The 121,896-nt window shown below is 47.6% G+C and overlaps 1 protein-coding gene across 1 annotated transcript; it reads left to right on the plus strand.

Moving 5' to 3' along the window:
* The first annotated feature begins 22,989 nt into the window (after window positions 1–22,989).
* On the plus strand, window positions 22,990–121,489 carry HVCN1 (hydrogen voltage gated channel 1). Its single transcript, XM_063964397.1, has 6 exons — window positions 22,990–23,157; window positions 89,653–89,920; window positions 91,121–91,225; window positions 104,391–104,622; window positions 119,172–119,284; window positions 121,130–121,489. The coding sequence occupies exons 2-6, from the start codon at window positions 89,729–89,731 to the stop codon at window positions 121,208–121,210; spliced, it is 723 nt and encodes a 240-aa protein (XP_063820467.1). The 5' UTR covers window positions 22,990–23,157; window positions 89,653–89,728; the 3' UTR covers window positions 121,211–121,489.
* Window positions 121,490–121,896: the final 407 nt, after the last annotated feature.

Raw genomic sequence — 121,896 nt, forward strand, 5'->3', positions numbered from 1 at the left:
GCCCTGGGAAATAAGATCTATGACCCAGGGATCCTAGCACGAACTTGTCCAGATGTGATTGAAGAATATTAGCTGGGCTCCAACCTGCCAGTCTTCCAGGCATCGTGCTCAACCATCATGCTGAAGGTTTTGAGGAAGCAAAGCTTGAGCCCTGTTCCTGTGAACCAGCAGTTGCTGGTTTGTATGGTTTACCTGTAGCGCCTCTGGTTGCTGTAGAAGAACTTTTGGGTTTGCCCTTAACTTGGCAGTCCGAAAGGACTGTAACTTGGGACCCGAGTAGGCCTTCCTAGCTGGGGAAGCTCCAGAAGGAAGGTATGTGGACTTTATGTTTGTTGTGTTTGGAGCTTTTATGTGATTTTCTTCCGTGTGATATGAATTTTAACATATATTAAAAAATTGTACTTCACTATACAAAACTCTATTTGCTTTTGGGTGAATACGGATTTGATCGTTGATCTATTGGAGGATCAGGTGTATGAGACATCAACCTACCTGTAGCGCCAGATAAGTCTACCCTTTCCTTTTTTTGTGCATTTGTATTGTGGTGGAGGTGACAGGGAATCCTCCAATTAGGGTACTACTGTCCGGCTGCACACTGTCCACAAGCGCACCTTCTGTGATCACATTCTGACTATTTACAGGTATGTGGACTTACCCGCAGTAGATTTGGAGATCCATTTGTCTAGTTCATCTCCAAATAAGGCCCAGTCTGTGAAAAACGTGCCTTCCACGCCTTTCCTGGAGTCTGCATCCGCAGTCCACTGGCGTAGCCATAGACCCCTGCATGCTGACACTGCCATAGCCATAGTGCATGCATTAAGCAAGCCTATTTCTTTTATGGCTTCCACCATAAAATTTGCAGAGTCCTGTATATGCTGTAGGAACAAGATAACCTCCTCCTGAGGTAAGGTGTCTAACCCTTCAATCAGGTTACCCGACCATTTGGCAATGGCTCTTGTAATCTTGCCACATGCTATAGTGGTTCTCTGGGCCACCCCAGCACCTGTATACAAGGATTTGAACGTAGTGTCAATTTTACGATCAGCCGCGTCTTTTAGGGAGGCTGCACCCGGGACAGGCAATACAATTTTTCGTGAAAGCCTGGATACTGATGCATCCACTATCAGTGGATTTTCCTATTTTTTCCTATCCTCAGGAGGAAAAGGAAAGGATGATAACAACCGTTTAGGGATTTGAAATTTCTTATCAGGACTAACCCACGGGCCTTCAAACAGGGTATTTAGTTCCTTTGACACAGGAAAAGTGACTGAGGATTTCTTTTTTATATTAAAATAAGATTTCTCGGGGGGGGGGGGGGGGGGGCGTGGCTTATCTAGCAATCAGGGTAGACGCCTGAAAAAAGAGCTCCTGCCTTTCTGCTTATAAAACAGCCTGACCAACGCTCATTTGGCTGTTCTACACACACATCCCTATTGCCGATTACATTGGCCCTACGGGTGTGTGCTGCAGGGCCGGAGGACGGTCCTCCCGTCCCTGCCGGTTGTGGCCCACCTGTCAGCCTTGAGCCGGGACCTCTATTTCAACATCCCTCCCAGCCAGATTGCATCTGTGACCGGACAGCGGTATTCACTCCTCCTGGCGTCACCTAGGGTCTGGACCTGCACCCTGATTTCCCCCGCTCGCCCGTTAGAGCCCTTGGTCGATCAGCCGGCGACACAGGGGCCCTGGAGTTCAGCCCGTGATGGCTGATCGGGACCGGTGCTTAAAGACGGTGGCCATCTTGCGTGGGGTGCCAGATGCAGCCTCAGTCTTTAGCCGAAGGAACCCTGGGATGCTGCGGACACAGTGCAGGTGCTCTCAATCCTCCTGCCCGCAGCTGATATAGTGGCAACAGGCACCCTGGTATCTGCACAGAGGAGGTGCACGATCCCTCCTAACTGCAACCGCTAACTGCTCCCTGTCAGTGCCTCTCCTGGTCTGTATAGTGAGCTTCAGCTCTTTTTCTCACTTTCCTCCTACGTGGACACACTGGGTCTGGCTGGGACTATCTGAGCTGGAGACAATCCTTCCTGGGAGAAATTAATTTCTCCCTGCAGCAGTTTTCTAGTGAGATATTCCCAGCTATTGATAAAATTAGCTGTTTACTGCCCAACCATCCTTACTGTTTACTCCTCTTCTGTGTCTCAGTACACTGTCTCTCATTCCTCCTGGCTAGGACTAGAGTGGACTGTTTCTATTACTGTGGAGCTCTTGTTACTCTACAAGCTTGCATATACGGAGTATTTTTTCTGTATACTATTGTTCTACATAACCAACTCTGTCTACACTGGTGTGGGCTGCGATCTTTGCGTTTTTCCTCTGCCATGCTGCTTTTATTTTGCTAATGCTGCTGCGGGCGCCATATTTTTTGACCCAGAGCCTACATTTTTACTAGTGGGTAACACCGCCATTTTCCTTTATTGCCTATGAATATTGATCACTGATCTCAACCTATGGTAATATGAGCCATTCTACAATGAAAATCAAGCAAAAAGGGCCTCAAGAAATTTCTCATCACTTCCTTTGCCAAAGTAAACCAAGTTCATCTACCTCCCCCGGTGCTCCCTCCCCATTATCCACGATGGATCAGGCGTCGGCAACTGCCACCAAAGGCGATATTCAAACATTACAGGCTCTAATTATGGACCTTAAGGAATCCTTCACCTCTGCCCTTCAAAAAGCGGTCGGTGAACTGAGGGCTGACATATCAGAACTCACATTTCGTACTTCGTTACTTGAATCCCACTTGGATAAACTCCAAGAAGACCATGTCAACATTGCTAACGACATGAACTATTACTATAACGAGCTAGACCTCCTATGGGACAAAAACGAGGATTTGGAAAATCGGGAGAGACGGAATAACTTTCGCATACGTAATATTCCTGAAACAATAGCACCAAATGATGTTGAGCCCTAACTCATCCGTCTCTTTGTTCACCTCCTCCCGTCGACCGATGCTTCTATTTTTTAAATTGAAAGGGCCTATAGAGCCCTAAGGCCTAAACCGAAAGACACTGATCCATCCAGGGATGTGGTCCTCAAACTGCTCTCTTTCAAGGTAAAAAATTTGATTACCACAGCTAGTCGATCCTCCCAAAACATCCTGTTTGTGGGATCAAGCCTTCAAATTTTTCAGGCCCCTTCCACCATAGCCAAACGGAGGGACTTACGTGCTGTGACCTCGTTATTGCGAGATAATGGATACAAATATAAATGGGGTTTCGCTTGTTGGTAAAAGTCAAGGGAAAACTGTACACTGTGCGAACACCTGAAGAAGGAAAAGATCTCCTCCGCAAGCTTAATCTTCGCCCTTCTGCTGGTGATGGCCCCTCTTGTCATGACACGAGTGCCCAGGCTTCGATGACTTGAGCAAATTACTTTGACGGTCATATATTACTATTTGCTCTTTCGTATTTTTGCTTCTAGTCAATATTGTATTCCTTGTTCTTGTATCTGTTCGTGTCATATGCTTCAATTTCTCATCTCCCTAATTTGTACTGGAATGACACTGTATTACTCATATATTGACCTTGCTTAACCCTTGCTGCTGACAAGTTACAGTGTTACACTGTTTCTTTTACCCACTGTCTTCTGAAATGCATTACTGTATTTTTGCTCTGAGTGGGAATTGGCATACCACCACCTCTCACCACCCGCCCTCTTAGGGATTATTGTATTTCAATTTTAATAATAAAAATTTTATTTTATTCATTTTTAATAAAAATTGCTAACAATTTGATATTGTCAACATTTTAATTGTATAGTTTAAATTGTCTCTTTAATCAGTGCGGACAGCGCTCTTGATTTTCTACAGGGTGTCACACCCCTGTAGCCAGTGTGTTTTCTTTTGGTCTTTGTGAGGATTGCAATTATCCTTTATTAGGAGCAGCAGTCCGCACTGTTATTTGATCTCCATCTTTCTGGTAGGAACCAGCGCCTAGGGGTATTCACACCCGTCCACACACGTTGGTGTGGGGGTGGTTGTGTATACATTTAGAACGTCATTATTGTATTTCTAGCTGTATATCTAGCTCAGTACTCTGGGAAAATTCCAGACTATTGAATCCCGCCCCTGAGCCCCATATTCCTTGGCAGCCCTTGCTACTTATTTCTAATTTTTTTTTCCTTGCCCCTACCCTGTCAGCTTTCCAAATTTACGTCATGCCTTTTAAATGTGTATTCATCAACACCAAGGGACTTAACACACCATAGAAACGTACCCATTTATTTCACTGTTTGAAATGGATCCGAGCTGATTGTGTCTTCTTGCAGGAGACTCACCTCAAATCTAATAGCCATCTTTCATTAGCGTCTAAACACTACCCAACTGTATACTACTCCAACAATGTCTATAAAAAGAATGGTGTAGCTATTTTACTCCATTCATCATTCCCGTTTGTGTTAGATGTGTTAAAGTCGAAAAATATTGTAATGCATATGCCTTGTACTAACCCCATGCACATGCCCGCTGCGCGTGCACTCGCACTGCCGTGCGTGCGCATATCCGCAATTTGCGTAACGGAACTTTTCACGGCCATGCGCCTTAGTGCGTGGTATGCGCATTTACGGTAGAGTTTGTGAGCGCATAGAGGGTTATTAGAACATTACATATTTAACCCAAATAGTGTACATTGTGGATATAGCTCCCCTAGACCATGTCAGCGAGTATTCATAGTTTAAACAGTTCATGGACTAAGAGATTCGCCTTTGCATGATAGGAAGGGTCAGATAAAGGTTGGAAGGTGATGTCTAGTATCCAGCTGTAGGGTATTTTGAGGGTAACATTCCGGTGTTGGTTAGAGCAAGATCGCATGTTCCTGCGTATAGTTATGTACAAAAGTAGAATATGAACATTAACTGTATTTACAGTATATTATGTATGCGGCAGGAATCCAGAGGATACCACCCACAAGAGCAGTTGGGGAAAGACATCGCCCACCCTTTCAAATCCACCTATGACCTCTTCTGTAATGTAAAGACACATCCCTGTGTCCAATGGACAATGAGATTACAGTGACCATTGTATTGTATATGCATGTTGTGTATAAAAAGCCCATTGTTGCCTGGCTGGTCAGAAGACTCTGAACGCTATCTGTATGACCAGCGGAGGACCGAGCCGGGTTGCGCTTGCAAATATTCTCACGTATGTACATTCTCTGTGGCCATTATTCTGTTTAGATTTACTTGTTAGCCTGTAGTGTATGATTTGTATTGTTTTACCTTTTGGAATTAATCCACAGTGGCCTTAGAACCCTGTGGTTGCAACTACAAATCAGTGTTGTGTTTTCACTTTCCTGTAAGGGTTTTAAAGTAGATTTATCTGTATAAGGTGTATTAGTATTGATAAGGTGTACGCACTGCGGGTACTTTGTACCGCCAGCGCTACTTAAGGTTTAAAGGTATTACATCATCACAGCACTTCGCTGTTCAGGGTTTAAAGTGTGAGCATATCATTACCTTGTATCATTAACAAGGTTTAAAGGTAATCCATTGTGTGTGCGCACGCTGAGCGTACTCTGTACACTCAGCGCGGTGTGTGTACGCCAAGTGCGTACCACTTGCAGGACTCTGTACGCAAATAGCGTACAAAGTGTGTAGCACGTGTATTCAGTCTAGCGGCCATAGCGGCTCCATAGCTGCTCCACGGTAAACGTGTATTTAGAGGTATAGCTTTGCGGTCTAAGATAATATCAGCATTATCAGATGATACTAAAGTTGATCCTGAAGGCCGCTTTATAATTTTAAAGGGTAAATTAGGCTATGAGGAGATGATGCTGGTGAATGTCTATGCCCCCAACTCTGGCCACTCACAGTTCTTTAACACATTTTTTTGTGTTCTTTCTGAATTCAGGAATGGTAAAACATTAGTTGGTGGAGACTTCAACACAGTACTACACTCTGCCCTGGATAAATCGGGAAACTCTAATATACGGTCCCATGTCCCTGTGTCTATGGCTCCCGGGAGGCACATGGCTGAGGCGGGTCTATTTGATGTCTGGAGATCCCTTAATCCCTCCGTGAGGGACTACACCTTCTATTCTAATCCCCACGCTACCTATTCACACATTGACATGTTTTTGGGCTGCGCCGCTCTAACTCAGACTGCAGTCCTCTCCTCCATTCTCCCAAATACGTGGTCAGATCACTCCATCTTAGTGGCGTCCTTTGGACTTTTAGAGACTATCACTGGCAGACCGACATGGAGGATGAACGAACTGCTTCTAAAACTCCCACAGTTTCAGGAATTGATAAAAGACCGTATCAACGAAATTTTTCAATTTAACTCCTCTGATGACATACCCTTTCCCACGATCTGGGAAGCACATAAATCAGTAATTAGAGGATATATGATTCAGTTCGCTTCCCGGCGTACAAAATCACAAGAGGCACTGATTGCTTAGCTCTTCAATTGCTTCCATAGACAGGGAACATAAAAGAACGCTCTCCAGAAAAACTCTTATCTCACCTTTCGCAGAAAAGGGCTGAGCTACAAGTTCTTATGGCTGAGCGTGTTGAAAGGAGCCTCAGATAGGTTAATCAAAAATTCTATGATAAGAGCAATAAAGCTCATACTCTATTAGCTTGCAGACTCAGGACCAAACGGGCCTCACAAATCATTACTTTGATTAAAACTCCATCTGGAAATACGGTTTATAACCCCAAAGACATAAACGACATATTTGCTAAATATTACCAGACGCTGTATAATTTAACTGATCCCTCCGACTCCTCCCCTCAACTCAGACTATCTCACAATATTTGGACTCGTGTGCGCTCCCTGTCCTCTCTGACTCTACAGCCCGGGCCCTAGCAGTAGATATTACTGAAGAGGAGTTCAAGACCACTCTTAAGTCGCAAAAACCTTCTAAAGCCCCTGGCCCTGAGGGTTTTACGATGGCCTACTACAAAACCTTTGCACAGTAAAACTTCTCCTCAAATGGCTCGGCTGTTCAATGCAGTCTTACACGGTGCCCCATTTCACCCAGTTCAACTGTCTCTAGAATCATTGTTATTCCTACATTGCTATCGTCCCATTTCCCTAATCAATACTGACCTTAAATTGTTTGCTAAGATTTTGGCCACTAGATTGAATGTGGTACTCCTGTCTTTAATACACCCCGACCAAGTTGGCTTTATCGCCCAACGCCATGCCTCAGATAATACTAGATGCATCATAGACTTGGCACATTATTCTAACGTTAATAAGATTCCTACTGTGGTTCTGGCACTAGATGCAGAAAAGGCGTTTGATCGCCTTTCATGGCCTTTATGTTTCACACTTTGACCTCTGTTGGTCTGAAGGGAAATTTTTTACAAGCTCTAAAAGCCTTATACTCTCATCCCTCCTTCTCTGTTATGACTAATGGCATACACTCCACACGTTTTGCTCTGGGAAATGGGACGAGGCAGGGCTGTCCTCTCTTTTCCCTTTTTTTTGCACTATGCATTGAGCCATTGGCGGCAAGAATTAGAGCTAACCCTGACATTGAAGGGATTGAAGTGGGGAAGAACCACGACAAAATATCACTCTTTGCAGACAACATTCTCCTCATTTTATCAAATCCTTCCGTGTCGCTCCCTAATCTTCAATCTGAATTGCAAACATATGGCTCCCTCTCGGGATACAAAAAAAAAAGCTCTAAGGGGGTCATTCCGAGTTGATTGCTCGCTTGCTAGTTTTAGCAGCCGTGCAAACGCTATGCCGCGGCCCACTGGGGAGTGTATTTTAGCTTAGCAAAAGTGCGAACGCATGTGCAGCCGAGTTCTGCAAAAACAGTTTGTGCAGTTTCAGAGTAGCTCTGAACCTACTCAGCGCTTGCAATCACTTCAGCCTATTCGTATCCGGATTTGACGTCCTACAACCGCCCAGCGAATGCCCAGCCACGCCTGCATTTTTTCAGACACGCCTGTGTTTTTGCAAACACTCCCTGAAAACGGTCAGTTGACACCCAGTAACGCCACCTTCCTGTCAATCTTCTTGCGGTCGCCAGTGCGAAGGAAAACTTTGCTAGAACCTGAGCACAACCACAAAGAGCTTTGTACCCGTATGTCGCACGTGCGCATTGCGGGGCATACGCATGCGCAGAAAATAAGAATTTACTTACCGATAATTCTATTTCTCGTAGTCCGTAGTGGATGCTGGGGACTCCGTCAGGACCATGGGGAATAGCGGCTCCGCAGGAGACAGGGCACAAAAGTAAAAGCTTTAGGATCAGGTGGTGTGCACTGGCTCCTCCCCCTATGACCCTCCTCCAAGCCTCAGTTAGGATACTGTGCCCGGACGAGCGTACACAATAAGGAAGGATTTTGAATCCCGGGTAAGACTCATACCAGCCACACCAATCACACTGTACAACCTGTGATCTGAACCCAGTTAACAGCATGATAACAGCGGAGCCTCTGAAAAGATGGCTCACAACAATAATAACCCGATTTTTGTAACAATAACTATGTACAAGTATTGCAGACAATCCGCACTTGGGATGGGCGCCCAGCATCCACTACGGACTACGAGAAATAGAATTATCGGTAAGTAAATTCTTATTTTCTCTGATGTCCTAAGTGGATGCTGGGGACTCCGTCAGGACCATGGGGATTATACCAAAGCTCCCAAACGGGCGGGAGAGTGCGGATGACTCTGCAGCACCGAGTGAGAGAACTCCAGGTCCTCCTCAGCCAGGGTGTGCCCCTGACCAAGTAGCAGCTCGGCAAAGTTGTAAAGCCGAGACCCCTCGGGCAGCCGCCCAAGATGAGCCCACCTTCCTTGTGGAATGGGCATTTACATATTTTGGCTGTGGCAGGCCTGCCACAGAATGTGCAAGCTGAATTGTACTACACATCCAACTAGCAATCGTCTGCTTAGAAGCAAGAGCACCCAGTTTGTTGGGTGCATACAGGATAACAGCAAGTCAGTTTTCCTGACTCCAGCCGTCCTGGAAACCTATATTTTCAGGGCCCTGACAACATCTAGCAACTTGGAGTCCTCCAAGTCCCTAGTAGCCGCAGGTACCACAATAAGCTGGTTCAGGTGAAACGCTGACACCACCTTAGGGAGAAACTGGGGACGAGTCCGCAGCTCTGCCCTGTCCGAATGGACAATCAGATATGGGCTTTTGTGAGACAAAACCGCCAATTCTGACACTCGCCTGGCCGAGGCCAGGGCCAACATCATGGTCATCTTTCCATGTGAGATATTTCAAATCCACAGATTTGAGCGTTTAAACCAATGTGATTTGAGGAATCCCAGAACTACGTTGAGATCCCACAGTGCCACTGGAGGCACAAAAGGGGGTTGTATATGCAGTACTCCCTTGACAAACTTCTGGACTTCAGGAACTGAAGCCAATTCTTTCTGGAAGAAAATCGACAGGGCCGAAATTTGAACCTTAATGGACCCCCAATTTGAGGCCCATAGACACTCCTGTTTGCAGGAAATGCAGGAATCGACCGAGTTGAAATTTCTTCGTGGGGCCTTCCTGGCCTCACACCACGCAACATATTTTCGCCACATGTGGTGATAATGTTGTGCGGTCACCTCCTTCCTGGCTTTGACCAGGGTAGGAATGACCTCTTCCGGAATGCCTTTTTCCCTTAGGATCCGGCGTTCAACCGCCATGCCGTCAAACGCAGCCGCGGTAAGCCTTGGAACAGACATGGTACTTGCTGAAGCAAGTCCCTTCTTAGCGGCAGAGGCCATGAGTCCTCTGTGAGCATCTCTTGAAGTTCCGGGTACCAAGTCCTTCTTGGCCAATCCGGAGCCACGAGTATAGTTCTTACTCCTCTACGTCTTATAATTCTCAGTACCTTAGGTATGAGAAGCAGAGGAGGGAACACATACACCGACTGGTACACCCACGGTGTTACCAGAATGTCCACAGCTATTGCCTGAGGGTCTCTTGACCTGGCGCAATACCTGTCCAGTTTTTTGTTCAGGCGGGACGCCATCATGTCCACCTTTGGTCTTTCCCAACGGTTCACAATCATGTGGAAGACTTCCCGATGAAGTCCCCACTCTCCCGGGTGGAGGTCGTGCTGAGGAAGTCTGCTTCCCAGTTGTCCACTCCCGGAATGAACACTGCTGACAGTGCTATCACATGATTTTCCGCCCAGCGAAGAATCCTTGCAGTTTCTGCCATTGCCCTCCTGCTTCTTGTGCCGCCCTGTCTGTTTACGTGGGCGACTGCCGTGATGTTGTCCCACTGGATCAATACCGGCTGACCTTGAAGCAGAGGTCTTGCTAAGCTTAGAGCATTGTAAATTGCTCTTAGCTCCAGTATATTTATGTGGAGAGAAGTCTCCAGACTTGATCACACTCCCTGGAAATTTTTTTTCCTTGTGTGACTGCTCCCCAGCCTTTCAGGCTGGCATCCGTGGTCACCAGGACCCAGTCCTGAATGCCGAATCTGTGGCCCTTTAGTAGATGAGCACTCTGCAGCCACCACAGAAGAGACACCCTTGTCCTTGGAGACAGGGTTATCCGCTGATGCATCTGAAGATGCGATCCGGACCATTTTTCCAGCAGATCCCACTGAAAAGTTCTTGCGTGAAATCTGCCGAATGGAATCGCTTCGTAAGAAGCCACCATTTTTCCCAGGACCCTTGTGCAATGATGCACTGACACTTTTCCTGGTTTTAGGAGGTTCCTGACTAGCTCGGATAACTCCCTGGCTTTCTCCTCCGGGAGAAACACCTTTTTCTGGACTGTGTCCAGAATCATCCCTAGGAACAGCAGACGTGTCGTCGGAGACAGCTGCGATTTTGGAATATTTAGAATCCACCCGTGCTGTCGTAGAACTACTTGAGATAGTGCTACTCCGACCTCCAACTGTTCTCTGGACCTTGCCCTTATCAGGAGATCGTCCAAGTAAGGGATAATTAAGATGCCTTTTCTTTGAAGAAGAATCCTCATTTCGGCCATTCCTTGGTAAAGACCCGGGGTGCCGTGGACAATCCAAACGGCAGCGTCTGAAACTGATAGTGACAGTTTTGTACCACGAACCTGAGGTACCCTTGGTGAGAAGGGCAAATTGGGACATGGAGGTAAGCATCCTTGATGTCCAGGGACACCATATAGTCCCCTTCTTCCTGGTTCGCTATCACTGCTCTGAGTGACTCCATCTTGATTTGAACCTTTGTATGTAAGTGTTCAAATATTTCAGATTTAGAATAGGTCTCACCGAGCCGTCTGGCTTCAGTACCACAATATAGTGTGGAATAATACCCCTTTCCTTGTTGTAGGAGGGGTACTTTGATTATCACCTGCTGGGAATACAGCTTGTGAATTGTTTCCAATACTGCCTCCCTGTCGGAGGGAGACGTTGGTAAAGCAGACTTCAGGAACCTGCGAGGGGGAGACGTCTTGAATTTCCAATCTGTACCCCTGGGATACTACTTGTAGGATCCAGGGGTCCACTTGCGAGTGAGCCCACTGCGCGCTGAAACTCTTGAGACGACCCCCCACCGCACCTGAGTCCGCTTGTAGGGCCCCAGCGTCATGCTGAGGACTTGGCAAAAGCGGTGGAGGGCTTCTGTTCCTGGGAATGGGCTGCCTGCTGCAGTCTTCTTCCCTTTCCTCTATCCCTGGGCAGATATGACTGGCCTTTTGCCTGCTTGCCCTTATGGGGACGAAAGGACTGAGGCTGAAAAGACGGTGTCTTTTTCTGCTGAGATGTGACTTGGGGTAAAAAAGGTGGATTTTCCAGCTGTTGCCGTGGCCACCAGGTCCGATGGACCGACCCCAAATAACTCCTCCCCTTTATACGGCAATACTTCCATGTGCCGTTTGGAATCTGCATCACCTGACCACTGTCGTGTCCATATGGCAGATATGGACATCGCACTTACTCTTGATGCCAGAGTGCAAATATCCCTCTGTGCATCTCGCATATATAGAAATGCATCTTTTAAATGCTCTATAGTCAATAAAATACTGTCCCTGTCAAGGGTATCAATATTTTCAGTCAGGGAATCCGACCAAGCCACCCCAGCGCTGCACATCCAGGCTGAGGCGATCGCTGGTCGCAGTATAACACCAGTATGTGTGTATATACTTCTTAGGATATTTTCCAGCCTCCTATCAGCTGGCTCCTTAAGGGCGGCCGTATCTGGAGACGGTAACGCCACTTGTTTTGATAAGCGTGTGAGCGCCTTATCCACCCTAAGGGGTGTTTCCCAACGCGCCCTAACTTCTGGCGGGAAAGGGTATAACGCCAATAATTTTCTATCGGGGGAAACCCACGCATCATCACACACTTCATTTAATTTATCTGATTCAGGAAAAACTACAGGTAGTTCTTTCACACCCCACATAATACCCTCTTTTGTGGTACTTGTAGTATCAGAAATATGTAACACCTCCTTCATTGCCCTTAACATGTAACGTGTGGCCCAAATGGAAAATACGTTTGTGTCTTCACCGTCGACACTGGAGTCAGTGTCCGTGTCGACCGACTGAGGTAATGGGCGTTTTAAAGCCCCTGACGGTGTTTGAGACGCCTGGACAGGTACTAATTTGGTTTGCCGGCCGTCTCATGTCGTCAACCGACCTTGCAGCGTGTTGACATTATCACGTAATTCCCTAAATAAGCCATCCATTCCGGTGTCGACTCCCTAGAGAGTGACATCACCATTACAGGCAATTGCTCCGCCTCCTCACCAACATCGTCCTCATACATGTCGACACACACGTACCGACACACAGCACACACACAGGGAATGCTCTGATAGAGGACAGGACCCCACTAGCCCTTTGGGGAGACAGAGGGAGAGTTTGCCAGCACACACCAAAACGCTATATTATACAGGGACAACCTTATATAAGTGTTTTCCCTTATAGCATCTTAATATATAATAATATCGCCAAATAAGTGCCCCCCCTCTCTGTTTTAACCCTGTTTCTGTAGTGCAGTGCAGGGGAGAGCCTGGGAGCCTTCCTAGCAGCGGAGCTGTGTAGGAAAATGGCGCTGTGTGCTGAGGAGAATAGGCCCCGCCCCCTTTTCGGCGGGCTTCTTCTCCCGTTTTTCTGACAACCTGGCAGGGGTTAAATACATCCATATAGCCCCAGGGGCTATATGTGATGTATTTTTAGCCAGCATAGGTACTTTCATTGCTGCCCAGGGCGCCCCCCCAAGCGCCCTGCACCCTCAGTGACCGTTGGTGTGAAGTGTGCTGAGAGCAATGGCGCACAGCTGCAGTGCTGTGCGCTACCTCATGAAGACTGAGAAGTCTTCAGCCGCCGATTTCTGGACCTCTTCTCTCTTCAGCATCTGCAAGGGGGTCGGCGGCGCGGCTCCGGTGACCCATCCAGGCTGTACCTGTGATCGTCCCTCTGGAGCTAGTGTCCAGTAGCCTAAGAAGCCAATCCATCCTGCACGCAGGTGAGTTCACTTCTTCTCCCCTAAGTCCCTAGTTGCAGTGAGCCTGTTGCCAGCAGGACTCACTGAAAATAAAAAACCTAACAAAACTTTTACTCTAAGCAGCTCTTTAGGAGAGCCACCTAGATTGCACCCTTCTCGGCCGGGCACAAAAACCTAACTGAGGCTTGGAGGAGGGTCATAGGGGGAGGAGCCAGTGCACACCACCTGATCCTAAAGCTTTTACTTTTGTGCCCTGTCTCCTGCGGAGCCGCTATTCCCCATGGTCCTGACGGAGTCCCCAGCATCCACTTAGGACGTCAGAGAAATGCTGTTTTTTCACCTGATCGCAGTGCTGCGGAACTCGGCAGCGAGCTATCAACTCGGAATGACCCCCTAAGTCTGAAGCTACAGTATGGCTCTCTGTGTTCCCTCGCAAGTACTATCCATGCTTACTACTTCCTTTCCTTTCATGTGGCGTCCTTCGGCTATTAAATATTTGGGCATCTCTATTACTAAGACTTACTCTCTTCTATATCAGGCTAATTCTTTACCAGTGTTTCAAACTCTAACTAGAGCTCTAACTCAGTGGCAATCTCTTTATATCTCATGGTTTGGTAGGATCAACGCGATCAAAATGAATCTTCTCCGGAGACTCCTTTACCTATTTCAGACCCCACCCATATCTATCTCAATCTCGGACATAGAATCTATGAAAATGCTTTGTAACCGATTTATATGGGCTCAAGGTAAACCCCATATCCGTAGATCCGTTTTGGCAAAAACTGTCCCGGAAGGAGGCCTTGGTCTCCCAGTGCTTCGTTCTTATTATCACACCGCTCACCTGAACCATATTATCTCCTGGCATTCTGAACCCGATTGTAGAAGGTGGGTAGACCGATATGAAAACGATATGCTACAAATTGGACGAGCAGACGAGATATTATGGCTCCTGGGATCGCTTAGACTTGCCTCAGCCTATGTGATTCTGACAGTGCGGTTTGCTCTTACTATGTGGGACAAACTTCGTTCCTCCCTCGATTTAGCTCCATCTCCTTTGTCCCCCATCTGGAACCAGCCTCACTTCCCACCGGGATGTGATAGACATATGGCCTCTTACTGGCAAAATCTGCAAATCGACAGATTTAAACATGTCTCTGGCCAATTTGCGCCCCTTCAATGGTGCGCGGTCTTCCCGCTCTTTTTTATACTGGCTGTATGTGTCTACCTACATAAAATGGAGACAGATCCTTTTATGGCTTTGTTGTCAGTCTGGGTACTACGTCCGCTGTTCAGCGTCTTTGTCCTTACACAGCGGGAGACGCAGTCCGCCCCATTTAGAAGCCGTGCCTCTCTGTACCCTCATGTCGCATTAATGGCCGCGACCCGCTAACTGGGACACCGGCTTAGTACTCACCACTCTTCTTTCTCCTGGCTGTTAGGGGTGGCGGCGTGCTGTGGGATATGTACGCTCGCCATGGTGGGGCTTGCAAATAGTTCCCTCAGGAGCTAGTGTCCTGTCAGCGGGGAACGGGACCATTAACCCTGAGAGAGGTTGGGCCATCAATCCCCCCCAAGTCCCACGAAGCAGGCAGGCTGGTGCCATCCAGTCCTGCCTGAAAATAACAAACAGGAAATAAATGCAGAAAATTCTTCAGCAGAGACATGACCGGCTCCTCCGGGCACATTATCTAAACTGAGTTCGGTAGGAGTAGGGATGGCCATCGACCTTTCAAATCATCGGTTTATGGCCGATGTAGAATACTTTTGCCATCGATGAGGGAGAACCAGATGGTTTCCACCCATCGATGGCAAGGTATAACCAAATGCATTTTTTTTTTATGTGGTGCCGAGACACGGCACATAGCTCCGCCCCCAACACTTGCTAAGCCCCACCCCTGGTTTTTCATTGGTCCGCAGATCAGCCAACACCATTCAGTGGTGGCGCCCGACACTCGCTAAGCCCCGCCCCTGGTTTTTCATTGGTCCGCGGATCAGCCAACACCATTCAGTGGTGGCCATCGAGTGGTGCAAACCATCGATGGTTCACCATAGATGGTTTGTGTACCATCAATGGGTATCGGCGATGGTATCATCGGTTGCAACCATCGACGTACACCCCACCGATGGCCATTCCTAGGTAGGGTAGGAGGGGCATAGAGGGAGGAGCCAGCATACACAATCAATTTCTTAAAGTGCCCATGACTCCTAGTGGACCTGTCTATACCCCATGGTACTAAATGGATTCCCAGTACCCCCAAGGACTTAAGAAAAAACAGGATTTTAATACCTACCGGTAAATCCTTTTCTCCTAGTCCGTAGAGGATGCTGGGGTCAACTTCAGTACCATGGGGTATAGAAGGTTCCGCAGGAGCCATGGGCACTTTAAGACTTTTTCAGAGTGTGAACTGGCTCCTCCCTCTATGCCCCTCCTCCAGACCTCAGCATAGGAGCTGTGCCCAGGGAGATGGACATTTCGAGAAAATAATTTACTTTTAAGTTAATGGTGAGATTCATACCAGCTCACACTTCAACCATGCCGCACAACATGGCATTCAACAAAACACATGCCAACGGGCATGAACATTACAGCAAACAAGCTGAAAACATTTTCAACAAATTAACAACTGCAGGTAAAGTACGCACTGGGTTGGGTGCCCAGCATCCTCTACGGACTAGGAGAAAAGGATTTACCGGTAGGCATTAAAATCCTGTTTTCTCATACGTCCTAGAGGATGCTGAGGTCCACTTCAGTACCATGGGGTTATACCAAATCTCCAGTACGGGCGGGAGAGTGCGGATGTCCCTGCAGCACTGATTGACCAAACTTTAGGTCCTCATTGGACAAGGTGTCAAACTTGTAAAACTTAGCAAACGTGTTTGTCCCTGACCAAGTAGCTGCTCGGCAAAGTTGTAATGTCGAGACCCCCCGGGCAGCCGCCCAGGATGAGCCCACCTTCCTAGTAGAATGGGCAGTCACCGAATTCGGTATCGGCAATCCTGCCGTAGAATGAGCGTGCTGAATCGTACCTCTGATCCAGCGCCCAATAGTTTGCTTAGAAGCAGGACACCCAATCTTGTTGGGAGCATACAGGACAAATAGAGCCTCTGTTTTCCGTATCCGAGCTGTTCTTGCGACATAAATTCTTAAAGCCCTGACCACATCCAGAGACTTTGAAGCAGCGAAGGTGTCAGTAGCCACTGTCACCACAATAGGTTGGTTTATATGGAAATAAGAACCACCTTTGGAAGAAATTGCTGACTAGTTCTTAACTCCGCCCTATCTTCATGGAAAATCAAGTAAGGGCTCTTGTGAGACAAGGCCCCTAACTCAGACACCCTCCTTGTGGATGCCAAGGCCAACAGAATGACCACTTTCCAAGTGAGAACCTTCAACTCTATCTCCTGGAGAGGTTCAAACCAATCCGAGTGAAGGAACTGTAACACCACGTTAAGATCCCATGGTGCCACAGGAGGCACAAATGGAGGTTGGATGTGCAGAACCCCTTTCATGAACTTCTGGAAGGGAGGCCAATTGTTTCTGAAAGAAAACGGACAAGGACCTTGATCGAACCCAATGGTAGGCCCGCATCCACACCCACCTGGAGAAAATGGGGAAAACATCCTAACTGAAACTCTTCCGTTGGAGCCTTCTTGGTTTCACACATGGTGGTAATGTCTAGACGTTACTCCTTTCCTGGCCTGAATAAGAGTGGGAATAACTTCTTTGGGAATACCCTTCCGGGCTAGGATCCGGCGCTCAACAGCCATGCCGTCAAACGTAGCCGCGGTAAGTCTTGATACACGCACGGCTCCTGCTGCAGCAGGTCCTCGCGAAGAGGAAGAGGCCGAGGATCTTCTATCAGCAACTCCTGAAGATCTGGATACCAAGTCCTCCTTGGCCAGTCTGGGACAATGAGGATCGCTCGAACCCCTGTTCTTCTTATGATCTTGAGGACTTTCGGTATGAGTAGAAGTGGAGGGAAGACATATACCGACTGAAACACCCACTGGGTCACTAGTGCATCCACTGCTATTGCTTGAGGGTCTCTCGACCTGGAACAATATCTCTGAAGTTTCTTGTTGAGACGAGATGCCATCATGTCTACTTGAGGAACCCCCCAAAGACTTGTCACCTCTGCAAAGACTTCTTGGTGGAGGCCCCATTCTCCTGGATGGAGATCGTGTCTGCTGAGGAAGTCTGCTTCCTAGTTGTCCACTCCCGGAATGAAAATTGCCGACAGAGCTCTTGCATGTCTTTCTGCCCAGAGGAGAATCTTTGTCACCTCTGCCATTGCCACTGTGCTTTTTGTTCTGCCCTGACGGTTTATGTATGCTACTGCTGTTACATTGTCTGACTGGATCTGTACATTGTCTGACTGGATCTGTACAGGCTGATCTTGAAGAAGATGCCCCGCTTGTAGAAGGCCGTTGTAAATGGCTCTCAACTCCAGAACGTTTATGTGAAGACAAGTTTCTTGACTTGACCACCTTCCTTGGAAGCTTTCCCCCTGTGTGATTGCTCCCCAGCCTCGGAGACTTGCATCCGTGGTTACTAGGACCCAGTCCTGAATCCCGAACCTGCGTCCCTCTAGTAGGTGAGAACCACCACAGGAGCGAAATTCTGGCTTTGGATGACAGGATTATCCTCTGATGCATGTGTAGATGGGATCCGAGCCACTTGTCCAACAGGTCCTACTGGAATACCCTGGCATGGAATCGGCCAAACTGTATGGCCTCGTAGGCCGCTACCATCTTTCCCAACAACCGAATGCATTGATGAATCGACACTCTTGTTGGTTTCAGAATTTGTTTGACCATTCTCTAGATTTCCAGAGCCTTTTCTACTGGAAGAAATACCCTCTGCACCTCTGTGTCCAGTATCATCCCCAGAAAGGACAATCTTGTCGGTTCCAACTGCGACTTTGGAAAATTAATGATCCAACCGTGTTGTTGAAGTATTTTCAAGGAGAGTGCAATGTTTTGCACCAACCTTTCTCTGGACCTCACTTTTATCAGGAGATCGTCCAGGTAAGGAATTATATTGACTCCTTGCTGTCGAAGGAGGACCATCATTTCCGCCATCACCTTGGTGAACACCCTCCGTGCCGTGGAGAGTCCGAACGGCAACGTCTGAAATTGGTAATGACAATTCTGTATTGCGAATCTCAGATAAGCTTGATGTGGAGGATAAATGGGAACATGTAAGTAGGCATCTTTTATGTCCACTGACATCATGAAGTCCCCCTCCTCTAGACTGGAAATCACTGCCCTCAGAGATTCCATCTTGAACTTGATCCTTTGCAGGTAGAGATTCAGAGTTTTCAGGTTTAGAATCGGTCTGACCGAGACGTCCGGCTTCGGAACTACGAATAGGCTTGAATAAAACCCTTCTCCTTGTTGTAACAAGGGAACCAGGACAATGACTTGATCCTGACACAATTTTTGTATTGCTGCTGCCACCACTTCCCTGTCTGGGATAGAAGCTGGTAAGGTCGATTTGAAAAATCGGCATGGGGAAATGTCTTGAAACTCCACTTTGTATCCGTGGGACACTATTTGTACAACCCACAGGTCCAAGCCAGATTGAATCCAGAACTGACTGAAGAGTTTCAGATGTGCCCCCACCTGAGCGGACTCCCGCAAGGGAGCCTCAGCGTCATGCTGAAGATTTGGCAGAAGCAGAGGTTGATTTCTGCTCCTGTGATCCTGGAGACACTATGGACTTTTTTCCTTTTCCCCTTCCTTTACCCGCAAAGAAAGAGAAACCTTTACCCTTTTTGTATTTATTGAGCCGAAAGGACTGCATCTGAGAGTGATGTGTCTTTTTCGCCGGCGCAGGAGCATTAGGCAAGAATGTTGACTTATCCGCAGTAGCCGCAGAAACTAAAGCATCCAGCCCATCGCCAAACAAGGCCTTACCTTTATACGGGAGAGCCTCCATATTCCTTTTGGAATCTGCGTCAGCATTCCATTGGCGAATCCACAATGCCCTCCATGCTGAGATTGCCATGGTAGCGGCTCTTGATCCCAAGAGACCAATATCTTTCATGGCTTCTATAATAATAATAATAATAATAATAATTTTATTTATATAGCGCTCTTTCTCCAATAGGACCCAAGGCGCTTAACAGATACATAGCATAATATAGTACAGAAAATAATGAAGTACATTTTCATAAAATACAGAAGCATGAAGATACTAAAAGGGACATTATGGAAATGCTTGAGTAAACAGAAAAGTCTTGAGTCTACTTTTGAAGGATTCTATAGTTGGGGCCTCTCGCACTGTGCGGGGAAGTGAGTTCCATAGAGTCGGAGCTGCATGACTAAAAGCTCGACCCCCAGATGAATTACGGTAGATTCTAGGTACTGCTAAAAGTCCTTCATCTACAGATCGCAGTAATCGAGTGGGGCAGTATGGGGTCAGAAGCTGTTTCAGGTACCTTGGGCCTTGGTCATGTAATGCTTTGAAACTCAGTAAGCCAATCTTGAAGATGATTCGCCATCGTACAGGCAGCCAGTGAAGGGAGTAGAGGATGGGTGTTATGTGGCTAGAACGGGGCTGGTTGGTTAATAGCCTGGCAGCTGTGTTTTGCACCAGCTGTAAGCGCTGCAATTCTTTTGCTGGTAGACCAAGGTAGAGGGCATTACAGTAGTCTAAACGAGATGATACAAATGCATATATGACTTTTGGCATATCATCTGAGGGAATTAAGTGCTTGATTCTGGCTATGTTCCTCAGGTGAAAGAATGAGGATTTGATTGTGGCTGATATCTGATGTTTAAGTGTCAAGCCACCATCCAGGACAACGCCAAGATTCCGCACACGATCACTGGTCTGTAATTCTGAATCCCCGAGTGTAAGTCCAGTTGGTTGGCTATGCTGCAGTCTTGTCCTTTGATGTAGCGGTCGTATCATAAGGACCTCTGTTTTATCCGGGTTCAGTCGCAGCCAACGGGCGCTCATCCACTCCAGTAGTTCAGCTAGACAGCCATTTAGGGTTGCTATTGGGTTATCAGTGCCCGGAGCAAAGGACAAGTACAGTTGTGTATCATCTGCATAGCAGTGGTAGACCAGGCCATGGCGCCTGATTATTTCGCCCAATGGGAGCATGTATACTGCAAAAAGCATGGGGGATAGTATAGAACCTTGTGGGACACCACATGGCAATGGCACTGGTGGTGATGAGTATAATCCAGATGATACTCTCTGTGACCTGCCTGTGAGAAATGATTTGAACCAGCTTAGAACTGTGCCATTCTAGCATGTACGCAGCAGCGTCTTTGATATGACCTAACGTTAGGAGTATCTCGTCTCTATCTATTGTGTCAATGTCTGATGACAAGTTTTCTGACCACCTTTCAATAGCACTACTCACCCACGCACAGGCAATGGTAGGCCTGAGTAGTGAAGCCGTCCCAGGCGCAGGGAGAATCATCTTTTTTGTTAACCACGACAGGGCACTGTCTAAAACAGGGAGTGACTCCCACCTTTTCCTGTCCTCTGCAGGGAAAGGGGAAGGTACCTGAATTCTTTTGGGAACCTGAAATTTCTTTTCAGGATTGGTCCATACTCCCTCAAAGAGACTGTTCAGCTCATGAGATGGAGGAAAAGTTACATTTTCTTTTCTTTACAAAAGTAAGCCTTCTCCTGTGGTAAAGGAGGGGCCTCCGTAACTTCTAACACCTCCTTTATAGCAACAATCATGTATTGAATGTTTTTTGCTAATTTTGGATCTATTCCCCTGGAATCACTAGCGTCGACACAGGAATCAGAGTCCGTGTCAGTATTCGTTTGTACTATTTGTGCAAATTACCTTTTATGTGACCCAGAGGGGTCTTCTTCGGATGAAAAGGCAGAACTATTAAAAATCACATCTTCGACAGATTTTCTCCAGTTTTCTGCATGAGACTCAGACTTATCCAATCTCTTACTGATATGATTCACACTATCTCGCAATTCTTTCACCCATTCAGGCTCGTGGTGCGACGGCAGCGCCACCACATTACAACTCTGTGTCCCTAAAATGGCTCCCTCAGGGGAAGAGCTCCCTGCCTCAGACATGTCACACACGTGCACAATCACACAACAGACACTCCGGGGCTTATAGGGGACAGACCCACAGTAAAATCTGTCAGAAGGACACAGAAAGGAATTGCCAGTCCACAACTCTGCGCCTAAAGAAAAAATCCCCGTGTTGTGTACTTTGTACACAGAGACTTTCCGCGCTATATATTGCCAATAATAGGTTATAGTACCACAATATACACTTTCCCCCCCTTTTTTCCCTCTGATACTTGAGTCAGAAGTGGAGAGGAGGATCAGCGTTTCTTCCCCTGCTGTCTGCTGGAAGAAAATGGCGCTGAGCAGTGTGCTGGCTGCTTGAGGAAAAAGCCCCGCCCCCTGCAATGGTGCGTTTTTTCCTCAGCTATTGAAATTAGATATTTATACTGGCGGGGGTGTATTACTGTGCCACAGCATCATATGCCACCTTTTGCCAGTGAGAGTAGGTTTCATGCTGCCCAGGGCACCCCCCCCCCCCGCGCCCTGCTGTGCACTGTGTTATGGAGAGCATGTTCGCGCAGCGTTCCCGCTCGCTGCACAGTACCTTAAGCCGTCACGATGACCGGAGATCCCTCTCTGCAGACCTCCGGTAATACTAGTCACCAGTCTTCTGACTTCTGGCTCTGCTAGAGGGGTGACGGCATGCTGTGGGAGTGAGCGCATAGCCGCAGCTAGTGTTCACTACCCTTCAGGAGCTAATGGTGTTCTGTCAGCAGAAGCAGAGCCATGAAACTCTTTAGCAAGTTGTTTCCTACTTCTTCCCCCCCACGAAGCAGGGAGACTGTTGCCAGCAGTCTCCCTGAAAATAAAAAACCTAACATAAAGTCTTTTAGTGAAACTCAGTAGAGCTCCACTAGAGTGCGACCAGTCTGCCTGGGTACATTTTCTAAACTGAGGTCTGGAGGAGGGGCATAGAGGGAGGAGCCAGTTCACACTCTGAAAAAGTCTTAACGTGCCCATGGCTCCCGAGGAACCGTCTATACCCCATGGTACTGAAGTGGACCCCAGCATCCTCTAGGAATATGAGAAATAACAGGAGCTGACTGGCTGGTGCATTATCACCTTCCACTTTATCACTTCACCAGGCTTAATAAATCTGCCCCTCAGTCCCTGCATAAGGGTACAGCGCGCACTTGGCCCCGTGTAGGGCTGCAGCCTCCTCCTCTCCTTTTGGAAGATGCAGCAGCAGCAGCAGCAGCAGCTTCATACGAGGAGGATGAAATATATCCCTCTCCGCCAGACGGGGGCGCGCTCAGACAGCAGCACAGTGGCAGAGGTCGCTGCAGGTAGACGGATTGGTCCGGCATTCCGGACGGTTCCGGTTTCCATCCGAACGCGTAGCTGCAGCGGCAGCCCTTCCTCAGATATATGCAGCGGAGGAAAGAGGGGCGGGTGCACTGTTCCTCCAGCCTCCTACCCCCTCTCCGACCCCACAGGTGGGATGTGATCAGCGGACAGGGTGGACTAATGACCGGGAAGTGGGAATCCATTGCTGCGATATAGTCACACCCACAGCAGAATAATAATACAGCTGACTCAGGATCGGGGAGGTGCCACAGGGAACTATTTTCTTTGTGTGCTGCGTTTCCTTCTCACATTACAGTAAACTTAGCTTATCCATCCACCACCGCCCTTTAAGTTTATACTAGTGTATGTAAACTTTCAGAGCCAGCCAGAGGCAGAGAGTGCAGAGGTGGAAGTGGCTGCTCCCTCCCAGCGGGCTGTGTGAGTGGTGTAAGTATTATATAGTGCAATACGGGCTGCTATCACTGTGCAAACAGCGGGATAAGCACAGCAGGTACGGTGCAGCGCATACTGTAATCATGTGCTGCGTCCCTACAGCAATCGGCAGCGCCTTTATGGCTGTGGAAGCAGCAGCTATTAGGAGGCGAGAGACAGGGACAGTCTGCCTGTAACCAGGTGTAACCCGGTGCTGCTCCTACCTGTCTCTCCCTGTTGTGGCATGTTATACTGTGCAGTACTGTGTGCGAGCCAGGAATGATTCATGGATGCAAATCTGGTCCTGTGTTCTTATTACCTGCCAGGTGCTGATGCTGACCTGGGAGTCAGGACTGTTTCTATGCATAGTGCAGTATATGCAATGTATACAATACTCTGACGTCTCTATACACTATGTACAATCATCTGATGCCTCTAGTGTATACTGTACATAGTTTTCTTTGGTTTTGTCCAAAAGTGACGATGGTCTGCTGTGTGATACATGAGGTTTCAGTATTATTATTATTATTATTATTGTTACTACTACTACTACTACTACTACTACTACTACTACTACTACTACTACTTTGTATTGTTTCTCTGAATCTTGGTCACACATGTTCAGGTTTAACTTGGGTCAGTAAGTCCAGTTGCAATATATGACCACCCACTGGCAGATCGCCACAGTCTTCCAGTTATATTACTATTCAGTTCAAAAAGGAACAAATTTAAATCTATTGGGGTATTATTAGGGAAATGCAGATTTAGGGCCATGCATTGCAATATAGAACCATTCGGCCAATATTGCTTGCTACTGACATTACAGTGCGTGACCAGCATTATTGAGCTCTTGCCAAAGGTTTAATTTTGCAGATAAATGGCAAATTCTGTTTGGCCACCCGTTGATATTCCTGTTTCACAAATTCCACTCTTCCGGTGTAAACCTATTGCTGGTACTACAGTTTACGTATCCATTAGGTTTGCTCCTGGAATAGTCCCCATTTATTGTATATTACAAATAAAAAATAAAAAGTACATCTTAGTCAGGAGAAAATGGGAATCTGCCTCCAAGATCTGCCGAGACCATATCAGTGAGTGTTATATCTGGAAATCATTGTAAAATACTTGCAAATATAGGGGTCTATTTACTAAGACTTGGCTGAAGATAAAGTCGCTGGAATAAAGTACCAGCCAATCAGCTCCTAACTGCTATGTCACAGGCTGTGTTTGAAAAATGACAGGAGCCGTTTGGCTGGTACTTTATCTCCAGCCAAGGCTTAGTAAATTGACCCCATAGTGTACTGTGCATTCCCCTATGACTCCACATATCATACAGAATGCAGGAAGCAGAAATTAACGCAAAGAAACGCTTGTCGGAAAGCATGTAACAATCCTTTTTCTTACATTACTTTTATGGAGATTGGGCATCAGAGGACATGTCTTTTGTGGAGGAATGTTACATTTTCTAGGTTGAATGTATATTACAGGGCACTATAAAATCCCTGTCTCCTCTTGTATCCTGTCAGGCCTCAGCACCACAGATAGTTGCATCCACACAAGAAGAACTGGCCCCTGCCTATCCATTGCCATCTGCTATACTGATACATCCATTCAGATATGTTCCCTGTCCGCTGAACAGATTTTTTTTTTTTTAAATTTGACAAATGTAAATTGCCACCTTTGTGATTGGCTGCATTACTCTCATTTGGACTAAAATTACTTGGATGACTTGATGTCTTTTGTCCACCTCCACAATAATGAGATCCTCTGGGGGTTGAGGGAAAAAACCCACTTCACTGGTACACATGAAGTGTGAGGCACATAACCCGACATAAAAGCTGCCGGCATGCACATAACACACTTCACCTCCCTTTCCTACACAAACAAGAATATCAGCAAGGAGAGCAGAAATGTAGCACCAGCAGTATGAGGTGAACTGACAGGTATTGACCCTGTTAACATATGCTGCTGCATTATTACGTTATTTGCCATCCTATGTATCTCTGGTCTATACCATACCACGGCCTCATATGTCTGCTACCGCTCTGTACCGTGATACCGTATCCTGCCTTATTAAATTAGGAGCTAAACCATATGACTCTGCTTAATACCATATCCTGCCCGTCTTTCACTTGCTAATATATAGCACTCTGTGCTGTGATACGCTATTCAGTCTTACTACTACGATACCAAACCCTGCCCCATCAAATCAGGAGCCAGTCCATACAACGCTGCACAGTGATTTCATATCCTGCTCTGTGTTCATGTACCAATATATACAGTAGTACTTGCTGTACTGTGATACCCTATCCTGTCCTATTATTATCGCAAGGTACTTTATAGCAATGTGCACTATGATTCCATGTCTTTCCCTATTCTATACTGTAGGGTGCTACTATATACCATTCTGTTTTCTGTGATACCATATCGTGTTATGTTTTAACATGTGCAGCTATATACCACTCTGTACTGTGACAGCATACCCTGTTATATTGTATGTGGAACCACTTTATAACCCTTTCCACTGTGATACAGTACCTGCTCTGTTATTTCAGGTGCCACGGTATACCACTCTGTACTGTGGTACCATATACTGCCTTATTAGATTATATGCCACTTTAACAACTTTACACTGATCTCATATCCTGCCCTACTGTGTGTAGCCCTCTATACTGCTCTGAACCTTCATAACATATGCTGGGATGCGTTTAATTTGTCGGGATCCCGTCAGTCAGGATACCAAAGCCAGAATCCCGCCAGCCAACAATGCCACCAGCCAGAATCCCAGAGCAACAGGACTATTCCCACTCGTGGGTGTCCACAACACCCATAGAGTGGGAATAGGTCCTGAGAGCCCGCAAGGTGACCCTTTGTGCTCTCCCCGCTGTAGGCATACTGGTGGGTGCGATGCCGCTGTCGGGATATTGCTAACCGGCATCCCATCCGCTAGTAAATCATATTATATCCCGTATGCTGCACTATCATATGGTGTACCTCTGTATACCATGCCTAAAGAGAAATACAGTAAAATACAGGGATTTGCTAATAACAAAGTGTAATACAACAGTAATCTATAATACAGGTTGAGTATCCCCTATCCAAAATGCTTGGAACCAGAAGTATTTTGGATATGGGATTTTTCCGTATTTTGGAATAATTGCATACCATAATGAGATATCATGGCGATGGGACCTAAGTCTAAGCACAGAATGCATTTATGTTTCATATACACCTTATACACACAGCCTGAAGGCAATTTTATACAATATTTTTAATAACTGTGTGTATTAAACAAAGTTTGTGTACATTGACCCATCAAAAAACAAAGGTTTCCCTATCTCACGCTCGCTCAAAAAATTCTGTATTTCGGATTATTCCGTATTTTGGAATATTTTGATATGGGATACTCAACCTGTACCTTTTTATTTTATTTCTCTGACGTCCTAGTGGATGCTGGGAACTCCGTAAGGACCATGGGGAATAGACGGGCTCCGCAGGAGACTGGGCACTCTAAAAGAAAGATTAGGTACTATCTGGTGTGCACTGGCTCCTCCCTCTATGCCCCTCCTCCAGACCTCAGTTAGAATCTGTGCCCGGCCAGAGCTGGGTGCTCCTAGTGGGCTCTCCTGAGCTTACTAGTAAAGAAAGTATTTATTAGGTTTTTTATTTTCAGTGAGCTTCTGCTGGCAACAGACTCACTGCTACGTGGGACTAAGGGGAGAGAAGCAAACCTACCTGCTTGCAGCTAGCTTGTGCTTCTTAGGCTACTGGACACCATTAGCTCCAGAGGGTTCGAACACAGGCACCTGTCCTCGATCGTCCGTTCCCGGAGCCGCGCCGCCGTCCCCCTCGCAGAGCCAGAAGAACAGAAGCTTTAAGACGACGAAATCGGCGGCAGAAGACTCCTGTCTTAATTTAAGGTAGCGCACAGCACCGCAGCTGTGCGCCATTGCTCCCAGCACACTTACACACTCCGGTCACTGTAGGGTGCAGGGCGCTGGGGGGGTGCGCCCTAGGCAGCAATTGAAGTACCTTTTGGCAATAAAAATACATATATACAGTCTGGCACTGTATATATGTAAAAACCCCGCCATTTTTTTACACAGAAAGCGGGACAGAAGCCCGCCACTGAGGGGGCGGGGCCTTCTTCCTCAGCACACCAGCGCCATTTTCTCTTCACAGCTCCGCTGGAAGCAGCTCCCCAGGCTCTCCCCTGCAGTATCCAGGTACAAGAAGGGTAAAAAAGAGAGGGGGGGCACATAAATTTAGGCGCAAATAAAACATATAAGGCAGCTATTGGGTAATCGCTTTTCTCTGACGTCCTAGTGGATGCTGGGAACTCCGTAAGGATCATGGGGAATAGCGGCTCCGCAGGAGACTGGGCACAACTAAGAAAGATTTAGGACTACCTGGTGTGCACTGGCTCCTCCCTCTATGCCCCTCCTCCAGACCTCAGTTAGAATTTTGTGCCCGGCCGAGCTGGATGCACACTAGGGGCTCTTCTGAGCTTCTAGAAAAGAAAGTATAATTAGGTTTTTTATTTTCAGTGAGATCTGCTGGCAACAGACTCACTGCTACGAGGGACTGAGGGGAGAAGAAGCGAACCTACCTGCTTGCAGCTAGCTTGGGCTTCTTAGGCTACTGAACACCATTAGCTCCAGAGGGATCGAACACAGGCCCAGCCTCGGTCGTCCGGTCCCGGAGCCGCGCCGCCGTCCCCCTTGCAGAGCCAGAAGCAAGAAGACGTTCCTGGAAATTGGCGGCAGAAGACTTCGGTCTTCATTAAGGTAGTGCACAGCACTGCAGCTGTGCGCCATTGCTCCCCATGCACACCACACACTCCGGTCACTGATGGGTGCAGGGCGCTGGGGGGGGGGGCGCTCTGGGCTGCAATAAGAGTACCTTACTTGGCAAATTACCACATAATATAGTCATTAAGACTATATATGTGTAAAATCCCCTGCCATAGCTTCCATAAAAAAGCGGGAGAAGTCAGCCGAAAAAGGGGCGGAGCTATCTCCCTCAGCACACTGGCACCATTTTCCCTCACAGCTCCGCTGGAAGGACGCTCCCCAGGCTCTCCCCTGTAGTTTCCAGACTCCATAGGGTAAAAAAGAGAGGGGGGGCACTAAATTTAGGCGCAATCTGTGTAATATTGGCAGCTATAGGGGAAAAATCACTGCGTGTAGTGTGAATCCCTGCATTATATAGCGCTCTGGTGTGTGCTGGCATACTCTCTCTCTGTCTCCCCAAAGGACTTTGTGGGGTCCTGTCCTCAGTCAGAGCATTCCCTGTATGTGTGCGGTGTGTCGGTACGGCTGTGTCGACATGTTTGATGAGGAGGCTTATGTGGAGGCGGAGCAGGTGCCGATAAATGTGATGTCACCCCCTGCGGGGTCGACACCTGAATGGATGGACATGTGGAAGGAATTACGTGACCGTGTCAACTCCTTACATAAAAGGTTTGACGACATAACAGATGTGGGACAGCCGACTTCTCAGCTCGTGTCTGCCCAGGCGTCTCAAAAGCCATCAGGGGCTCTAAAACGCCCGCTACCTCAGATGGCAGACACAGATGTCGACACGGATACTAACTCCAGTGTCGACGATGATGAGACTAGTGTACATTCCAATAGAGCCACCCGTTACATGATTACGGCAATGAAAAATGTGTTGCACATTTCTGATATTACCCCAGGTACCACAAAAAAGGGTATTATGTTTGGGGAGAAAAAACTACCAGTGGTTTTTCCCCCTTCGGATGAATTAAATGAAGTATGTGAAGAAGCGTGGGCTTCCCCCGATAAGAAACTGGTAATTTCTAAAAAGTTACTAATGGCGTACCCTTTCCCGCCAGAGGATAGGTCACGTTGGGAGACATCCTCTAGGGTGGATAAAGCGCTCACACGCCTGTCAAAGAAGGTGGCACTACCGTCTCCGGACACGGCCGCCCTAAAGGAACCTGCTGATAGGAAGCAGGAGGCTATCCTGAAGTCTGTATATACACACTCAGGAATTATACTGAGACCGGCTATTGCTTCAGCATGGATGTGCAGTGCTGCAGCTGCGTGGTCAGATTCCCTGTCGGAAAACATTGATACCCTAGACAGGGACACTATATTGCTAACCGTAGAGCATATTAAAGACGCTGTCTTATACATGAGAGATGCACAGAGGGATATTTGCCGGCTGGCATCTAAAATAAACGCAATGTCCATTTCTGCCAGGAGAGGATTGTGGACTCGGCAATGGACAGGAGATGCAGATTCTAAAAGGCACATGGAAGTTTTGCCTTACAAGGGTGAGGAGTTGTTTGGGGATGGTCTCTCGGACCTCGTTTCCACAGCAACAGCTGGGAAGTCAACATTTTTACCCCATGTTCCCTCACAGCCAAAGAAAGCACCGTATTATCAGGTACAGTCCTTTCGGCCCCAGAAAGGCAAGCGGGTTAGAGGCGCGTCCTTTCTGCCCAGAGGCAGAGGTAGAGGGAAAAAGCTGCAACATACAGCCAGTTCCCAGGAACAAAAGTCCTCCCCCGCTTCCTCTAAGTCCACCACATGACGCTGGGGCTCCACAGGCGGAGCCAGGTACGGTGGGGGCCCGTCTCAAGAACTTCAGCAACCAGTGGGCTCGTTCACGGGTGGATCCCTGGATTCTACAGGTAGTATCTCAGGGGTACAAGCTGGAATTCGAGACGTCTCCCCCTCGCCGTTTCCTCAAATCTGCCTTGCCGACAGCTCCCCCGGACAGGGAGGCAGTGCTGGAGGCGATTTACAAGCTGTATTCTCAGCAGGTGATAATCAAGGTACCCCTCCTTCAACAAGGACGGGGTTACTATTCCACAATGTTTGTGGTACCGAAACCGGACGGTTCGGTGAGACCCATTTTAAATTTAAAATCTTTGAACACTTATATAAGAAGGTTCAAGTTCAAGATGGAATCGCTCAGAGCGGTGATTGCAAGCCTGGACGAGGGGGATTACATGGTGTCACTGGACATCAAGGATGCTTACCTGCATGTCCCCATTTACCCTCCTCACCAGGAGTACCTCAGATTTGTGGTACAGGACTGTCATTACCAATTCCAGACGTTGCCGTTTTGGTCTGTCCACGGCACCGATGGTATTTACCAAGGTAATGGCCGAAATGATGATACTCCTTCGGAAAAAGGGAGTTTTAATTGTCCCGTACTTGGACGATCTCCTTATAAAGGCGAGGTCCAGGGAACAGTTGTTGATCGGAGTAGCACTAGCTCGGGAAGTGCTACAACAGCACGACTGGATCCTGAATATTCCAAAGTCGCAGCTGGTTCCTACAACCCGTCTACTGTTCCTGGGGATGGTTCTGGACACAGAACAGAAAAAAGTGTTTCTCCCGGAGGAGAAGGCCAAGGAGTTATCGTCTCTAGTCGGAGACCTCCTAAAACCAAAACAGGTGTCGGTGCACCACTGCACACGAGTCCTGGGAAAGATGGTGGCTTCTTACGAAGCAATTCCATTCGGAAGGTTCCATGCAAGGATCTTTCAGTGGGATCTGTTGGACAAGTGGTCCGGGTCGCATCTTCAGATGCATCGGCTGATAACCCTGTCTCCAAGGGCCAGGGTGTCGCTACTGTGGTGGCTGCAGAGTGCTCATCTTCTAGAGGGCCGCAGATTCGGCATACAGGACTGTATCCTGGTGACCACGGATGCCAGCCTTCGAGGTTGGGGGGTAGTCACACAGGGAAGAAACTTCCAAGGACTATGGACAAGTCAGGAGACTTCCCTACACATAAATATTCTGGAACTAAGGGCCATTTACAATGCCCTAAGTCAGGCAAGACTCCTGCTTCAACACCAGCCGGTGCTGATCCAGTCAGACAACATCACGGCGGTCGCCCATGTAAACCGTCAGGGCGGCACAAGAAGCAGGATGGCGATGGCAGAAGCCACAAGGATTCTCTGATGGGCGGAAAATCATGTGTTAGCACTGTCAGCAGTGTTCATTCCGGGAGTGGACAACTGGGAAGCAGACTTCCGCAGCAGGCACGACCTCCACCCGGGAGAGTGGGGACTTCATCCAGAAGTTTTCCAAATGATGGTACACCGTTGGGTAAGGCCACAGGTGGACATGATGGCGTCCCGCCTCAACAAAAGCTAAAAAGATATTGCACCAGGTCAAGGGACCCTCAGGCGATAGCTGTGGACGCTCTAGTGACACCGTGGGTGTACCAGTCGATTTATGTGTTCCCTCCTCTGCCTCTCATACCCAAGGTACTGAGAATAATAAGAAGGAGAGGAGTAAGAACTATACTTGTGGTTCCGGATTGGCCAAGAAGAGCTTGGTACCCAGAACCTCAAGAAATGATCTCAGAGGACCCATGGCCTCTGCCGCTCAGACAGGACCTGCTGCAGCAGGGACCCTGTCTGTTCCAAGACTTACCGCGACTGCGTTTGACGGCATGGCGGTTGAACGCCGGATCCTGAAGGAAAAGGGCATTCCGGAGGAAGTCATCCCTACGCTGATTAAAGCTAGGAAGGAGGTGACCGCAAACCATTATCACCGCATATAGCGAAAATATGTTGCGTGGTGTGAGGCCAGAAGGGCCCCAACGGAGGAATTTCAGCTGGGTCGGTTTCTGCACTTCCTACAGTCAGGGGTGACTATGGGCCTCAAATTAGGTTCCATTAAGGTCCAGATTTCGGCTCTGTCGATTTTCTTCCAAAAAGAACTGGCTTCACTGCCTGAAGTTCAGACGTTTGTTAAAGGAGTGCTGCATATTCAGCCCCCTTTTGTGCCTCCAGTGGCACCTTGGGATCTCAACGTGGTGTTGGATTTCCTTAAGTCACATTGGTTTGAGCCACTTAAAACCGTGGAACTGAAATATCTCACGTGGAAAGAGTGGTCATGCTGTTGGCCTTGGCTTCAGCCAGGCGTGTGTCAGAATTGGCGGCTTTGTCATGTAAAAGCCCTTATCTGATTTTCCATATGGATAGGGCGGAATTGAGGACTCGTCCCCAATTTCTTCCTAAGGTGGTATCGGCTTTTCATTTGAACCAACCTATTGTGGTGCCTGCGGCTACTAAGGACTTGTAGGATTCCAAGTTGCTGGACGTAGTCAGGGCCCTGAAAATCTATGTTTCCAGGACGGCTGGAGTCAGGAAAACTGACTCGCTATTTATCCTGTATGCGCCCAACAAGCTGGGTGCTCCTGCTTCAAAGCAGTCTATTGCTCGCTGGATCTGTAGTACGATTCAACTTGCACATTCTGCGGCTGGACTGCCGCATCCTAAATCTGTAAAAGCCCATTCCACGAGGAAGGTGGGCTCTTCTTGGGCGGCTGCCCGAAGGGTCTCGGCTTTACAACTTTGCCGAGCTGCTACTTGGTCGGGTTCAAACACGTTTGCTAAGTTTTACAAGTTTGATACCCTGGCTGAGGAGGACCTTGCTTTTGCTCATTCGGTGCTGCAGAGTCATCCGCACTCTCCCGCCCGTTTGGGAGCTTTGGTATAATCCCCATGGTCCTTACGGAGTTCCCAGCATCCACTAGGACGTCAGAGAAAATAAGAATTTACTCACCAGTAATTCTATTTCTCGTAGTCCGTAGTGGATGCTGGGCGCCCATCCCAAGTGCGGATTGTCTGCAATACTTGTGTATATAGTTATTGCCTAACTAAAGGGTTATTGTTTAGAGCCATCTGTTGAGAGGCTCAGTTATTTTTCATACTGTTAACTGGGTATAGTATCACGAGTTGTACGGTGTGATTGGTGTGGCTGGTATGAGTCTTACCCGGGATTCCAAAATCCTTTCCTTATTGTGTCAGCTCTTCCGGGCACAGTATCCTAACTGAGGTCTGGAGGAGGGGCATAGAGGGAGGAGCCAGTGCACACCAGGTAGTCCTAAATCTTTCTTAGTTGTGCCCAGTCTCCTGCGGAGCCGCTATTCCCCATGGTCCTTACGGAGTTCCCAGCATCCACTACGGACTACGAGAAATAGAATTACCGGTGAGTAAATTCTTATTATTATAAGTGAAAATCCCTGTGTTATATAGCGCTGTGGTGTGTGCTGGCATACTCTCTCTCTGTCTCCCCAAAGGACTTTGTGGGGTCCTGTCCTCAGTCTGAGCATTCCCTGTGTGTGTGTGCGGTGTGTCGGTACGGCTGTGTCGACATGTTTGATGAGGGTTACGTGGAGGCGAAGCAAGGGCAGATAAGTGTGGTGTCGCCCCCGTCGGGGCCGACACCTGATTGGATGGATATGTGGAAGGTCTTAAACGACAATATAAGCTCCTTACATAAAAGGTTTGATGACGCTGCAGCCTTGGGACAGCCGGGGTCTCAGCCCGCGCCTGCCCAGGCGACTCAGAAACCGTCAGGGGCTCATAAACGCCCTCTATCTCAGATGGTTGACACAGATGTCGACACGGAGTCCGACTCAAGTGTCGACGATGATGAGGCACATTTACAGTCTAAAATGACCAAGGCCATCCGATACATGATTATTGCAATGAAAGATGTATTACACATTTCTGAGATTAACCCTGTTAATACCAAGAGGGTTTATATGTTTGGGGAGAAAAAGCAGCCAGTGACTTTTCCCCCATCTGATGAATTAAATGAATTATGTGAAGAAGCGTGGAGTTCCCCTGATAAGAAACTAGTGATTTCTAAGAGGTTACTGATGGCGTACCCTTTCCCGTCAACGGACAGGTTACGTTGGGAAACATCCCCTAGGGGTGGACAAGGCGCTGACACGCTTATCTAAAAAGGTGGCCCTGCCGTCTCAGGATACGGCCGCCCTAAAGGAGCCTGCAGATAGAAAGCAGGAAGCTATCCTGAAGTCAGTGTATACACACTCTGGTACTCTACTGAGACCTGCTATTGCTTCAGCCTGGATGTGTAGTGCTGTAGCAGCATGGACAGATAATCTGTCAGACGACATAGATTCCCTCGACAGGGATACTGTTTTGCTAACCCTGGGCCATATAAAAGACGTTGTCTTATATATACGGGATGCTCAGAGGGACATTTGCCTGCTGGGCTCTAGAATTAATGCTATGTCCATTTCTGCCAGGAGGGTCTTATGGACTCGGCAATGGACAGGAGATGCTGATTCTAAAAAACACATGGAAGAAAGCACCGTATTATCAAATGCAGTCCTTTCGTTCTCAGAAAGGCAAGAGGGTCAGGGGCGCATCCTTTCTTGCCAGAGGCAGGGGTAAGAAGCTGCACCATGCAGCCAGTTCCCAGGAACAAAAGTCCTCCCCTGCTTCCATTAAGTCCACCGCATGACGTTGGGGCTCCACAGGCGGAGCCAGGTGCGGTGGGGGCGCGTCTCCGAAACTTCAGCAACCAGTGGGTTCGCTCACAGGTGGATCTCTGGGCTGTACAAATTGTATCTCAGGGATACAAGCTGGAATTCGAAGCGACTCCCCCCCGCCGTTACCTCAAATCAGCCTTGCCAGCTTCCCCCATGGAAAGGGAGGTAGTACTGGCGGCAATTCACAAGCTGTACCTCCAGCAAGTGATTATCAGGGTCCCCCTCCTTCAACAGGGAAGGGGTTACTATTCCACAATGTTTGTGGTACCGAAACCGGACGGTTCGGTGAGACCCATTCTGAATTTAAAATCCTTGAACACTTATATAAAGAAATTCAAGTTCAAAATGGAATCGCTCAGAGCGGTTATTGCAAGCCTGGAAGAGGGGGATTTTATGGTGTCGCTGGACATCAAGGATGCTTACTTGCATGTCCCCATTTACCCACTTCACCAGGAGTACCTCAGGTTTTTGGTACAGGACTGTCATTACCAGTTCCAGACGTTGTCGTTTGGCCTGTCCACGGCACCGAGAATATTTACCAAGGTAATGGCCGAAATGATGATACTCCTTCGGAAGAAGGGAGTTATAGTTATCCCGTACTTGGATGATCTCCTCATAAAGGCGAGGTCCAGAGAGCAGTTGTTGATCAGCGTAGCACTCTCTCAGGAAGTGTTGCAACAGCACGGCTGGATTCTGAATGTTCCAAAGTCGCAGCTGATTCCTACGACGCGTCTGCTTTTCCTGGGCATGATTCTGGACACAGAACAGAAGAAGGTGTTTCTCCCGGTGGAGAAGGCCCAGGAATTAGCATCTCTGGTCAGGGACCTCCTGAAACCAAAACAGGTATCGGTGCATCACTGCACGCGAGTCCTGGGAAAGATGGTGGCTTCATACGAAGCCATTCCCTTCTGCAGGTTCCATGCAAGGATCTTTGAGTGGGATCTGTTGGACAAGTGGTCCGGATCGCATCTTCAGATGCATCGGCTGATCACCCTGTCCCCAAGGGCCAGGGTGTCTCTTCTGTGGTGGCTGCAGAGTGCTCACCTTCTCGAGGGCCGCAGGTTCGGCATACAGGACTGGGTCCTGGTGACCACGGATGCAAGCCTCCGAGGATGGGGGGCAGTCACTCAGGGAAGAAACTTCCAAGGGCTGTGGTCAAGTCTGGAGACTTCTCTACACATAAATATACTGGAACTAAGGGCCATTTACAACGCCCTGGTCAAGCAGAGCCCCTGCTTCGAAACCGGCCAGTGCTGATTCAGTCAGACAACATCACGGCGGTCGCCCATGTAAACCGCCAGGGCGGCACAAGAAGCAGGATGGCAATGGCGGAAGCCACAAAGATTCTTCGGTGGGTGGAGAATCACGTGCAAGCACTGTCAGCAGTGTTCATTCCGGGAGTGGACAACTGGGAAGCAGACTTCCTCAGCAGACACGACCTCCACCCGGGAGAGTGGGGACTTCATCAAGAAGTCTTCACACAGATTGCAAAGCGATGGGAACTGCCACAGGTGGACATGATGGCGTCCCGCCTCAACAAAAAGCTAAAAAGATATTGCGCCAGGTCAAGGGACCCTCAGGCGATAGCTGTGGACGCCCTAGTGACACTGTGGGTGTACCAGTCGGTATATGTGTTTCCTCCTCTTCCTCTCATACCCAAGGTGCTGAGAATAGTAAGAAAGAGAGGAATAAGAACAATACTCATTGTTCCGGATTGGCCAAGAAGGACTTGGTACCCGGAACTGCAAGAAATGCGCACAGAGGACCCATGGCCTCTGCCTCTCAGACAGGACCTGCTGCAACAAGGGCCCTGTCTGTTCCAAGACTTACCGCGGCTGCGTTTGACGGCATGGCGGTTGAACGCCGGATCCTAGCGGAAAAAGGCATTCCGGATGAAGTTATTCCTACGCTGATAAAGGCTAGGAAGGATGTGACGGCAAAGCATTATCACCGTATATGGCGAAAATATGTTGCTTGGTGTGAGGCCAGGACGGCCCCTACAGAGGAATTCCAGCTGGGTCGATTTCTGCACTTCCTACAGTCAGGGGTCATAATGGGCCTAAAATTGGGGTCCATAAAGGTCCAGATTTCGGCCCTATCCATTTTCTTTCAAAAAGAACTGGCTTCACTGCCTGAGGTTCAGACGTTTGTTAAGGGAGTGCTGCATATTCAGCCCCCTTTTGTGCCACCAGTGGCACCCTGGGATCTTAACGTTGTGTTGGATTTCCTGAAATCCCACTGGTTTGAGCCACTTATGACCGTGGAACTAAAGTATCTCACGTGGAACTAAAGTATCTCACGTGCTGTTGGCCTTAGCATCGGCTAGGCGTGTGTCGGAATTGGCGGCTTTGTCATGTAAAAGCCCATATCTGATCTTCCATATGGACAGGGCAGAATTGAGGACTCGTCCCCAATTTCTCCCAAAGGTGGTATCATCGTTTCATTTGAACCAACCTATTGTGGTGCCTGCGGCTACTCTGGACTTGGAGGACTCCAAGTTGCTGGACGTAGTCAGGGCTTTGAAAATATATGTTTCCAGAACGGCTGGAGTCAGGAAGACTGACTCGCTGTTTATCCTGCATGCACCCAACAAGCTGGGTGCTCCTGCTTCAAAGCAAACTATTGCTCGCTGGATCTGTAGCACGATTCAGCTGGCTCATTCTGCGGCTGGATTGCCGCATCCAAAATCGGTAAAAGCCCATTCCACAAGGAAGGTGGGCTCTTCTTGGGCGGCTGCCCGAGGGGTCTCGGCTTTACAGCTTTGCCGAGCGGCTACTTGGTCGGGTTCAAACACCTTTGCAAAGTTCTACAAGTTTGATACCCTGGCTGAGGAGGACCTTGTGTTTGCTCATAGAGGGAGGAGCCAGTGCACACCAGATAGTACCTAATCTTTTCTTTAGAGTGCCCAGTCTCCTGCGGAGCCCGTCTATTCCCCATGGTCCTTACGGAGTTCCCAGCATCCACTACGGACTACGAGAAATAGAATTACCGGTGAGTAAATTCTTATTTCTCTAACGTCCTAAGTGGATGCTGGGACTCCGTAAGGACCATGGGGAATAGCGGCTCCGCAGGAGACAGGTCACAAAATAAAAGCTTGAGATATCAGGTGGTGTGCACTGGCTCCTCCCCCTATGACCCTCCTCCAAGCCAGTTAGATTTTTGTGCCCGGCCGAGAAGGGTGCAAACTAGGTAGCTCTCCAGAGCTGCTTAGAATAAAAGTTTAGTTAGGTTTTTTTATTTTCAGTGAGTCCTGCTGGCAACAGGCTCACTGCATCGTGGGACTAAGGGGAGAAGAAGCGAACTCACCTGAGTGCAGAGTGGATTGGGCTTCTTAGGCTACTGGACGTTAGCTCCAGAGGGACGATCACAGGTTCAGCCTGGATGGGTCACCGGAGCCGCGCCGCCGTCCCCCTTACAGAGCCAGAAGAGACGAAGGTCCGGTGAAAGCGGCGGCAGAAGACATCCTGTCTTCAAGACTAAGGTAGCGCACAGCACCGCAGCTGTGCGCCATTGCTCTCAGCACACTTCACACTCCGGTCACTGAGGGTGCAGGGCGCTGGGGGGGAGCGCCCTGAGACGCAATATAACACACATATACCTTAGCTGGCAAAAGGAATACATCACATATAGCTCCAGGGCTATATGGATGTATTTTTTCCCCTGCCATTTTACACAAAAAAGCGGGAGTTAAGGACGTCGTGAAGGGGCGGGGCCTATCTCCTCAGCACACTGGCGCCATTATTCCCTCACAGCTCCGCTGGAAGGACGGCTCCCTGATTCTCCCCTGCAGTACTGCATCTGATTCAGGGTAAAAAAGAGAAGGGGGGGCATTTTGGCAGCAAATAACTAGATTAACAGCAGCTATAAGGGATTAACACTTATATAAGGTTATCCCTGTATATATATATAGCGCTGGGTGTGTGCTGGCAGACTCTCCCTCTGTCTCTCCAAAGGGCTAAGTAGGGTCCTGTCCTCTATCAGAGCATTCCCGGTGTGTGTGCTGTGTGTCGGTACGCGTGTGTCGACATGTATGAGGAGGAAAATGAGGTGGAGGCGGAGCAGTTGCCTGTGTTAGTGATGTCACCCCCTAGGGAGTCGACACCTGACTGGATGATTGTGTTTAAGCAATTAAGTGATAATGTCAGCAATTTACAAAAAACTGTTGACGACATGAGAAAGCCGGCAAATCAATTAGTGCCTGTTCAGGCGTCTCAGACACCCTCAGGGGCCCTAAAACGGCCGCTACCTCAGTGGGTCGACACGGATCCAGATACAGATACTGAATCTAGTGTCGACGGTGACGAGACAAACGTAATGTCCAGTAGGGCCACACGTTACATGATCACGGCAATGAAAGAGGCATTGAACCTTTCTGACACTACAAATACCTCAAAGGCGGGTATTATGTGGGGTGTGAAAAAACTGCCAATAGTTTTTCCTGAGTCTGAGGAAATAAATGAGGTGTGTGATAAAGCGTGGGTTTCCCCCGATAAAAAACAGCTAATTTCTAATAAGTTATTAGCACTATACCCTTTCCCGCCAGAGGTTAGGGCACGGTGGGAAACACCCCCTAGGGTAGATAAGGCGCTCACACGTTTATCTAAACAAGTAGCGTTACCGTCCCCTGATACGGCCACCCTCAAAGAACCAGCTGATAGGAGGCTGGAAAATATCCTGAAAAGTATATACACACATACTGGTGTTATACTGCGACCAGCGATCGCATCAGCCTGGATGTGCAGTGCTGGAGTCGCATGGGCGGATTCCCTGACTGAGAATATTGATACCCTGGATAGGGACAATATTCTGTTAACTATAGAACATTTAAAGGATGCATTGCTATATATGCGTGATGCGCAGAGGGATATTTGTACCCTGGCATCAAGAGTAAGCGCAATGTCCATCTCTGCCAGAAGAGCATTATGGACCAGACAGTGGTCAGGGGACGCAGATTCCAAACGGCACATGGAAGTATTGCCGTATAAGGGGGAGGAGTTATTTGGGGCTGGTCTAACAGACCTGGTGGCCACGGCAACGGCTGGAAAATCCACCTTTTTTACCCCAGGTTACTTCACATCAACAGAAAAAGACACAGTCTTTTCAAACTCAGTCCTTTCGTTCCCATAAGGGCAAGCGAGCAAAAGGTCACTCTTTTCTGCCCAAGGGCAGAGGAAGAGGAAAAAGGCAGCACCATGCAGCCGCTTCCCAGGAGCAGAAGCCCTCCCCTGCTTCTGCCAAGTCTTCAGCATGACGCTGGGGCTTTACAAGCAGACTCAGACACGGTGGGGGCCCGTCTCAAGAATTTCAACGCGCAGTGGGCTCACTCGCAAGTGGATCCCTGGATTCTACAGGTAGTATCACAGGGGTACAAACTGGAATTCGAGGCGTTTCCTCCTCATCGGTTCCTGAAGTCTGCTTTACCAAAGTCTCCCTCCGACAGGGAGGCAGTTCTGGAAGCCATTCACAAGCTGTACTCCCAGCAGGTGATAATCAAGGTACCCCTCTTACAACAGGGGAAGGGGTATTATTCCACACTATTTGTGGTACCGAAGCCGGACGGCTCGGTGAGACCAATATTAAATCTAAAATCTTTGAACACTTACATAAAAAGGTTCAAATTCAAGATGGAGTCACTCAGAGCGGTGATAGCGAACCTGGAAGAGGGGGACTATATGGTGTCGCTGGACATCAAGGATGCTTATCTCCACGTCCCAATATATCCTTCTCACCAAGGGTACCTCAGGTTTGTAGTACAAAACTGTCATTATCAGTTTCAGACGCTGCCGTTTGGATTGTCCACGGCGCCTCGGGTCTTTACCAAGGTAATGGCCGAAATGATGATTCTTCTACGAAGAAAAGGCATCTTAATTATCCCTTACTTGGACGATCTCCTGATAAGGGCAAGAACCAAGGAACAGTTAGAAGTCGGAGTGGCACTATCTCAGGTAGTGCTAAGTCAGCACGGATGGATTCTAAATATTCCAAGATCGCAGCTGATTCCAGCGACACGTCTACTGTTCTTAGGAATGATTCTGGACACAGTCCAGAAGAAGGTGTTTCTCCCGGAGGAGAAGGCCAGGGAGTTATCCGAGCTAGTCAGGAACCTCCTAAAACCAGGACAGGTCTCAGTGCATCAGTGCACAAGGGTCCTGGGAAAAATGGTGGCTTCTTACGAAGCGATTCCATTCGGAAGATTCCATGCAAGAACTTTTCAGTGGGATCTACTGGGAAAATGGTCCGGATCGCATCTTCAGATGCATCAACGGATAACCCTGTCGCCAAGGACAAGGGTGTCTCTCCTGTGGTGGCTTCAGAGGGCTCATCTACTAGAGGGCCGCAGATTTGGCATTCAGGATTGGATCCTGGTAACCACGGATGCCAGCCTGAGAGGCTGGGGAGCAGTCACACAGGGAAGGAATTTCCAGGGCTTGTGGTCAAGCATGGAAACATCTCTTCATATAAACATTCTAGAACTAAGGGCCATTTACAATGCCTTAATTCAAGCAAAACCTCTGCTTCAGGGTCAGGCGGTGTTGATCCAGTCGGACAACATCACGTCAGTCGCCCACATAAACAGACAGGGCGGCACGAGAAGCAGGAGGGCAATGGCAGAAACTGCAAGGATTCTTCGCTGGGCGGAAAATCATGTGATAGCACTGTCAGCAGTGTTCATTCCGGGAGTGGACAACTGGGAAGCAGACTTCCTCCGCAGACACGACCTTCACCCGGGAGAGTGGGGACTTCACCCAGAAGTCTTCCACCAAATTGTAAACCGTTGGGAAAGACCAAAGGTGGACATGATGGCGTCACGTCTAAACAAAAAACTGGACAGATATTGCGCCAGGTCAAGGGACCCTCAGGCAATAGCAGTGGACGCTCTGGTAACGCCGTGGGTGTACCAGTCAGTGTATGTATTCCCTCCTCTGCCCCTCATACCGAAAGTATTGAGAATCATAAGAAGGAGAGGAGTAAGAACTATACTCGTGGTTCCGGATTGGCCAAGAAGGTCTTGGTACCCGGAACTTCAAGAGATGCTCACGGACGAACCGTGGCCTCTACCTCTAAGACAGGACCTGCTACTGCAGGGGCCTTGTCTGTTCCAAGACTTACCGCGGCTGCGTTTGACGGCATGGCGGTTGAACGCCGGATCCTGAAGGACAAGGGCATTCCAGAAGAAGTCATCCCTACTCTGGTAAAAGCCAGAAAGGAAGTAACCGCAAAACATTATCACCGCATTTGGCGTAAATATGTTGCGTGGTGTGAGGCCAAGAAGGCCCCTACACAGGAATTTCAACTGGGTCGTTTCTTGCATTTCCTGCAAACAGGACTGTCTATGGGCCTAAAATTAGGGTCCATTAAGGTTCAAATTTCGGCCCTGTCGATATTCTTCCAGAAAGAACTGGCTTCAGTACCTGAAGTTCAGACATTTGTGAAAGGGGTGCTGCACATACAGCCTCCTTTTGTGCCTCCAGTGGCACCTTGGGATCTCAATGTTGTGTTGAGATTTCTAAAATCACACTGGTTTGAACCATTGTCTACGGTAGATTTAAAATATCTCACGTGGAAGGTGTCGATGCTGTTGGCCTTGGCTTCAGCTAGGCGTGTGTCAGAATTGGCGGCTTTATCATGTAAAAGCCCTTACCTAAATTTTCATTCTGACAGGGCGGAATTGAGGACTCGTCCTCAATTTCTACCTAAGGTGGTACCTATTGTGGTACCTGCGGCTACTAGGGACTTAGAGGACTCTAGGTTGCTGGACGTTGTCAGGGCCTTGAAAATATATGTTTCCAGGACGGCTGGAGTCAGGAAAACTGACTCGCTGTTTATCCTGTATGCACCCAACAAGCTGGGTGCTCCTGCTTCAAAGCAGACGATTGCTCGTTGGATTTGTAGTACAATTCAGCTTGCACATTCCGTGGCAGGATTGCCACAGCCAAAATCAGTAAAAGCCCATTCCACAAGGAAAGTGGGCTCATCTTGGGCGGCTGCCCGAGGGGTCTCGGCTTTACAACTTTGCCGAGCAGCTACTTGGTCAGGGGCAAACACGTTTGCTAAATTCTACAAATTTGATACCCTGGCTGAGGAGGACCTGGAGTTCTCTCATTCGGTGCTGCAGAGTCATCCGCACTCTCCCGCCCGTTTGGGAGCTTTGGTATAATCCCCATGGTCCTTACGGAGTCCCAGCATCCACTTAGGACGTTAGAGAAAATAAGATTTTACTTACCGATAAATCTATTTCTCGTAGTCCGTAGTGGATGCTGGGCGCCCATCCCTAGTGCGGATTGTCTGCAATACTTGTATATAGTTATTGTTACAAAAAATTCGGGTTATTATTGTTGAGCCATCTTTTCAGAGGCTCCTTTAAATTTATCATACTGTTAACTGGGTTCAGATCACGAGTTGTACGGTGTGATTGGTGTGGCTGGTATGAGTCTTACCCGGGATTCAATATCATTCCTTATTATGTACGCTCGTCCGGGCACAGTATCCTAACTGGCTTGGAGGAGGGTCATAGGGGGAGGAGCCAGTGCACACCACCTGATATCTCAAGCTTTTATTTTGTGCCCTGTCTCCTGCGGAGCCGCTATTCCCCATGGTCCTTACGGAGTCCCAGCATCCACTACGGACTACGAGAAATAGATTTATCGGTAAGTAAAATCTTATTTTTTTATTTTTTTTTATAACTAAAACCCGGGTCAGACCTCGTTTACACTGCACGTTTGACCCAGGTTATTAATGGGTTGGACCCTTTCAACATGGAACCTGTGTGCAGTGTTTTTGTTCTGCTGGTGCTTGGACATCCTCTCCAAGCGCTGGTGATCCTGCTCTCCCTATGCTTTTAACGAGTCCTGGGTCACCCGTTTACACTGCCTCATTACCTGGGTCAGATTCCAAAGTCATTGGACCCGGGTTATTTTTCAGGGACTCCTTTCCACTGAGCCATGACCTGGGTTCACCCTGTAATGTGGCAAAGTAAATTGGGTATAATAGAAAACCCAGAAGGCCACTGCTTAGCTATCTCAATATGGCCTGACTGCCGGCCAGTATCAACCTGAAAATTCTGATAGAAAATGTCCTAAATGAAGGCAACGTTAACACCATTTTAAGTGTTCTCAGTCTGCCAGCTACAGGACTCTGGGGGTAATTCAGACCTGATCGCTCGCTAGCGTTTTTAGCTGCGATCAGGTCAGAACTGCGCATGCATATGCACCGCAATGCGCAGGCGCATCGCACGGGTACAAAGCGGATCATTGCTGTGCGATGGGTTTTATGAAGAATCCATTCGCACAACCGTTCGCAAGGAGATTGACAGGAAGAAGGCGTTTGTGGGTGGCAACTGACCGTTTTCTGGGAGTGGTTGGAAAAACGCAGGTGTGTCCAGCGTTTGCCAGGCGGGTGTCTGACGTCAATTCCGGCCACGGACAGGCTGAAGTGATCGCAGCAGCTGAGTAAGTTCTGGGCAACTCAGAAACTGCACAAAGTTTCTCTTACATCCTAGAGGATGCTGGGGACTCCAAAAGGACCATGGGGGTATAGACTGGATCCGCAGGAGCCTGGGCACACTGAAAATACTTAAACTGGGTGTGAACTGGCTCCTCCCTCTATGCCCCTCCTCCAGACCTCAGTTAGACTTTGTGCCCAGGACTGACTGGACACTCACTAGGGGAGCTCTCCTGAGTTTCTCTGGAAAAGACTTTTGGTAGTTTTTTTATTTTCAGGGAGACCTGCTGGCTACAGGCTCCCTGCATCGTGGGAGTGAGGGGAGAGAAGCAGACCTACTTCTTCTTAGTTTAAGGGCTCTGCTTCTCGGCTACTGGACACGATTAGCTCCAGAGGGTTCGATCACTTGGTGCGCCTAGCTGCTTGTTCCCGGAGCCGCGCCGTCACCCCCCTCACAGAAGACAGAAGTCGGGTGAGTATGAGAAGAACAGAAGACTTCAGGACGGCAGAAGACTTCAGTAACCAGGTACAGCGCAGCGGTAACGCTGCGCTCCATGCTCCCACACACACTTTCTCCATCGGCACTCACAGGGTGCAGGGCGCTGGGAGGGGCGCACTGGGCAGCATGTTACTGATGTCTGTAGGGCTGGCAGATGCTTTTTCGGTGCCTCGGCACCGTTTTCGGGACCCCCGCCGGCATTTTCTCAATATTTTAAACTTTGCGGGCTGAAGCGCGCCGGGAGGGGGCGGAGCTTAGCCGCGTGGCTCACAGGTGCCATTTCTCCTCACACGCGGCAAGTAGGAGACGCTGGTCCGGGACCTCCACAAGCTCCACTAAAGTAACGGGGAGCTTATCGGGTGGGTGTGGGGGGGGGGGGGGGGGGGCACAGTAGGTGGTGCAGATTTATTGTTATTGAGGCAGCGCTGGTACGTATATTCGTTGGGGGGATATATGGGCGCTGGGGTGTGAGCTGGCATACTCCCTCTGTGTTTCTCTATCCAGGCTTCCTTGTGGGCCTGTCCCCTGGCTGAGACATTGTGTGTGTCGGTGGGTCGATACTCCGTGTCGACATGTCTGAGGCTGAATGTTATTCACCGGAGGAGGTTATTGGGGGGGCAGATGCAGGTCTGGAGTTGGCTCTGTCGGCGCAGCCGACACCTGATTTACTTGCACTGTTGAATACAATTAATTCTAATGTGGCTTCTTTGTCAAAGAGGTTAGATAAAACTGAGTCACAGACACAGGTGTGGAAAAAATCCATGGAGGATGCTTTGTCGCAGGTACAGACCCCTTCGGGGTCGATAAAGCGGCCGTTTACTCAAGTGGTAGATATTGATACCGACACGGATTCTGAGTCCGATGTCGACTTCACTGAGGCTCCTTTACATCCAAGATTAGTTAAGAGTATTCAGTACATGATTGTGGCTATAAAAGATGTGTTACGCATCTCTGAGGAACCTGCCGTACAGGAAACAAGGATTTGTTTGTTTAAAGAGAGAAAACCTGAGGTGCAGTTTCTCCTCTCTCATGAGATGAATACTCTTTGTGAAAAGGCTTGGGAGTCGCCGGACAAGAGGTGGCAGATTCCCAAGAGGATTTACATGGTGTATCCTTTTCCCCCTATTGATAGGGGAAAATGGGAGGCGTCTCCTAATGTTGATAAAGCTTTATCTCGTTTGTCTAAGAAGGTGGCGCTTCCGTCTCCTGACACGGCAGCTCTCAAGGATCTGGCGGATCGCAAGCTGGAGACGTCTCTGAAGTCCATTTTCACTAATACGGGTGCATTGCTCAGACCTGCTGTGGCGTCGGTATGGGTGAGTAGTGCTATTGCCAAATGGGCTGAGAATTTAGCTGCTGATATGGATACCCTTGATAAAGATACTGTTCTTTTGACTCTTGGTTATATCAAGGACGCTGCAGATTACCTGAAGGATGCGGAGAGGGATGTTGGTCTCTTGGGGTCAAGAGCCAATGCCATGTCGATTTCGGCCAGGAGGGCGCTATGGATCCATCAATGGAATGCTGATGCCGATTCCAAGAGAGCTATGGGAGCTTTACCCTTCAAAGGTAATGTCTTGTTCGGGGACGGCTTGGCTGACCTGGTTTCTACCGCGACTGCGGGTAAGTCGTCTTTTCTTCCCTATGTTCCCACACAACACAAAAAGGCACCACATCAGCAGATGCAGTCCTTTCGTCCGAATAAATACAGGCGAGGAAAAGGTTCGTCCTTTCTCGCTTCAATAGGTAGAGGAAGGGGAAAGAAGTAGCCTGCAGTGTCAGGCGCCCAGGACCAGAAGTCCGCCCCTGCCGCTACCAAGTCCACCGCATGACGCTGGGGCTTCCCTGGGGGAGTCCGAACCGGTGGGGGGCCGTCTGCAGTTCTTCAGTCAGGTCTGGGTTCAATCAGGCCTGGATCCTTGGGTCCTAGAGATTGTATCTCAGGGTTACAGGCTGGAGTTTCAGGAGACGCCCCCTCACCGTTTTTTTCATGTCGGCCTTGCCAGTGTCTCTTCCGGACAGGGAGGTGGTGCTGGCAGCAATACAAAAGTTGTGTCATAAGAGGGTCATTGTTCCCGTTCCCCCGTCTCAACGGGGGGAGGGGTTCTACTCGAGCCTTTTTGTGGTTCCGAAACCGGACGGTTCGGTCAGACCGATTCTGAACCTAAAATCCCTCAATCCATACTTGGTTTTCAAGTTCAAGATGGAATCTCTTTGAGCGGTGATTGCCAGACTAGAAGGGGGGGACTTTATGGCGTCAGTCGACATAAAGGATGCCTACTTACATGTCCCGATATATGCTCCGAATCAAGCTTTCCTAAGGTTTGCGGTACAGGATTCTCATTACCAATTTCAGACGTTGCCGTTTGGGCTTTCCACGGCCCCGAGGATTTTCACCAAGGTCATGGCAGAGATTATGGTTCTCCTTCGCAGGCAAGGGGTTACAATTATCCCGTACTTGGACGATCTCCTGATAAAGGCGAGGTCCAAGGAACGGTTGCTGAGGAGTGTAAAGTTGGTGCTGCGACAGCACGGTTGGGTGCTAAATTTGCCGAAATCTCAGTTGATTCCGACCACTCGGCTGTCTTTTCTGGGCATGATTCTGGACACGGAGTTACAGAGAGTATTTCTTCCAGAAGAAAAAAGCTCTAGAACTGCAGTCGATGGTCAGGGAACTTCTGCGGCCGAAGAGTGTTTCCATCCATCACTGTACTCTGGTTCTGGGGAAAATGGTTGCGGTGTACGAAGCCATTCCGTTTGGCAGGTTTCATGCCTGGGTGTTTCAGTGGGATTTGCTGAGCAAATGGTCCGGGTCTCATCTGCACATTCACCGGAAGATAAGTTTATCTCCCAGAGCCAGAATTTCTCTCCTGTGGTGGCTACAAAGTTCTCACCTCCTAGAAGGACGTCGCTTCGGTATCCTGGACTGGGTACTTCTGACGGGTGTAGTACTGACGCCGGGATCCCTGCAGCATACCGACGCCGGGATCCCGGCGGGGAGGGGCGAGTGCAGCAGGCCCCTTGCGGGCTCTGTGGCGACCTGCGGTCGCCACAGGTTCTATTCCCACTCTATGGGTGTCATGGACACCCACGAGTGGAAATAGTCCCTGCTGGTCGGCATGCCGACCATCGGGATAGTGAGCTGTCAGGCTCGTGGAGGAGGTCATGTGACTGTCGGTCAGCTGACCGGCGGTCACATGAATACCACCCCTTCCGACAACAGATGCAAGTCTCCGGGGCTGGGGTGCTGTCACCCAAGGAAGAAACTTCCAGGGGAGATGGTCGCTCCAGGAAGCGTCTCTCCACATAAATGTTCTCGAGTTAAAAGCCATTTACAACGGCCTGCTACAAGCAAGAAGCCTTCTTCAGGGTCGATCTGTCCTGGTACAGTCAGACAACATCACAGCGGTGGCACATATAAACCGTCAAGGCGGAACAAGGAGCAGAGCGGCAATGGCGGATGCCACAAGAATCCTTCGCTGGGCGGAACAACACGTGAGCGCCCTGTCGGCAGTCTTCCTACCGGGAGTGGACAACTGGGAAGCGGATTTCCTCAGCAGACACGATCTCCATCCGGGAGAGTTGGCTCTTCACCAAGAGGTTTTTGCAGAGGTGACGAAGCGTTGGGGAATTCCGTTGATCGACATGATGGCGTCTCGTCTCAACAAGAAGCTCCCGAGGTATTGTTCCAGGTCAAGAGACCTCCAAGCCAGTGCGGTGGACACCCTGGTGTCTCCGTGGGTGTTCAAATCGGTGTATGTGTTCCCTCCACTTCCTCTCTTTCCAAAGGTACTGGGGTCATTCGTCGAGCAAGGGTTCAGGCGATTCTCGTCGTTCCAGGTTGGCCAAGAAGGGCCTGGTATCCGGATCTTCAGAAATTACTTGTAGAAGATCCTTGGCCGCTTCCTCTAAGAGAGGACCTGTTGTTGCAGGGTCCATGCGTGTTTCCAGACTTACCGCGGCTGCGTTTGATGGCATGGAAGTTGAGCGCCAGATCTTAGCTCGTAAGGGTATTCCTGGGGAGGTCATTCCTACTCTCATTAAGGCTAGGAAGGAGGTTACGGCGAAACATTATCACCGTATTTGGAAGAAGTATGTTTCCTGGTGTGAGACTAAAATGGCTCCTGTGGAAGATTTTCATTTGGGTCGTTTTCTACACTTTTTGCAGGCAGGTGTAGATGCAGGCCTGAAATTGGGCTCCATCAAAGTGCAGATTTCGGCATTGTCTATTTTCTTTCAAAAGGAATTAGCTGTCCTCCCTGAGGTTCAGACGTTTGTGAAAGGAGTATTGCATATCAATCCTCCGTTTGTGCCTCCTGTGGCTCCATGGGATCTTGACGTGGTCTTACAGTTTCTCATGTCTACCTAGTTTGAACCTTTGCGTAAGGTTGAGTTGAAGTTTCTCACCTGGAAGGTAGTCATGTTGTTGGCACTGGCGTCTGCCAGGCGAGTGTCTGAGTTGGCGGCCTTATCTCATAAGAGCCCGTACTTGATTTTTAATTCAGATAGGGCAGAATTGAGGACTCGTCAACAATTTTTACCGAAGGTGGTGTCTTCGTTTCACATTAACCAACCTATTGTGGTGCCGGTGGCTACGGATGCTGTGGCAGTTCCAAAGTCTCTGGATGTGGTGAGAGCTTTGAAGATCTACGTCGCCAGAACGGCTGTTGCCGGGAAAACTGAGGCGCTGTTTGTCCTGTATGCTTCTAACAAGATTGGTCATCCTGCTTCAAAACAGACTATTGCACGCTGGATTTGTAGTACGATTCAGCAGGCTCATTCTTCGGCAGGGCTACCGGTGCCGAAGTCAGTGAAAGCCCATTCCACCAGGAAACTGGGCTCTTCTTGGGCGGCTGCCCGAGGCGTCTCGGCTTTACAGCTTTGCCGAGCGGCCACCTGGTCAGGTTCAAACAATTTTGCTAAGTTCTATAAGTTTGATACCCTGGCTGATGAGGACCTTGCATTTGCTCAGTCGGTGCTGCAGAGTCGTCCGCACTCTCCCGCCCGGTCTGGAGCTTTGGTATAAACCCCATGGTCCTTTTGGAGTCCCCAGCATCCTCTAGGACGTAAGAGAAAATAGGATTTTGGTACTTACCGGTAAATCCTTTTCTCCTAGTCCCTGTGCGGACTGTTTCTTGCAGTGTATTCTTGTTGATTAACTTGGTTTATACACGGGTTGTGTATTTCTGGTTTTCAGCTTGTTGCTGTTGTTGTTTCATACTGTTATCTGGTTTACTGTTACTACGGTTGTACGGTATGTTTGTGGTGTGGGCTGGTATGTTTGTAGCCCTTAGTTTACACAAAAATCCTTTCCTAGAAATGTCCGTCTCGCCTGGGCATAGTTCCTATAACTGAGGTCTGGAGGAGGGGCATAGAGGGAGGAGCCAGTTCACACCCAGTTTAAGTCTTTTCAGTGTGCCCAGGCTCCTGCGGATCCCATCCATACCCCCATGGACCTTTTGGAGTCCCCAGCATCCTCTACGGACTAGGAGAAAAGGATTTGCCGGTAAGTACCAAAATCCTATTATTATTTTTTTGTACCGCACTGCTGCACATGCGATCGCACACTTGCACAGCTAAAATACACTCCCCTGTAGGCGGCGACTATCTGATCACAGCGCTGCAAAAAACTGCTAGCGAGCGATCAAGTCTGAATGACCCCCTCTGTTCTTACATAATATAATATAATAAGGGACCCCTTATCTTGAGTCCTTAATGTATGGGCCTGAGGCATAGGGGGAGAAAACGGGCAACCCCACTGCTGGTATTTGTGCTGTGGGGTAAGAAAACATTACATTGTGGGTGGATTGCTCGCCCTTATCCTAATGGAGCAGTGATGTTTGAACACGTGTAGGTCAAATATCTATTCATAATGCATATTTGTAAGAGGTTGGGCTTTGTGCAGTAATTAAAAAAAAAAAAAAAAATTTTAAACCTGTTTTTATTGAACATATCACAAATTTACAGAGTACAATTAGCAATAATTGTGAAAGATAAAAATAAGAGTGAACAGAATGTCAGCATAAGAACAATAAAGTATAACACATATACTCATATGGGTTATTCAGGTTGCATTGCTAATCGATGCGACTGCAATAACCCCATTCCCGTCGCTACTGCACACATGCAGGTCCCGTGTGTAAAAAATCACATACCAAGTGACTAACCCGGGATACAACAATATTCTTATCTCATACCAACCCATGTGTTGACAGTAATGGACCCTACACACATAGCGACCCGCCGCCGAGCTGCCCGATGGCCGTACGACAGACGGGCGACCTGGCGGTGAGGGAGAGGTGACGGGGGAGTGAAGTTTCTTCACTCCCCCCGTCACCAGGCTCCATAGCACTGCATGCTAATACGGACGAGATTGTTCATACCTGTATTGGCCTGCATGTTTAAACGAGCCGGCCCCAGCGAGGAACGAGCGCGGGGCCGCGCATCATTCATCGCTGGTGCCTACACACTGAAAGATATGAACGGTATCTCATTCACTAATGAACGAGATCGTTCATATCTTTCACTGGTATCGGGCAGTGTGCAGGGCCCATTAGTTTTATCCATAGATTCTAAGCTTGCGAGCAGGGCCTTCCTACCTCTATGTCTGTCTGTTTTTACCCAGTTTTGTTCTATTACTGTTGTTCTAATTGTAAAGCGCAACGGAATATGCTGTGCTATATAAGAAATGGTTAATAAATAAATTATGCATGGAATACAGCAACGTATCTGCATAACTTTCATTTCACATAATTCCAAAAAAGTCTGCACTCTAGCTCTTTATAGAGGGATGCCTCCAGCCAATCCATTTTTAAATGGAAAAAAATAGGATTTTAGTACCTACCGGTAAATCCTTTTCTCCTAGTCCGTAGAGGATGCTGGGGACTCCAAAAGGACCATGGGGTATAGACTGATCCGCAGGAGCCTGGGCACACTATAAAGACTTAAACTGGGTGTGAACTGGCTCCTCCCTCTATGCCCCTCCTCCAGACCTCAGTTAGAAACCTGTGCCCAGGAGAGATGGACATTTCGAGGAAAGAATTTATAATTTAAACACAGTGAGTGTTATACCAGCTCACACCACGAACATACCGCAAGACATGGCCTTCAACAGAATACCAGTCCACGGTATGAAAACCATCCAGCCATATGCTGAGAGAATATGTAACACAACCTGTGTGTCAGTTTACCAACAATAATAAAACCACATGCCATGGCATGAACAACGTCAGAGATAGCCTGACAGAGAAGAAACACCACAAAGTGCAACCAAAATCTATAACTGCAGATATAGTACACACTGGGACGGGCGCCCAGCATCCTCTACGGACTAGTAGAAAAGGATTTACCGGTAGGTACTAAAATCCTATTTTCTCTTCCGTCCAAGAGGATGCTGGGGACTCCAAAAGGACCATGGGGTATATACCAAAGCACCAGAACGGGCGGGAGAGTGCGGACGACTCTGCAGCACCAATTGAGCTAACATGAGGCCCCCATCAGCCAGGGTATCCACCTTGTAGAGCACAGCAAAGGTGTTTGAAACCCGACCAAGTAGCCGCTCGGCTAAGTTGAACCGCCGAGACTCCTCGGATATCCTCCCAAGGAGAGTGGATCTCCCCCAACAACGGTAACGGTAATCCAGCCGTAGAACGAACACGCCGAATCGTATCACAGATCCAGCTTATAACAGACTGCATAGACGCTGGTGCCCCAATCATGCTGGTAGCATACCGGACAACAGAGTCTCTGTTTCCCCAACCTGAGCCAAAATGGCGACAAATTAGTCAAAGCCCCGACTACATCGAGAGTTCTTTAATCAGAAACACAGAACCACCTCCTCTGCTGAACCATTATCCGAGTTCTCAATACTGCTCTATCCACATGCAAGATCTAACAAGGGCTCTTGTTAGACAAAGCCGCTACTTTCGACACCCGCTTTGCGGACGCCAAAGCCAGTACCATGACCACTCTTCAAGAGATAATCTTTCACAAAAGATCCAAACATTGTGACACAAGAAAAACGCAATACCACATCAGGGTCTCACGGTGCCAATGGGCACAAACGGAGATTGGATGTGCAGTACTCCTTTCACGAAAGTCCGAACCTCCCGAAAGGTGGCCAATTCTTTCAAGAAAATTCATAAGGTCAAAACTGGACTGAAAAAGAGCCTAACTTTAGGCCTGCATCCCCAACTGCTTGTAAGGAACGGAGAAGAACGACCCAGCCGAAAATCTTCGGTAGGAGTCTTCTTGGATGTACTCCAAGACATAGCTTTACTCCAACTACGGTGGTAAGGCCTTGCCGTTATTCTTTTCTAGCCAGAAGAAGTGTGGAAACAACTTCACTGGGAATACCCTTTCTGGCTAGGATATGGCCTTCAATCGGGACCCAACAAACGCAGCCACGGTAAGTCTTAATATACTCCCGGATCTTCGTAACAGTTCCTCACGTAAAAGAAGCGGCCAGGAATCTTCTATGAGTAATCATGAAAACCTGGAAAGCCAAGCCCTGCTTGGCTAGACGGGAACAATGAGGAATCTCCTGAACCTTTGTCCTTCTTCTTCCAGTATCACCTTCAGAAAAAGCGAAACGGAAGAGACACATAGACCGACCGACTTAAAACGCCCAAAGTGTCACGAGGGCGTCCACTGCCATCGCTTGAGTGTCCCTTTACCTGAAACAATATCTCTGAGGCCTCTCGTTGAGGCAAGATGCCAACATGTCTAATTTAGGTACTCCCCAAAGACTCGTCAGGTCTTTGAAAATTCCTTGATGGCGACTGTATTTCTCCCGGAAGGAGATCTCGTCTGCAGAGGAAATCTAATTCTCCGTCGTTTATCTGCGGAGCGCAGACTGCTAATATAGCGTTTACCAGTGTTTCCATCCAGTGGCAAACTTTTGCATCCTCTGCAATTGGCACTGTGCTCCTTGATTCGCACTAGCGGCTCACTCACGCCACTGCTGTCAAATCGTCCGAGAGAACTAACACGGGCAGACCACGAATAATCTGTTTGTCAAAAATAGCTCCTAATACAGAAAAGCATATTACAGACAAGCTTCCCAGCTTGACCTTTTCCTCCGGAAATACGTCCCTTGCAAGGACCAATTCCCATTTCCGGAGATTTGTATGCCTGAACACCAGGATCTAATCTTGGATCCCGAACCTTCGTCCCTCTAGAACAGTGTTTCCCAACCGCGGTCCTTAAGGCACACTAACAGTCCTGGTTTTAGTGATATCCAGGCTTGAACACAGGTGACTTAATTAGTACCTCAGTTATTTTGATTTAACCATCTGTGCTGAAGCATGGATATCACTAAAACCTGCACTGTTGGTGTGCCTTGAGGACCACGGTTGGGAATGCCTGCTCTAGAAGGTGAGAATCGAGCAGACACCACAGAAGCGACGTCGTGGCCATTAGAATCATATTCCGGTGCATTGGCAGGTGAGACCCGGACCACATATCCAATTGGTCCCTTGAAACCACTCCGGCATTTGACCTGCTCACCGAAAAGGCTTCTCAGGACGCACCCATCCGCTTCATAACGGAACATAATGATGGTTTGTCACTGCAAATCTGATTCGACTCCAGAACCTCAGACCTTCTGCCACAGGAAAAACATTTTTTATTAACTGGGTACAGCAGGACAATGTCCTGAACCTGACGCCCTCTGGTCTGGCGTCGCGTATTATCTCCCCTTCCAGAGGGAAAACGGTAAGATCTATTAGAAAAACAGTGAGGGGAAACATCTGTAACTCCAGACTGTCCCCCTCTGGATTCTATAATCAACTCACGGGTCCTGGTATATTTCCAGACTAATAGAAAAGTAGTAGACGAGTCCCCACCGGAGTGGGGTCCAGTCAGGTAGACTCAGCACCCTGTGGTGGATGTGTGAGAAACAGAAAATGACATCCGCTTCTGCGAACCTAACAAGGCTGCAGAACACTTACCTGTTCACCTTCCATCTGCACAGAAAAGAAATAAAAAGAACGGTATTGAACTAGGTAACGCGACTGCATCCCACAAAGGAATGCGTCACCAACCGTTGTGAGGGAATCTAACTCACAAAGTTAGAGTTACCAGCAGTATCCGCCGAGATTGACTGAAGTAAGGCATCCCCAACAGTGGCACACCGACCCAGGGAAAAAACTCCGATTCTTCTCGGAGTCAGCCTTAGTCATTCTCCGGAAACCTCCTGTATACACACTGCAGCGTGTTGTGATCTATAGTGGAAACCCAACATAAGGAAAATCTCCAAACCCTGCAGGATAATTTCATCGGATGCTGTGCATACAATGTAAATAAGTCCAAAGAATAGAAATAAAATATCACTTAGCTTCCTGTATCCGATCCTTCGTGACAGGATTCCGTGTCGAACAGGCGTTGACTTTCACAGTATTCCCTCCGCCACGTGGAAAGAAAAAACATTCGGACATCTTGAGAGGACGGGAGACCCACTCGTCACAGCCGACCTAAAGCCTTATCAGCAGAGCGACCAGCACATGAGAAGGAATACTATTACTTCAGCATTCATTAGAAATCATAAGATGAATATACATAATGTAATACACATATACACACATCCTACCTATATATACATAAAACATACATATAAGCGGATTGTCCAGCACCGCAGGGACCCAAATGACATTAATGTGTACTGAATGTGTATGACCATGTACTGAACCGCAGTCATTGCTCTACCAGGAAGCATTATAGTCGACAGAAAAGCTAGTAATCGTCGACAGCAGAGAGTAGTAACCAGGCAAACAAGATAGTTGCGACCCCGAGGGGTCCGAGGGGATTATACATAAATAATTTTAATAATATTCCCTCACAAAAATAACCATGTCTGCGCTCAAGCTACAGACTAATGGAGCTGAACCATATAAATGCATTTAAATATATATACTGTTATAAGTTAGTTACAGCATGTTAATTTACACCCGGTAATAACAATAGGTGCCGACAGGGTCACCCACATACTACTGTGTCTCCCATACCGTGTTTACTATGAACAAGTATAACACAACCGAACTGTTGACTCAATATCTACTGTATCAAGTACCAAACAGATGTCGGCGATGCCGACAATGAACCCCAGAGGTGTTAATGACAGAATATTCACCCGTGTCGACCCAAGTGTATATCAGACAGGGGGCACACAGAGAGTACATGTCCATTTCCAATTAAATAGTGTTATACATTCCTTCATAACACTAACCATATGTGCCCCCCCTTGTTTGCTGTTTTGGCGGGGACAGTGATTAAAATGGCGCTGTCTCTTGCTGTGAGGGCTAAGCTCCGTCGCTTATTGGCGCGCTGTAGCCCAGTATATTACAAACCGTATATGCAGGCAGGGGAGCATATACAGTGGCTACCCACTGTATATGCTTCTGGGAGTGTAAAATTAATGCAATACCTACTGCCCAGGGCGTCCCCCCGCGCCCTGCACCCGACACCAGCCGTTGGTGTGTGGGAGCAATGGCGCGCAGCGGGACCGCTGCAACATTATGGCGCTGTCTGCTGTGAGGGCTAAGCTCCGCCCCTTATCGGCGTGCTGTAGCCCAGTATATTAAAAACATATGCAGGCAGGGGAGCATATACAGTGTTTACCCACTGTATATGCTTCTGGGAGTGTAAAATTAATGCACTACATACTGCCCAGGGTGCCCCCCCCCCTGCGCCCTGCACCCGATACCAGCCGTTGGTGTGTGGGAGCAATGGCGCGCAGCGGGACCGCTGCGACGTGCTGGCGGGGGTAGTGGACACGGTACCCGGGCACCGAATAACAACTCAAGCCAGCCTATTTAGTATAAAATAGCCTCAGTAACATTGCTGCCCAGGGCGCTCCCCCCCCAGCGCCCTGCACCCTGTGAGTGCCGTTGGTGTGTGGGAGCATGGAGCGTAGCACGATCTGTTACCTCCGTTACTGAAGTCTTCTGCCGTCACTGAAGTCTTCTGTTCTTCACATACTCACCCGGCTTCTTTCTTCTGGCTTCTGTGAGGGGTTGACGGCGCGGCTCCGGGAACAAGCAGCTAGGCGCACCAAGTGATCGAACCCTCTGGAGCTAATGGTGTCCAGTAGCCGAGAAGCAGAGCCTTTAAACTAAGAAGAAGTAGGTCCTGCTCCTCTCCCCTCACTCCCACGCTGCAGGAAGCCTGTAGCCAGCAGGTCTGCCTGAAAATAAAAAACCTAACATAAAGTCTTTCAGAGAAACTCGGGAGAGCTCCCCTAGTGTGTGACCCATCACTCCTGGGCACAAAGTCTAACTGAGGTCTGGAGGAGGGGCATAGGGGGAGGAGCCAGTTCACACCCAGTTTAAGTCTTTATAGTGTGCCCAGGCTCCTGCGGATCCGTCTATACCCCATGGTCCTTTTGGAGTCCCCAGCATCCTCTAGGACGTAAGAGAAATATATTTCTCTAACGTCCTAAGTGGATGCTGGGGACTCCGTAAGGACCATGGGGAATAGCGGCTCCGCAGGAGACTGGGCACAAAAGTAAAGCTTTAGAACTACCTGGTGTGCACTGGCTCCTCCCCCTATGACCCTCCTCCAAGCCTCAGTTAGATTTTTGTGCCTGAACGAGAAGGGTGCACACTAGGTGGCTCTCCTGAGCTGCTTAGTGAAAAGTTTAGTTTTAGGTTTTTTATTTTCAGTGAGACCTGCTGGCAACAGGCTCACTGCATCGAGGGACTAAGGGGAGAAGAAGCGAACTCACCTGCGTGCAGAGTGGATCGGGCTTCTTAGGCTACTGGACATTAGCTCCAGAGGGACGATCACAGGCCCAGCCATGGATGGGTCCCAGAGCCGCGCCGCCGGCCCCCTTACAGAGCCAGAAGACAGAAGAGGTCCGGAAAATCGGCGGCAGAAGACGTCCTGTCTTCAACAAGGTAGCGCACAGCACTGCAGCTGTGCGCCATTGCTCTCAGCACACTTCACACTCCGGTCACTGAGGGTGCAGGGCGCTGGGGGGGGGCGCCCTGAGACGCAATAAAAACACCTTGGATGGCAAAAAATGCATCACATATAGCTCCTGGGCTATATGGATGAATTTAACCCCTGCCAGAATACATAGAAAAACGGGAGATAAGGCCACCGATAAGGGGGCGGAGCCTATCTCCTCAGCACACTGGCGCCATTTTCCACACTGGCGCCATTTTCCCTCACAACTCCGTTGGAGGGAAGCTCCCTGGCTCTCCCCTGCAGTCACTACACTACAGAAAGGGTTAAAAAAGAGAGGGGGGGGGGGGGGGGCACTAATTACGCGCAGTATTAAAGATACAGCAGCTATAAGGGGAAAAACACTTATATAAGGTTATCCCTGTATATATATAGCGCTCTGGTGTGTGCTGGCAAACTCTCCCTCTGTCTCCCCAAAGGGCTAGTGGGGTCCTGTCCTCTATCAGAGCATTCCCTGTGTGTGTGCTGTATGTCGGTACGTTTGTGTCGACATGTATGAGGAGAAAAATGATGTGGAGACGGAGCAGATTGCCTGTAATAGTGATGTCACCCCCTAGGGGGTCGACACCTGAGTGGATGAACTGTTGGAAGGAATTACGTAACAGTGTCAGCTCTGTATAAAAGACAGTGGTTGACATGAGACAGCCGGCTACTCAGCTTGTGCCTGTCCAGACGTCTCATAGGCCGTCAGGGGCTCTAAAGCGCCCGTTACCTCAGATGGCAGATATAGACGCCGACACGGATACTGACTCCAGTGTCGACGGTGAAGAGACAAATGTGACTTCCAGTAGGGCCACATGTTACATGATTGAGGCAATGAAAAATGTTTTACACATTTCTGATAATACGAGTACCACCAAAAAGGGGTATTATGTTCGGTGAGGAAAAACTACCTGTAGTTTTCCTGAATCTGAGAAATTAAATGAGGTGTGTGATGATGCGTGGTTTTCCCCCGATAACAACTGATAATTTCAAAAATGTTATTGGCATTTTATCCTTTCCCGCCAGAGGTTAGGGTGCGTTGGGAAACACCCCCTAGGGTGGATAAAGCGCTCACACGCTTGTAAGAACAAGGGCTCTACCCTCTCCTGAGATGGCCGCCTTTAAGGATCCTGCTGATAGAAAGCAGGAGGGCATCCTAAAAGGTATTTACACACATACTGGTGTTATACTGCGACCAGCAATCGCCTCAGCCTGGATGTGCAGTGCTGGGTTGGCGTGGTCGGATTCCCTGACTGAAAATATTGATACCCTAGATAGGGACAGTATATTATTGCCTATAGAGCATTTAAAAGATGCATTTCTATATATGCGTGATGCACAGCGGAATATTTGCCGACTGGCATCAAGTCTAAGTGCGTTGTCCATTTCTACCAGTAGAGGGTTATGGACACGACAGTGGTCATGTGATGCGGATTCCAAACGGCATTTGGAAGTATTGCCTTATTAAGGGGAGGAGTTATTTGGGGTCGGTCTTTCAGACCTGGTGGCCACGGCAACAGCTGGGAAATCCACGTTTGTACCCCAGGTCGCCTCTCAACATGAGAAGACGCCGTATTATCAGGCGCAGTCTTTTCGTGGGCAAGCGGGCAAAAGGTTCCTCATTTCTGCCCCGTGACAGAGGGAGAGGAAAAAGGCTGCAGAAATCAGCCAGTTCCCAGGAACAGAAACCCTCTCCCGCCTCTGCCAAGCCCTCAGTATGACGCTGGGGCTTTACAAGCAGAATCAGGCACGGTGGGGGCCCGTCTCAATGAATTTCAGCGCACAGTGGGCTCACTCGCAAGTAGACCCCTGGATCCTTCAGGTGATATCTCAGGGGTACAAATTGGAATTCGAGACGTCTCCCCCTCGCCGTTTCCTAAAGTCTGCTTTACCGATGTCTCCTTCTGACAGGGAGACAGTTTTGGAAGCCATTCACAAGCTGTATTCTCAGCAGGTGATAATCAAGGTACCCCTCCTGCAACAGGGAACGGGGTATTATTCCACACTGTTGTGGTACCGAAGCCGGACGGCTCGGTGAGACCGATTCTAAATCTAAAATCTTTGAACACTTACATACAGAGGTTCAAATTCAAGATTGAGTCACTCAGAGCAGTGATTGCGAACCTGGAAGAAGAGGACTACATGATGTCTCGGGACATCAAGGATGCTTACCTTCATGTCCCAATTTACCCTTCTCACCAAGGGTACCTCAGGTTTATGGTACAGAACTGTCACTATCAGTTTCAGACGCTGCCGTATGGATGGTCCACGGCACCCCGGGTCTTTACCAAGGTAATGGCCGAAATGATGATACTCCTTCGAAGGAAGGGAATTTTAGTTATCCCTTACTTGGACGATTCCCTGATAAGGGTAAGATCCAGGGAACAGTTGGAGGTCGGTGTAGCACTATCTCAGGTAGTGTTGCGGCAGCACGATTGGATTCTCAATATTCCAAAATCGCAGCTGATTCCGACGACTCGTCTTCTGTTCTTAGGGATGATCCTGGACACAGTTCAGAATAAGGTGTTTCTCCCAGAGGAGAAAGTCAGGGAGTTATCCGAGCTAGTCGGGAACCTCCTATAACCGAGCCAAGTCTCAGTACATCAATGAGATGGTTCTGAAAAAAAAATGGTGGCTTCCTATGAAGCAATCCCATGCGGCAGATTCCACGCAAGAACTTTCCAGTGGGACCTGCTGGACAAATGGTCCGGGTCGCATCTTCAGATGCATCAGCGGATAACCCTGTCACCAAGCACAAGGGTGTCTCTCCTGTGGTGGTTGCAGAGTGCTCATCTTCTAGAGGGCCGCACATTCAGGACTGGGTCCTGGTGACCACGGATGCCAGCCTGCGAGGCTGGGGAGCAGTCACACAGGGAAGGAATTTCCAGAGCTTATGGTCAAGCCTGGAGACATCACTTCACATAAATATCCTGAAGCTAAGGGCCATTTACAATGCTCTAAGCTCAGCAAGACCTCTGCTTCAAGGTCACCCGGAGTTGATCCATTCGGACAACATCACGGCAGTCACCCACGTAAACAGACAGGGTGACACAAGAAGCAGAAGGGCAATGGCAGAAGCTGCAAGGATTCTTCGCTGGGCGGAAAATCATGTGATAGCACTGTCAGCAGTATTCATTCCGGGAGTGGACAACTGGGAAGCAGACTTCCTCAGCAGACACGACCTCCACCCGGGAGAGTGGGGACTTCACCCAGAAGTCTTCCACATGTTTATAAAACTCGACAAGTATTGCGCCAGGTCAAGGGACCCTCAGGCAATAGCTGTAGACGCTCTGGTAACACAGTGGGTGTACCAGTCAGTGTATGTGTTCCCTCCTCTGCCTCTCATAACCAAGGTACTGAGAATTATAAGATGGAGAGGAGTAAGCACTATATTCGTGGCTCTGGATTGGCCAAGAAGGACTTGGTAACCGGAACTTCAAGAGATGCTCACGGAGGATCCGTGGCCTCTACCTCTAAGAAGGGACCTGCTCCAGCAAGGACCCTGTCTGTTCCAAGACTTACCGCGGCTGCTAACGGCAGGGCGGTTGAAAGCCGGATCCTGAAGGAAAAAGGCATTCCGGATGAAGTCATCCCTATCCTGATCAAAGCCAGGAAAGATATAACCGCAAAACATTATCACCGCATTTGGCGAAAATATGTTGCGTGGTGCGAGACCAGTAAGGCCCCGACGGAGGAATTTTCAACTAGGTCTATTCCTACATTTCCTGCAAACAGGAGTGTCTATGGGCCTGAAATGGGGGTCCATTAAGGTTCAAATTTCGGCCCTGTCAATTTTCTTCCAAAAAGAACTAGCTTCAGTCCCTGAAGTTCAGACGTTTGTGAAAGGGGTACTGTATATACAGCCTCCTTTTGTGCCTCCAGTGGCACCTTGGGATCTAAATGTAGTTTTTGGGTTCCAAAAGTCACATTGGTTTGAACCACTTAAATATGTGGAGTTAAAATATCTCACATGGAAAGTGGTCATGCTGTTGGCCCTGGCCTGGGCCAGGTGCGTGTCAGAATTGGCGGCTTTATCCTGTAAAAGCCCTCATCTGATTTTCCATTCGGACAGGGCGGAATTGAGGACTTGTCCTCAGTTTCTCCCTAAGGTGGTTTTCAGCGTTTCACCTGAATCAACCTATTGTGGTGCCTGCGGCTACTAGGGACTTGGAGGACTCCAAGTTGCTAGACGTTGTCAGAGCCCTGGAAATATAGGTTTCCAGGACGGCTGGAGTCAGAAAATCTGACTCGTTGTTTATTCTGTATGCACCCAACAAGCTGGGTGCTCCTGCTTCTAAGCAGACTATTGCTCGTTGGATTTGTAGTACAATTCAGCTTGCACATTCTGTGACAGGCCTGCCACAGCCAAAATCTGTAAAAGCCCATTCCACAAGGAAGGTGGGCTCATCTTGGGCGGCTGCCCGAGGGGTCTCGGCTTTACAACTTTGCCGAGCAGCTACTTGGTCAGGAGCAAATACGTTTGTAAAATTCTACAAATTTGATACCCTGGCTGAGGAGGACCTGGAGTTCTCTCATTGGTGCTGCAGAGTCATCCGCACTCTCCCGCCCGTTTGGGAGCTTTGGTATAATACCCATGGTCCTTACGGAGTCCCCAGCATCCACTTAGGACGTTAGAGAAAATAAGAATTTACTTACCGATAATTCTATTTCTCGTAGTCCGTAGTGGATGCTGGGCGCCCATCCCAAGTGCGGATTGTCTGCAATACTGGTACATAGTTATTGTTACCAAAAAATCGTGTTATTGCTGTAGTGAGCCATCTTTTCTAGAGGCTCCTCTGTTATCATGCTGTTAACTGGGTTTAGATCACAAGTTATATGGTGTGATTGGTGTGGCTGGTATGAGTCTTACCCGGGATTCAAAATCCTTCCTTATTGTGTACGCTCGTCCGGGCACAGTATCCTAACTGAGGCTTGGAGGAGGGTCATAGGGGGAGGAGCCAGTGCACACCAGGTAGTTCTAAAGCTTTACTTTTGTGCCCAGTCTCCTGCGGAGCCGCTATTCCCCATGGTCCTTACGGAGTCCCCAGCATCCATTACGGACTACGAGAAATAGAATTATCGGTAAGTAAATTCTTATTTTTTTCTTGAAAAGGAGAGAAACTAAGAGGATTGGGATGAACCCAGTGCTGGAGTAAAGCTGGGTAGATGTCGGGATACTGACACCTATTCTCCCTCTTGGGGTGTCCACGACACCCCTGGAGGGAGAATAAATAGTGTGGCGCCATCGTGCCCGCAGAATGGTGAGCGCAGCAAGCCCGCATGGGGATCTTTTTCGCTCGCCCCGCTGCCGGCATTCCGGCGCCCTGCATCCCGTGGTCGGGATTATGACCACCAAGATGACTGGCGCCGGTATATCCATACCAACCCATCACTAAGGAGTGTAGTATGGTATGCCGGCGGTCGGGCTCCCGGTGACCAGCATACGGCCGGAATCCCGACCGCCGGCATAACGACAGCTGGGCGAGTGCAAATGAGCCCTTTGCGGGCTCGCTGCGCTCACCACGCTGCGGGCACGGTGGCGTGCTATCTATTCTCCCTCCAGGGGGGTCGTGGACCCCAAGAGGGAGAAAAGATGTAGGTATGCCGGCGGTATCAGATGCTGATCAGATGCTTAATCAGATGCTGAAGCATAATATCACCTACAATGGCAATTTAGCACAGTAAAGCACCTTATGTAGATACATTTAATCCGTGCTAAGTAGCAACCGCACTACCCAGAATAAAACTGCAGGGATCAGGAATCACACAGCAGTCATTGGATTAAAGCTACACTATATCCCAGGGGTCATCATAGTCGGCAGCAGCGGAATTAACCAGCATTACAATCCTTACAGAGAGGACCTATTACTTTACAATAGGGACAACTGACCTCTAAGGCTGATAGGCATATTACTTTAATACCGCCGTGTACCAGCATTTACGATCCCTTTAGTGGACATTGCCATATAGTGCACACACTATATACCTCCATAATACAAGCGATTAGCTTTTTAGAGGTATACACGTGTATGACCTGCAAAGTTAATAGTGTGTTATATACATATAATGTAAGCGATCAGCTTTTAATATATATATATATATATATATATATATATATATATATATATATATATATATATGTGTATGATCCACAAAGAGAATAGTGTGTTATAGATTTACACAGCAAGATACTAGTCACTAAGAACGACTCTAATACTAGATACACCAGTGAAGTATCACATTACAAATTTTCATTCTGTCTCATGAATCTGTATTGCAACAATTATTGCTCTTACGTAACACCAGTCCAAGGACATTTTGCAACATCCCTTTCCTCACCTCTCAACAGTGTGGACTGAAGTGGATACATTTTGTGCCCACATGTATAAACAGCTATAACTGCAGTATCTAATCACATTTCTCTATTGACTCCATCAATACACGGGGTATAATTGTGATTACCTTGAACTCATCATAAGGGGTGATGTTTGACATCCACACCGACAGTAATTAATTAATTCATACACCTTATTCCCAAGATACCCCAGCCCTTAGTATCTGTGTGAGCGCCCCACACGTTAATACTGTGTGAGCATCCTATAACCTGTTATTGCCAACTCCTGACAAGCACTTATACTCTTAGTGGTTCTAATTCATTTAGAATTAGCACGTAAGGAGATACACAGCTTATTGCAATATAGGGCACCAGTGGCACATTTCCCTTCATGTCTTAACCACCAGTGCTAATGTAGTCAATGTTATCTATTCAAGAATAACTCACCTGCATTGTTCCTAGGTGGGAAAGAGGTCCCAATTGTGGTATTCCACATATCTCATCGCATCTATATACTAGAGGCAGTACCAACATTAAAGTTGGCTCAAGGTGACAGAGACTCAGATATATGTGTATACCTTATAGGCAGTTGTACAGTCCCAATATAATATCTATTTAATGGTGGCTATATTTAATTTCCCCACACGACATTAAGTATATCTAGGGATGTGTAAACGCTATCCAGTTTGTGTCTTGAGTGGTTTCTGTCTCACACAGAAATAAACAATTATACTAGTTGCAGGAGTTATTGTGGTGACCCCACTTTTTAAGAATCTGTCTTACACAACTTTTCTCTCTATATCACGTATATGTTTGTAAATGTCATGTTTTTAACCTCTATATTTTGCTGTATGTGTCCTACGAAGGACCCTCTTAATATTAATATAAGCAATAAAAGCTACGTTTTATTTTGATAATCAATTCAACAAATAGATAGTGTGCACCCAACTCAACAACCGCTTTTCCAGTTCTTCTTACATGTTGACAAAAGATTAGAGAACAGATAGGAAATCTACCCATGTCTGTCCCTCTGTCGCAGAGACCTTCAGTGCCTCTCAATGCTCACTATCCAAAATAATAAACACTGATGTCGACACGGAGATTGACTCCAGTGTCGACTACGATAATGCAAAGTTACAGCCAAAATGGCAGAAAAGTATTCAATATATGATTATTGTAATAAAAGATGATTTGCATATCACTGATGACTCATCTGTCCCTGACACAAGGGTACACATGTTTAAGGGGAAGAAAGCTGAGGTAAATTTCCCTCCTCTCATGAGGAAAAAGAGCGGGAATCTCCAGACAAGAGACTGCAGTTTCCCACAAAGAATTCTCAGGCAGTACCCTTTCCCCACTAGGGCCAGGATATGATGGGAATCTTCCCCTAGGGTGTCACGTTTGCCCAAAAGGTAACCTGTCGTAACAGCTATTCTCAGGGATCCTGCAGATAGCGTGCACATTCTGGTACACTACTCAGACCGGCGATTGTGTCGGCATGGGTTTATAGCGCTGGGGCAGAGTGGACAAGTACCTTATCAGCAGAGATTGAGACCCTAGTATGTAGATATATATATATATATATATATGTGTGTGTGTGTGTATATATATATATATATATATATATATATATAAAAGATGCTGTCTTAAGGGATTTATATATATATATATATATATATATATATATATATTTCTCTGACGTCCTAGTGGATGCTGGGAACTCCGTAAGGACCATGGGGAATAGACGGGCTCCGCAGGAGACTGGGCACTCTAAAAAAAGATTAGGTACTATCTGGTGTGCACTGGCTCCTCCCTCTATGCCCCTCCTCCAGACCTTAGTTAGAATCTGTGCCCGGCCAGAGCTGGGTGCTCCTAGTGGGCTCTCCTGAGCTTACTAGAAAAGAAAGTTTTTTTTAGGTTTTTTATTTTCAGTGAGTTTCTGCTGGCAACAGACTCACTGCTACGTGGGACTAAGGGGAGAGAAGCAAACCTACCTGCTTGCAGCTAGCTTGTGCTTCTTAGGCTACTGGACACCATTAGCTCCAGAGGGTTCGAACACAGGCACCTGTCCTCGATCGTCCGTTCCCGGAGCCGCGCCGCCGTCCCCCTCGCAGAGCAAGAAGAACAGAAGCTGGAAGACGTCAAAATCGGCGGCTGAAGACTCCTGTCTTCATTAAGGTAGCGCACAGCACCGCAGCTGTGCGCCATTGCTCCCAGCACACTTACACACTCCGGTCACTGTAGGGTGCAGGGCGCTGTATATATGTAAAAACCCCCGCCATTATTATACACTAAAAGCAGGACAGAAGCCCGCCACTGAGGGGGCGGGGCCTTCTTCCTCAGCACACCAGCGCCATTTTTCCTTCACAGCTCCGCTGGAAGCACGCTCCCCAGGCTCTCCCCTGCAGTATCCAGGTACAAGACGGGTTAAAAAGAGAGGGGGGGGGCACATAAATTTAGGAGCAAATCGATACAGACAAGCAGCTATTGGGAAAATCACTTATTAGCAGTGTAAATCCCTGTGTTATATAGCGCTGTGGTGTGTGCTGGCATACTCTCTCTCTGTCTCCCCAAAGGACTTTGTGGGGTCCTGTCCTCAGTCTGAGCATTCCCTGTGTGTGTGCGGTGTGTCGGTATGGCTGTGTCGACATGTTTGATGAGGAAGGTTACGTGGAGGCGGAGCAAGGGCAGATAAGTGTGGTATCGCCCCCGTCGGGGCCGACACCAGATTGGATGGATATGTGGAAGGTCTTAAATGACAATGTAAACTAATTACATAAAAGGTTTGATGACGCTGCAGCCTTGGGACAGCCGGGGTCTCAGCCCGCCCCTGCCCAGGCGACTCAGAAACCGTCTGGTGCTCATAAACGCCCTCTAGCTCAGATGGTTGACACTGATGCCGACACGGAGTCCGACTCCAGTGTCGACGATGATGAGGCACATTTACAGTCTAAAATGACTAAGGCCATCCGATACATGATTATTGCAATGAAAGATGTATTACACATTTCTGAGAGTAACCCGGTTAATACCAAAAGGGTTTATATGTTTGGGGAGAAAAAGCAGCCAGTGACTTTTCCCCCATCTGATGAATTAAATGAATTGTGTGAAGAAGCGTGGAGTTCCCCGATAAGAAACTAGTGATTTCTAAGAGGTTACTGATGGCGTACCCTTTCCCGCCAACGGACAGGTTACGTTGGGAAACATCCCCTAGGGGTGGACAAGGCCCTGAAACGCTTATCTAAAAAGGTGGCCCTGCCGTCTCAGGATACGGCCGCCCTAAAGGAGCCTGCGGATAGAAAGCAGGAAGCTATCCTGAAGTCAGTGTATACACACTCTGGTACTCTACTGAGACCTGTTATTGCTTCAGCCTGGATGTGTAGTGCTGTAGCAGCGTGGACAGATACTCTGTTAGATGACATAGATTCCCTCGACAGAGATACTGTTTTGATAACCCTGGGCCATATCAAAGACGTCGTTTTATATATGCGAGATGCTCAGAGGGACATTTGCCTGCTGGGATCTAGAATTAATGCTATGTCCATTTCTGCCAGAAGGGTCTTATGGACTCGGCAATGGACAGGAGATGCTGATTCTAAAAAACACATGGAGGTTTTGCCTTATAAGGGTCAGGAATTGTTTGGGGATGGTCTGTCGGACCTCGTGTCTACAGCGACAGCTGGAAAGTCCACTTTCTTGCCTCAGGTTTCCTCACAGCCTAAGAAAGCACCGTATTATCAAAGGCAGTCCTTTCGTTCCCAAAAAGGCAAGAGGGTCAGGGGTGCATCCTTTCTTGCCAGAGGCAGGGCTAGAGGTAAGAAGCTGCACCATGCAGCCAGTTCCCAGGAACAAAAGTCCTCCCCTGCTTCCACTAAGTCCACCGCATGACGTTGGGGCTCCACAGGCGGAGCCAGGTGCGGTGGGGGCGCGTCTCCGAAACTTCAGCAGCCAGTGGGTTCGCTCACAGGTGGATCTCTGGGCTATACAAATTGTATCTCAGGGATACAAACTGGAATTCGAAGCGACTCCCCCCCCCCCACCGTTACCTCAAATCAGCCTTGCCAGCTTCCCCCATGGAAAGGGAGGTAGTGCTGGCGGCAATTCACAAGCTGTACCTCCAGCAAGTGATTGTCAGGGTTCCCCTCCTTCAACAGGGAAGGGGTTACTATTCCACAATGTTTGTGGTACCGAAACCGGACTGTTCGGTGAGACCCATTCTGAATTTAAAGTCCTTGAACACTTATATAAAGAAATTCAAGTTCAAAATGGAATCGCTCAGAGCGGTGATTGCAAGCCTGGAAGAGGGGTATTTTATGGTGTCGCTGGACATCAAAGATGCTTACTTGCATGTCCCCATTTACCCACCTCACCAGTAGTACCTCAGATTTGTGGTACAGGACTGTCATTACCAATTCCAGACGTTGCCGTTTGGCCTGTCCACGGCACCGAGAATATTTACCAAGGTAATGGCCGAAATGATGATACTCCTTCGGCAGAAGGGAGTTATAATTATCCCGTACTTGGACGATCTCCTCATAAAGGCGAGGTCCAGGGAGCAGTTGTTGATCAGCGTAACACTCTCTCAGGAAGTGTTACTACAGCACGGTTGGATTTTAAATGTTCCAAAGTCGCAGCTGATTCCTACGACGCGTCTGCTTTTCCTGGGCATGATTTTGGACACAGAACAGAAGAAGGCGTTTCTCCCGGTGGAGAAGGCCCAGGAATTAGCATCTCTGGTCAGGGACCTCCTGAAACCAAAACAGGTATCGCTGCATCACTGCACGCGAGTCCTGGGAAAGATGGTGGCTTCATAAGACTTCTCTACACAAATATACTGGAACTAAGGGCCATTTACAACGCCCTGAGTCAAGCAGAGCCTTTGCTTCAAAACCGGCCAGTGCTGATTCAGTCAGACAACATCACGGCGGTCACCCATGTAAACCGCCAGGGCGGCACAAGAAGCAGGATGGCAATGGCGGAAGCCACAAGGATTCTTCGATGGGCGGAGAATCACGTGCAAGCACTATCAGCAGTGTTCATTCCGGGAGTGGACAACTGGGAAGCAGACTTCCTCAGGAGACACGACCTCCACCCGGGAGAGTGGGGACTTCATCAAGAAGTTTTCCAACTGATTGCAAACCGATGGGAACTGCCACAGGTGGACATGATGGCGTCCCGCCTCAACAAAAAGCTAAAACGTTATTGCGCCAGGTCAAGGGACCCTCAGGCGATAGCTGTGGACGCCCTAGTGACACCGTGGGTGTACTAGTCGGTATATGTGTTTCCTCCTCTTCCTCTCATACCAAAGGTGCTGAGAATAGTAAGAAAGAGAGGAATAAGAACAATACTCATTGTTCCGGACTGGCCAAGAAGGACTTGGTACCCGGAACTGCAAGAAATGCGCACAGAGGACCCATGGCCTCTGCCTCTCAGACAGGACTTGCTGCAACAAGGGCCCTGTCTGTTCCAAGACTTACCGCGGCTGCGTTTGACGGCATGGCGGTTGAACGCCGGATCCTAGCGGAAAAAGGCATTCCAGATGCAGTTATTCCTACGCTGATAAAAGCTAGGAAAGATGTGACAGCAAAACATTATCACCGTATATGGCGGAAGTATGTTGCTTGGTGTGAGGCCAGGAATGCCCCTACGGAGGAATTCCAGCTGGGCCGTTTCCTTCACTTCCTACAGTCGGGAGTGACTATGGGCCTAAAATTGGGGTCCATAAAGGTACAGATTTCAGCCCTATCCATTTTCTTTCAAAAGGAACTGGCTTCTCTTCCTGAAGTTCAGACGTTGTAAAGGGAGTGCTGCATATTCAGCCCCTTTTGTGCCACCAGTGGCACCTTGGGATCTTAACGTGGTGTTGAGTTTCCTGAAATCACACTGGTTTGAGCCACTTAAAACCGTGGAGTTAAAATATCTCACGTCGAAGGTGGTCATGCTGTTGGCCTTAGCTTTGGCTAGGCGTGTGTCAGAATTGGCGGCTTTGTCACATAAAAGCCCCTATCTGGTTTTCCATATGGACAGGGCAGGATTACGGACTCGTCCGCACTTTCTGCCAAAAGTGGTGTCATCTTTTCATTTGAACCAACCTATTGTGCCTGCGGCTACTCGTGACTTGGAGGATGCCAAGTTACTAGAGGTAGTCAGGGCTTTGAAGGTTTGGAGTCAGGAAAACTGAGTCGTTGTTTATCCTGTATGCATCCAACAAGCTGGGTGCTCCTGCTTCAAAGCAAACTGTTGCTCGCTGGATCTGTAACACGATTCAGCAGGCTCATTTTGCGGCTGGATTGCCGCCTCCAAAATCGGTAAAAGCCCATTCCACAAGGAAGGTGGGCTCTTCTTGGGCGGCTGCCCGAGGGGTCTCGGCATTACAGCTTTGCCGAGCAGCTACTTGGTCGGGTTCAAACACTTTTGCAAAATTCTACAAGTTTGATACCCTGGCTGAGGAGGACCTTGTGTTTGCTCATTCGGTACTGCAGAGTCATCCGCACTCTCCCGCCCGTTTGGGAGCTTTGCTATAATCCCCATGGTCCTTACGGAGTCCCCAGCATCCACTAGGACATTAGAGAAAATAAGATTTTACTTACCGGTAAATCTATTTCTCGTAGTCCGTAGTGGATGCTGGGCGCCCGTCCCAAGTGCGGACTTCTTCTGCAATGCTTGTATATAGTTATTGCTTACGTAAGGGTTATGTTATGGTTGCATCAGGTTGGTCTGATGCTCTGTTGTTGTTCATACTGTTAACTGGGTAAGTTTATCACAAGTTATACGGTGTGATTGGTGTGGCTGGTATGAGTCTTAACCTGGATTCCAAAATCCTTTCCTTGTACTGTCAGCTCTTCCGGGCACAGTTTCCTTAACTGAGGTCTGGAGGAGGGACATAGAGGGAGGAGCCAGTGCACACCAGTAGTCCTAATTCTTTCTTAGAGTGCCCTGTCTCCTGCGGAGCCCGTCTATTTCCCATGGTCCTTACGGAGTCCCCAGCATCCACTACGGACTACGAGAAATAGATTTACCGGTAAGTAAAATCTTATTTTTTCTCAGCTCCTTTTTTTCTATTTATCCTAATTATCCTACGAATATCCTATTCAAACAGACAGGAGGCATAAAAAAGGGATTTAAAAAAAAAAAAAGTGGAACTGTGCATATAGAATATATATTGAATATATATAACACCTGGAGGAGACTTACTCACATGTAATATATCCTTATATTCACCACAATGGCCAAGGTCACTCTGGCTAGGGTTTGGTTAGCAACTGATCTACCTAATGTTTTCAAGTGTAGGGCCTTGGTTTCTGAGGTTGCAAGACATGAGCATTATCCCTTCCATAGTGATCATGCCATGAATAAATATTATGAAAAGTGGGATAGATGGTGTCTGTCGAGGTTGGGCAAAGGTTCTGCCTCTCTATTGGAGTCTTGATTTGTAGGATAATCACATTGCTTGGGCAACTAATAACCCTTTCAGACCGGATCACATCCGGGAGCCGTACATGGGTGCTTACCGGGTGCGATCCGCCTGAGCCCCTATTTGCTGCTTTCCCCAACCCGGCATATTGCCGAGTTGGTGATGTCTGCGGCGCTTGGAGATCATGTGTCGCTATAGTGTGAACAGGAAACAGGTCGTATTTGTTTTATGGTACCGTGCTATATAGGACATATGATGTCTAGACTTTGCGCATACCACGTACATAAGGGGTAATTCAGTGTAAAAATAAAGCAGCCAGTATTTACTCTGCACAGAAACAATATAACTCACCCAAATCTAACTCTCTCTCTCTGCACATGTTACATCTGCCACACCTGCAGTGCACATGGTTTTGCCCAACTGCTAACAAATTTGCTGCTACGATCAGGTCTGAATTACCCTCAGCATCTCTTCCTTGCCTTACATATTTGTCATTTGTTGACTTTTTAGTTTTGGCAAATTAAAACTTAGGGCAGTAAGTGTCAAGAAACGTTCTTCATGTTATTAAAAGATCACTTCGCATACGTAGCCCTTAAATAGTTTATCACGCTGAAAAAAACATATATAAAATATAGCCTCACAAGATTTTCCAATTCAAAGTTCCAATATGTTTTTTATAGAAAGTCCCGAAATGTTATGATCGGCAGTGTGGAACTACAAGTCGGACCAGCGTGTAAAAAGAGGCTGTTAAATTACCAGGGAATCTGGCGTACAGTAAATGTTCCCGGGTCCGGCAGCTGTATAGGTAGTCACCAGATGAATTGGGGCTCCTAATCACTTAGCACTGCTACACCCCTCTCATGGGTAGGCAGATGCCTGGCTAGATATAGTATAAGTCTAATTCCTGGGTGTTCCTGGGCTAAGTCTAATTCCTGGGTGTTCCTGGGCTAAGTCTAAATGCTGGGTGTCTCTTGTCCAGGTAGCAAATAGTATTGGCAATATCATACCCTCCAACTGTACCTTTTTTCTGTGGTTGGTACCCATTTTTTGACTCCATTTTTCCATTGAAAGTATATGAAAAGGGGTGTGGCCATGACCTCTTTACCCGTGGCCATGCCCCTTTCCTAATTTGTACCGATTTTTAGGTGTAAAATGTTGGAGGGTATGCAATGTAGCCGCCCATCGGATTTCCAGCAGATATCGGGAAAAGGATGGCACAATCTAGAGGGTGTAACAGGTATCTGTGATTCGGCGTGTATCCTCTGACTAGTTTTGTCCCCATTTGAGAAGGCTTTATCAAAAATGACTGTGCCTTATTAAACTATTGTATGATACAAGTATTTGGTTTGCACATAAATTCACAAGGAACCTCTAATACAAGTCTGGCCAATTTGTGGCTCTCCAGCTTTTGTGAAACTACACATCCCAGCATGCCCTGTCTCCGTTTTAGAATTCGGTAGTAGCAAAACTGTAGCAGGGCTCACTGGGGCTTGTAGTTTCACAGCAGCTGGAGAGCCACAGGTTGGCGTCTTATAAATAAACCAGGATGAGAACGTATCTGTTTGAATAACAACTTTGCTGGATGGATGTGGTAAGAACATGTTTTAGGGGGTCATTCCGAGTTGTTCGCTCGCAAGCTGCTTTTAGCAGCTTTGCACACGCTAAGCCGCCGCCTACTGGGAGTGAATCTTAGCTTCTCAAAATTGCGAACGAAAGATTAGCAGAATTGCGAATAGACACTTCTTAGCAGTTTCTGAGTAGCTCCATACTTACTCGGCATCTGCGATCAGTTCAGTCAGCGTCGTTCCTGGTTTGACGTCACAAACACACCCAGCGTTCGCCCAGACACTCCTCCGTTTCTCCAGCCACTCCCGCGTTTTTCCCAGAAACTGTAGCGTTTTTTCACACACACCCATAAAACGGACAGTTTCCGCCCAGAAACACCCACTTCCTGTCAATCACACTCCGATCACCAGAACGAAAAAAAAACCTCGTAATGCCGTGAGTAAAATACCTAACTGCATAGTAAATTTACTTGGCGCAGTCGCACTGCGGACATTGCGCATTAGCGACTAATCGCTCCGTTGCGAGAAAAAAATAACGAGCGAACAACTCGGAATGACCCCCTTAGTTCCTTAATTGCATTGTGCTTTTAAGCAAGAATGTTAATGTAAGAATATGACAACCACACTGTGATGAAACCTCATCTGTCTCTTGCGTAAGACAGGTGGTAGAAATCTGTGAGGAGACTGAGCAATATTATTATTATTATTATTAACAATCTGTATGGTGACGAATATTTTCATTTTGAATGGAAATATCACCACTATGTACTAAATGTAACACGCAGGGACTGCCCCTGCAACTTAATCCTCATGATTTTGGAGGAGACTACTCTGGGCGAATGGGACACTGCACATGTGTCGCGTGTCCTTTCCCAGAGCAGGATGGAGACTGCAGGAGATAGATCAGAAGATCTCTGTTGGTGTAAACTATAGGGACCAAACACTGAAAAGCTTTCTTTTCTGAGTTTGGCTTATATGGGGGGGAGGGGGGGGGTGTCACCATAATCTCCATTGAGAATAATGGGGACTGATCTGCAGTGATAACCTTATACAGGAGTTTTCTGTGAAATATCCTGCTTTAGGCTATTAATACACTCCAACAACTCATGAAAGTGTCCAGAACTTCAGTTTCTACATAATTTTAAGGGCAAAAAAATATTTTATAAATAGGCATTTATATACTTTCATATGGGTGCTTCCTGCAGGACCAATATGCCTGAAAATGACTGAAGAAATCTTATTACATTATTTGTTTTCTGAAAACCAATGTTTTTGTTTTTTGCAGACATGCACTTTTATATGTTATACAAATGAATCCATGACTGGAAAACTCCCACAACTAGCTATTAATATGTGTATGTATAAAGCATCTGTATTATGGTGTGTACACGAGATCCTTGCTATGGCCGATTTTCACTTTGCGATTTCCCCGGAGCCCAGCACCACCGATTTTGACTAACTTTTCTTGAGATATGGACTATGTGTGCTTACGATTTTGGCTTATGTGAGATTTGGGCTTATGTGAGATGTCATTGACATGTGAGATGAACTAGATAGTACACTGATCTAGCAAGGATTGACTTGCCTGCACAGTCTATCTTTTCTTGCGATGCCGACCTGGAGGGACCGCGCATCGGGATCGAATCGGGCGATCTGCACTAACTGTTTTCTTGCGATTTTTGACTATATAGTCAAAATTGAAAGAAAAAATCTCAGTGTGTACACACCATTAGTTTCATATTGTAACTGAATTTATCAATGCATTTAGAATGTGAATTTGTCCAGCAGAATACTTGTGCCCACTGCTGCAATTTGCATCTTAGGTGGTTTTAAGCTTTTGTATGTTACAAACACCTTGGACCGGATGTACTAAGCAGAAAATGCGGTAAACTCCCTGTTTACCGCATTTTCCTGATGTACTAACCCCCGGCCGGCAGGTCAGCGCCGCGGTGGGGTACGTCAGCTTTAGCTGGCGATAGTCCATAGAAGCCTATGGGCTTCTCTCCGCGGCGCTGTGTGAGGGATCCGATCGGATCCCTCCCAGCATGCCCTGCGGCCGCCCCCATCACCCCGCGCATGCGCAGACTGACTCCCGGGCCGAATCCCGGAAGTCAGGCTGCCGCTGCGCATCGCGGAGGTCAGCTCTTATTGGAAGAGCTGTCCTCCGCAATGCTGATCGCATATGTTAGTATATATGCGATCAGCATCGTGGCGCAGGGCAGCGATGTACATTAGTACATCCCGCCCCTTGCACTCAGTAGGTAATAGGAATGCAAGTACTAGTACAAATAATAACACTGGCAGTATTACTGACAGCCTTGGTGCAAGCAGACATCGGGGTTTATGTACTAAGCCTCGGAGAAATCTAAAGTGGCAGGAGATTAAGGGGGACATTTACTAAGCTGTGATAAATTGTCCCATCAGCTCTGTATAATTTTATAGTATGCAAATTATAGGTGTTGCATCAGTGCTGATTGGATGCCATGGGGAACTTCTCCACTGGCTCACTTCTCCGCTCTTATCACTGCTTAGTAAATGTCCCCCAACGTACCAGACAGTTAGTAATTTTATCTCTGTCCACTTTATCACGGAAAATGCGGTAATCCCCAGTTTACCACATTTTACGAATGTACTAACCCCCGGCCGCCAGGACAGCTCAGCGCCAGCAAAAGCTGGCGATACACCATAGGCGCCTATGCACTTCTCTTCGCAGCGCTGGTGTAAGGGATCCCTGCCAGCACGCCCCGCGGCCACCCCCGTCACTCTGTGCATGCGCAGCGTAACTCCTGGGGCTGAAACCCGGAAGTCAGGGAGCCACCGGGGATCTTGAAGGACAGCTCTAATCAGAAGAGCTGTCCTTCACAATGCTAATCGCATATGTAAGTATATATGCGATTAGCATCGTGTTAAATGGCGGCGATATCTCTCAGTACATCCTGCCCTTTGTAACGGGGAAACTTTGAAGAAATTGATCCTACCTGGTCAGACATTATCTTCAGTCGATATTCACAATTCATGTAGGAGATCACACGGTCCAGAAGATACCGCCATACTGTTCTGCAGTTTGACCAGGCTGCCAATGCCTCAGTGTTATTAGTGCCCGGCAGCTACAATTAAGGACTGAGCATCGGGGCACATTGAGATGAATGCATTGCTGGGAGCTGAGTAATGCTATGTACACATTATGCGATCCCATACGATATAATATTGTATAAGATATTGGGCCAGATGTACGAAGCTTGAAAAGTGAAAAATATCACTGTGATAAAGTACCAGCCAATCGGCTCCTCACTGTAATTTTTCAAACACAGCCTGTGACATGGCAGTTAGGAGCCGATTGGCTGGTGCTTTCACAGTGATATTTATCACTTTTCAGGCTTAGTACATCTCCCGCATCAGGGGGGTCATTCCGAGTTGTTCGCTCGCAAGCCGTTTTTAGCAGCTTTGCACACGCTAAGCCTACGCCTACTGGGAGTGAATCTTAGCATAGTAAAATTGCGAACGATGTATTCGCAATATTGCGATTACACACCTCGTAGCAGTTTCTGAGTAGCTTCAGACTTACTCGGCATCTGCGATCAGTTCAGTGCTTGTCGTTCCTGGTTTGACGTCACAAACACTCCCAGCGTTCGCCCAGACACTCCTCCGTTTCTCCGGCCACTCCTGCGTTTTTTCCGGAAACGGTAGCGTTTTTTCCCACACGCCCATAAAACGGCCTGTTTCCGCCCAGAAACACCCATTTCCTGTCAATCACATTACGATCGCCAGACCGATGAAAAAGCCGTGAGTAAAATTACTAAGTGCATAGCAAATTTACTTGGCGCAGTCGCAGTGCGGACATTGCGCATGCGCATTAAGCGGAAAATCGCTGCGATGCGAAGATTTTTACCGAGCGAACAACTCGGAATGAGGGCCCATATCAGATCAGATCGTGTGTGCACACTTCAAACGATGTCTAGAAACAGTCATCACTGGAGAGTTCGTAGCGTCTAGTTACCCTTCGTGGAGAGGACCTTACCCATAAGCCCCTGGGTCCATGTCACAAACTATTTGGAATAGTAACCTGTGGCGAGCGAAGCGAGACACCGAGCCGGAAGCGTGGCAAGCGAAGCGAGCCTGCGAGGTTACAATGGTGCAGAGATAAAACGAAATAACTTCCACCCTTACAGCACCTAAATGTTTTATCCATTCTCCGTTCGTTTGAGGTTATCTACTGCCCTCTCGTCCTGTCACTTACAGGTCCTGATCACGAAGGGAACATAGACACAACCATGCACCATAAGACCGTGAGTCTTGGCACAAAAGGTCAGAGATGCATGTGCTGAACTCTGATGAAGCCCATCATATGCTGTTGGAGATCAACAGAAGCCTCATGGGATGAATTCACCTGGGCAAGGCAGGCTATTGGATAGACAGGCTATTGGTGCCCATACACTTGTGTGATGCCACACGACGCGACATCGCGGGGCATCAGTTGCGATGAAATCTGAACTGCCAAAGTGATTACCATGCGATCATGTGAATAGATCACATGGTAATCACGTGAGCATGTCAGGGAGACGCTCTGGGCATTTTGTACACACAGGAGACCTTGTGGGGTAACAGGTTACTGGTGATTGGGCAGTTCAGAAAGAGGCTGGGGCAATTGGGGCACACAAGCCCTGGTGTGGTAACAGGCTGCTGAGAGGGGGCATGTCAGAGAGATGCTCTGGGCATTTTGGGCACACAGGAGACCTTGGGCGGGATGTACTAATGTACATCGCCGCCCTGCGCCACGATGCTGATCGCATATGTACTAACATATGCGATCAGCATTGCGGAGGACAGCTCTTCCGATAAGAGCTGACCTCTGCGATGCGCAGCGGCAGCCTGACTTCCGGGATTCGGCCCGGGAGTCAGTCTGCGCATGCGCGGGGTGATGGGGGCGGCCGCAGGGCATGCTGGGAGGGATCCGATCGGATCCCTCACACAGCGCCGCGGAGAGAAGCCCATAGGCTTCTATGGACTATCGCCAGCTAACGTTGGCGTACCCCGCCGCGGCGCTGACCTGCAGGCCGGGGGTTAGTACATCAGGGAAATGCGGTAAACAAGGAGTTTACCGCATTTTCCGCTTAGTACATCCGGCTCCTTGTGAGGTAATAGGCTATAAGGGAGCATGCTAGGGAGACACTGGGGACATTTGGGCACAAAAGAGGTCACATGGGGAAAAGATGCTTGGGTGGGGGGGGGGCATTGGTGCACCAAAGAGGCCATGTGGGAAAACAAGCTGTTGGGGGGGAGTGAGAGGGAGATGCTGGGGGCATCTGTGGGACATGGGGACAACACTGATGGGGGGGAAGATGATGGTACATTTGGAGCACCAAGTGGGGCATGTTGGGAACACACTGATTTGGAGGGGGTGCTTATAACATACTGTTGGTACAGTTGGGGATGTGGTGAACATGCTGGTGGGACAGATGCTGGTTTCCCAGGGATATGGGAAATACGGTGCTAGGTGATGACAGACATTGGATTGGGAGTCCCTATGTGTATTTGGTTGGAGTCTGATGTTGTAGTCACTTTGTGTGGGCTCATGTCTGTACATATGGTGGCAATATTGCGCAAAGTTTGCAGCATTTGATATGTATCTGCTGTATGTATATTTATTTTCATTCCTAACTTTTTTTTTTTTAATACCCTCAGAATATTTGCAGGGTGTCTGTGTGCATCTGTGCTTGGTCTATGGCTAACTATTATTATCATTATTATTAGTCCTTATTTATATGTGCCACAAGGATTCCACAGCGCCCAATCACAGAGTACATAAACAAATAAGCAAAACAAGGAAACCGACTTACAATTCAAGACCATGTAGGACAAGTACAGGTTATATAAAACATAGGTGGAAGCCGACAATCATGCACTGTAATATGGCCTGCCTATTCTACAGCATTACCCAGCACATGTCTGCACTTTACTGTGGTTTGAATTAGGGATGGGGTTATTTAATTTGTCTGGAAACATTTATTTTTGAAGGAAAGAATTAGAGGGGAAGGGGCCCCAAACAAGAATCTCACCTGGGCCCCATGGGGTCTTAATCATGCTCTGGTCAGCATATTGCATAGTTGAACTTAAATGTGTAGAGATAGAGGTTCTTAATTTGCACTTAATGAAAAAAACTGCTGTTGGGTAGAGAATCGAGACTTGAGCTCTGGATCCTAGACATATTTATTTATTAACACTTATATACTGCACACATCTTCCACAGTGCTTTACAGAGAATATTCGCCATTCACTGACCCAGTGGGCATACAATCTATATTTTCTGCCACATGCATGCACACATACACATTGTTTTGCCGGGAGCCAATTAACCTACCAGTATATTTTTTAATTGTGTGAGGAAACTGGAATATCCGGAGGAAACACACACAGACGGGAAGGTGGTGGGAGTCAAACCCAAGACCTCTGTGCTGTGAGGCAGTAATGGTAACCATTATACTTCAATCGAGTTCCCCCAGGATTAGGGCAGGGCAGGGTGCTGAGGTGCATGCACACTTAAAAAGGAGGCACGGCTGGCAGGGAAATGGGCACGGCCCTGCAGGCATCACTATGGGGGGCGGTCCAGTCCCCTCAGCGTCACTAATGGGGGTGTGCCCTCAGCCGTGGCATCAGTGATGGGGGCATACCCAGCAACTACCGGGGTGCTGGGCTTTCCCCAAGCTCTCTATTTTAATGTGGATAGATGCCGGGATAGGGCACATTTTGGGGTAATGTTTGAAGGGGGAGAAGCGGTGTCTCATCCATGTATGATGTCTGTGGAGTGCAAGCCGATATGCGCGGGCAGTGTATAAACTGTCATCATCGCTGACCGTTCCAACACCTGCAGCTGTTAATTTCGATAGCTGCAGGTAGAGATACCCATTCACAACAGCAGGGACAGAGCTGTCCCTGTGTGTGGCGGGTGCTGGCTTTGGACTGCACTGGGGTCCTCGCGTGAGCAGCGAGATCCCGCGCATGTGCAGAGGAACCGGCTAGGCAGGGAGAGTGTCGGCTCAGAGCTGACGTGCTGTGTGCTCTGGGGACATTGCCTGCTTCGTCAGACAAGATGTTAATACATCTTGTTAATGTCCCTTCCTGCTTCGCCTCAGTAATGAGGCGAAACGAGAAGTTTTACATTTACCTATTTGTCTTTTAAAAATTGGTCAGGGAGCGGCCTAGCATGAAGACTGCTTCAAGAAAACTCTGATATCCCTCGTACACACTGGGGGTCATTCCGACCCGATGGCTCGCAGCAGTTTATCGCAGCGCAACGATCGGGTCGGAACTGCGCATGCGCCGGTGCCACAATCCGCCGGTGCATGCCAGACGGCCGAAGGCCGTCGTTGCCTAGCAATCGCCGTAGAGGCGGACGCTGGGCGGGAGGGGGCTGGACGGCGGCGTTAAGCCGACATGTAGAGGGCGCGGTCCGGCCAGCGCATGGGGCTGCGAAGAAGTTCTCCCGGCTAGCCGCAGGAGTAACTCCAGAGATGCAAAAGCATCGCCGCTGTGCTGGGCCCTTGTGCTGGGCGTCCCCCCGAATGTCTGAGTGCCTGATCGTAGCTGTGCTAAATTTAGCACAGCTACGATCAACTCGGAATGACTCCCCACTGAGCGATATAGGTAATATGTTGTTACAAAACGGCATATTGTGCCGACATCGCTGTAGTGTGAACCCAGCTCAACTGTCACATACAATCAGGTTCCCGGTTGTATACAATATGTAGATTCATGCAAACTTTCATATTACAGTGGTAATAACCTTCATCTAGCCCCTGTTGGGCATTATCAGTGAGTTTATACATCAGGAATAAGTTTGTTTTAGAATAAAGCATAAATAAATAATTATAAATTGCTGCAAAAAGCCCGTAGCAGCCACTGCTTATGGCCCATACATACTAGCCGATTTTGAGCTCAAAGTAGCTCACTTTTGGCGTTTTCAGCTACTTTGAGCTCAAACTCGGCCAGTGTGTATGGCCGGGCGATGAGCGCTGATGCGCGCTCCCTCATCATCGCTGATCACCGCCATCCGTTGGGCTGCTTACCAGCCGAGAGAACCACTTTCCACAGTCTCCTACTGTGGAAAGTGCTTCACCCCCCGTGAACATCGCTGGGAAAGGGAAAATCGCTTAGTGTGTATGCACTGAGCTATTTTCCTGCCAGCGATGTTCACATCATTGCCCAGCACACGCACAGGGCAAAAACGCCCAGTGTATATGGACCTTTATACGCAAACTCTGTCAACAATGTCAGAATTTTACAAATACAATGAATGTAAATATTGGGAAAGTTAAACTTGACTTATTTGTGGTAATTTTACACTGTACAATACTTTGACTTTCATTTATCTGCAATTTTTAGAACAGGGAGGTACAGATTCCAAGAGGACAGGATAAATGCAGTAGTAGGGCAAAACAGAAGGTTCCTATCAGCTGATGTCACACCGATGGATCAAATAATTTTGATTGCAGGGGTTTAAGCTAGGAACACACTGGCAGATATATTTGTTCGACCTGATAATTTAATTGATTTTTTTCGTCTAGAGGGGACTGCCGATATCTGTGGTACACACTTTATTTTTACCATTAAAAAAAATTGGCCTATTTTTTTTTTTCAGTGGCAAAAATAAATTATCGGACATTACAAATGTGCGTCTATTTCCCAGAACTTGACCAATGTAAAGGCTTGCCTCTATTTCCTGGCTTCTGCGTATTGGATCTGAGTTGTTGTGGTATTTAAACTAGAAAACCTCTTTATATTTTTGGACCAACCGGAATGCATTTTTTAGTATAGGAGGTCCACAGTGTGAGAGAACGTCACCCATGGCACCCAAAAGTCTCATGATTAAAGCAACACACACCCTAAATTATCCCCAGTCCTCCAGGATGCACAAGCGGCTTATGCTGATTTAAACATGTGGCATGGTTATATTCTGTGTTTAATTGCTACTGTATCAGCAGCATACCTAATTATGTTACAGTGCTTGGCTGGAATACACTGTAGCATACCAGTGTGTATGCAGATACAGTTGCTATTACATACAGAATATAGGCATTCTGCATATCCTTTTTTAACAGCAGGGGCTGCGGCGTCTGTGTAACCTCATGGGTTACTCAGCTGGCCTATGGTGTCGCAGATGATCCTTGGACACAGCACTGGATCACACATGCATACAGGAGGCGTCTACTTATATCCGTCTCTTCCTGCTGCATTACCATATCTTAGCATCGCTGCTGCTTCCAAGTAAGCAGCAGTGATGTTCTATTCAAGCACATCTGAACCACATGAATCGCCCCCCTGTGAGGGGTGGTCTTCAGTTTGCTGGCTGTCGGGATCCCGGCACACAGTATACCAGCGCCGGAATCCTGACACCCGGCATACCGACATCTTTTCTCCCTCTTGGGGATCCACGACCCCCCTGGAGGGAGAATAGCGTTGGGATTCCGGCGCCGGTATGCTGGCCGCCGGGAACCCGGCCACGGGCATACCATACTACACCCCCCTGTGAGAACAGAACAGCAAGAGGTAAGTGGAGGGGAAAGGGGGGGGGGGAGATGTGGTTTGCGATGGGAAGAAGAGGGATTGGTATTGTTGGGGTAAGTTTCTAAGTAAGTTTTGGATGTTTTTTTATTATCAGGGTCAGATATGATGAGTGTTAATACTTTTCTGGTGTTAATTAACATGAAGAGGTTGTGTTTTGTGTTGTTTTTTTTTATTAGGGGAAGATACAGTAATGACTGAGTGGAATTACTGCTGTGGATAAGTAAATGTTTATATGTGGGGTGGTCCGTTATGGTGAATGGGGCTACCATAATCATCCTGAAGTAGTTCATGATTTTATTTTTCTATGAGGCATTTTTTTTTTTAGAATGAGGGGATAATATTGTGTGGCAGTCTAAAAAAAACCACAGTTTTCATGACTAATGGTCCTTCACATACTCTCTATTATATGGCAGTCATTCACATGCTCTCTGTATTAAATGACGGCCATTCACATGCCATTTGTATTATATGGCTATCGGCCAGACTCCAATTTGTACAGTGCAGCTGTGCAATACAGTACAACTAATATGCTTAAGCAGCAGGAAGTGTCTGTAGGAAAAAGAAGACTTCTCTTGCCTACATCTGCGATCCAAGTGCTGCATCGGAAAATGCAGCAACAAATCACCTCATGACCAAAGCTTACTAAAACTGACCATGGGAACTTCTCTGCCAGGTCCAGGAAGTCTGTACGATGACGCAGACCCTGGGCTTGGCATGCCTACAAAATAGGAGCGAAAGACTCCATTTTGTAGAATGGTCCCTTTGCTGTCCCAGCTCCGCCTCTAAATGCTGCAGCATGTCAATCATGCTGCTGCTAAGGGAGGGACTACAAGCGATCACGCAGGACCCATTTATGCACATACACAGAATGGGATGCGGTCAGGATGCCGCCGGACGGAATCCCGGTGGTCGAAATACCGACGCCGGAATCCCGACCGCCACAATCCCGACATATTCTCCCTCCGTGGGTGTCCACGACACCCATAGAGGGAGAATATAATAGTGTGCCGAGCGTAGCGAGGCACCGTGCCCGCAGCGTGGCGAGCGAAGAGAGCCCGCAAGGGGCTGCGTTCCGCTCACCACCCCTGTCGGGATTGTGTGGTCGGGATTCCGACCGGCGGCATTTAGTACTGATCCCCACAGAATGGGTCCGGTGTATGCACAGCGCACGCACCATCGGATCAGAGAATAAACCATCAGGTTTATGTGCAAATCAGAATAAGGCCCAGTGTTCTCTGTATTATATAGTGGTCAGAGCTCTCTGTATTATATGTCAGTCATTCACATGCTCTCTGTATTATATACAGTGGTCAGTGCTTTCTGTATTATGACAATTATTCATACGCTCTCTGTATTATATGGCAGCCATTCACATGTTCTCATTATTATTTATAGTGATCAGTGCTTTCTGTAATATATGGAAGTCATTCACATCCTCTCTGTAATATAATACAGAGTGCTTGACCACTATATATGACAGTCATTCACATGCTCTCTGTATTATATGAGAGTCATTCATATGTTTTCTGTAGTATAATTATTATTATATAGTGGTCAGGGCTCTGTATTATCTGGCAGTCATTCACATGCTCTCTTTTTTTATATATAGTAGTCAGTGCTCTCTATTATATGGCGGTCATTCACATGTTTTTGGTATTATATGGCAGTCATTCACATGCTCTCTGTATTATATGGTGGTCAGTGCTCTTTGTATTATATCGGTCATTTACATGCTCTCTGTATTATAGAGTGGTCAGTGCTCTCGGTATTATAAAGCGGTCATTCACACGCTCTTTAAATAGCCTTAACCAGGTTTTGGCATAGAACTGATTTTCCTGGCTGTATTATTACAGAATGATTAAATGTATTTTGCACACAGCCCGTGTTTATTATGTTGGCAAAACAGTATACATGTATTTATGGAAACATTAAATCTTCATGTCTTTGTTAAACTGTACACACTTTTCATTGGTGTTATGTCAGTCAGAAACCTTTTAACCTCAGATGTTTGAACTGCAGTTTGCGGAAATTGTAGATACATATAAACACTGGTCTTTATTGCAGAATTCCATTCCTAGTCCCAAGTGACTCATGTGCTTAGATTACACTATAGTTATACACCCAGCATCACTTATTACTCTGGATATATTTATCATACATCCTACTGCAAAGATTACTCCTCTTTAGTATTGCTGGGATAGAGATGATTCAGAGATGGGTGCAATGACAGTGTCGAATGCAGTGGAGCATTTTATTTTATTTTGTTATGGAGCACGTGCCTACGTCGCACTTTGCAGTTGCTGCAATGGTCTTGTGATGGCAGCCACAGAGGATTTATTTGCAAAGTGAGCGAGAGTAAGGGAGAATTTGAGGGAGATAATGGGGGGGTGGCGACAAATACACAGACGTGTTGCAACCGTTTGCGGGGCATGTCTCAGCCGGCACTGTGATCTTGTACACAGTTGCAATGACTCCAGTGTCTCCGCTCTCCACCATGCGCGACCACAGGGCCATTGGCTGACCTGCCACTGATGCTACACTTTGTACACGGTTGTTGGGATTGGTAATGCCGCTGTGGGCGTCTTTAGGCGGCTGCTCTGTTTGCATATATCTGCACAGTCGCTGCGATTGCATTAACGCACGTCTCTGAATCAGGCCCATAATATGTTACCACTTTTTTTTTTTTATCTTATTTTACAAGGGATTTTCATCAGACAGCTAAAACATTGATTGTCCCATTATTCCAAGAAGCATTTGTGACCCTCACTCCAGTAAACAACTATATTTTTAATTTGTACTATGTAACTACATTCAAAATCTTTTTTATTACCACAGTTTGAAGGGATATAATTTACTCACTTATAACTGAGTTCTATGTTCCTTTCAAAGCAACATGTGTGAATATCTGTAAGGAATATGCTCCTTTTCCTTCCCATATATACGGGGATTGCATTAACCATGTGACCATAAAACATAGAGAACAGAATTTATATTCAGGTTGGTTTTGCCTTTAAAACAATTGTAAGTGGATGTGTTGCTTCTGTACTGCAGAGAGCCCAACGGATGTGTAGAGCAGTCCCTGAGCATCTGATTAGTGGAATTGGCAACTGAAGTTTGTGTTAGTGCAGCTTCAAACCTACTGGGCGAAGCAGAAGGGAGCACGCCCCACATTTATATTATCACTAGTGCAGAGAGTACAGTTGAACACGTTCAGCAGGTCTCGGTGTAAGGAGGAGGATGCTAGCCACACAAGTTTGGACATTGGGCAGTTGGATCCATATCGCAGCACGTGGTCACAAAACCGCTATGTCCATTCTGATCATTATTATCAGATATGTTGGCTAATGTAGTGGTAAAATTACTGCAGATAACCTTTGACCTATTTTAGTAATCTGCTGACAACACTGACAGGCCCTGTGGTGCTGGAAGAGACCTGGCTGCTTGGGCACAAGAACCAAACATCTGCATCTTGTTCACTTTTGTTCAGTTATCTGTGTGGCCCAGTGACATGTGGTGTGGTGAGGTGAGGCAGAGCATACTCCAGTATATGCCAGAGTATATGAAAACTACAAAGAATGTATTAGAAATATCTTCTTTGCATTATTCTAATCATGTTCATAGTCAAAACTCTGAAGTAAAAAGTCACCTGCCTACCTTTTCTGCACATCTCTGATCAAAGCTCACCAAATTTCCAGCAGTATATACTGCTGCACCTGTGGTTAATGCCCACATACATCCTTAGGCTCCTTTATTAACTATCCACGTGGACTACGATTGGAACGGTAAAGTGTGCCGAGCGAAGCGGTAGCGGAGCGAAGGCACCATGCCCGAAGCATGGCGAGCCATGCGAGGGGACGCGGTGCACTAATTTGGGATCCCGGTCACTCTACGAAGAAAACGACACCCAAAAAAAATAAAAAATCCTCATGTCGACCTTTAGACCTGTCGACCTAGCACATGTCGACCTAGAAACCCTGTCGACCTTCCATCCATGTCGACCTAGTGACTGTCGACCTATAGTGGTCGACCTAAACATTGTCGACCTAGACACTGTCGATTTGATGAACCACACCCTACTAGCCCATGCCTGGCCAACCTGTGGCTCTCCAGCTGTTGTGAAACTACACATCCCAGCATACCCTGCCACAGTTTTAGAATTCCCGAAAAGTAAAACTGTGGCAGGGCATGCTGGGACTTGTAGTTTCACAACCGCTAGAGAGCCACAGGTTGGCAAGGCCTTTACTAGCCAGTGCCTCCCCAGCTATTCACCTCACCGCACGTCTCTGGTGTGGCCAAATTAGCCGCCACTGTGCCCACGTGCTGATCTGAGGATGATATTCTCTGTGACATCATTAAAGTTACTGAAATAGAAGAAATATTACTCCTATAAATTGAACAAACTATGGTATGCATATCAAAGAAGGTGACATGGAGAGCACAAATAAAATTCCCTAAAAAGCTGCTAAATAATTTCCACACTAAGAAGGTAAATCCAAGTTGATCGCAGCAGGATTTTTTTTAACAATTGGGCAAAACCATGTGCACTGCAGGGGAGGCAGATATAACATGTGCAGAAAGAGTTAGATTTGGGTGGGTTATTTTGTTTCTGTGCAGGGTAAATACTGGCTGCTTTATTTTTACACTGCAAATTAGATTTCAGTTTGAACACACCCCACCCAAATCTAACTCTCTCTGCACATGTTATATCTGCCTCCCCTGCAGTGCACATGGTTTTGCCCAATTGCTAACAAAAATCCTGCTGCGATCAACTTGGAATTACCCCCTAAGTTGGTGCTGGAGCTCGGACACCAACAACCTGGTGCTGGAATGGATCTACCCCTTCCAGACATATTGAGAATCCTGAGTTTTTGCCGCAGCTTGGTCAAACTACCATGGTCTTGCTCATGTCTAAAGGGAACAACCTGGGAACGCATTCCTAGGTCGGCACCCCTGCTATTTTTCCCGGGACTTTCATCCGAGTAGACAACCCAGGTTAAATCTGTATGGTGCGGCCCAGGATTTTATTCCCAGGTGGCACTTTGAAGCCCCTGATCGGCGGTCGTGGCTGCCTGGAGAGGTGCGGGGGTCCTGCTGTAGTCCGTGCAATCAGTGCACCCTAGCTACAGGGACGCTGCTCATTGTGGTGAGGACTTGAGGAGTTTGTATGTGGATATGGTCATTAGGTCAACCACTATTGGTCGACATGCATTAGGTTGACATGGTCACTAGGTCGACATAGTCATTAGGTCGACATGGAAAAAGGTCGACAACCTTTTTAAAAAAAAAATCCCACCGTTTTTTAACTTTTTCATACTTTACGATTCACGTGGACTACGATTGGGAATAGTAGCGAGGGGACACTGCACTAATTAGGGTTCCCAGTCACTGTACGGAGAAACCGACACCAGAAAAAGTAAAAAAACTCATGTCAACCCTTTTCCATGTTGACCTAGTACGTGTCGACCTAATGACCATGTTGACCTAATGACTGTAGCCCTAAGTCTTGTCGTCCTAATGACCCATACCCATTTGTATGAGTGTGACGTGTGTGTGTGTATATGACATGTATAAGTGTGACATGAGAGCAGCCTGGCAGCCCTGGCTTGTAGCATGCCAGGGAAGACCCGACATTTGTCTGAAAGGGGTCAACCTGGGAAATTTCCATGGTCTCGGGTGTAGTATGAAAGGGGGGCATCCAGTAAAAACCCAGGTCTGAGAAGGGAAATTCCCAGGTCATATGTCTGAAAGTGGTATAAATAACCCTGTGAAACCTGTACTTCATTTAATATGCTCGCATGGAACTCTACAAGTATATTTTTCTTCCCAGTTATACCAATAGCTTCAAAAAGCCATATTGGGCCATCTGAGGGCTGTACACATATGCAGTTTCTAGAATTGTATTTACTGAAAGCAGGAACTTGTAGATTGATGAAGAAATGTAAAGGAACTTACAACACAAAGATGAGTTTTGTATTCTTGCCCTGTATTTCTCTCCAGCTTCTGTGCCTGTCTTGCTGCAGTTGCTACATGCAATGATCAGTGTAATCTAAGAAGAGTTGTACATCTTCCAATTACTGGTTATTTGCAATAAGTCAAACATTTATTGAATGCCCCCCCAACCTCCTCCTTCATATTTTTTTTGTAAAATTCACACTTGAACACCTAGTGTTTGTCCACAGGTGCTCTTTACTCCATTTAGGAAAAGCAGGGCACATTCTTATTGTAAATATATATATATATATATATATATATATATATATATATATATATATATATTTCTTGTCAGGTTTGTGGTTACCAATCTTATTAGCTCATATACTGCCAAATGGAGAATAATTCCTGTAGTGATTTGCTACATAAGAGTCTCACTACGTATGTGCCATAATGGTCTTGTGAGGCGATCGCATAGAAGGTTTATTCACCGTGATTAACAGTGGAGTATCGTTCAGGGGAGGTAACTGGGAATCGCGGCAAAAACAAAGGGGGTCCTGACTGGGGGTGTTTTCAGATTGCGATCCAGTATGCAGCTGTAATGTCTCTGGTGCCCTACTTCCTATAGTCATGCTGTGTGACTGTAAAGGTGCATACATACTGAGCGATTTCCCCGCCCCCCCCTGTGCCCAACGATGGTCACAGGGGGTGAAGCACTTTCCACAGTAGGAGACTGTGGAAAGTGCTTCACTCGGCTGTTCAAACAGCCCGACAGGCGGCAGCGGACAGTGATGATGTGGGAGCGCGCATCAGCGCTCATTACCCAGCCATACACACTGGCCGAGCTTGAGCTCAAAGTGCCAAAAGTGAGCTACTTTGAGCTCAAAATCGTCTGGTGTATGGGCCTTGAGGCTACTCACAACTTTGATAACTGACTGCTCTGTGACAGACACTGCTTTGTTGTACGCAGGTGCTGGGGTTTGAAAAGCCGAAATTGAGCATCTCAACACAAATCCAAACAGCTGCGACACTTGCATATTTTTGCGTAGCCGTTGTGTAAAAATTAGCAGCTGCAAATGCATTTCTGTACATCTGTGAATGAGGCCCTGAATGTCTACCCATGACCACTGTAGAGATTTGGAGGGCCGTGCATTCTGTCTGACCTAATTTTGTTAACTTTCGATATTTAATTCTTATGATGTCGATTTTTCAGTAATTTTAAAAGAACAAACCAACCAACCACTGTAGTGATAAGATAAATATAATAAGATAATTACTGCAAATGTCATGGTTTATAAAAGATTGCACAAAAAGTTCATATACATCAGAAAAGGGAACACAGTGAATGGTGCAATATTCAGCAATGCAGAAGTCAGTGTATCGTAATCTGTATGTAAACAAACAGGAACCCTGAACAGCGCAACTACCTTACTTGTATGTACATCTATTAAGGATGTGGTCTTTCACCTTGATTGATGTCTATCCACCTCACCGGTTTAAAGGCTCATCTGTTTCTTCCTAGATCTTCTACATAGGTGTAGCATTGCACCGCTTCAGACTCGATGCTCAGAGTGATGAACATTTAGTCGTCATCCAACATGTCCAAATATCTGAAGCATTTTACCTCTGTTGGTGACAACCAAGGTGACAAACAATGGAGTCATGAAGATGAGGAGAAGCAGCCGCAGCACGAGGAGGAGGTTGAACCTGAAAAGACTCCCCATCCATTTACGTCCTCCTACAGCTTCAGGGACGCCTTAAAATGGCTTTTCAGTTCTCACAAGTTTCATGTACGTACTTTTTTTATTTATGGTCATTTAGAGAATCTTCCCTGCCAATAGCCTATGAAACAACTCTGGATGACTTCCACAACTTCCATGCTCTAATGTCTGTTGGAGGTCACCCTTGGGAACGTTTTAAATTGGGATGGCCCAAGATATAATTTCATTTTTACACCATTAAATTGCTGAATGTCGCCCCGGCCACAGGGGCAGCTGGAGTCTGGATCGGTACGAAATCACGCCGGACGGGATCCCGGCGGTTGGAATACCGCCAATGGAATCCTGATCTGCGGGCGAGCGCAACGCAGCCCCTTGCGGGCTCGCTGCACTCGCCACGCTGCGGGCACGGTGCCTTGCTACGCTCGGCACACTGATTTATTCTCCCTCTATGGGTGTCGTGGACCGACACCGGGTATTGGTATTCCGACCGCTGGGATTCCGTCCGCCGGGATCTTGACCGCATCCCCTGGAGTCACCTGCCACACCACCTACCTGATGACAGAGATCAGTAAGCAAGAGGGGTCTTTGCCTTTGCCGATATGGCCTCTGTATGCAGACATCACTGCTTTCTCCCAGTGTCCTCACTTGCAGGCACAACACTGACACAGTGCTACTGCGCAGCTCGGGGAACACATGCAGCCAATAGCGCGTCTCTGTACAGTTATACAAGCAGCCACGGGAGAGGAGGAGGACGTTTACCTGCATGCTGCCGAGAGGTGCAGTTTGCTTAGAAGCTTATAGCTAGAGTGCATCATGCAACACAAATCTGGCTGCTTTCCTAACTTTATGAAGTATGTATGCTATAGCTCCCACTCCCAGTAGAAAGACTAGTTAAGGATGCTAATCTCCACTGATGCATGATGATGATGACATGGGTGCAGATTTACTAAATATAGAGTTTACAAAGCTGCAGACGATTGACAACTTAGAACATTTTTTTTTCAAGTGGCAAAAGGAAATAGAGCTAAACCACGCGGATTTAGTATTAATTCCTATTGCTCTTTGAAATCCATCGGTCAAAGTCGTTGATCGACTGCTTTGTAAACCCAATATTTAATAAATATTGCCCATGGCCTTTGATCTGGTCCTTAAGCTATAAAATACCTCTGTTAAGTGGTTATTGAGCATTTTTCTTTTCCCTTCATATTAATGAAGTTAAATGGTAGAGTTAGAAAACACCTAACTGACTTTTCACTGTCACTTTTACAGATTGTTATTGTAACTCTGGTTATTTTGGATGCTTTATTTGTCCTCATCGAGGTACTTCTGGATTTAGAGCTGTTAGCAGAGAAAGTTAGTCATGTGGTACCAGAGGTAAGTGAGAAATGAATGTTTACCTAGTTCCTACTAATGTAGATGTGACTAAGACATCTCCTTAGCCATTTATAACACATTTGCATTTCTTTACTTTGTGTTTGAGTCAACTCTAATAGGCATATTCAATTAGCTGCTTTCCACGTTGGCCTGATACAATTAGTGGAGATTAACGAGTGTGATTCCCTGAGAGCCTTTCCCTGCACTGCGTGTTAAGTAGCCGCAAGGTAAACTCCGCTAATTGAATACGCCCCAAGGTATCCTGTGGTTGTTACATTGTCAAACGTGCTCTGTGAGGCATGCTGGGATTTGTACTTCCCCAACCTTTGGAGCGCTGCTATTGTGTCACTGTGAGCCAAAAATCATTGATTGTTTCAGGTAGAAAATATCAATGTTTGCAGATGACTCCTCAGGAGCTACCTCTCCTGACGTACCCCCAAACCATTATACAACTTATAATAATTTTGTTTTCTCCACTTACAACAAAATTCATCTAGTTTGCCATAATACAGTTACTTACTTTTTTTTTATTGTTATACACTATATGGACAAAAGTATTCAGATGCCTGACAAGTACACCAACAGGGACTGTAGTGACATTGTGTTCAAATATATATATATACTTTAATATGTAGTTGGTCCCCCTTTTGCAGCTATAACAGCTTCCATTCTTCCTGGAAGGCTTTCCACAGGATTTTGAAGTGTTTCTGTGGGAATGTGTGTCCATTCATTCTGTAGGAGCATTTATGAGGTCAGGCACTGATGCTGGACGAGAAGGCTTGGCTCGCAATGTCCGTTCCAGTTCATCCCAAAGGTACTCACTGGGGTTGAGGTCAGGGCTCTGTGTGGGCCAGTCAATTTCTTCCACACTGAAATCATCAAACCATGTCTTTATAGTCCTTGCTTTGTGCACTGGGGCACAGTCATGTTGAAATAAAAACGGGCCTTTCCAAAACTGTTGCCACAAATTGGAGGCATAGCTTTGTCCAATATGTCTTGGTATGCTGAAGCATTAAGATTGCTCTTCACTTGAGATAAGGGACCTAGCCCAAACCCTGAAAAACAGCCCCATACCATTATCCCTCCTCCACCAAACTTCACAGTTGGCATAATGCAGTCAGGCAAGTAACGTTCTCCCGTTATCCGCCAAACCCAGACTATGCCATCTGACTTCCAAACAGAGAAGCGTGATTCGTCACTCCACAGAATATATTTCCAGTGCTCCACAGTGCAGTGTCGGTGTCCTTTACACCACTCCATCAGAAGCTTGGCATTGGACTTGGTGATGTGAGGCTTGCATGCAGCTGCTTGGCCATGGAAATCCATTCTATTAAGTTCCCGCCGCAGAGTTTTTGTGGTTACAAAAATTCCAGTGGAAGTTTGGAACTCTTCAGTTATGGAATCAGCATAGCGTTGGTGACTTTTGCACACCATGGGGTATATTTACTAAGATTCGTATTTTCCCGTTTGAGGTCAAAGTTCAATCACGAATGACATCGAAAGTGTAAATATGCAACTTTTTGAATTGATTACGACTAATTTACTAAGCTGCCGTATTCTGCATTTTCGGGTTTTCCGATGTCGATGTCATTCGTTTTTTTTGGCAGTGTTTTACGTGAGTGACTTGTAAAACACTGCCGACTTTAATACAATGAATCTCGGCCGGATCTGAGAGATCCGTGCTGGGCTTCATTGTGCACCTTGTTAAAAAAAAAAAATGTTTAAATGTAAAAAAAAAATTGCGTGGGGTCCCCCCTCCTAAGGCAAACCAGCCTTGGGCTCTTTGAGCCGATCCTGGTTGCAGAAATATGGGGAAAAAATGGACAGGGGTTCCCCCATATTTAAACAACCAGCATCGGGCTCTGCGCCTGGTCCTGGTTCCAAAAATACGGGGGACAAAAAGCGTAGGGGTCCCCCGTATTTTTGAAACCAGCACCGGGCTCCACTAGCTGGACAGATAATGCCACAGCCGGGGGTCACTTTTATACAGTGCCTTGCGGCCGTGGCATCAAATATCCAACTAGTCACCCCTGGCCGGGGTACCCTGGGGGAGTGGGGACCCCTTCAATCAAGGGGTCCCCCCCCCAGCCACCCAAGGGCCAGGGGTGAAGCCCGAGGCTGTCCCCCCCCCCCCCATCCAATGGGCTGCGGATGGGGGGCTGATAGCCTTTGTTCAAAGTGAATGATATTGTTTTTAGTAGCAGTACTACAAGGCCCAGCAAGCCTCCCCCGCAAGCTGGTACTTGGAGAACCACAAGTACCAGCATGCGGCGGAAAAATGGGCCCGCTGGTACCTGTAGTACTACTACTAAAAAAATACCCCAATAAAGACAACACACACACACCTTGAAAGTATAACTTTAATACATCCATCCACACCTCCATATACACATACTTACCTTATGTTCCCACGCAGGTCGGTCCTCTTCTCCAGTAGAATCCATGGTGTACCTGTTGAAAAAATTATACTCACATAATCCAGTGTCTTAGGCTCCTCGGTAAATCCTTTTGTAATCCACGTACTTGTAAAAATAAAAAAACGGATACCCGACCTCGCACTGAAAGGGGCCCCATGTTTTCACATGGGTCCCCTTTCCCCGAATGCCTGGAACCCCCTCTGACTTAAGTCCAAGAAGGGAGCCACGTTTGGCACCCTCCTGATTGGCTGTGTGCTCCTGTACTGTATGACAGGCGGCACACGGCAGTGTTACAATGTAGCGCCTATGCGCTCCATTGTAACCAATGGTGGGAACTTTCAGGTCAGCGGTGAGGTCACTTTCGGTCACCCGCTGACCACAAAGTTCCCACCATTGGTTACAATGGAGCGCATAGGCGCTACATTGTAACACTGCCGTGTGCCGCCTGTCATACAGTACAGGAGCACACAGCCGATCAGGAGGGTGCCACAACGTGGCGCTCCCTGATTGGCTGAAGAAACCCACTTAGACATCAGTCAGAGGGGGTTTCTGGCATTCGGGGAAAGGGGTCCCATGTGAAAACATGGGGCCCCTTTCAGTTCGTGGTCGGGTGTACCGTTTTTTTATTTTTACAAGTACGTGGATTACACATGGATTATCCGAGGAGCCCTCTACACTGGATTTGGTGAGTAGGATTTTTTCAACAGGTACACCATGGATTCTACTGGAGAAGAGGACCGACCCTCGTGTGAACATAAGGTAAGTATGTGTATATGGTGGTGTGTATGTATGTATTAAAGTTATACTTTCAAGGTGTGTGTGTGTTGTCTTTATTGGGGTATTTTTTTAGTAGTAGTACTACAGGTACCAGCTGGCCTGGTTTTCCGCCGCATGCTGGTACTTGTGGTTCTCCAAGTACCAGCTTGCGGGGGAGGCTTGCTGGGACTTGTAGTACTGCTACTAAAAACAATATTCATTACTTTGAACAAAGGCTATCAGCCCCCCATCCGCAGCCCATTGGATGGGGGGGACAGCCCCGGGCTTCACCCCTGGCCCTTGGGTGGCTGGGGGGGGGGACCCCTTGATTGAAGGGGTCCCCACTCCCCCAGGGTACCCCGGCCAGTGGTGACTAGTTGGATATTTGATGCCACGGCCGCAAGGCACTGTATAAAAGTGACCCCCGGCTGTGGCATTATCTGTCCAGCTAGTGGAGCCCGGTGCTGGTTTCAAAAATACGGGGGACCCCTACGCTTTTTGTCCCCCGTATTTTTGGAACCAGGACCAGGCGCAGAGCCCGGTGCTGGTTGCTTAAATATGGGGGAACCCCTGTCAATTTTTTCCCCATATTTTTGCAACCAGGGCCGGCTCAAAGAGCCCGAGGCTGGTTTGGTTAAGGAGGGGGGACCCCACGCAATTTTTTTTTTTTAAATTATAACATTTCCCACCCCTTCCCACTGATAAAACATGTACCGATCTCATGGATCCGTGCATGCCTATACAAACACGGGATAAAAAAGCAGGTCTGGTTTTTTTTTAGCACTTTTTCACGATTTGTATTTCAGCACGGCAGTGTTTGGCTATTGGCCCTCATTCCGAGTTGTTCGCTCGGTATTTTTCATCGCATCGCAGTGAAAATCCGCCTAGTACGCATGCGCAATGTTCGCACTGCGACTGCGCCAAGTAACTTTACTATGAAGAAAGTATTTTTACTCACGGCTTTTTCTTCGCTCCGGCGATCGTAATGTGATTGACAGGAAATGGGTGTTACTGGGCGGAAACACGGCGTTTCAGGGGCGTGTGGCTGAAAACGCTACCGTTTCCGGAAAAAACGCAGGAGTGGCCGGAGAAACGGTGGGAGTGCCTGGGCGAACGCTGGGTGTGTTTGTGACGTCAACCAGGAACGACAAGCACTGAAATGATCGCACAGGCAGAGTAAGTCTGGAGCTACTCTGAAACTGCTAAGTAGTTAGTAATCGCATTATTGCGAATACATCGGTCGCAATTTTAAGAAGCTAAGATTCACTCCCAGTAGGCGGCGGCTTAGCGTGTGTAACTCTGCTAAATTCGCCTTGCGACCGATCAACTCGGAATGAGGGCCTTTGTCGGCAGTGTTTGTGTTTTGCACTTTTTAGTAAATTACCGATTTCTAGCAAATTGCAGGCGTATTTGACCGATGGTGTATTGATTCGTGATTTTTTCCTAGGACTTCCAAAATATTACGAATGCCCTCATCACTGCCGAGATTTTTGCTTCGTAAATTACCGAGATGACACTTTGAAGAAAAAACGGCATCTCGGTCAAAATCGGGACCTTAGTAAATATACCCCCATGTGCCTTAGCAGTCAACCCTGCTCTGTGATTTTACACATCTTCCACTTTGTGGCTGAGTTGCTGTTCCTAAATGCTTTCAATTTTTAATAAGATCACTTACAATTGACTGTGGAATATACAGCAGGGATGACATTTCACGAACCGTCTTATTGCAAAGATGGCATCCTATCTCAGAACCATGCTTGAAGTCACTGAGCTCTTCAGAACGACCTATACTGTATCACAAATATTTGCAAATGGAGACTACACAGCTAGGTGCTTAAATTTTATACAGCTGTGGCAACGGTCTGATTGAAATACCTGAAATCAAAAATTAAGAGCTGTGGCCAAATATTTCTCTATCGTCCTAGTGGATGCTGGGGTTCCTGAAAGGACCATGGGGGATAGCGGCTCCGCAGGAGACAGGGCACAAAAAGTAAAGCTTTTCCAGATCAGGTGGTGTGCACTGGCTCCTCCCCCTATGACCCTCCTCCAGACTCCAGTTAGATTTTTGTGCCCGGCCGAGAAGGGTGCAATCTAGGTGGCTCTCCTAAAGAGCTGCTTAGAGAAAGTTTAGCTTAGGTTTTTTATTTTACAGTGAGTCCTGCTGGCAACAGGATCACTGCAACGAGGGACTGAGGGGAGAAGAAGTGAACTCACCTGCGTGCAGGATGGATTGGCTTCTTGGCTACTGGACATTAGCTCCAGAGGGACGATCACAGGTACAGCCTGGATGGTCACCGGAGCCGCGCCGCCGGCCCCCTTGCAGATGCTGAAGTTAGAAGAGGTCCAGAATCGGCGGCTAAAGACTCTGACAGTCTTCTAAAGGTAGCGCACAGCATTGCAGCTGTGCGCCATTTTCCTCTCAGCACACTTCACACGCTGTCACTGAGGGTGCAGGGCGCTGGGGGGGGGCGCCCTGGGAGGCAAATGTAAACCTATATACTGGCTAAAAATACCTCACATATAGCCCCCAGAGGCTATATGGGGATATTTAACCCCTGCCAAACTTCACTAAAGAGCGGGAGACGAGCCCGCCGTAAAAGGGGCGGGGCCTATCTCCTCAGCACACAGCGCCATTTTTTCTCTCACAGAAAGGCTGGAGAGAAGGCTCCCAGGCTCTCCCCTGCACTGCACTACAGAAACAGGGTTTAAACAGAGAGGGGGGGCACAAATTGGCGATATAAATATATATATAAAGATGCTATTAGGGAGAAACACTTATATAAGGTTGTCCCTATGTAATTATAGCGTTTTTTGGTGTGTGCTGGCAAACTCTCCCTCTGTCTCTCCAAAGGGCTAGTGGGGTCCTGTCCTCTGTCAGAGCATTCCAGGTGTGTGTGCTGTGTGTCGGTACGTGTGTGTCGACATGTATGAGGACGATGCTGGAGGAGGCGGAGAAATTGCCTGTAATGGTGATGTCACTCTCTAGGGAGTCGACACCGGAATGGATGGCTTATTTAGGGAATTACGTGAGAATGTCAACACGCTGCAAGGTCGGTTGACGACATGAGACGACCGACAAACAATTAGTAACGGTCCAGGCGTCTCAGAAACACCGTCAGGGTTTTTTTATAAAAAACGCCCATTTACCTCAGTCGGTCGACACAGACACGGACACTGAATCCAGTGTCGACGGTGAATAAACAAACGTATTCCTCATTAGGGCCACACGTTAAGGGCAATGAAGGAGCTGTTACATATTTCTGATACTACAAGTACCACAGAAAAGGGTATTATGTGGAAGTGAAAAAACTACCTGTAGTTTTTCCTGAATCAGATAAAATAAAATGAAGTGTGTGATGATGCGTGGGTTTACCCCGATAGCAAATATTGGCGTTATACCTTTTCCCGCCAGAAGTTAGGGCGCGTTGGGAAGCACCCATTAGGGTGGATAAGGCGCTCACACACTTATCAAGTGGCGTTACCGTCTCCAAATACGGCCGCCCTCAAGGAGCCAGCTGATAGGCAGCTGGAAAAATATCCTAAAAAGTATATACACACAGACGGTGGTTATACTGCGACCAGCGATCGCCATCAGCCTGGAGATGCAGTGCTGGGTTGGCTTGGTCGAATTCCCTGACTAAAAATATTTTATTGATATAGAGCATTTAATAGGATGCATTCTATATATATGTATGCGAGATGCACAGAGGGATATTTGCACTCTGGCGTCAAGATAAGTGCGTTGTCCATATCTCCCAGAAGATGTCATGGACACGACAGTGGTCAGGTGATACAGATCCCATACGGCACATGGAAGTATTGCCGTATAAAGGGAAGGAGTTATTTGGGGTCGGTCCGTCGGACCTGGGGGCCACGGCCACAGCTGGGAAATCCAACCTTTTTACCCCAAGTTACATCTCAGCAGAAAAAGACACTGTCTTTTCAGCCTCAATCCTTCCGTTCCCATGTGGGCAAGCGGGCAAAAGGCCAGTCATATCTGCACAGACATAGAGGAAAGGGAAGTAGACTGCAGCAGGCAGCCCCTTCCCAGGAAAAGAAGCCCTCCACTAGTGGGGGGGTAGTCTCAAGAGTCTCAGCGCGCAGTGGGATCACTCGCAAGTTGACCCCTAGATCATACAAGTATTATCCCAGGGGTACAGATTGGAGAGTCGAGACATTTTTTCCTCGCAGGTTCCTGAAGCCTGCTTTACCAACGGCTCCCTCCGACAAGGAGGCAGTATTGGGAAAAAATTCACAAGCTGTATTTCCAGCAGGTGATAATCAAAGTACCCCTCCTACAACAAGGAAAAGGGTATTAGTCCTCCACACTATATTGTGGTACTGAAGCCAGACGGCTTGGTGAGACATAGTCTAAATCTGAAATCTTTGAACACTTACATAAAAAGGTTCAAATCAAGATGGAGTCACTCAGAGCAGTGATAGAGAACCGGAAAAAAGGGGACTATATGGTGTCCCTGGACATCAAGGATTACCTCCATGTCCAAATTTGCCCTTCTCTACAAGGGTACCTCTGGTTCGTGATACAGAACTGTCAATATCAGTTTCAGACGCTGCCGTTGAATTATCCACGGCACCCCGGGCCTTTACCAAGGTAATGGCCGAAAAGATGATTCTTAAAAGAAGAAAGGCATCTAAATTATCCCTTACTTGGACGATATCCTGAAAGGGACAAGTTTCCAGAGAACAGTTGGAGGTCGGAAAAGAACTATCTAAAGTAGTTCTACGACAGCACGAGTGGATTCTAAATATTCCAAAAATCGCAGCTGTTTTCCGATGATACGTCTGCTGTTCCTAGGAATGATTCTGGGCATAGTCCAGAAAGAGGTATTTCTCCTGGAGGGGAAAGCCAGGGAGTTATCCGACCTAGTCAGAAACCTCCTAAATCCAGGCCAAGTATCAGTGCATCAATGCACAGGAGTCCTGGGAAAAATGGTGGCTTCTTACGAAGCGATTCCATTCGGCAGATCTCACGCAAAAACTTTTCAGGGGGATTTGCTGGACGAATGGTCCGGATCGCATTTTCAGATGCATCAGCGGATAACCCTGTCTCCAAGGACAAGGGTGTCTCTTCTGTGGGGGCTGCAGAGTGCTCATCTTCTAGAGGGCAGCACATTCAGCATTCAGGACTGTGTTCTGGTGACCACGGATGCCAGCCTGAGAGGCTGGGGAACAGTCACACAAGGAAGAAATTTCCAAGGAAGTGTGGTCAAGTCTGGAGATTTCTCTCCACATGAATATACTGGAGCTAAGGGCAATTTACGATGCTCTGAGCCTAGGAAGACCTCTGCTTCAAAGTCAACCGGTGCTGATCCAGTAGGACATCATCATGGCAGTCGCCCACGTAAACAGACGGGGCGGCACAAGAAGCAGGAGGGCAATGACAGCAAGGATTCTTCGCTGGGCGAAAGATCATGTGATAACACTGTCAGCAGTGTTCATTCCGGGAGTGGACAACTAGGAAGATTTCCTCAGCATAAATGAATTCCACCCGGAAAAGTGGGAACTTCATCTGGAAGTTTCCACATGTTTGTAAACCGTTGGGAAAGACCAAAGGTGGTTATGATGGCGTCCCACATGAAGCGCCAGGTCTAGAGACCCTCAGGCAATAGCTGGGACGCTCTGGTAACACCGTGGGTGTACCAGTCGGTGTATGTGTTCCCTCCTCGGCCTTTCATACCCAGTGTATGGAGAATGATAGGAAGGAGAGGAGTAAGAACTATACTCGGGGTTCCGGTTTGGGCCAAGAAGAACTTGGTACCCGGAACTTCAAGAGATACTAGAAAGGATCTTGATTCAGCAAGAATCATGTCTGTTCCATGACTTACCGCAGCTGCGTTGACGCCAGGGCGGGTGAACGCCGGATCCTAAGGGAAAAAGGCATTCCGGAAGAGGTCATCCCTACCCTGGTCAGAGCCAGGAAGGAGGTGACCGCACAACATTATCACCGCTTAGGTGAAAATATGTTCCATGGTGTGAGGCCAGGAAGGCTCCACGGAAGAATTTCAACTAGGTTAATTCCTACATTTCCTGCAAGCAGGAGTGTATATGGGTCTCAAATTGGGGTCCATTAAGGTTCAAATTTCGACCGGTCGATTTTCTTCCAGAAAGAAATTGGCTTCAGTTCCTGAAGTCCAGAAGTTGTTAAGGGAGTACTGCATATACAACCCCTTTTTGATGTCTCCAGTGGCACTGGGCGATCTCAACGTAGTTTGGGATTCCTAAAATCACATTGTTTTAAACAACTCAAATCTGTGGATTTGATATATCTCACATGGAAAGTGACCATGCTGTTGGTCCTGGCCTCAGCCAGGCGAGTGTCAGAATTGGCACAAAAAAAAAAACGAAATACCTAGGCGCTAATTTTAAGGAAAAATTGGATATGTATGTGTATATATACACATGCAAATATGCACGTGTACATCCAAAGTGTCAGAATTGGCGGCTTTATCTCACAAAGCCATATCTGATTGTCCATTCGGACAGAGCAAAGCTGTGGACTCGTCCCCAGTTTCTCCCTAAGGTGGTGTCAGCGTTTCACCTGAACCAGCTTATTGTGGTGCCTGCGGCTACTAGGGACTTGGAGGACTCCAAGTTGCTGGATGTTGTCAGGACCCTGAAAATATAGTTTCCAGGTCGGCTGGAGTCAGGAAATCTGACTTGCTGTTTATCCTGTATGCACCCCACAAGCTGGGTGCTCCTGCTTCTAAGCAGACTATTGCTCGTTGGATTTGTAGTACAATTCAGCTTGCACATTCTGTGGCAGGCTTGCCACAGCAAAAAATATGTAAATGCCCATTCCACAAGGAAGGTGGGCTCATCTTGGGCGGCTGCCCGAGGGGTCTCGGCATTACAACTCTGCCGAGCAGCTACGTGGTCGGGGGAGAACACGTTTGTAAAATTTTACAAATTTGATACCCTGGCAAAAGAGGACCTGGAGTTCTCTCATTCGGTGCTGCAGAGTCATCCGCACTCTCCCGCCCGTTTGGGAGCTTTGGTATAATCCCCATGGTCCTTTCAGGAACCCCAGCATCCACTAGGACGATAGAGAAAATAAGAATTTACTTACCGATAATTCTATTTCTCGGAGTCCGTAGTGGATGCTGGGCGCCCATCCCAAGTGCGGATTATTCTGCAATACTTGTACATAGTTATTGTTACAAAAATCGGGTTATTGTTGTAGGAAGCCGTCTTTCAGAGGCTCCCTTTGTTATCATACTGTTAACTGGGTTTAGATCACAAGTTGTACGGTGTGATTGGTGTGGCTGGTATGAGTCTTACCCGGGATTCAAAATCCTCCCTTATTGTGTACGCTCGTCCGGGCACAGTACCTAACTGGAGTCTGGAGGAGGGTCATAGGGGGAGGAGCCAGTGCACACCACCTGATCTGGAAAAGCTTTACTTTTTGTGCCCTGTCTCCTGCGGAGCCGCTATCCCCCATGGTCCTTTCAGGAACCCCAGCATCCACTACGGACTCCGAGAAATAGAATTATCGGTAAGTAAATTCTTATTTTTTGTCCATATAGTGTATATATTTGTGTCTACTACGATATCCCAGCTGTCGGGATCCCGGCACCCACATACGGGCGCCGGGATCCCAACCGCCGGAATGCCGGCAGTGGGGCGAGTTCAAAAGAGCCCCTTGCGAGCATGCTGCGCTCGCGCTATTTATTCTCCTTCCAGGGGTGTCGTGGACACCCCAAGAGGGAGAACAGTTGTCGGTATCCTGGCGCCGGGATATCGAATGCTTCCCTATATTTATATAATCATTTTCTTGTGCAGAACATGCTTCTATAAAGACAGTGGTGCAGCCTCTATTAGAAGCAAGAGCTATAGCTCCCAGGATGAGTGCCCGAAGCTGTTCAATTGCCAGCTCTGTAAACCCACAACTAGTGAAAAAGCAAGCTAATGCCTCAGGGCATGCTGTAACAGGATTGTGCCTGGCACTTAAGTCAGAATATGAAGTTTACTGTGACCAATGCCCAGGGCTTCCAGACTTAAGTGACAGAGGCGATGCAGTCCGTTGAATAGCTCTAGGCACTCATCCTGGGAGTTACATCCCCTCACTTATAATTTTATGTCCCCCATTATATAGTGACCACTTCCCTTTTTGTTTTTATACTTTTTGAAAAGCGATGTCCATCCTTAAAGTATAATGCGTGTTATAATGCAGGTCACTAATATTTTCAAAAATATTTAAAACCGCTCTGCATGATATACACTTTTGCTAGAGGTTTCAACCCTTTCACATACTCTATATTGATACAAAATCTGATATCTACATCCAAATAATAGTGTATATGATTTAAACAAATGGCACCAATACTGTTGTAACTTTATTAAATACATCCACATTCAGTGACTTGGTTGGAAAAATGTGACCCTTTTGAATTTAATGATAACTTTATGTACACATTTCCTGTATCGGTGGAGGGGTGTGTTTCATTAGGTTGACAGTGTCTAGGTCTACCCTAAAAGGTCGGCACAGAAAAAGGTTGACATGAGTTTTTCGGTGTCGGTTACTCCGTCCAACCATCAGGAATACAAATTAGTTTACTGCGTTTCCTTGCAGTACAGAGGTTACTATTCCAATCATAGTCCACATCGATGGTAAAGTATGAAAAAGTTGAACGAAAATTGTAAAACAACAGACAAAGAGGAAGGGGGGTGTAAATCCCCACCCCTAAATTCCCTTCCGCACACTGAAAATGACCTGTAACCATCCCTGAACCTATCTGGTAATAAAATTCAGAGAATTAGTCACAAATGTTTGCAAACACATGTTTAGCTGCTGGCCACTTCACGGCTTCTCTGATACAGCAGTCCTAACCTACATAATAGCAGTGCCCACATAGGGCCATGTAATTTGTCACAGTAGGCCTCATGATAAAGGCTATTACTAAAACACTTCCAAACAGAGAGCTAACTTACCCGGGAGCCACCCCCAGGATCTCCCATTGGCACTACAAGGAACAACATGCCTTCCAAATGCTGCTCCCATTCTATGCCTCTTGCACACAAGCAGACAAACAATTTGGAAGCTGCTCAATCATACCTGGAGATAATTATATATCAGGTGCTGTAAGGGGGAGGGGTCACAGACAAAGAGGAAGGGGGAAGTGTTTTAGTAATAGCCTTTATCATGAGGCCTACTGTGACAAATTACATGGCCCTATGTGGGCACTGCTATTATGTAGGTTAGGACTGCTGTATCAGAGAAGCGGTCAAGTGGCCAGCAGCTAAACATGTGTTTGCAAACATTTGTGACTAATTCTCTGAATTTTATTACCAGATAGGTTCAGGGATGGTTACAGGTAATTTTCAGAAAATTGTAAAACTCATGTCGACCATTGCCATGTCTACCATTGGTGGTCGACCTTTTTTACTGGTGAACTAAAGAGCAGATTCCTGTGTACCAGCCTGGAGATTGTCTCTTTCTACTACCACAAGTAACTGCATACTCTAATCATATGAGGTCATGCAGGGGATCATTCACTTTTGGGGAGAGGAAACCCCTTTTGGAAGGGAGTGTCTCTCTTTCCTGCTGCTTTAAGGGTCTCGGGACTATATAAATAGAATTCAGCGACTGATTAACCAAGCCAGGACTTTGTTAGCTGTATATCATACTTCTCTATCATCATTAGTTAAACTTAAATCTAACTTTAGTCAATACATTTAATAAGACACTGCTTTAGGTTAGACTTGTCCAGTATATAATTTTGCCATATGTAAAACTGAGAGCTTCTCTGCAAATTAGAAAATACAATTTTACACTGCAGACTATTTGTGGTACCTTAAATGTAAAGGCAATAGCAATAATTTGATCGATGGCTACATCTTTACGTTAGTTTCTAGGTTCTGATGCTGTAATCTACTAGACTAATACATTCACATTCTCGTGAAATCTTTGCACTTCCTGCTTTTTGTTATTTGTTCTGCATAAAGTAATACATTATTGCTGGTTTTTGTTCTAGGTATTTCATTATTTGAGCATTTCTGTCTTATCCTTCTTCCTGTTGGAAATTGTGGGTAAACTGTATGCTTTCCGGCTGGAATTCTTCCATCACAAGTTTGAAGTGTTTGATGCAGTTATCGTTGTGATCTCTTTCATCATTGATGTGGTCTACATAACACGAGAAGATGTTTTCAACGCAGTTGGGCTGTTAATTTTACTGCGGCTTTGGAGAGTCGCCAGAATTGTGAATGGTAAATGATTAGCTTTAATATACATCTATTCAGACTATGGGCCTGATTCCGCATGGATCACAAAGCAAAATCTTTCTCTAATGGGCAAAACCATGTGCACTGCAGGTGGGGCAGATATAACATGTGCAGAGAGAGTTAGATGTGGGTGGGGTGTGTTCAAACTGAAATCTAAAATGCAGTGTAAAAATAAAGCAACCAGTATTTACCCTGCACAGAAACAAAAATAAGAATTTACTTACCGATAATTCTATTTCTCGTAGTCCGTAGTGGATGCTGGGAACTCTGTAAGGACCATGGGGAATAGCGGCTCCGCAGGAGACTGGGCACAAAAGTAAAAGCTTTCTGACTAGCTGGTGTGCACTGGCTCCTCCCCCTATGACCCTCCTCCAAGCCTCAGTTAGGATACTGTGCCCGGACGAGCGTACATAATAAGGAAGGATCTTGAATCCCGGGTAAGACTCATACCAGCCACACCAATCACACCGTACAACTTGTGATCTGAACCCAGTTAACAGTATGATAAACGTAGGAGCCTCTGAAAAGATGGCTCACAACAATAAACAACCTGATTTTTGTAACAATAACTATATACAAGTATTGCAGACAATCCGCACTTGGGATGGACGCCCAGCATCCACTACGGACTACGAGAAATAGAATTATCGGTAAGTAAATTCTTATTTTCTCTGACGTCCTAGTGGATGCTGGGAACTCCGTAAGGACCATGGGGATTATACCAAAGCTCCCAAACGGGCGGGAGAGTTCGGATGACTCTGCAGCACCGAATGAGAGAACTCCAGGTCCTCCTCAGCCAGGGTATCAAATTTGTAGAATTTAGCAAATGTGTTTGCCCCTGACCAAGTAGCTGCTCGGCAAAGTTGTAAAGCCGAGACCCCTCGGGCAGCCGCCCAAGATGAGCCCACTTTCCTTGTGGAATGGGCTTTTACAGATTTTGGCTGTGGCAGGCCTGCCACAGAATGTGCAAGCTGAATTGTACTACAAATCCAACGAGCAATCGTCTGCTTAGAAGCAGGAGCACCCAGCTTGTTGGGTGCATACAGGATAAACAGCGAGTCAGATTTTCTGACTCCAGCCGTCCTGGAAACATATATTTTCAGGGCCCTGACTACGTCCAGCAACTTGGAGTCCTCCAAGTCCCTAGTAGCCGCAGGCACCACAATAGGCTGGTTCATGTGAAACGCTGAAACCACCTTAGGGAGAAATTGAGGGCGAGTCCTCAGTTCTGCCCTGTCTGAATGAAAAATTAGGTAAGGGCTTTTATATGACAAAGCCGCCAATTCTGAGACACGCCTGGCTGAAGCCAGGGCTAACAGCATGACCACTTTCCATGTGAGATATTTCAATTCCACAGTGGTGAGTGGTTCAAACCAGTTATTTTAGGAGACTCAACACTACATTGAGATCCCAAGGTGCCACTGGAGGCACAAAAGGAGGCTGTATATGCAGTACCCCTTTGACAAACGTCTGAACTTCAGGCACTGAAGCCAGTTCTTTTTGGAAGAAGATCGACAGGGCCGAAATTTGAACCTTAATGGACCCTAATTTTAGGCCCATAGATAGTCCTGTTTGCAGGAAATGCAGGAAACGACCCAGTTGAAATTCCTCTGTAGGGGCCTTCTTGGCCTCACACCACGCAACATATTTTCGCCAAATGCGGTGATAATGTTTTGCGGTTACATCCTTCCTGGCCTTGACCAGGGTAGGGATGACTTCATCTGGAATGCCTTTTTCCTTCAGGATCCGGCGTTCAACCTCCATGCCGTCAAACGCAGCCGCGGTAAGTCTTGGAACAGACAAGGTCCCTGCTGGAGCAGGTCCTTCCTTAGAGGTAGAGGCCACGGGTCCTCTGTGAGCATCTCTTGAAGTTCCGGGTACCAAGTCCTTCTTGGCCAATCCGGAGCCACGAGTATAGTTCTTACTCCTCTCCGTCTTATAATTCTCAATACCTTGGGTATGAGAGGCAGAGGAGGGAACACATACACTGACTGGTACACCCACGGTGTTACCAGAGCGCCCACAGCTATTGCCTGAGGGTCCCTTGACCTGGCGCAATACCGGTCTAGTTTTTTGTTGAGGCGGGACGCCATCATGTCCACCTTTGGTTTCTCTAACGTCCTAGTGGATGCTGGGGACTCCGAAAGGACCATGGGGAATAGCGGCTCCGCAGGAGACTGGGCACAAAGTAAAAGCTTTAGGACTAGCTGGTGTGCACTGGCTCCTCCCCCTATGACCCTCCTCCAAGCCTCAGTTAAGATTTTGTGCCCGAACGAGAAGGGTGCAATCTAGGTGGCTCTCCTGAGCTGCTTAGAGTAAAAGTTTAAATAGGTTTTTTATTTTCAGTGAGACCTGCTGGCAACAGGCTCACTGCATCGAGGGACTAAGGGGAGAAGAAGCGAACTCACCTGCGTGCAGAGTGGATTGGGCTTCTTAGGCTACTGGACATTAGCTCCAGAGGGACGATCACAGGCCCAGCCATGGATGGGTCCCGGAGCCGCGCCACCGGCCCCCTTACAGATGCTGAAGCAAGAAGAGGTCCATAAATCGGCGGCAGAAGACTTTCCTGTCTTCATATGGTAGCGCACAGCACTGCAGCTGTGCGCCATTGCTCTCAGCACACTTCACACTTCGGTCACTGAGGGTGCAGGGCGCTGGGGGGGGGCGCCCTGGGAAGCAATGAATTTACCTTATTTGGCAAAAAAATACATCACATATAGCTCCTGGGCTATATGGATGTATTTAACCCCTGCCAGTTTTCCAGAAAAAAGCGGGAGAAGAGCCCGCCGTGAAGGGGGCGGGGCCTATCTCCTCCGCACACAGCGCCATTTTTCCCACACAGCTCCGCTGGTAGGAAGGCTCCCAGAATCTCCCCTGCATCCTGCAACTACAGAAACAGGGTAAAAAAGAGAGGGGGGCACTTATTTGGCAAAATAACAGATATAAGCAGCTATAAGGGATAGACACTTATTGTAAGGTTGTCCCTATACATATATAGCTCTCTGGTGTGTGCTGGCAAACTCTCCCTCTGTCTCCCCAAGGGGCTAAGTGGGTCCTGTCCTCTATCAGAGCATTCCCTGTGTGTGTGCTGGGTGTCGGTACGTGTGTGTCGACATGTATGAGGAGGAAAATGATGTGGAGGCGGAGCAATTGCCTATAATGGTGATGTCACCCCCTAGGGAGTCGACACCTGAATGGATGGCCGTAATTAAGGAATTACGTGACAGTGTCGGCACGTTACAGAAAACTGTTGACGACATGAGACAGCTGGCAGCTCAGTTAGTGCCTGTCCAGGCGTCTCAAACACAGTCAGGGGCTATTAAACGCCCGTTACCTCAGTGGGTCGACACGGACCCAGACACAGACACTGACTCCAGTGTCGACGGTGAAGAAACAAACGTATTTTCCAGTAGGGCCACACGTTACATGATCACGGCAATGAAGGAGGTTTTGCACATCTCTGATACTGCAAGTACCACAAAAAGGGGTATTATGTGGGGTGTGAAAAAACTACCCGTAGTTTTTCCTGAATCAGATGAATTGAATGAAGTGTGTGATGAAGCGTGGGTAACCCCCGACAAAAAAACTGCTAATTTCTAAAAAATTATTGGCACTATATCCCTTCCCACCAGAGGTTAGGGCTCGTTGGGAAACACCCCCTAGGGTGGATAAGGCGCTCACACGCTTATCAAAACAAGTGGCGTTACCGTCTCCAGAAACGGCCGCCCTTAAGGAGCCAGCAGATAGGAGGCTGGAAAATATCCTTAAAAGTATATACACACATACTGGTGTTATACTGCGACCAGCAATCGCCTCAGCCTGGATGTGCAGTGCTGGGGTGGCTTGGTCGGATTCCCTGACTGAAAATATTGATACCCTGGACAGGGACAATATATTATGGACTATAGAGCATTTAAAGGATGCATTCCTATATATGCGAGATGCACAGAGAGACATTTGCACTCTGGCATCAAGAGTAAGTGCGATGTCCATTTCTGCCAGAAGAGGATTATGGACGCGACAGTGGTCAGGGGATGCGGATTCCAAACGGCATATGGAAGTATTGCCGTATAAAGGGGAGGAGTTATTTGGGGGCGGTCTATCGGACCTGGTGGCCACGGCAACGGCTGGGAAATCCACCTTTTTACCCCAAGTCACCTCGCAGCAGAAAAAGAATCTGCTGCGAGGTGACTTGGGGTAAAAAGGTGGATTTCCCAGCCGTTGCCGTGGCCACCAGGTCCGATAGACCGCCCCCAAATAACTCCTCCCCTTTATACGGCAATACTTCCATATGCCGTTTGGAATCCGCATCCCCTGACCACTGTCGCGTCCATAATCCTCTTCTGGCAGAAATGGACATCGCACTTACTCTTGATGCCAGAGTGCAAATGTCTCTCTGTGCATCTCGCATATATAGGAATGCATCCTTTAAATGCTCTATAGTCCATAATATATTGTCCCTGTCCAGGGTATCAATATTTTCAGTCAGGGAATCCGACCAAGCCACCCCAGCACTGCACATCCAGGCTGAGGCGATTGCTGGTCGCAGTATAACACCAGTATGTGTGTATATACTTTTAAGGATATTTTCCAGCCTCCTATCTGCTGGCTCCTTAAGGGCGGCCGTTTCTGGAGACGGTAACGCCACTTGTTTTGATAAGCGTGTGAGCGCCTTATCCACCCTAGGGGGTGTTTCCCAACGAGCCCTAACCTCTGGTGGGAAGGGATATAGTGCCAATAATTTTTTAGAAATTAGCAGTTTTTTTGTCGGGGGTAACCCACGCTTCATCACACACTTCATTCAATTCATCTGATTCAGGAAAAACTACGGGTAGTTTTTTCACACCCCACATAATACCCCTTTTTGTGGTACTTGCAGTATCAGAGATGTGCAAAACCTCCTTCATTGCCGTGATCATGTAACGTGTGGCCCTACTGGAAAATACGTTTGTTTCTTCACCGTCTTTTCAGGCTCAGTCCTTTCGTCCCCATAAGGGCAAGCGGGCAAAAGGCCACTCATATCTGCCCCGGGGCAGAGGAAGGGGAAAAAGACTGCAACAGACAGCTTCTTCCCACGAACAGAAGCCCTCCCCCGCTTCTGCCAAGTCCTCAGCATGACGCTGGGGCCTTACAAGCGGACTCAGGCACGGTGGGGGCCCGTCTCAAGAATTTCAGCGCGCAGTGGGCTCACTCGCAAGTGGACCCCAGGATCCTGCAGGTAGTATCTCAGGGGTACAAATTGGAATTTGAGACGTCTCCCCCTCGCCGGTTCCTGAAGTCTGCTTTACCAACGTCTACCCCCGACAGGGAGGCGGTATTGGAAGCCATTCACAAGCTGTATTCCCAGCAAGTGATAATCAAGGTACCCCTCCTACAACAGGGAAAGGGGTATTACTCCACGCTGTTTGTGGTACCGAAGCCGGACGGCTCGGTGAGACCCATTTTAAATCTGAAAGCCTTGAACACTTACATAAAAAGGTTCAAGATGGAGTCACTCAGAGCAGTGATAGCGAACCTGGAAGAAGGGGACTACATGGTGTCTCTGGACATCAAGGATGCTTACCTCCATGTCCCAATTTGCCCTTCTCACCAAGGGTACCTCAGGTTTGTGGTACAGAACTGTCACTATCAGTTTCAGACGCTGCCGTTTGGATTGTCCACGGCACCCCGGGTCTTTACCAAGGTAATGGCCGAAATGATGATTCTTCTTCGAAGAAAAGGCGTCTTAATTATCCCTTACTTGGACGATCTCCTGATAAGGGCACGGTCCAGAGAACAGTTAGAGGTCGGAGTAGCACTATCTCAAATAGTACTACGACAGCACGGATGGATTCTAAATATTCCAAAATCGCAGCTGATTCCGACGACACGTCTGCTGTTCCTAGGGATGATTCTGGACACAGTACAGAAAAAGATGTTTCTCCCGGAAGAGAAAGCCAGGGAGTTATCCGACCTAGTCGGGAAACTCCTAAGACCAGGCCAGGTGTCAGTGCATCAGTGCACAAGGGTCCTGGGAAAGATGGTGGCTTCTTACGAAGCGATTCCATTCGGCAGATTCCACGCAAGAACTTTTCAGTTGGATCTGCTAGACAAATGGTCCAGATCGCATCTTCAAATGCATCAGCGGATAACCCTGTCTCCAAGGACAAGGGTGTCTCTCCTGTGGTGGTTACAGAGTGCTCATCTCCTAGAGGGCCGCAGATTCGGCATTCAGGATTGGGTCCTGGTGACCACGGATGCCAGCCTGAGAGGCTGGGGAGCAGTCACACAGGGAAAAAATTTCCAGGGCTTGTGGTCAAGCATGGAAACGTCACTTCACATAAATATCCTGGAACTAAGGGCCATTTACAATGCCCTAAGTCAGGCAAGGCCTCTGCTTCAGGGTCAGCCAGTATTGATCCAGTCGGACAACATCACGGCAGTCGCCCACGTAAACAGACAGGGCGGCACAAGAAGCAGGAGGGCAATGACGGAAGTGGCAAGGATTCTTCGCTGGGCGGAAAATCATGTGATAGCACTGTCAGCAGTGTTCATTCCAGGAGTGGACAACTGGGAAGCAGACTTCCTCAGCAGACACGATCTTCACCCGGGGGAGTGGGGACTTCACCCAGAAGTCTTCCACATGATTGTAAACCGTTGGGAAAAACCAAAGGTGGACATGATGGCGTCTCGCCTCAACAAAAAACTGGACAGATATTGCTCCAGGTCAAGGGACCCTCAGGCAATAGCTGTGGACGCTCTGGTAACACCGTGGGTGTACCGGTCAGTGTATGTGTTCCCTCCTCTTCCTCTCATAACCGCGGCTGCGTTTGACGGCATGGCGGTTGAACGCCGGATCCTGAAGGAAAAAGGCATTCCGGATGAAGTCATCCCTACCCTGATCAAAGCCAGGAAGGATGTAACCGTACAACATTATCACCGTATTTGGCGTAAATATGTTGCGTGGTGCGAGGCCAGGAAGGCCCCTACGGAGGAATTTCAACTGGGTCGATTCCTGCATTTCCTGCAAACAGGACTGTCTATGGGCCTCAAATTAGGGTCCATTAAGGTTCAAATTTCGGCCCTGTCGATATTCTTCCAAAAAGAACTAGCTTCTGTGCCTGAAGTTCAGACGTTTGTCAAGGGAGTACTGCATATACAGCCTCCTTTTGTGCCTCCAGTGGCACCTTGGGATCTCAATGTAGTGTTGGGATTCCTAAAATCACATTGGTTTGAACCACTCACCACTGTGGACTTGAAATATCTCACATGGAAAGTGGTAATGCTGTTAGCCCTGGCTTCAGCCAGGCGTGTATCAGAATTGGCGGCTTTATCCTATAAAAGCCCTTACCTAATTTTTCATACGGACAGGGCAGAATTGAGGACTCGTCCTCAATTTCTCCCTAAGGTGGTTTCAGCATTTCACTTAAACCAACCTATTGTGGTGCCTGCGGCTACTAGGGACTTGGAGGATTCCAAGTTGCTGGACGTAGTCAGGGCCCTGAAAATATATGTTTCCAGGACGGCTGGAGTCAGAAAATCTGACTCGCTGTTTATCCTGTATGCACCCAACAAGCTGGGTGCACCTGCTTCTAAGCAGACGATTGCTCGTTGGATTTGTAGTACAATTCAGCTTGCACATTCTGTGGCAGGCCTGCCACAGCCAAAATCTGTAAAAGCCCATTCCACACGGAAAGTGGGCTCATCTTGGGCGGCTGCCCGAGGGGTCTCGGCTTTACAACTTTGCCGAGCAGCTACTTGGTCAGGGGCAAACACGTTTGCTAAATTCTACAAATTTGATACCCTGGCTGAGGAGGACCTGGAGTTCTCTCATTCGGTGCTGCAGAGTCATCCGCACTCTCCCGCCCGTTTGGGAGCTTTGGTATAATCCCCATGGTCCTTTCGGAGTCCCCAGCATCCACTAGGACGTTAGAGAAAATAAGAATTTACTTACCGATAATTCTATTTCTCATAGTCCGTAGTGGATGCTGGGCGCCCATCCCAAGTGCGGATTGTCTGCATTACTTGTACATAGTTATTGTTACAAAAATCGGGTTATTGTTGTTGTGAGCCATCTTTTCAGAGGCTCCTTCTGTTATCATGCTGTTAACTGGGTTCAGATCACAAGTTGTACGGTGTGATTGGTGTGGCTGGTATGAGTCTTACCCGGGATTCAAAATCCTTCCTTATTGTGTACGCTCGTCCGGGCACAGTATCCTAACTGAGGCTTGGAGGAGGGTCATAGGGGGAGGAGCCAGTGCACACCAGCTAGTCCTAAAGCTTTTACTTTGTGCCCAGTCTCCTGCGGAGCCGCTATTCCCCATGGTCCTTTCGGAGTCCCCAGCATCCACTACGGACTATGAGAAATAGAATTATCGGTAAGTAAATTCTTATTTTTTCCCAACGGTTTACAATCATGTGGAAGACTTCTGGATGAAGTCCCCACTCTCCCGGGTGGAGGTCGTGTCTGCTGAGGAAGTCTGCTTCCCAGTTGTCCACTCCCGGAATGAACACTGCTGACAGTGCTATCACATGATTTTCCGCCCAGCGAAGAATCCTTGCAGCTTCTGCCATTGCCCTCCTGCTTCTTGTGCCGCCCTGTCTGTTTACGTGGGCGACTGCCGTGATGTTGTCCGATTGGATCAATACCGACTGACCTTGAAGCAGAGGCCTTGCTTGGCTTAGGGCATTGTAAATTGCCCTTAGTTCCAGGATATTTATGTGAAGAGACGTTTCCATGCTTGACCACAAGCCCTGGAAATTTCTTCCCTGTGTGACTGCTCCCCAGCCTCTCAGGCTGGCATCCGTGGTCACCAGAATCCAGTCCTGAATGCCGAATCTGCGGCCCTCTAGAAGATGAGCACTCTGCAACCACCACAGGAGAGACACCCTTGTCCTTGGAGATAGGGTTATCCGCTGATGCATCTGAAGATGCGATCCGGACCATTTGTCCAGCAGATCCCACTGAAAAGTTCTTGCATGGAATCTTCCGAATGGAATCGCTTCGTAAGAAGCCACCATCTTTCCCAGGACCCTTGTGCATTGATGCACTGACACTTGTCCTGGTTTCAGGAGGTTCCTGACTAGCTCGGATAACTCCCTGGCCTTCTCCTCCGGGAGAAACACCTTTTTCTGGACTGTGTCCAGAATCATCCCTAGGAACAGTAGACGTGTTGTTGGAATCAGCGGCGATTTTGGAATATTTAGAATCCACCCGTGCTGACGTAGCACCACCTGAGATAGTGCTACTCCGACCTCTAACTGTTCCCTGGATCTTGCCCTTATCAGGAGATCGTCCAAGTAAGGGATTTTTAAGACGCCTTTTCTTCGAAGAAGAATCATCATTTCGGCCATTACCTTGGTAAAGACCCGTGGTGCCGTGGACAATCCAAACGGCAGCGTCTGAAACCGATAATGACAGTTCTGTACCACAAACCTGAGGTACCCTTGGTGAGCAGGGTAGATTGGGACATGGAGATAAGCATCTTTGATGTCCAGAGACACCATATAGTCCCCTTCTTCCAGGTTCGCTATCACTGCTCTGAGTGATTCCATCTTGAATTTGAACCTTTTTATGTAAGTGTTCAATGATTTCAGATTTAAAATCGGTCTCACCGAGCCGTCCGGCTTCGGTACCACAAACAGCGTGGAATAATACCCCTTTCCCTGTTGTAGGAGGGGTACCTTGATTATCACCTGCTGGGAATACAGCTTGTGAATAGCTTCCAATACTGCCTCCCTGTCGGAGGGAGACGTTGGTAGAGCAGACTTCAGGAACCGGCGAGGGGGAGACGTCTCGAATTCCAATTTGTACCCCTGTGATACTACCTGCAGGATCCAGGGGTCCACTTGCGAGTGAGCCCACTGCGCGTTGAAATTTTTGAGACGGGCCCCCACCGTGCCCGAGTCCGCTTGTAAAGCCCCAGCGTCATGCTGAAGACTTGGCAGAAGCGGGGGAGGGCTTCTGATCCTGGGAAGAGGCTGCCTGCTGCAGTCTTTTTCCCCTTCCTCTGCCCCGGGGCAGAAATGAGTGGCCTTTTGCCCGCTTGCCCTTATGGGGACGAAAGGACTGAGTTTGAAAAGACGGTGTCTTTTTCTGCTGAGAGGTGACCTGGGGTAAAAAGGTGGATTTCCCAGCCGTCGCCGTGGCCACCAGGTCTGACAGACCGACCCCAAATAACTCCTCCCCTTTATACGGCAAAACTTCCATATGCCGTTTGGAATCCGCATCACCTGACCACTGTCGTGTCCATAAACTTCTTCTGGCAGAAATGGACAACGCACTTACTCTTGATGCCAGGGTGCAAATATCCCTCTGTGCATCTCGCATATATAGTAATGCATCCTTTAAATGCTCTATAGTTAATAATATACTGTCCCTATCCAGGGTATCAATATTTTCAGTCAGGGAATCCGACCAAGCCACTCCAGCGCTGCACATCCAGGCTGAGGCGATTGCTGGTCGTAGTATAACACCAGTATGTGTGTATATACCTTTTAGGATATTTTCCAGCTTTCTATCAGCTGGTTCCTTGAGGGCGGCCGTATCAGGAGACGGTAACGCCACTTGTTTTGATAAGCGTGTGAGCGCCTTATCTACCCTAGGGGGTGTTTCCCAACGCGCCCTAACCTCTGGCGGGAAAGGGTATAATGCCAATAATTTATTAGAAATCAGCAGTTTTTTATCGGGGGAAACCCACGCTTTGTCACACACCTCCATTTAATTCATCTGATTCAGGAAAAACTATGGGTAGTTTTTTCACACCCCACATAATACCCCTTTTTGTGGTACTTGCAGTATCAGAAATGTTCAAAGCCTCCTTCATTGCCGTGATCATGTAACGTGTGGCCCTACTGGACATTACGTTTGTCTCGTCACCGTCGACACTGGAGTCAGTATCCGTGTCTGGGTCTGTGTCGACCATCTGAGGTAACGGGCGCTTTAGAGCCCCTGACTGTGTTTGAGACGCCTGGACAGGCACTAACTGATTTGCCGGCTGTCTCATGTCGTCAACAGTTTTTTGCAAAGTGCTGACACTGTCACGTAATTCCTTCCATACTACCATCCAGTCAGGTGTCGACTCCCTAGGGGGTGACATCACTATTACAGGCAATTGCTCCGCCTCCACATCATTTTCCTCCTCATACATGTCGACACAATCGTACCGACACACAGCACACACACAGGGAATGCTCTGATAGAGGACAGGACCCCACGAGCCCTTTGGGGAGACAGAGGGAGAGTTTGCCAGCACACACCAGAGCGCTATATATATGCAGGGATAACCTTATATAAGTGTTTCTCCCTTCTATAGCTGCTGTATACGTATTTTCTGCCAATTAGTGCCCCCCCTCTCTTGTTTTACCCTGATTCTGTAGCAGGACTGCAGGGGAGAGTCAGGGAGCCGTCCTTCCAGCGGAGCTGTGAGGGAAAATGGCGCTTGTGTGCTGAGGAGATAGGCTCCGCCCCCTTTTCGGCGGCCTTTTCTCCCGCTTTTTTTAGGAAAACTGGCAGGGGTTAAATGCATCCATATAGCCCAGGAGCTATATGTGATGCATTTCTTTAGCCATATAAGGTTTAAAACATGTTTTATTGCGTCTCAGGGCGCTCCCCCCCAGCGCCCTGCACCCTCAGTGACCGGAGTGTGAAGTGTGAAGTATGCTGAGAGCAATGGCGCACAGCTGCAGTGCTGTGCGCTACCTTATTGAAGACAGGAACGTCCTCTGCCGCCGATTTTTCCGGACCTCTTCGCTCTTCTGGCTCTGTAAGGGGGCCGGCGGCGCGGCTCCGGGACCCATCCAGGCTGAACCTGTGATCGTCTCTCTGGAGCTAATGTCCAGTAGCCAAGAAGCCCAATCCACTCTGCATTCAGGTGAGTTCGCTTCTTCTCCCCTTAGTCCCACGATGCAGTGAGCCTGTTGCCAGCAGGTCTCACTGAAAATAAAAAAACCTATTTAAAACTTTTACTCTAAGCAGCTCTGGAGAGCTACCTAGCATGCACCCTTCTCGGCCGGGCACAAAAATCTAACTGAGGCTTGGAGGAGGGTCATAGGGGGAGGAGCCAGTGCACACCAGCTAGTCAGAAAGCTTTTACTTTTGTGCCCAGTCTCCTGCGGAGCCGCTATTCCCCATGGTCCTTACGGAGTTCCCAGCATCCACTAGGACGTCAGAGAAATAACCCACCCAAATCTAACTCTCTGCACATGTTGTATCTGCCCCACCTGCAGTGCACATGGTTTTGCCCATTAGAGAAAGATTTTGCGATCCATGCTGACTCAGGCCCTATGGTCTGTGTTCTATATAGAACTTATGCGCAATCTTTTAGTATGGTTAGGGACATTGGGGGTCATTCAGAGTTGATCGACAGCTGCCGTTGTTCGCAGCGCATCGATCAGGCTAAAAATCGGCATTTCTGCGTATGCTCCGCAATGTGCACGCGCGACGTACGGGTATAAATCCCTTTGTGGTTGTGCACAGGTTCTAGCAAAGTTTTCAGTCGCACTGATGGCCGCAAGATTGACATGAAGTGGGTTTCTGGGTGTCAACTGACCGTTTTCAGGGAGTGTTTGCAAAAACGCAGGCGTTGCTGGGCGTGTATGACGTCAAATCCGGACACGAATAGGCTGAAGTGATCGCAAGCGCTGAGTAGGTTCAGAGCTACTCAGAAACTGCACAAACTGTTTTTGCAGAGCTCGGCTGCACATGCGTTCGCACTTCTGCTAAGCTAAAATGCACTCCCCAGTGGGCGGCGGCATAGCGTTTGCACGGCTGCTAAAACTAGCTAGCGAGCGATGAACTCGGAATGACCCCCCATTCTCCAGTATAACTGCATGTGAAGAACAGGTCTGTCAGCTGAGTGTGGATTTCTTATACACCTTGCAGTGCTGCAACATTAAATCCTCTTTAGTGACGGTCACACATGTCCTCATAGATGCAGTAAACCAGGTTATAAGCACCTGGTACTTATGCAGATAATTGTCTTTTAATAACCTTGATCAGCGGTCCTGCCATGGGCATTCATTATTATGAGCTCTCCCTGCAGTAGTATACCCAGTACAGCAGCACTCATAGGGGCAGACGTATTAACCTGGAGATGGCATAAGGAAGTGATAAACCAGTGATAAATGCAAGGTGATACACGCACCAGCCAATCTCAGCTCCTGTTAATTTACATATTGGAGCTAATTGGCTGGTGCGTGTATCACCTTGCATTTATCACTGGTTTATCACTTCCTTATGCCATCTCCAGGTTAATACGTCTGCCCCATAGTGCTGTATATACACTTCACATTACAACTGGAAATTCAAAGAGCAAGACTAGCACACGAGTGCTCCTATCGGCACCATCACCAGGTGACCTAAGGTTGTGTCCTCATACGCCTATCCTTTTTTGCATCATATGATGCAAGACCTGGCACATCTTAGACGCTCCTCCACAGCTATTGATTCCTGTGCTTGATTACTTTTCCCCAATTTTGAGCTTTAATTCTCTATTATACTCCGTAGCTAGTAGTGTAATAAATACACCATACTTAGGATTTTTCATCACAAAGGAATTGGCATAATGTGTGCTGCTAGTCACTCTTACTGTATACAGGTTACCCGCACCACGCATCAATATGCTTAATCTACTAGTTTATAACAATTATTTTGTGTGAAAAAATGCTAATATAGTATCTAATTTAGAGATGTATGTATATCCGATGGTTTACATACATCTCTGATGATGGGCCAGATGTGCAGAATGAGTCTAGTATCCTCAGACAGTGCCCCCAAGCCACAGCCTGAGTGACAGACCTCTGGCATTTGGGGCGGAGGGTTATCTGAGCTGGGAGGCATTCCAGAAAACAGGGGCGCCCCCATCTTCTGAGAGTGGCTATGATGCAGCTTCACTGGCCCCAGCAGCGTGAACATCCCAGCCTTTCTGCGTAAATCTGATGGCTGAAGTTCACGCAGATGAGCCAGTGCAGTGCCTTTTGGCGCAGCAGCAGATGACACAAGCATGCAGGAAATGTCTAGTTACTCAAGATGCCGCCTGCTGTATTTCATATAGCTGCTGGTCAAACTTCATCCCTCGGATCCCTCTCTCATTCAGGCCCTTAGTACACTCTTGATGAACTAAGAAGGACAATTCAGAAGTATGTAATCTGGATAAAAAGGTCCTATACTGTAGAACCTGCATTTTACATTTGTACCCACATTCTGTACTTTTTCATAAAATCTGGTAACTTTATTTGCTAATAGTGTACGAAGAGACTGATACTGATTTGTATGGAATTGCCGCAGTGGAGCAGCTCCATACAAATAAAATGCAAATGTAGAAGATTTGTTCCGAGTGGAGGATAGGTATGTGGACACATCTGTAAGTAGCAATAGTCCAGATTCCTATACGCACTGCGATTACTAAGGCGATGGTTAGTATGCCCAGCACCTCAGCCAGTCACAAATGTGTCCTAGTTAAGAGCTTACACTTCCTTCCCATTAATGTAACACTAATAGTAACATCGTTGAAAATGTAACATTTACAAATGATTTTTTTTTTAACCTTCCAAAGGTGTAATTTTGTCTGTGAAGAGTCAGGCAGAAGAGAAGATCAACAAGTTAAAGGAAAAGCAGGAGACCCTCCTTGCCCGAGTGGCACAGTTGGAGCAGCAGTGCACCCATCAGGTACGGGTCTAGTTCTGCTAGCCTAAGATCGGAACCCAGTGACGTAAAGCAGTTTCCCTTCTGTGATTTCGGCAGATCACTAGGAGGGGTTCAGTGTAAATGTTTGATAGTTACAATATCAATATGATCATTATGTTGACTTGGTCATGAAGTTGTCATTGACCATGTTGACATTAAGCATGTCAACACTGATGTTATGTCAACATTGGGCCTAATTCAGACCTGATCGTAGCCCTGGAAAATTTTGCAGGGCTACGATCAGGCACACTGACATGTGGGGGGACGCCCAGCACAGGGCTAGTCTGTACCGCATGTCAGGACCCCCTCGCAGAAGTACAAAAGCATCGCACAGCGGCGATACTTTTGCACTTTAGGAGTAGCTCCCGGCCAGCGCAGCTTTTGCGTGCTGGCCGGGAGCTACTCATCGCCACACAAGCATTGGCCGGACCGCGCACACAAACAGACGGCCAAATGCCGCCGTGCCCGCCTCCTCCCGCCCAGCAACTGCCTCTGCCTGTCAATTGGGCAGAGGCGATTGCTAGGCAACGACAACCGTCTGCTGTCAGCCATGCACGAGTGCACTCCGGCGCATGCGCACTTCTGACCTGATCACTGCGCTGCGATGAACGGCAGCGTGCGATCAGGTCAGAATAATCCCCATTGTTAGCATGTTGACACAATGGTTTTCTAAGGGTTCTGACTCTAATGCTAACTTTCCTTAAAAATATTGACATTGTTTTAATAACTACATTTTGCAGGTGTTGACATTATGTCGACATAGTATTAACCTTCCTGAACACCGGCATTGTGACTGCATACCCACTAGGAAAGACTATTGGAAACTTTTTTTTTTTTGCAGTGACTTTTGTGCTGTCCATTAATAACTAATCGGAAAATACGGCTCATTTTGATTAAACTGAACAATCATCACGCTGCAAATTATGTAATTTCACCTGTCTACAACTCACTCACCCGTAACCGGGAAGAATCTTCCAAAATGAACGTTCAGAAAAGCTACATTTTTTAAATGCAATTATTTTGGAGATCATTCTACTGTTTGCGTATCTGACAATACTGTGCCAATTTCTCACACGCTTCTTGTGCCTCGCCCTCATCCTGTCATTGTTTTGTACCTCTGGAGTCCAAACACTGTAGCATGGGAAAAGTACATGTAAATGATATGTTGCCCTAATATAACAACATTAGTCCTGTGCCACTGACTTGGACAAGTCTACATGTAAGATGGGGTTAAACAGTAATCTGCCCATATTAAAATTACATGTAACTCTAAGGGGTGTATTCAATAATTGTCGGAAGCTGCCATCTTGTAGGAAAGACGTCAGTTTCTGACATGTTTAGGTCAGAAGGGGTTCCGACCTATTCAATGATGGCTGTTCAATGGTGGCGGATTCCACGTGGATAGTCGGAATCCACGTTTGCTGTCGGAAGCGCAGCCAAACCTGACAGGTTTTAGCCCCGTTTCCGACAATGTCAGTCAGACTTTAAAAAAAACTTTGGATTGCCATTGCCGGGAACGGGCCGAACCTGTCTGGTTTTGCCCGGCATTGAATACTGACCTGTCGATTCCTTTCCGACGGAAAGGATCCGACAGGTATTGAATACACCTTTAAATCTGTTTCACAGTTATACAAATTCAATTGTATTCCATTATCAAAAAGTGCGAGTGTGCTGCAAGAACTGCATAGAAAACGTATGCTGCAGATCCACCCAAATTATAGTTTCAATTGTAGATTTAAAGGCAAAGTGTATATAGGATAATTACAGGTATGGCCTAACTGAAGTATATTGGTATTAATGAAGATTTTATTCACCTTTAATTAACAGGAGGAAGAGATTGTCAGACTTCAGACGTTATTACAACAAAATAACATATTTCCAGAACCCAAAGACCCAAACTTCTCATAAAGCCATGAAGTAAAGTGTTACATTCTTAGCAGACCAGCGTCTTTTTTTTTTTTTAAAGTTATACGTTTGTAGTGGTTGTATCTGAGCAGTGGTTGTATCTGAGCAGTGTGTGTGTGTGTGTATGATGCAAAGACAACATTATGTTTGATTTGTCATGTTTAATCTTTCAAAATACAAACATGTACATTAATAAATACACCAATTTGTACATACATTGAGAATCACAAAATAATTCTGTTGTAAAAAATAATAAATATGAATTATTGAACCAGAAACAAATGCTCCTTGTGACTACTATGGCCGAAAGGGGAAGGACAGAGTGGGGTTTTTATCGTACAATATTGTATATAAACAAAATAATCCTTATTGCTTTAAAGTGTGGGAATGATTTTTATTGTATTCAGCAAAAGTAACTAAATGCACACCCGAAGCACTCTTCGCTTGTAGTTTTTGTCTGATTTAAGGTTTTTTTCAAGGCCATAGGTGGGTATTTTTCCTCATTATGGCGTTGAGTTTTTGCTAGTTTGTAAATCACAACAAAACATAATTGGTTATGGACATGCAAAACCCCCCCAAAACAACCTCATAGTTGCGGCTTGAGGGGTGGGATTGGGCAGTGTAATGTAGGTTGACATCAGTAAAGAGGTTTCCGCATAATTACAAACAGATGCTGACCCTAACAGAGA

Source organism: Pseudophryne corroboree, chromosome 1 (assembly GCF_028390025.1).
Source record: "Pseudophryne corroboree isolate aPseCor3 chromosome 1, aPseCor3.hap2, whole genome shotgun sequence".
In the NCBI taxonomy this organism is placed as follows: Eukaryota; Metazoa; Chordata; class Amphibia; order Anura; family Myobatrachidae; genus Pseudophryne; species Pseudophryne corroboree.

Coding starts and splice junctions, on each gene's coding strand:
- HVCN1 (XM_063964397.1), top strand. CDS start 89,729: ATGTCCAAATATCTGAAGCATTTTACCTCTGTTGGTGACAACCAAGGT. Junction 89,921..91,120: donor TCAGTTCTCACAAGTTTCAT/GTACGTACTTTT, acceptor TCACTTTTACAG/ATTGTTATTGTAACTCTGGT. Junction 119,285..121,129: donor AGCAGCAGTGCACCCATCAG/GTACGGGTCTAG, acceptor TTTAATTAACAG/GAGGAAGAGATTGTCAGACT.